Source organism: Falco cherrug, chromosome 6 (genome assembly GCF_023634085.1).
Source record: "Falco cherrug isolate bFalChe1 chromosome 6, bFalChe1.pri, whole genome shotgun sequence".
Classification (NCBI taxonomy): domain Eukaryota; kingdom Metazoa; phylum Chordata; class Aves; order Falconiformes; family Falconidae; genus Falco; species Falco cherrug.
This window is the reverse complement of record NC_073702.1, coordinates 11,234,835-11,356,730: the sequence shown is the minus strand read 5'-3', so window position 1 is coordinate 11,356,730 and position 121,896 is coordinate 11,234,835. Positions and strand designations below refer to the sequence as shown.

The window sequence follows — 121,896 nt, the reverse complement described above, 5'->3', positions numbered from 1 at the left end:
TGAGCCGTGTTAGAAGTAAACCTCTCTCCAGAAAGAACTGTACGGCACAGGCTGCCGGGTAGTGTCAGGAGGGCTGCGGGCTGCAGAGCTGTGAGGTGCTGAGTGGAGAATGGGAGAGGGAGCTCCTGGGGCTCATGGGAACCATCACACAATATAGCTACTCCCAGTCCAGGTACAGTATTTAGTATCATTCGGTCACCAAAGAAGGACCACATTTGGTAAAAGAATGTAGGAGTTGGAAGTGGTGTTTTGGGGAAATCACAGCTTATGTTACAATGAAAATCAGCAGCTGCAGAGCACTTTTGAAAATCAAGTCTTGTTTAGATGCTGGTAAGATGTGACTCTTAAAATTGTGTCTGAAGTGAGCTATTATGTATTTAAGTTTCCTGCTAACTGGGAACTTACTGAATCCTTGCATACCATATTTGATTCCTAAATTATATGTTTAACCATGAAAACCTTCTACATGTACCTACAGAGCAGTATATCCTATTTGGAAATGAAATAATGAAAAGGGTCTTCAAGGGTCTTCTGACAAGGCAGAGGGAATCAGAGGGTGGTATAAATCCAGCAGAGGAAACTCCATGCTGGATTAGCAAGGGAATAAATGGGATATGTTCAGAGGATTCAGGGCTTGAGATCTCCAAGCAGTAGGACTATCCTCCATTAATTTGACCTGTCTCTGAGTACATGAATATACCTGTAAGAAATGGAGCTTGCATGTTGTTATGGCATGGCATCTAACGCTTAATTTCTGTTTATCCATTTTTTTATTAGTGATAAATCTATCCAGGACAGATGAAATCCTAGTATTAATAATCCATTTCTTCTCTTACTTTCTGTTGTAGGATTCCTTTATTGGTGTTTCTGTAGAAGGAAAGATCAAAAACATATACAAAAGTATCTTTAAATACCAAGCCCTTAGGAAAGTAAAGGGAAGATGGGATATGTGTGCGAATACTGTCGCACAACTGGGCAAAATCTGTGACATTTGCAAGGACTTTCACTAATGGACTTTTGGGCTACATCCATGCTAATGAATTAAAACAGTGCCAGCAAATGATCTTGGGACTAGAGGCTGGTTGTCTCTACCCTCAGGTTGACTTTGGCTTTGCCCTGGCCAGCAAGTGCTCTCTTCACCAGGTCACGGTGTGGTTTGGGGGTTAGCATGGGCCACACCCAATAGGAAGTTTGGATGTGGCCACCTTGTTTCGGAGACTAAGAGAGCTGATCAGTATCGATAGGTATGCTGGAGTGCCAGCTGGGCTCAGTGCCAGAGACTGGAGAAATGTGTATTGTGAGAGTAACTTCACCATTCCGGGCTGGGGTGCTTGGGATACAGCACTACCTGTAAGCGCTTCTTCCCACCATCTCCAAGAAAAGGAGCGGCATTGACTGTTCATCTTCCCTGCCTGTTTCTCACAAACCACAAGTTAAGGACTTACAAATAACAGCAAACATCTCCCAAACGCTGCCTCATCGTGCACTTTTTGCAGGTGAGGAGCTGCCAAGACTGACCTTCCAGGCATCAGCTGTGGTTGCTGTAGTATCACCCCGTCCCTAGCCTACAGAGATGGCACCCTCTCCTGTCACTGCAGAGACTGGTGCCCCAAAAAGAATCAGCAGAGGTATGAAAACTTAGAAAAGCGGATTTAAAAGATGTGAAAAGACTGCATGACTGCCTGGGATACTGTTGGAGCACAGTGTGCATTTACTGTTCGTACCTGGTTTTCAGAGGAACGAAATATGCTGCTCCTTTTCAGCGCTACAACTGACCGTATTTTGTAACACAGTGCAGAGGATGCCAGCCCAGCGCTTCTGAAGAGGCAGACTTCAAGAACTGGGTGGCATTTCTAAATGTATTAGACTTGCGCAGGGATGAGAGAATTCAGATGAATCAAAACATTGTTAGGTGTGCCCACTCCACTCAGCATGAAGATGCTAAAGGAGCAAAATGTCACCCAAGCTGCTTCAGTGCACGTTTTGGATTCTGAAAGTGGGTTAAGACGCGTATGCAGACATGACCTTATTTCGCAGATACTGGGCACGGAGGCCAGTCCAGGCAGAGCTACATTACCAACCGGTTCACGTTTGAGTAGCTACGAGGCTCCTGGAATTTCTGCCAGCATCGTTGTCCCTGTTCAGACCCAGAACTGTTGCCGGTTTGCCTGCGAGCCTGAGCCCCGTGCCAGCGCGCCTCGGGGGGCTCTCCAAGCCTCTCCCAGTCTCTGCGGTGCAAAGCCGCGGGGATAAGCGGGCGCTCCCGACACCGCGGGCTGCCGCTGCGCTCGGTGCCGCGGGCGGGCGGCGTTACGCTGGGGGTTCATCTGCTGGGGTGGCGCGTTCGGCTGAGAACGCCACCCGCTCCCCCGCGGCATCTGCCCCAGGGCGCGGGGCGCGAGGGCTGCGGGGGGCAGAACCGCACCCATGGGACAGAAGCGCGCTCGTCCTCCCCCCGCCGTGCCGCCGGCCCCCCGCCCCCGCCGGGCCGGCCTCGGGAACGCCCCGCGGGGCTGGTGCGGCTGCGGCCGCCGGAGCGCGCCTGGCGCGGGGGCAGCGCCGGCCTCTCCCTTCCCGCCCCCGCCCGGCGCCGGCGCCGCGCACAGGGGCGGGCCCAGGGCTGCGGGCAGCGCGGCCGCGGGGCAGCGCGCACCGAGCGCGATGGCGGGGGACCGCGGCGCTGTCCGCCGCCTCCTGCTCCTGCTCCTCTGCAGCTCCGCGGCGGCCGGGTACGTGGGGCCGGGCGAGCCGGGGCCGGGCGGGTGCGCGGGGCGCCGCGCCTCCTCATGCTGCCCGGCGCGCAGGCTGCGCGGGCGGGGGCGCTTCCCCGGGGGTGCCGGCGGCCGGCGGGCAGCTGCGCGGAGCAGCGCTGCCTTCTCCCCGTCCCGCACGCCAGCGCCCGCTGAGCGAGCATCGCCTCCAGCCGCCGCGGCGGAGCGCAACGGGAGGGCTTTGCAACTTGCGCCGTGCGTTCTTGTGCGGACGCTGTTACTTTTTTTGGGATTGTGTTTCACTCCCTGCCCTTTCTCCCTCTGCCCGTTTGGATTTTCCAGACCTGCATTCCTGGTGGCGGCTCCCTGGAACATCAGGCCTGGAGCAAACATGACTGTCGGGGTGGCTCTGCTGCCGGACAGCCCAGCACAGGTCACCGTCAGGGGAGAAGTGATCAGAGATAACGAGACCATCTTGAGCAGGGAGATGGTCTTTGAGAAAGGTAAGAGAACGGAGTTGGCCTGGAAGGATTTAGATTTGCTTTCTCCCACAATAGTCTGTTGCTCCCAAAATATCCCGGCTTCTAAATGGTACTAAAATAGGAGCTTTTATTTTACCAAGTAGGGGCCACTTAAGAGAAAACAATCCTGTGCTCTGCTGGTTCTGTGTGCGGGTGGGTGACTGAGCTGGGTAGTGACTAGTTGCATGGGTGTGCCAACTCATTGTAAACTCTGAAAATAATCCAATAGTAGCAAAGTGTGATGGATATAGGATTTCTGAGAAGCCAGGAAGTACTCTGGTCAATGTGGTGGGATGAAGAACAAGTAGAAGAAGAGGTCCTCACTGGTAGGCTTGTTGTTAGGGTGCAAGGTGGAAGCAAACAGGATAATGGTAGGGGTGGAACAAACAAGGTGATACAGTATCTGCAGATGGCTGCTTCTCATGCCCTAGGAAAGGGAGAATCTGAGGAGGATAGGGGAGATGACTGTGTCAGACACCATTACTTGGAAGCTCTGTGCATTTGCGGAAACAGAAATTTTTAAGGATCAAGAACTGGATCGTGGGACAGGTTGAGGACTGAAGATAAATACCCCTGAGAGCAGGCTGATTTAATTTATGCCCCGGGCAGCAATAGAAGATGTGGTGGCAGTTAATTGCATAAAGGCCAGCTGGGAACAGAAGCACAGAGATGCCCTGCCTGAGATTTTCCCTCATGAGAAAGAAAATATTTTGTCTGGATAATCCAGCTTTCAGACTGTTCTTAGTGTGAGGCAATATAAATGATGCCCAAACTCTAGCTTTTTACTTGTTGTAAGTAGAGAGTCTGGGGGCAATATGAAGTCCTAGAAAAAAACTACCCTGCTGTAATGCACTCTCTTCTTGTTAGTGTCAACTAATTTTTCTGTTAATGTCTTATAATGTAGATACCTTAATTGGAAACATCACACCTTCATTTCAAAGCCTTCATGAAAGGCCGCCTCCCTTCACAACCTGTAGAAAAGACTGAAATTTTGAGTGTGGTGAAGTGCATTTGACCAGATTGAGGAATTCATGGCCTCGTGATGCAGAAAAGCATATCTGATCAACCCCCTTCTTGCTATTTCAAATATTCAGAAAAAGTTCGCCAGAACTATGCATTGGCAGGTTATACTTCAAATTGGGTATTGTTTATCCACTCTAATTTTATATTGTTTCCAGCTCTGTGTCCTCCAGCAGCCAGTGTAAAAGGATAAACCCGAGGTAAATTTCCTGTAGTGGTAAGGCTGATAAAAAAAGAATCATCTAAATTTTCATTCCTTATTTAAATCATATTTAGACACCTGATCTGTTAGCATCCAAATGTAATACTAATGGTTGTTGTGATGTATGCCTAAGGCAAGTACTTTAGGAGGACAGGTTTGCTAGCATCTAAAATCTTCATGCAAGTAAACCAGACTGGCTGCCATGCCTACTACGGTCCTTCATCTTAAGTCTCCATAACACACTATATAGCATATTTAGATTTTGCTTATTCAAAAATAGAGCAAGCCTATTGGATTAGACATAGCAGAGGATTCAGCATTGGACAAAGGAGCATTCATACTCTGTGGAGAAAATAACTTCGATGTATTTATTACGCTGTTAGTAGCGAGCTTGCCTTTTTAAGTTCACAACTCTTCTTCAGACCTTTCCTGGCAATATTTTGATACAAAACCAAAAAAACCAAACCCAAACCAACTGATTCATTGTTTTTACAAGAAAAACTGTCTTCCCCTTTTCTTCTTCTAACTATATGGCTTTTATTTCCTGCTTTTGTTCTGCTTAACATCAAGTTCAGTGAGACTTGCATGGGTTTCAACCTGTCTGTTGTCCTTTTCAACATTAAAAAGCAGACAAGTGCCTGGTAATTCCAAGCATGTGAAAATATTTGGATGTCCGTATCTGCACAGCACACAGAACGATGCTTGACGCTGTGAGTTGCTGAAGTCAGAGGGAATGCTGGGTGATCAGGCATAGGTGTGACACTGTATCAGGCTGGATACAGTGAGGAAAAAGCAGAATATATTTTAAATATATATTTGAATTTTCCATGCTTTTTTACTTGATAAATGGAACCTAAAAAAAAAAAAAAAAGGTGCTGAGCATGCAGTGTATTTCCTCTTGCAAAGATCTTAAAATTTGGGATGTGGCCATTCATTCATTAAAGTCAAGTTATATAATTTGTTAGTCATTTGTTCTCTGTGAATAACTATGTAGGCAAAACTGTTACGGGCCAGGGGCAAGGGAACTGCCCTGTAACAGAGGAGGCAGTGTTGAAGGCACGTATCTGAAGGTGCTACACAAGTGGATCAGTTGTGAATAGAGTTACCCAGAGAGAAAGCAGTTTGTCAGGGTAAGATTCTAAAGCTTTAAATTCTTCACCTCACAAAACAACTTTAAGATAAAATATGTAACAATACTGTTGTAACTGTGTTAGTCTAAGAATGTGACTGAAGGACGACTGGGGGAAGTTTTATTAGGCCAGCTGTTGCAGTTGAAGGAAAAAACCCCAAATATATCTCCAGGCACACAAAATCTTCTTTAAATGACATCATTGGTGCATATATTAGTGCCCAGAAAATGTTGCTTTATCTGTCATTTGGGCCCATTGGGTTACACAGGGTGGCTAATACAGTGGTATTACTGTTCCTGCGGTACACATGAATTTGATGACTTTCATTGCCATGTGTCTATGCAGAGTAAGTATTAAGAGAGGCATAGTGTAGCTGAAGATGTTGACATGCTGAATATCCAGGAAGCTGGAACTGATCACCTACCTTGGTTAGGCTGCAAATTTAGTGGCACTGCTGCCTAAGCTGGCTCAGTTATGCTCTGTATTTTTCCTTGCATGGTGGCGGCAAAAGCAGGGGATTAACTGAGTTAAGAAACTGATCTGACTGAAATTAAAGTTTTTATTTTGTTGAATATTTTTTTAGGCAGACAGGTTCCCTGGTTCAGTGTGCAACATTTGTGCTGATGGAAATGAGATGGGTGCAGAGCTGGGAATTGGATGCTGGGGACAGATATGCTGGGGACAGTCTGAAAGACACTGTTTTTATTAGTGCTGTTTAATCTTGCAGGCTGAGTTCAGCTGAGTACCTAAGCGTAAGCGCTATAACATACCTGTCTGGCAAAGTGCATCTGCAGTTGCTTAAAGTTAAGTGCTCTGGTTCTCCAGCAGCAGCTCAGTATGGTGCATGTACTGGTCTGAATTTCCAAGTTAGTTCCGTAAAAGGATCTTGCTGAATTAGAGGCATAGTTATTTTTTCTTTATATAACTCTTGCTTTATGTAAGAAATAGAGTGCTTGCCCTGTGATGGTTGATAAAACATTTCACTGTTTTAATGTTACTGGAAGTAGAATTTTGATATCTGAGTGATGCTTGGGAAATCGTCCATTAGAGAAAGGCTTTAGCAGTTGGGGTTGGTTCACATCTTTATCACGCTTCTCATATAACAAAGGGGAATAATGTATTTATTAATAAAGTGGCTGGTTTGTATGTTTTGGAGTGAGGGAGAAAGTGTGCGTGCACATACATTTAAGGAAGTGCTGATGTTTTGAGCTTGGCTCAATGTTCCAGAATCCAAGCGTACTGTAGCAAGGGAGATTAAGACCAATGTTTTGGTACAGGGATTAAGTTAATTAGATTAAATGTGAACACAGACCAACCGAATGTCTGCAAGCAGGATGTTGCTGCTACAGGTAAACTTTGTGTGAGCAAGTGCAACCGAGAAAAATAAGTCAGGGCGTCACCAGGGGAGAATAGGTTTCCATTGTTTGCAGCAGTCTCCAGAAAAACACGAAGCACTAACTAAAGCTGTTTCTGTGCACGGTATCAAGCCTTGACACATTCTCTGTGGAGATGAAGTATCAGAAAGATCTTCACCCTGATTGAAATTGACTGCAGAAGATAACAATGGCTTATGTGCAATTTGAGCTGTTGGGTTTTCTGGGTCATCAACAACAACAAAAAAGATGGAAATAACAGACAGACAAGTTAAATTTTATGCATGAATGGCTTGATTTTCAGTGATTACAGTGAAGAGTGACTCTTGCCATGCATATTTATCCAGTCATTGATCAATAAAGATGTAGTTTGAATTGGCAAGAAGTGTTGTTGTACAGGGTTTGCTCCCTAGACGTTGCAGCGTGTGTTAGTGTATGAGAAACCTTATACCTTAATTGTGAGAGCTTCTGAAAAGTCTGTTTTCTTTGTTGGTGCTAGAATGGTTTGGAAAAAGTAAGTACATGTAAGCTGAAAAAACGAATTAGTTTTAGAAAAAGCTTTCATTTGTAATGAGTTGTCATCATTTACCCACCTGCCTGAATGTTTTTAATTCTTAAGAATAACATTTAGTTAGAGCTTTGGGTATTTAAGGTACAACGTAATTTATTTAAGGCACAGTGAGTGAGAACTACTTTGTGAAGTGAAGAATCTGGTTTACAATAGCATGCATAGTTTGGGTTCCCCGTAAATTACTTGTACATGTTAATTAATTTGTACTGCTTTTTGTACTTCTAGAGAGGAGTAAATGTACTTGTTAATAGAGGTTACTGAGCTAGAGCGTGGTAAATACTCAGCTAAGATTTATGAAACATGGTAGAGTTTGTGAGAATGTCTGTCAAGCTCAGACTTGTAGTGATCATCCGTATAGACAATGGAAAATCTGCTTTTACCCGAAGGCATGTTTTGCATACTTAGTAATATGGTTCTGACCATGTTAGTATGTGAAACGGCGAAAAGCACTAGGGATAGTAAGTTATATAGTAACAGCCAAATGGGAATGAATGGCTTAAGTATGCCAGTCAGTTTTGTTAACCTTGAGTTGCTTCTGCACCTTATTTCAGAATGAAATGACTCACTCGTCAGTGACCACAAAATCTAGGCTGAAAATCTGTGGGGTAAAGGATTTTGCTGGAAGTTTAGTGGGACAGCTCCTTTCTGCCTAATTCTGCATCAATGCCTAAAAAGCCAAACAGCAAGAGAGAATGAGTCCCATGATTTTGTGTCCATAACCTCCACTTCCAAACACATGTGTAACTGTGCCTCATGAAAAATAAGTTGTCAGTCAGCACAGGCAGATAACCTATGCAAAAGTAGACCGAAGGAAAAGTTTTGGGCAAGGAGGTATTCGGGCTGGATCCAGAGGCAAGGGAGCTAGCAGAGAAGAGGACCCTCTCGTACAGGCTTTTGTATTGCTGGAGTACATATAAGAAAAAAAAAATACCAACAGGCTTCTGTGCCTTTTGTTGAATCTATCCTGCTAACAGGGCCATTAAGTAATTTGCAGAAAGATGGAAGTATCAAGCTCATCCAGTAGTTGAACTTTTTCTTACTGATTGGATACAGTTTGAAATTTGAGGGAGAGTCCTTCTGTGGCTCAAGTTTTACAGGTTTGTGCATGAGGTTGTTTGTTCACCATGGTCTTCACCAATATTCAGCGAAGGAGAGTGTGGCGGACTGGACGCTGTAGGCTGTTTCACAGTACCTTGAGAAGAGTGGAATAACTGACTTCTATCAGAAATGGTGGTAGTGTGGCAACTCTTAGAGAGGAGGGAATATTACATGTGCCAGTGTGGGGTTTCCTGTTGCTACTGTAAACTGGTGGTGCTTTACAGCTTTTAGGAATGGGAGAAGAGAGGAAAAACAAAGTAAAGGCTGTGAACTTAGTGGTGGTGGGGGAAATGATGCCAATAAACAACGGGCATTGGAAGGTAAGATGTTATCAGAAACAAGAAGGAAGGGAAGCAAAGGGAGAACACTCTTGAGGGATTCATATTAATGGGGTAGTACGATTAACATAGCAGAAGGGTAAGAAATAAAGTAACTAAACGCGATCTTAACATGGGCCAAAAAACATCAGATAAAAGGAAACCCATTTGTATAAACTGAAAATGAGATCAGATTACAAAGATAGAGTTTAAAGGAGTAGCATGGGTAAGAAATGACAAAGCTGGAAAGGCCAAACCGTGAGTAGGAAAGAATGTGAAGGATAATAAGGCAGGATTTTTAAATGTCATATTGGTAGCAAGAAAACTAGCAAAGGATGTGGCTTGCTACTCTAATGAGAAAGGTCAGTGATGCTGAGAGGGAGTAAGTGTTCAGTCTTCACTAAGAGGATCAACTAACTGCCATGGAAAAGGGTTAAGAATTAAGGCAACAAAAGGGGAGGAACAGTTTAAAGAGTAATTTGGTAAAGTAGATGTTTAGGCCTGATAAAATTACCTGTAGAATATTTAGGGAATTGTTTGAAATGCTAGTGAAGTTTTGAGAGCATGAGTGAAGAGAGGGGTTCTGGGAGATTGAAAACTTGCAAATAAAATGTGTTCCACCATGGGCTGGCAGGGATTGTAGGTGGATAAGAAGTGGGATATTGTTATATTTTGACTTTAGTAGGGCTGTTGATAGTCTGGCGTGGCACGCTGACAAGGCAGCTGGAGAAGCGGGGACAGCATGGAACTCTTGCTAAATACGTTTGTGGCTGGATGGAAAATACTATTCACAAAGTAGGTCTAAAGTGGTTCACTCTCAAACTGGAAATGGGTTGCCCTGAAACTGTATTGTTCAGTATGACTGACATGGATGAGAAGGGGAGAATGTTTATTAGATCAGTGAAGGAGCAGCAAGGATGCTGGGAGGAAGGATTAGATTTTAAACTCATTTTGGCTATACAGGAAATTATTAGGGGAAAAAACGGAGTATGATTCACTAGGGGAACTGCATAATTCTGCTCTTGTTGAGGAATAAAAGAGCATGTGTTTACTGGATGGGAAAAAAGGTGAGGCAGCAGTCCTGCAGAAAAGGGTGTGTGTGGTGGGCGTGGGTGATGGTTTGAAGGTGGAAGCTTGTAAGTAATACTGTGGTGCTCAAAAAAGAAGGCAAATGCTGTACTCAAGTATATACACAGAAATATTTTCTGTAAGTACTCTAGTAATCTTCACAGCTCTAATTAGGCATCCTGGGGAATGCTGTGCCTGATTTGGGACATTCCTCATGGAGGCTGTGAGCCAACTGGAGATGTTCCAGAGATAGCAGAGGGAAAGATAGGAAATCCATCAGAAGACAAGTTCAAACCAGACAAAAGAAGGTGAGCCTCATACATAAGCTGAAGAGGCATGGGTAAGCTCAGTGGACAGTGAGGTGGGTTGAGAACTGGATGAATGGCAGAGCTCAGAGGGTTGTGGTCAGCAGCAGAGTCCAGCTGGGGGCCTGTAGCCAGCGGTGCTCCCCAGGGGTCAGTACTGGGTCCAGTCCTGTTCAACTTACTCATCAGTGACCTGGCTGAAGGGACAGAGTGTGCCCTCAGCATGTTTGCTGATGGTACAAAGCTGGGAGGAGGCTGATACCCCAGAAGCCTGCACTGCCATTCAGCGAGAGCTGGGCAGACAGGAACCTCATCAAGTTCAACACAGGCAAGTGCAGGGTCCTGGACCTGGGGAGGGACAACCCCATGCACCAGCACAGGCCAGGGGTGACCTGCTGCTCTGCAGAAAAGGACTTTGGGGGTTCTGGGGGACAGCAAGCTGCCCATGAGCCAGCTGTGTGACCTGGTGGCCAGGAAGGGCAACGGTGTCCTGGGGTGCATTAGGAGCAGCGTGGCCAGTAGGTTGGGGGAGGTGATCCTGCCCCTCTGCTCTGCCCTGGTGAGGCCTCATCTGGAGTGCTGTGTCCGGGTCTGGGCTCCCCAGTTCAGGAGAGACAGGGAACTGCTGCACAGGGCCCAGTGGTGGGATACCAAGGTGATGAGGGGACTGGAGCATCTCCCTTGTGAGGAAAGGCTGAGAGAGCTGGGCCTGTGTAGCCTGGAGAGGAGAAGACTGAGAGGGGATCTGATCAATGTCCACTAATATCTTAAAGGCCAGCGTCAAGAGGACAGGGCTGGGCTCTTCTTAGTGGTGCCCAGTGACAGGACAAGGGGCAACGGGCACAAACTGCAACACAGGCAGTTCCATCTGAATATGAAGAAAAAGTTCTTTACTTTGAGGGTGACAGAGCACTGGAACAGGCTGCCCAGAGAGGCTGTGGCATCTCCTTCCCTGGCGAAATTAAAAACCTGCCTGGATTTGACTCTGTGAGTCTTGCTCTAGGAGAACCTGCTTTAGCCGGGGGTTGGACTAGCTGATCTCCAGAGGTCCCTTCCAACCCTGACCATTCTGTGAATCTGTGATTAATGAGGTGGAAATAAATTGTGGAACTCTGTGTTCCACATGTTGTGGGTGGAAAATGTGATTGCTCAAATTCGTGAGGCAAAAGTCCATCAAAGGCTGGTCCAGTATAAAAACACGAATTCTGGCTTGTCAGGCCCCAAGCTCCAGATTGCATAGGCTGGAAAGAGTACCCAAGGAGGGGTCACTGTGTACTTGTTCTGTTTTTATGCTGTTCAGATGTCTGTCCTTGACCATTGTTGGAGATGGTACTTTGGGCTAAACAGACTTTTGATTTGACCCTGGGACTCTTCTACGTTCTGGAAAGCAGGAGGAAAGATGGTAGGCATTGTGGCAAAGTGTCAGGAGAAGTGTGCTACGCACCTGGTTATTACCCTTCAGGTACAAAAAAGGTAGCTTTGAAGAGAAAGGGATGGGAGCTAAAAGTGCATCTCCAGATGGGTATAGGGTGATGTCCTTATTGGCGTCTAATTAGAAAGACATCCAAACTAAGGTGCTGAGGGTTCTAGAAGTACCTGCAGAGACAAGAAGCAGCTGGGAAATTCATGGGTCTGCAGTCACACACAGGTGACTTCTCTTTTCATGAGACTCTTAGGACTATCTGCACTGGCAGCATTGCTGGTTCCCATGCTCTGCTATCCCTAACTACCTGTTTGTGAAGGCAGAGTTGAGATCCTATCTGCATGGGTTGAATAGCACATGGCAAGAAATGATGCTGGTTCACCTAGATTTACTGCAGTCCAAATAAGTATGTGTGTAGAAAATGTGGTCAGAGTGACAGACCTCTTCTCCCTTACTTCTCCAGCTTCCTGGAGGTACAGTTGTGACATCCAGGTGCTTATTTTGTATAATTATATTCATTCAATATATAAATATATTAAATTTTTTACCAATTAATGGAGTCTCTGGTAATATTTTTATATATCTAAATAATTTTGTGATCTCAGAAAAGTTATGTGGCTATTTCATCTCAGACTCTGAATGCTTTCCAGAAAATGGAAGAAAACCAATATGAAAACAAACCTTCTTTCATTCCTTTAAGAGAAACTTAAATAGTTCCTGGATAATGTATTTACAGTAAATGAGTCTGATAGGTGATTTCACTTTGGAATTTTGCTCCAGCTGCAGCCATTGATGCAATGAGGGTGATATTGATACTGCCAAATCTCTAGCATAGACAGACTTAGCCGCATTTTGTCCTTGTATGGTTTCCCTATGTTTTAAGTCAGAACAAAAACTTTGGCTGCTTTAAATTGCAGCAATAGTGGCTTTGTCTGTGTTTATTTCATGGACATCAGAATGGATAATAATGATGGCCAGTAGCGCCTTGAAAGCAGGATGTGCATGTGCCTGTGAGCTTGTGTGTTTGTGTACAGTCACTAAAGGAAAACAAAGTGAACTAAATTAATTTCTCAGGCTTAAATCTGAGATTGTTCAGAATCGTCTATGTAGTTTCATAGATTGGATCTGATGTCATGAAAGTTTTCTCTGTAGTATTCAAAACTTGTCTTGCTAACAGCTGTAAATTTGTAATTCATGGGAATATAGTTATTTGGTTATGATAAGCAGTGATAATGTCATGCACATGACAAAAAGTCCATGGATGTCTCTTAGAGGCTGATCTTGGGAAGAAGTTGAAAAGAGCCTGTACTTGTGTTTAAGTGTCTGGGATGGTAGCTGCTGGATAGCTGTCAGAAGGTCTCTGATTGAAGAGATGATTTAGTTTTAGAAATATTAAGCCATTTTTTTTACTACGCATCATGCAGTGCCTCAGATAAACCACAGAGCATTTTAAGTATTGAGTTCTTGCTTGCAGCTGGCTACTGTCTGACCACACATCTCAAAGTGATAATAGTAGTATAATCATAGAGTTGGTTGTTTTACTTTAGAAGACTTAAGTGGAGAATTAAATGTCTGAATTATGACCTAAGTGTAAAAAGAAATTATAAAGGCCAGTCTGCAGGGAACTTGGTGTTAGTTTGTGGAAGGGATCGTGGATGTGGCAGGGCAACAACAGGTCACCCAGCATCGGCAGCGTGTGTCCGCCTGTCTGAGGGGGTGGAAGATGGTGGTATTTCTTAGGGGTGGATCTGGCAGTGCTGATGAAAGAAGGGCTGAACAGGTAAAAGGTACAAGCAGGGAGGTACCACGACTCCTTTGCTGTGTGAAGTAGGGAATGCCATGGTGAGGGGGCAGAGGAGCAGCCCTTGTCTTCATGCCTTGTGGTAAAACTGTATCTCCTCTGTCGTGGCCATGAGTGTTTCTGGTTGTGCTTTCTGTGGTTGGGTTTCCACCACTCTTCTGACCTTGGAGTAAAGGCATATTGGGGAAAAACCTTTGGAATTAGCTGGAGAAGGTTTTTTTGTCATGACTTGTCCTGGTTGTCAGGAAAATATCCCTACAGTCTGCACCGTAGACCAAAGCTAGAAGTTGCTAGCAACTGCAGAATTTGGTAAAACATGACTTTAATTGCAAAAATGTCTGTGCATGTTGCCTTTCTCCTGTCTTCTAGAGCTGCAATGCAGTCTCTTGACCGGACCCTCAGGTGGTAAATTCAGGTCCAGTTCAGATTATTCCTCCTGTCTCTTTATGCCTGCCTTTATAGTAAGTGTTGCTACCCTGCCTCTCTCCCTTTATAATTTTTGAGTGCTTTTAGCCTCCAAAATTGCCAAAAGGACTGAAATGGATAAGGGGTGGTGGAGATAGGGAGTAGGGTAATGAGTGGCTGTGGAGGGCAGTGTAAATAGTGCTGCAGGCGGGAGGGTTTTAGGAAGGGTTTAGAAGGCTTTGTGGAGAATTATACCCCTTTGCTACAGGCCTGTTGGCGTTTGGCTTTGGATGTCTGCCTGTCACTAGCAGTCCCTATTGCATCCATTTGAGTGCTGTATTGCCCCTCCTTCTATCTGGCCCAAATGTAGCCATAACTTAACAGCAGTGGCTCACACTATGTATTTTGAGCTACTTGAGTAACTAAACAGTGCTAATTTGGGTGCTAATTTTAGGATAATAGATGAGGATTGTAACATGTTTAAAAAAACCTGTGAACTCAACAGATTTGCAGGCCTCCTTTTGTGAAGAAAAAAATATTTTCACTCTCTATAGACAGTTTAGGCCTTGTTATTTATGCTTTCTTTTTTTTAAAAAAAAAAAAACACCAAAAAAAGTATATAGTTGGGATGGGAAGAAGATCTAAAAATGTGGAAGAACATTGAAGAACATTATTTTTTATTTCTCTGTTGTGAGTTTTTTTAAATAGACTCCACAGTAGAAAAAATTCCATTTACCACTGCAGAGAAAATGCTTCTCTGTAAACATTTCCTAAGCATGGCTATGTGAACACAGCTGCCAGAAGAAAGACGTAGCATCATTTCAGTAAATCAATCTGAAGTGATTCCAGTTACATTTTTACATCCTTACACAAGACTAAGAAGGAATGAGGATGTAGGTAGAAAAGGTTAAGTGAGACAGTCTGTAGTGATACCTGCCACATGAGCTAGAATATAGAGTCAAGACCTGAATTTGTATAAATCAGAGACTGAAGTGCTGCTGTGCTGATTTATGTTGGCACAAGCTCTAGTTCACTGTGCCAAGCCATACAGTAATTTTTCTGGAACCTCTGCCCTTTTTTGGGAGTGGCAGCTGAAACATTTATGTCTAGTCCTAGCGCTGGTGGTATCAGCTCATGAAAGTGTAGCATACGTTTCTTGGTTTGGGTCAGGCCCATGCAGTGGGAAGAACGTAAGACTGCAGTGTTTATACAGCTCTTCATAAGTCTAAAAAAATTTGCATGTATTTGGCTCTGTAGAATTTTTTCCTGCTTGCTTTGCTGTTAACAGTACTATTAGACCTCCAAAAAATGGCATGGTGGCTGGGTACATTAAGATGATGATTTAATTTCCCACTGCTGTCTACATGGCCTTTGGATTCTCTTCTGCTGGACTGTCCTAAATGCCAAGGACTCTGAGGAAAAGGAGGCAGGACAACGTGGTGTTTGTTCCCGCAGTATTACCATGTATTTCCTCAATGCAGTATTTATTGAATAAATACAGTACAAGCTTCAGGAATTCTGTGAGAGAAATGATTTTGTAAATGATGAGGAAGGATGTTTTTTCTTGAGGGGCCCTGTGACTTCTGTGGGGATTTTTTTTTGTTGTTTGTTTTTTAACTTTCCTCAAGATTAGCCTGGAAAGGTCCACTGAATTTTTCCTGCCTTCCCCCGCAGCTAGGGCATGGCTCCCAGCTGGGAGTTTTCTTTAACTAATCCCTTGCGGCAGCAGGGACCCGTGCTCTTCCTTGGTCTTTCCCCTCAGTGGCCTGTTGCAGTTGTGCTGGTTAGCCTGCTGCTGCACAGAGCAGGAATGATGAATCGGGAGGAAACATTTTGTTGTCCACAATGCTTGGTGCAGGTGGCAGAGCTGTTCTGGGATCCTTTCTAAACCTACTTCTACTGCCTGGAGTTCGTCACCTGTAATTGTTGAGAGGTGTATTTAACAACTGAAGGGGTCCCTTGCAAGGATGTGCCAAAGGAGGGTGACAGATGTTGCCATTTCTGGGGACAGTGGACTCGACTGATGTTGTGTATAAACCACGTGGAAGTGTTATGCACTGCACGGTGGGTAAAAGTGTCCAGCTGCATGATATAGCTGAGCTTCTAGCAGAGCAGTGCCTTGTGCTGGCTGTTGGGGCATGGTTAACTGCTTATAAGCCTGAGATTGCTGTATCATTAAATATAACTTCAGTTCATATAGTAGACAGAAAAATGTGGTGAATTTCAGCAATTCAGTGTTGGCATAAAGGAACTACTTTGCCTACGGCTCTCACTTGAGCACATCTGAAGCCATCCCTGGGCGTAGCTGAGCAGAGCTCCAGGGAATTCATTGCAACTTGGTAGTCTCTGAGAACATGGGAAAATCTTGCATGACGCGGAAATTCACAGCAACGCCAAAGAGTTTCGGATCTGCCTGGGCTGCTCAGTTCCTAACGAAATAATTACGTAGTGACATGAATTGGAAGATTACCTCATGCCCCAGAGCCTCTTTTATGATTTTCACTGGTTGGGAATGAGGTGGCTCTCTGGGCTTTATCAAGGCAGCCAGCGAGGCTGTAACTCATGACACTGCTTCAGAAGGCAAATGCTTTTCGAGTTGCACAAAGAAGATGTGACTGTGATTTAAATCTCCCTCCTCCCCAACTGCTTCCCCCTCTGCATCACAGCTGTATATTGGCTCAGACCCGATGTTAGGTTTCCCAGGCCTGGGAACACAGAAGAAACCTGGTATTTCTACCTTAAAGGTTTCTGTCTTTTGTGTGCTAGTGGTTCTCAAAATAGGTGGAGGCAAGTGGGCCCTGCTCTGATGAGAAAGCTGCAAAGTACCTGCCCTGTTATGTGTAAGGTTGCTTTGGAAATTGTTAGATGCTGTGCAGGGCGATGTGCAGCAGCCCCCTTCCATGCTCTGCCCTTGTGGTGCGTGTGTGCTAGTGTGTTGGCTATTGGCACGGGTCAAGATGTAGCCCTGTGTGCCAAGCAAGCTTGGTGGAGTGTGGGGCTCCCTGCCGCCCTGCAGTAGGGCAGGATGCCTCGCTGCTGGTTATTGAGAAAATAAGTGTGTATTTTGCCTGAGTCTCCTGTCTGGAAAACCTCAAAGGCTGGCAGGGTTGCTCAGAGTCAACGACTGCATGGGCTGCTTCTTGGGTGAAGAGCGGGATGATAGGAAAATAATTGTGGCTTTAACAGTGGTATAAACATGTTATGGGAAGAACTGTGTTGCTTAGGGCCTGATGCCACCCATTCCCACTAAGCTTTTGCATACCTGAATGAAGTGTTGGGGTGTGCTACCCACAAACTTCATCTGTGGGATGCGAGTCATTTGGCTTAACCCAGGTTATAATTTGAATAGATGGTACTGCTGGATGGGATCTTTCCTTTAGTGCAGCAGCCAGGACAACCTGTGTTCAGTCCATCAAGACTTCCTTCTGTTTGTCACTGTCAAAGGAAAGAATTCCTTGCCTTTTAAAATTAACATTTATTGTAGATCAAAGGTCAAGTGATTGTTTCATCATGGAATGCTTTTATGTTCAGGATCAAGAAGGACATAAAATAAATTAATTCTTTCCTCTTTTTACTTTTTTTTTTCTTACTCCATGAAACAGATGAGTAAAAGACAGGTATAAACCCATAGCTTTTTAGGAGATATGAAAAAGTAACTGAATGGAATTGGCAAAAGAAAATATTAGTCAATATGAGTCAGCAGAGTGCCCTGACAGCCAAGAGGGCAAACCACATCCTGGGGTACATCAAACACAGCATAACCAGCTGGTCAATAGAGGTGATTATCCCGATGTATTTAGCATTGGTACGTCCTCAACTTGAGTACTGTGTATGGTTCTGGGCCCTACAATTTTAAGAAGGATGTGAAGGTCCTCAAATGCATCCAGAGGGGGGCAACAAAGCTGATGGCAGGGCTGGAAGGAATGTCCCATGAGGAGCGGCTGAGGACTTTGGGTTTGTCTAGTTTGGAGAAAAGGAGGCTGAAAGGTGACCTCATCGCTCTCAACAGCTTCTTGAGGAGGCGAAGTGGAGAGGGAGGTGCTGATCTCTTCTCCCTGATATCCAGTGATAGGACATGTGGATTCCCAAAAATCCACAAAGCGGTGCCAGGGGAGGTTCAGACTGGACGTTAGAAAGCATTTTTTACTGAGACCGTGGTCAAACAGTGGAACATGGTTCCTAGAGAGGTGGTTGATGCCCCAAGGCTGTCAGTGTTTAGGAGGCATTTGGACAATGTCCTTAATAACATGCTTTAACTTTTGGGCAGCCCTGAAGTGGTCAGGCAGTTGGATTTAGCTGATCTTTGTAGGTTCTTTCCAACTGAAATATTCTAGTCCTGTTCTATTCACTTATGTAATTAAAATAAAAGCTGTGGCACTGATGGCTCCATGATGTAATGATATCCAGAGGCGTAACAGCACATTTATTTGGATTCTAAAAATATTTGAAGGCACATTAACTAAAATAGTTATAATAAGTTGTATTGACCCACATACATTAATATGTTGGTTACTTATTCCCATGGTGATGTAATGCGTGAGTATGGTTAATTCTGGGTGCTTCTTTGCTTAAGGGTGGTAAATTTTGTGCATGGTTTTAAAAAATAGAGTCTTTATGTGAGCTGCAGAATCAATGGAAAATAATAACTCAGGTGGAGCAGTGGTTTGAATAGGTTGTGAAGGTGTTTCAGTCTATGGGAATATAAACGAAAATGTTCCAAGTGGAGAACATGGATGTCAGCCCCCACCAAACAGAGAATTAATGTGCAGGACTGCTAAAGTATGAGCTCCAGTATGCAGCTACATCTTCCATCAACCACATCAGGGAGGAAGGGGTGGAGCGGATTTATCTGGTGAAGGGGAAGCTGGGAGCCAGTGCCCAGTGAAGAAGCAGCTCTAGGTTGTTGTAGAAGTAATGGCTCAGCACAGGCATACTGCCGCGCTGCGGGCTTTGCTTCATAGCAGTGAAGCCACCAGGTGGGAGGTTATGCTAGAGGGAATAGCCAGGATTAAAGGTAGGTTTTTTGCTGTATTCCCTTTCTCTAACAACGTAGTCTTTTTCTGGTTTATTCCTTCTAGAAAAATTGTCAATCTTGATAAAAATGACTACAAAAAGTAGTTGCCTACTAAACCCCAGAGATTAATACAAAATATCCTGGGTTTCTCTTACACGTGAAGGAGTTGATTCTGCAACTTCTTTGCAGAAGCACAGGGATCTTTGGTCTTAGGGCAGTAGTACCAGAGAGGGGAGTTCTCAAGGACAGCAGTACCGTACTCTCCTTGTTTAGGTAGCTCCCAGCTGGGACACTGCTGGCACCCTCAGATCATTATTTAAGCAGAGCACTGCATTTCAGTTTTTCTGGGCTGTTCTGCTCTGGCTGGTTCTTTTAGTGGAATTTGGACAGTGGTGATTGTTAGGGATTTGCTGAATCTGGTAGCCTGATGGTAGGGAGATCATGTCTGTGACTGGGGCATTGGGGTTCCCCCCGCTGGCGTGCCTCTGGGCTTGTGGCGGTGGATGTGTGGTGGGCTGAATGCTCCCCTGGGATGGGCCTGGGTGTTACTGGGATTCCCCCAGCTGCCGGCCTTCCTTTGTAGTCCTTCATGTATCTGTGGAGGTGGGCTGCATATCCCATAACCCGGTGGTGGATGGCAGGGGCCTTGGCAGACTTGGGAGGAGTAAATGCAGGGAATGAGAGGCTGAATGAAGTATAAACACTGTGTCAATACTGACTAATACAGCAGTTGCTGTAGGCTGTGTATTTTTTTAGTTTCACGTTCGGACGGTGTTTGGCAGCTATCAGCTGGCCGGTAAGCATGTGCATGCCGCCAGCTGGTCACAGCCATTGCATGTGTGTTGGCTGGACAGTCCATGTGCCCTGAGCTGCAGAGTAGGTGCGTCAAGGTAATTCGGTTGTCCAATGGCGATTATGGGCAGTGTGGGAACGGGGGAGCAGCACTGCTCTTTTAATTAACCTGATAATGCTGATGTTTTGGTAAGTTTTTATAAGGTTTCTGACAGTGTGGTATTTCTTCTTTTTCATTCAGATTCCTTTGGGACTCTTGTTCTTCCAGCAGTAAGTATTTCTTCCCTTTCCTCCTTCCTTATAAATTGTTGACTCTCTAACTTTTCCTCAGTTGGTGTCGATAAGATGATGTACTTTGTATGTGATTGTAGCTCTTTTCACATTCTCAGATGAGCATATTTATTGATCAGGAAGCCAAGGAGTTTTCAGATGAAGTGCTCTGCAACTTGTTAGAAGTAATTACAGTATGTGGGAGCTAATTTCCAGCATCAGCACAAGCTGATAAAACTTGCACACAGAACTTTACTTTGTGGATTTTTTTTTGACTGGCAGATACCTACGTCTCTCAGACACACCATGAAGGCTGATAAGAGCTGAAAGAATTGTGCAAAGCAATACTTTAGAAATACGAAAATAAAAAAATGTATTTATATATAGTCTTCTTAAGGATTCAGAAATGCATGTTCAGTGAAAGTACGTAATAAGCTAATTGGTCAATAAAATGTGTAATACTGAATTGTGTGTTCACTATGAGTCCTGAATTTATAATCCTGGATGATAATCTTGAAAACCCGATCCATGTATTTGTGAAAATGATGTATTTGTGTCAGAAAAAAAGTTTTACCAAAATCTTTATTTTTTTAAACATTTGGAAATCTTGAGTATCCCTAAATCCAGTGGGTTTTAATTCTGATCTCAAACTGTATATCCGATGAAATAATCTGGAAATGTTTGATTGATGGGTAATCAGTGATAATAAGCAGCTCAACATTATGAAGACTACTAGGTTGAAATGCATCTATACAAACTGTAAATCAACAAACAAAATTCAGGTTTTGTTTTTTTTTTTTAAAAAAAGATTAAATTAACAAGTTCCTTAATATAATCTGGCCAGGTCTTAAAGTGTTAAAGCACCTAAAACTAAGTGAGGTGATTTCCTCCCTCTCTTTCCGCTATCTGAAGTGATGAAAACTGACTCACTTTTTAATAATCAGATGCTTTTTCATTCGTATAGCCACAGTAGATTTATGTTTTGCCCCAAGTCTATTTGGCTGGTAGCAGAAGGTGGGTAATGAGTGTCTGATTTCAGCTGTCATCATTTCCAGAGGAAACAGTAGCTTCCTTGTCTGAAGTGCTCGTGATGGTGGCTGGTGTGGTTAGAAGTATGTGCGATGGCTTTTTTCTCTCTTACATTAGGAGTCCCAGAATGGAGATTGTAATACCGTTCACTTGGGGGATGTATTGACTAAAATATTTTCACATTAGGTTCCTACTGCCTACTGTTAAAAGCTGTCTTGCTCATATTTGGGTTGAAAAACAACCCTTTAGAGAAGGAGTTGGTGGGGCTGAGGTAAGCAGTTAACCATTATTGTATGAAATATGCAGTTTCTGTTTGTATAGATGTGTGAACCCGAAGGTGGGCTACTTTGCACCTCAGCTGTCCTAATTCACTTCTGTGGCAATAGCAACTTCATTGCCTCTGGCTTTTACATCAAGAAAGGTACAACAGGCAGTTTTGCCACCATGTTGCAGGAAGGAAAGATCTTTTGAAATACAAAAAGTATAAAAATCAAGGGAGCAAACCATCCTGTCTATCATTTTTCATGATAGGAAAAACATACATAAAAATATATGAGGTCTCTAAATGGCATTTACAGACTTACAAAGAAATCAAAGACAGTCCTTGCAAGTATGTTAAAATAATGCTGTAAGAGCACAATTCACCACTATGATGAGACAAAACAACCTGTTTTCCCCCCATTTTGATTTTGAATATTTATAATGTTTCCTGGACTTCTTGTAGGGTATCCTGTCTGCATTTTAAGGACTACACCTTCTTTAATAAATGATAATATTCATAAATTAATCAATTTTTAGGTAATATTTGACAGATACAGGAACTAAGGCTGTTTTCCTCCTATTTAATATATTCCAGAATACTTGGCATGGAATTTGGAGAGTGTTGAAATATGTGAATCATATGTTCTTGGCAATGTGTATACGAAAACCTGCAGTTGAAGAAAATGCAGGATCTATTTCAGTGTGGACCTTTGCACCTAAAATGTAGTTATATAAGTCCAGATTTTAAAGGGGGAATCTCTTCTTCCTGTGTCATCATACGCCTGCTTATGGGTGGAAAAAAAGAGCCTGTTTATTTTTCCCCTTCCTGGCTTGTTTTCTAAAACAGAGTCAACAGAGAGGGATGACACTGGAGTTGATTCCTCTTTATAGGTAAACACACAGAGAAGGAAACAATACTTGATACATTTGCATCTCCTTCGTTTGTCATCCTGTGACATTTTTTCCTGTTTGGGAATTTCTGTTACCTCACTGTGGGCTCTTAAAATTAGTTTTGACAGCATGACAGCCTTTCATTATGGAGCTTGGTAGGATACTTTTGAAGTGCTGTGCCTGGTGAGTTAACAGCTGTAATTTTCATTACCAGTGTAAGAGGAGTGCTTTGTTTCCATATGTTATGCTGAAAAATGCAAGCCTGTCTGTTTTAGTTGTCTTGACTTCAGAGGTTTTACTCCAGATTTACTGTTGTAACTGCAAACAGAAGCATGTGACTCTTAAGCTTTTTAGCAGGGCTACTTGTTGGAACGAGCTGTGTATTGTGTTAAAACCCTTCTTCTTCAAAGAGACACTCTTAAGCACGCGGCAGTACAGAAGCAGGCATCTGGGCAGGGATGTCCCTGGGGGTCCTTCGTTGTCCGTGTAGGCTGTGCTTGAGTGAAATTGCCGTGTGCTGCAGCAGCTCTGCTTCAAGAGTTTTAACCTCCGTGGCTGGGATTCCGCCCACCTAAATTTAGGAAATGAACTGATGCGTCTGAGTTAGGAGCTCTGTTTCCTCTGCCCACTAGGGAGACAGACAGGGAGACCTGTGCATGGGTATTCTGAGCTTACGTGGTCTAAATTTCCTTGCCAGTGGTATGTGTGTTTACTGCCGGCACTGAAGGAGCCTTCAATGTCTATCCTAAATAAGTTAACTGTATAGAATGTCTCTTCCTTTATTCCTTAATATTTTGGGAAGAATACTTATTTTACTTTCTAGATCAGTCGCAATATGTGCTGTAATTATGAATCACTAAACTGAAATGAGACAAAAGCAGTGAGCTTTCTATTGAAAAACAGTACCCCATCTCACGAGATCTTCATTCTCAGTATTTTTCTATCCCATAGGACATGAAGCACAAGCTTGTAAAAAGAAGTGCAAGGTTTTCTTGCTGTCCTTATCTTGCCCTCATATAGCTTCTTTAGCTCTTTCATTTCTGGAAAATTCATTACCAAAAAGTGATAAAGTCAGAGAAATATTAGCCCGCAATATCAAACCCAAGAAATTTCTAAATACCTATGAAAAGAAAAGATAGAGCGCAATCTGTGTGTGAGTCTGTGGCGTGCATAGATACATGGATTGTTGGAAACTTGATTAGTACTGAAAATCGGATGCAAATATGTTAAAAGATGCTTCTGCTAACACATTTTCAGGTAATTGTTGAAATGACATTTTAAAGCCATGAAGTCCTCTCTTTTTTTCAGAATTTACATACAATGATAAGTTCAGGAGTATGTCAGTTCTTTATGTCAAGTGTTTTTGGAACAATAATATCTTCAAGAATATTTGGATAGTTAACAGAGAGTTAAATATAGTTAACGCTATTGTCTTTTTAGTTGCCTTTGAACAGTGCTTCTGGGAGTTATGAATTACTGGTGGAAGGCCATGCTGATGGCCGGCGCATCTTCTCTAACCGTACCAGCTTGATGTACATGTCAAAGAGCATCTCTGTGTTCATCCAGACTGATAAATCTATGTATAAACCAGGACAAGATGTGATGTTTCGGATTGTCACTGTCTACCCTGATCTCAAACCTTACAAAGCATCTCTGAATATATATATCCGAGTAAGTATCTGCAGGAACCTAAGTTATACATAGAAATCTGTCATATGTTCCCACTTTATGTGACAAATAGAGATCATATGTATTGCTACCTAAATCTTGTTAGCAAGACTGCTCACATTTAATATGCAGCCTGACTTTTCTCCTAGGACCCTCGGAAGAAATTGATTCAGCAGTGGTTGATGGAGCAGGGTGATTTGGGCATAGTTTCCAGGAAATTTCAGTTATCAATGAACCCTCCGCTAGGAGACTGGTCCATAGAGGTGGAAGTGAATGTGAGTATTAACATTGCCAATCCCAGAGAGATTTCAGTTCTCCTGATAATGTGAATAACATTGTGTTTGTGTTTGTTTTTGTGAAGCAAAACCAGAAGTAAACATAGACCATGAGATGAAGAAATCCTTCTCTCATGGCAAACTCAGGATATTATGCAAACCTCACAAAACTTTAACTAGTGTGTAGTTCTATAAGGAAAGATATAAAAAAAGCATACATATTTTATCCTAAGGTCTGTGCTGTGTTTTGATTCTGTACAAAAGTTATTTAAAAAGTGAAGGGTTTTAACATTAATATAAAGATCTTATAGACTACTAGTCTTTTTTTTTTTAAGTGAAATGCCCTTACATTCATTTTATAAGTGAATATACAGAAATTTGTTGTGCCCTGCTGTACAGCTAGTCTCAAGGGTTGTGGAATCAAAGACTATTTAGAAATCTCTGCCTAGTTTCAGGGGCGTTTCAGCAGTTCATGGTGACTTGAGTAGTTGCTGAGGAAGAACTAACTATGCAAGATAGAAAAGGTAAATAGTAAAGCAAAACTGTTGCATAACAAAACCAGTATGATCTAGTTTGCACGTTGCTGTTGATAGTAGTTCTATCAGTCCAGTCCTTTCAGCTGTACACTCCTCATACACTGTGGAATATGTTGCAAAAAGAACTGGAGGTTCACCTGTTCAAAACTTTGTGTCAGGTTTATTCAGCCTGCATTAAATGCCCTTAATTTGGGAACTGCATTTCTGACTTGGCTTGCAGTGGCTGTTAGAGACATTTAGCAAGTACAAACAGGGCTGCTTAATGTTCTCTAATGAGAGAGATGATGGGGTGGAAACCAGAAAAACTCATGTGATCATGTATTACTTGGGAGTAATATTTACCAGTACTATTTATATGCTCAATAGTTTTCTATAGGCTGAGGTAGGTGAGGGTGGTGCTCCAGTGAGTGTCAGGACTGGATTTTTTGGAAACATTCTCATGTGGGTGTGGAGCCGTTACTATTGTCCTTGACAGGAAAGATGTTTTAAGTTGTTCCTGCCCTTGTCCCTGTGCTCAGCCACTCCTTCCCATCTCTGAGCTGCTATTCAATAGCTTCTCAGTCATGCTGAGGCAGCTGTAGTAAGGCTGAGATCTAAAGCATGCCAGGGAAGTGACCCAGACGGAAAAGCATCTCTGTGTTTTTCTTTGCCTAACGCAGAAAGACTGGTTTATTGATCTGGTTGACAGCACAGCCCCACTCAGCTACACAGGTGCTTTTCAGGAGGTGGGGAAGTGTGGCTCAGATGTGGGAACAAAGGCTGGTGACAGTGCTGGGCTCCTTCAATAGCTCGCTTGCCAGGCAAAAAAAACTTTCTGCAAAGGTTTGAGTAATCCTGAAGTCAGGAGGATGCCGCTGAAGGAATTGAAGCAGCTTTTTTTACGTTCTGAATATGAGTGCCACACCCTCCTGAAACAAAACCAAAAGACAAGGAAAAAGAAAATTGTAAAATTGAAAGAAAAATGCTTTGTAGATTCTTCTGGGCTAATGAAACAGCTGTGAGAAAACAGACAAGTGAAATCTTAGTGGACTGTAGTTGATGGTATTCTAAATTTTAGCCATTTAGTACTACTGTAGAAGGTTAATGACTCTGGGAAAAACATATGACAGGGTGGGAGTATCTCTCAAACCATGAGTAATGAGGAGAAAGTAAATAGGGAATATTTTGTTCACTATTTCTCCTGATGCATAGCTAGAGGGCATGAGGTGATGGAGATGAAGAGCAATTTCAAAATAATTAAAACAGCGTAATTGAACTGTGAGGCACAGCACTGGTGGATGTTGTGAAGACTGAAAACTCAGGTGGGATCAAAAGATGACTGGACAAATTCACAGAAGTACACTCTATTAAGTACTGTTAACTAGAAAGCCCTGAGGCTTGAGCTGACAGTGTCACTGCTGGCTACCCTGGCTGATGCTGTTCTCTAGGTGCTGAACCTTGGCTGCTGCCAAAGACTGGACATCGGCCTTCATGTTAGACCTACCAGGGTACAACCTTTCCCAGGTTGTCTTTTATCATATTTTAATCTAATTTTGCCTAGGATTAGATTTTGAAAACGTAGGGCTTTAACATAGAGTGTTTGGGGTTCTTAAGTTCTAAGTGCTCCAGCAGTATGAAGAATATCCAGGGGCAGGGATGATGCTCATCACTCTAGATATCTTTTTCTGTTCACCATTGTTACAGGAGATGATTCATGGTGGAAAGTACAGCATAATGCTTTTGGTACATTTTGCGAAGTGCTCGCTTGGGAAAAGATAAACTTCAGCAGAACAGGAGCGTGATTATTTTTTTCGTTTACAGAAGAAATGGTTAATATTCAAGAAACAATAAATGGAAAAAAAAGGAACTAGGAGATAGCTGTCAATAGAAATGAAAGTCTGGACTCTTGTTTATTTGTAGGAAATATAAAGATCCCAAGGAAAACTTGGTGGTTGATAGAAGTATGAAAGTATTTCTGCTAGAAACAAAATAAATTCTAATGGTGGCAGAGCCCAGTAACATGAGGAAACAGTAATTATGTGGCAGAGATGGAAACATTTAATAGGGGTGATTATTTTGAGTGGTTAAGTGAATCTCAGTGTGGGGAAATTTGAAAAGACCATCAGAAGGTGAATGTCTTTAACAGAAAGAGTAAGTGAGTTAACATGGGAAACTATAGAGCTGTCATCTGGCATGAGAAAAATGACTACAAAGGTGATTTGGGATTCCACTGATAAAGAGTTAAAATCTTCAAGGCTACTATGGATTTGTTATTGAGGTAGATTTACTGATGTAACAGATTTTTTAAAAGCTTTTCACTATACAAAATCCAATGAAAAACAGCAATGTATGTAAAGTCTGTCAAAAAAGGGTGGATTGATTTTTGGGCAATTGACGCTCACCCAGGGTGTTTCTAATATAAATTGATGACAGAGTTAGCCACGTCAGTGGGAGACTGCAGAAGTCCCATCTGATGACTATATATCAAGAGATCAAATGAACGAATGGATTTATTGATTACAGTCTGTGAGTGCTGTTATGGGTTTTAAAAGGCTTTTTAATCTAGTGGAGAAAAGCATAGTATGAACCAACCAATAGAAATTGAAGCCAGACAAATTCTTCGGCATGTATACATCTTTCATTGATGAGGCTCTTTAATCACTGGAACAAACAAAAAAAATGGGAGTGAGGGCTTCTCTGTTACTTGATGTTTTAGCACCAGGAATAATTGTCTTTTTGGAAGATGCATTGTAATAATGCAGATTGCTGGAGTAGCTGAATACTAGGGTAACCTAACCTGGCGTAAAAGGAGATCAGGCTAAATGGTTCCTTCTGATATTAAACTCTTGGAATTGAAAATTAAAATAGAGGAGAAAAAGAACAGAATATTATATTAAAAAAAAAAAAAAAGTTGTAGGCTTTGGGGTCCAGAAAAACCTGGCTAGCCTTACAACACTTATAAGGATTCCTGTGGGAATAAAATAGCAATGCCAACTCCCACACATAGAAACTTATATCTACCTTCAAACTCCTTTCCCTCCATCATTCACACCTGCTCTACTTTAATTTTCCAATTCCATGTTGAATATAATGACAAAGCAGTATGTATTATTTCTGTAGCATTGGATAAGGCTGTCATATGCAGAGATTATTAAATAACTATTGCAATATTCACACTGTTACACTAGGTGTGTCTAGTGGGTTATCTCACAGACTTACTTTTCTGATAGCATGTGGTACCTTTGGGTTAATTAAATCTGCAAGAAACCGTGCAGAATAAAGGAAAAAAACTTTCCTGATGGGAAACTCTTTGTGGTTCTCTTAGTTCCAAGTGAGCTTATACCTTGAAATACAAGGTCATATGGAATGGGATTCAGCTTGAGTTTTAAGATGTGTGGATGTCTTTATAGGTGATGTGGGGGAGTTTTAGTTGGTATTCAGTGAAAGCTAGTGAGGGACCTGGATCACTCCAAATGGATAATCCTAGCTATTGCCTGGATATCCCTCGCTGTTCTGCAGCTATTCTGCTATCCAAGGGAGGTGCAGGTTTTTACTGTGTTTTGTATAAAGTTACATAGAATCACCAATCCCTTCCTGATAACAGAGGTCACTGAGAACTTGGATTTACTGCTAAGGAATACTTAGTATATGCCTGGCATTTTTATGAGATATGCCTACCTATCCTTAACTAGTACTGCTATCGCAGCTTGGGGATCTACTCAGGGCTTTAGGAACATCTTCAGATGGCAAACCCAGGCTGATCTCCCCATGACTTGGCTATCCAGATGCCATGATGTGAGCTTTCTAGTTAAACAGTTGGCTGTGCAGCCTTTCTGTATCAGGTTTCCCTCTTGTCTTTGAAGAGCACTGTTAAGACAGTAAATAACTTTTCCCTTCTAGTGGTTACAGATCAGTTCCCAAGTGTACTGAGTTTGGATTCCTGGAAGTACTGCCTCTGAATCCTGTTTTAAAACAGGTTCTGGCTGCTTGCTTCTGTTAAACATCCTGTAGTACTTTTTATTAAGAGTTCAGGTGTTAGTACAGCTGTTCCAAGAAAACTCAAGACAGAGTAATTACAGTCTGGTTCCCAAGTCTCCACCTTGTATTTTAGTTGGGTATCTTATATTTCCTGTTGTGGAAACTGTTGCTGAAAGGCTTCTAGTTGCTGAGTGTTAGTAGTAGGCATCTCTGACCAGAAGTTGTTCCTAGTTATAAGGCATTTTGTAATCTAATTTATGGAAGTTGTTATTTGGAAATTTATGTTCAAATACTGAAAAGCAGTAATTTTCAGGTACAAGTAGGACTTTCTGAAAGATTTTTGAAAAGTATTATATCTTTTTAGAAGCTTCAGCTGTAAAGCAACTTTCAGAATCAACTGGGGTTGGTGATATACTTTACACTTTGAATTTTTTAACTTTTGAGGTTTTATGTATATTACAGCGTATCCACAGTGAATTCTGTGATGCTACAGATTTCACATTTGATGCGCTGAGTTTGAGGTTATATATATCACTGCTTTAAAAAAGTGTCACCTTCCTTCAAAATCAGACTGTATGAAAAAGCTTTGGAATTGGCTGTGTATTCAATAGTTTGCAAATGAGCACTAATATTTAATCAGGATCTGATCGCGTGAATACCGCTGATGCAGGTGGGACTCCGCTTAGTTTCTGGAGACTGTGCTGGTGGATTTAAACAGGAGTCTGGGAATTCACAGAGAATTTTATTTCTGCGTTTATCTCCTGCCTCTGAACATAAAGCACGAAAGTGATCATGAAATCCTTCTGTTAATTCCTGTAGATAAAAATCTGTTGTATTTAGCTGCAAAGCAGAGGTGGAGGAGTCTTTCTGAGGCGGGCCGTGAGATGGCAGTGCAGCCATGGGGATACAGCCGGCGCTGGCTTCCTCAGGGCAAAGCCCTGAGACCGCACCTGGAGTCTTTCCTGATGCTGTAACTTGTGACGCATTGTAGGTGTCAAAGAAATAAGAAAATGGACCTAGACCAGATTAGTTTCAGGGACTTTAGCTTGCCAAAGAAGAAGAAAAAAACTGGGTGGAAAAATTATTGTGATCTCACTTGTCGGATTAGACCCAAATGATTTCAAACAAGATTTGCTCATCACAGCAGAGCAAAAGCTGGACTGCAGTTGTTAGTGATTCTCAGATGTCAGGATCCACAGCATCTAAGGCTGAACTGCAGAAAGGCTCGTTAATATTCACAATATCTTAAGGATATCTTTTTGGCACTGTTTCTTAATACTCTGGGCAGTGTGCACAGAATGTAACAGATGTTCTGCAGTTTTAAGAAATGCTGATTTAGAGCAAAATGCTAGTAGTCTGTGTGGGTGAGTGTGTTTAGGAAGCAGGAGAAGGCGTGGAAGACAAAACCGACTAGAATAAAGCAGCTCTGGAAACAAGTGGAATAGACATGATGTTGTTTTCCTATCTTCAAGAAAAAGTATCTCGTGTTGTGTGTGTAACTGCTTGTCTTAAAAGCCACCACTCCTGGAAACTGGTTTAACAACTTCCACTCCAAAATATTTGAACAATATTTGCCAGAGAGACAGCCCTGCCCTGAGGAACTAAAATGATGTGGAGTGGTTGAAGTGCTGTTACTTGTCCTATTCCAAACCAGTTTGGCTGAAAAGTGTGTGTTAGCGGGAAATCTGGCTTGGTGTTCAAATCATCAGGATGACCTAGTAGGGTCTTTTCATTTCCCTGCACTGTGAAGCATGGCTTGCTTTCTGTCATTAAGGTTGTCATTTTAGAGAAAGCGAAGCCAAATATGCTACTCTCACTTTAATCTTTGTCTTTGTTTTCTACTGTTTACAGTTCTGCTAGCTTTTAATTACTTGTTTAATTTATTTATTTTTTTTTTTACTTCTAAGGTAAGTCAACAAGTGAAACAAAATCTCATTTTCAAGGGAGATGCTTTTTCATCCTGCCAGCTGGAGTAACATTCTGTTCTTGGTTTGCGTAACTGCAAGGGTGACATATATATACACTTATCATTGGAAATAAAAGGTGTGCAGAGAACATGAGATAAAATCACTACAGCTCATTTTCCTAAGATACCTGTTCCTAAGATTACCTGATAGTAATGATTGTGGGCTGCAATGCCATTATTTAGCACTTTTTGTTGTAAGGATTATGATCTGCACAAATGTTGTGAAAATAGCGGATTTTACATATATCTTTTCAAACCTAGGAATGTAAATATAGCAATTATTCTGGTGATTGGTGACTTAATAATGAAATTGTAGCAATCTGATTTTTACTTTGATAGAAATGTTTTGCTAGGAAAAGTATAAATATAGGGTAAATAGAGGTTTAAGGGGCTTGGTCTGAGATGCTTAATTTGCAAAGTCATTGATCAGGTAAGTGAGATCAGTTACAATTGTTTCCACCTTGGATCCTGGTCCTAGGGTTTTTTCCATAGGAACTCTCAGTTTATCCCCTCTTGCCACAGACACTCATTCCCATTTGACATGTTTTGATGCTACCTGATGGTTGGTTATCCATATTCAATCTCCTTTGCCCTGTGTTTCAAACCATCTTCGCTGAAATACTCCAGCACATGTGATAACTTGTAGTGGTGTCACTGTTCTCAGGAATAATCAAAGTAATCAGACTTCTGAGCTCTATATCAGCATAACCTCATCACGCAATTGAGCAGAGCTGATAATGTTAACCTTTCCAAAACAGCCACTTCTTAGCGACAGACTGTTGTCTTTCTTGATCTTTCCCTTATTTCCCAGAAGACTCTTAAGTGAAGAGGCAAAACAAGCTTTCAAAAGAGGCCTCTCCCTTCCTGTCCTTTGGGAAGTGGAGATTCTTTTGGTTTCTTAGACTATTTTCCCGGCCCAATTTAGATCAGATTTTCCTCTTGGAAAATCATTGCTCTGGTGTAATTCCTGCATCAAACAAATCAGCTGAGATTCAGAGCTCCAGTTCTAGGCACTGCTGTAAATCACGTCATGATGTTTCCCTGCTGATGGCAGCTTTTGGTATGATGCTGTAAAAAAATGGTTGAACGAGGGTTATATGTCTGTAGACAAATGATGTACATGCCTGTTCAGAATCACTGAATGAGAGTCATTTAGGTTGGAAAAGACCTTTAAGATCATAGAGTCCAACCATAAACCTAGCACTGCCAAGTCCACCACTAAACCATGTCCCTGAGCACCACATCTACACATCTTTTAAATACCATCCAGGGATGGTGACTCAACCACTTCCCTGGGCAGCCTGTTCCATTGCTTGACAACCCTTTTGGTGAATTTTTTCCTAATACTGAATTTAAACCTCTCCTGGTGCTGTTTGAATTTCTTGCACTTTAGCAAGGAAGAACAATTGAGTAAGACAACCGAAAGCAAAATTTATGCCGCTTACTATCATGACTTTTTTGTCAACTGTGATTATACCGAAGAACAAAAACATCTGCTGAATTTTTAATGTTCAGAGAGTGAAAAAACCCTTTAAAATTAATTTCCCAACAATGTGCCATATATAGCCTGGTGTGCCATATCTCAAAGATATGCCAGAATATACTTTCAGATACCCTCCTGAGGAAAATAAGGAAATAAGTAAAAAAATCAGAAAAATAGGAAAATAGAAGAGAATATAAGTAACAATGTATTGTATAGTTGTTTATTTCTTCCATCGATTTTTAACTAACAAATAAACAAGAAAGGAAGATATAACTGAATATCTCTGCTGAAGTATGTACTGTAGACTGTAACAAAATTTTAGCTGCCTTTTGAGTAAGTGAAGAAACTGAGGTTTATACATGCTTTTGAAATGGTCTTGTCCTGTAGATACTGTAGGAGTTTCTCTTTTGTATAGGTATACTTGAGTTAATTTTAAGTGGGCTAGTAAACATACTGCTGGTAAGTCAGTTAATGGTTCATCATGACGACTGAGTACTTATGCTACGTAGTTTTATGCTACCTAGCTTGGATATTTGTTTTTTTATTCAGAAACCAGGCACATGTAGATGTCTGCAGATTGGAAGCTCCACAAGCTCTTCTCACTTAACAGTCTGCCACATGTGAGCTTCTGTGTCCTTCTCTGGTTCAAATACATACTACTGGTTCCTACAGGAGCTCCATAACAGGAGCTGATAATGGCTGAGCCATGATTTAAAATCACATCTGTCAGAAATTGTAATTTACCTTTAAAATGGGTGGGATTTGGCCTCGAAGGTACGTTAAGCTTGCTAATCTAACCACAATTATATGTATTTTCTTGTATGATTTTTTTTTCTCAATAGGGTCAAGTTCATTATCAAAGATTTAAAGTGATGGAATATGGTAAGTGTTACTTAAGGGCATTTAGTAGTGACCAGAATTGGTAGTTGATTCTGCATTAATTTCAACTAGCTTCCCTTAGCTAGTTCCCTTAACATGAACCTTTTGAATACCCCCAGAAATTTCCAAATCTCTTGCTTCTCTGAGACTAATTCTGTGTCCTGGGAAAAATATCATCTTATCAGGTGCCCTGTTTATCTTTGGTAGTTTTACTACTGTACTGTCTGGATGTCATACAGTCTCTAAAATGCCTATCTTAAGCCTATGAGGTGCAGTTATTGTCCCTGTTTTTCCAGGATCTTGCAGACAATGTGTTCATCCCAAATTATCTGTATAATGTCTGATCATGAAGCTTACATGTCTTAGAAGCTTGTGTACAGGCTGCTGTTACGTTGCTTGTTGTTCTCCCTTCAACAACAAGTCAGTCTGGGGCATGCATAGGGCAGGGTTAAAAATCTATCTTATATTCTAAGGAATTCTAAGAAACTGTAGTAGTCTTTATCATATTACACTTCTACCTTTGTTACTAAAAATAAATAAATCAATCACTTGTGTGAATTTAAAGCTTTCTGTAATTTTTTTCCCAGTTTTACCAAAATTTGATGTTATGATAACAATGCCATTATACTACTCTTTGAGAGAGGAAGATGTAACTGGTGTTGTCACTGCAAAGTAAGTAAATCATTGATACCGTTGTCACCCCCACTTTTAAGAAAATTGTGTCAAGTGAAGAATTATATTCAGAATGCTAAAAACGTACCTTCCAGTCAAAATTATTTGACTAACGTCCATTTCTATTTACTGGAACTTGTTATAACGATGTTAGATAGATTTTCATACTTCTAGTTAAGTTCTTTTTTGGTCTGGTAAAGGTATTTCTAGACTATAGCCAGGACATTCTGAGCTACCTTATTCAGAAAATTTTGTGAGTCTTTTGCTTACTATGTATATTTTGAGGCATTTTTTTTGTTCTTATCGCTCTTTTATGGTGCTCTTCAACTTACTGCATCAAGGTCTGTAGGTACAGTAACTATATTTTATTAGACCACTTGGAAAATTTTGCAGACGTCTATGCGCATCCTTCTTGATCCAATTTATCCACGTTGTAGATTTGAAGTACAGGCTTCTCCTGCCTATCACAATACCTATACCTGTAAGTAGTTGAAGAACTAAAAACTCTTGAGAAATTCAGAAGAGACTTCACATAGTCTATGGTATAAATAATACTTTATTTTTCAGTTGAACAAATACCTAAACAAAAAATTAGTATGCATTAATCTCAAATAGAAATTAATTTTATTTTGGGAAGACGAGAGTCAGATAGAGCTACCTGACAGATCCGTTCAAGAAGACCTGAAATAAAAGGTCTTTTGTGATTTTTTTTTTTTAATGCAATAAAATACATACCTTCTAAACAACACTCTGTTTATAAGTGAAATGTTGAAATGATTGTTTAACAAGCTATTTAAATTAAATGTCTGGACTTCTGAGAAAAAGCTTCCTTTCCTAGAGGCAATGCAGCCTAATACTATAAACAATCTAGGTTTCTTTTAAGGGGCAATTTTTAGAAAAAGGTTTTCCTCAACTTTTTTTCCATTCTGTTTTGCTTTTGGAATCCATTATATGCTGATGTGAATTTGGTTTCCTATGTATTTTTGATCTTCTACAGGGTACCTGGCTCCTACATTAGGTATACTCATAGGGTATTTGAAAGTGTATCTGTCTGCTGCAATAAGTCCAGACTTGGATGCCAGTGAATGGTCTGAGATTGAATCCCAGTAGTGCCAAAGTTTTGTTGATATGTCATAATTATTTATAGGGAATTACTTCATTCCTGGTGACTGCTCCTATAGGCATAATGCCTCTGTATACAAAGAGCTTATGTGTCCCTTACACTTGTAGATGTCATAAAATCCTTTTCCTTTCTCATCTCTGGAGTGTTACTAGATTAAGTACAGAGATGCTATCCAATGGCAGTATCATTTCAAGGTTAATGGCAGCTTATTACTGTAATTAGGTCTGCTTGGAAAGACTGAGTTCAGATGCAAGACAGTGTTGTCAGAGTTCTTCCTGTAACTATGCTATTTTATTGTTCTTTCCCTCTGCTTTTCAGCTTTGATATGTCTTAAGTGGCTGCCAAATTCATAATGATTTAAAATACTTAAAGTTATCACATCTTAGTGCATTACTACTGATGGACTAGTGTGATTTTGGCGTGCCCACCTCACCTTTCTCTGTCTAAATCTGATAATGTCATTGTTTCTTTTGTGTATAACACGGAAACATGTATACAAAATGTTTATTTTATTACTGCTTACTGACTTCAGGTTGCTAATGGCATTCTAGAAGTGAGTATGTTACAGTTTTCAGATTTGCCACAGCTGCAAGTTATGTTTGTCATGTAATAATGCCATGATTTCTTTGGACTGTGATTAGTAAGTAATTTGAGTACAGATATCTTGAGGCCTCTCATTTTGTGTTAGCAGCATTTGGGAAGCAAAACGCTTGCACTTCCCACATCTCCTTTTAACTCTACTGTGTATTAGTAATGATGCTGCGTTGGTGTTCTATTCAATGACTTACTTCCAGCTTAGCTTAATATAGTTAATTTTCCTACATTGTACAGCCCATAATAATAGTAATAGGTTTATAGAACTCGTGCAGGGAAGAGCAGCACTGTGCATCTGACTTTAGTGTTGATAAACTGGTCTCAGTATTGAAAATTGTGTTTCAAAGTATAAATGTGTTCTCGCCATGTTTGAGATCGGGAAAAAAATGTTTTAGTAGAATCTTTTGCTTCGAGAGCTCTTCAGGAGCCCAAGCCCCGGCGGTGGCTCCTTGTTTGATTTGGACTGTTGTGTTTCAGGTACACATATGGAAAGCCAGTGAAAGGAACTGTAACGGTCACTTGCCTTTCTGTCTCCTACTGGACAAACAAGAGAAATATAACAACAACAATGGAGGTGAGTCTTCCATTAACAGTTTGCATTATTGCAGACTTTAGACCTGTGTCTCCTTTTGTAGGTTAAATATGCCTGTGACATTCTGGAGCGCTGAGTTCAGCTGGCATGGTCTGAGTGACTTGCAGGGGTAGTGTTAAACTCTCTTTAATTTCCAGAATAAAGTGTCTACATTCAGGCTGCTTGTTGGGATGATATTTGGCTGCTGTGATCCCTTGAACTGTGCCTGGAAGTTATTTTGGAGAGTGCTAGTTGGCCCAGGAAGAAAAAACTTTCCAGGAGCCGCTGTAGCAGCATAGGTGATGGAGGACACATGCCCAGGAACACTCCCTGGCTCTGTGTGTGCCCCTGCATGCTCAGCCCTGTGTTACAAGGCTGGAGGAGACCACTGTAATTCTCTAGGTGGAGCTCTAGAATGATAGAGACCAAAGCCTTTTGCCTACTAATTGCCTAGTAATTACACTGGAGTTACTGTACTAGTTGTAACCTGGAACATGAAATTTAAAAAGGCATGCAGTTTTGTTCTGAAGATTTAAAAGTAGCGATAGATTCATGGCATCTTTTTGCAAAATCAAGCATTCTACATTTGAGCTGTGGGCTACGTTTGAAGCAGGTCCAATTTCTGCTAAATGGTGTGCCTGTCATTTTCTGTTGGCTGACTTCAGCAGTTGGCTGACTTCAGTGCCTTCAGCAGCACTTAGCCTACAGAAGCTCTGAGCTCAGAGATACTGCATAGGGTGTACCACTCCTCCTCAAGCAGGGATCTGTTCATTGTATTTTTCTGTAAAACATAGGCACCACTGCTCTGGCCATGTAGAAGTGTGGGTAATTCTAGTTATTAGGGGAAAAAAAGTAACTTTCTCCATAAGGCATTGTTGACTCTAAAAAGTAACGAACTTCTGGATTTGATAAAAATTGTTACTGAAAGCAAAAAGAGGTCAGTGTTCATAATTCTCTGGTGCTGACCCCCCAGAACTTGTATGTGGGGAGAGTACAGGACTTAATCAGAAATAAGCTGTTGTAGATGGAAAGACATCCTTGGCTTTGCTGGCTCAACAGTTGTTTTTTTTTTTCCCTGAATTGCAGATAAATGGATCTGTGAATATAACCTGTAACAAGCATACGTTGCAAAACTTGAATGCTGATCAGTTGTGGCACCAAGGTGACAATGATTACACAGAGCCAATAGAAATTATCGCTGTGGTCACTGATTCGCTCACAGGTATGTGGTGGTGTCATGTCTTCTGAGAGAAATCCAAGGAGTAGGTGGTACTGGAAGAATTTAACTGCTGTGTAGAAGGGATTGATTGGGGTGCTAGAAAAATATCATGTGCTGATGGCAGTGTGAACCATATACATGCAAATATATTATCTGAAAAAAATGTATTATCTGAACTATTGCTTGCCTAGATATTATATAGTTTAACCAGCTATTAAGTCAGTTGAATACAGTTCTGTGCTCAATGGTTTGTATATAACCAAGAAATAAGTTCAGATGGGGGCTTAAAGTCAATGACCGATCACTTTTGATGAGAAGAGTAGGCATAAGAACTGCTAGCATTAGCCTGGGTTTTACAAACAATTTTAATCATAAACTTACCTTACTTGTTTGTTTGTTTGTAAACCACATCAGTAGAAAGAGTTCTGCCCCAGTTTGTCAACTGTCTACCTTCTTCTAGACTGGCTGATTTGCAAACTGAGCCTTTTTGTTCTTGTTCCACTGCACCCTGCTTATTAGAAAAAAATAATTTGTACCAAATTTCTGCCTGTCCTAGAAACTAGGTTTCATTACAGATTTTTTTGTAGTAACCCCAGCAAGGTGAAGTTGGTTGAGTTGGGATTCATGAGTTCCTTCCTTGTGTCACTCTGACATAGTCTGTGTGGAGTAGAGCAGTATGTGGTATGGCTTACTTAACATTGTGGAAAACATTGTATACCACCTTTGTACTCATCCTTAGCTGGAGGGATGAAGAGTGATAGGAGTGGAAATGGTGAAAAATATGATAGAATTCTTTAAAAATCATGGACACTGAATAGTAATACTGCTAAAGAAATATGCATGTTAAGAGCATGTTGTCTAAACACATACAATTATTCAACAGGAATCTCCCAAAATTCAAGTACCATCATATTTCCAAAGCAAAGTGACTATTTTATTGAATTTATGGACTACTCTAGAGTTATAAAACCTTCTCTGAACTTCTTAGCTACTGTAAGTTCTTTTTTTTAATTACAATCTGTGCATAAACAAATGTGAATTCCTCTCCTGTATATTTGCTTAGATGCCAAAGTTTGCCTTGAATTTTTAAGTATAATTTACAGACTTGTTTTCAAATTACCTCTTTTTCATGATACATGTTGGCAAATACTAAACTTAGAGGCATTTGCTTTAGAAAAGAAAAAACTGGCAGGGAATGCTATAGTGTTGGCAGGATATATTTTATCGTTTCTCAGCATTGTTATGGAAGAGGAATCTTTTCAGTCTCTAGCTGATTGTTTTCCATTAGGTGACTGTGCATTAAAAAATAATTAGTTGTTGAGTCCCAACCCTCCTAATAATATTTGTGTATGGAAGTTGTGTGTATACACTCAGAAATATATACTTTATTTAATGAATACGTGTAATTAAGCAGTTGTTAGAAAATTCAGTAAAACTCATCAGACATTGCTTTCAAGTGAAAGTGTCTTTTATGCCTTCTGTCCTGTCTGTCTTACACCAGCTGCAGTTCTCTCTCAGAAATATTTCATGTTCTTCATGCTGTCCATAGTCTGCGTTCAATATTTCTGTATTTAGCAGAGGTTGCATATTGCGTCACTGCATTTTGCTTGAAAAGGGGAATTGACTTTACAATTCTTGAGCTTTACTGTATAGAAATCAGACCTAAATACCAATAAAATAGGCTGAATATACACCTTCAGAGTAGATTGGCTCAAGCCATAGCTTTGTGCTAGCCTGATCATTGGGGGGTTTGGTTTTCTTCCTTTTCATTTTCTTTGTCAGTGTCCCAGTTTAACTCCAGCTCTGACCTGCTGCTTCTTTCTCTTCCAAAGATAAGCTGAGTGAGAGGTAGCTGAGGCATTTAGCAATGCTTGCAGCTGGCAGAGAAGAAGGTGTCAGTTATGCTCCTAGGAGAGTATGAAGGAACAACTACTGCTATTACTAGTAAGTGGAGATCTGCATATGGTGTACAAAGAGGATAGGAAAATAATGGCAGAGGAGGAGAGGTAATGGAGTGACACCTCTGGACTGAAAAAGAAAAGGGAAACAGTTTGGTACTTGTAAACGTAGAAGTTGAATTTTAGAGTGTAATGCAGAAGGAGAATGGGTTTACTATAGATGAGAGTGTGCTTGGATGTGGGAATAAATGTTGATGTAAGCTGTAGTACTGATTGATGGATACTGGAGTGAAGAAGGTGCAGATTGTGAATTTTGGGCCTTTTTTCAGCTCATTTGATGAATCTATAAAGACATCTGACTTGGCACCATCTCTGCTCATCTGACACGTTTTCCTGCACATGAAGTAATGTTAGGTTGTCCTTTGTTGTGATGGTGAGATACAAGTGATAAAATTAAATATTCGGATCTGTATAATTTGCCTGCGAGACAGGCATTTTCAACAAGAAGAGTAATTGGGAGAGCTGAAAGGCTCTCCTTTCAGTTGCCTTAAAGGTCACTTTTCAGTTCCATCTGTGTTGCTTTTGTTCTCTTTGCTCCCTGGAGTTAAAAAATAATTTTGTTTTTGGATGACTTGCTCACCTGCAGTGCTCACAGGGATTAAGAATAAAGTTACTGATATGTGAGAAATCTGAGGATGCTCTTGTTTTTTTTGATATGATGTGAGTGCATATATATTGTCATAGGTTATATGTTGTGCATTTTAGAATTACCTTGTTTTTTGTCTTTTTGCTTTTAGTTAAAGGTGACACGTTTTGATAGCAACCAGCTGACAGCTGAAGAGAGGCAGAATCTTGTCACAATCACTGCACAACAATCAGACCTGCTTTTTCACCAGTCTTCACTTTCTCACCTTGAGAATGAGGCAACAGAGGAGAGAAATCTGACAGTCCATGTCCTAAATTACACTGTCCCAGAAAATGGAATAATTGATATTGAGTTTCCAATCCTGTCTGATACAAAAACTCTGAGAGTTCAGGTATTGCTTTGTAATATGTTGTTTTCGAGCAGTGACACACCAAATTGAGTGGCCTGAGATCAATGACTTGCTGTTTCTCCCATCAGTAACAGCTGATACGTCACCTACTGTTATTTTCCTTACCTCATATTTATGTTAGAGCTGGAAAGAGATGGATCCTGTCTAAATGTGATCTGATAATTGTACCAAGGTAACAGGGGAAAAAACCAAAACAGATATCCAGAGCAAGCAGTAAAGTGGTCCTGTACTGCCATTAAGGCTGCAATGTTCTTGTGAACAGTACCTTATACGTGATCACCACACAGATTTTTCTGTTTTGTTAAGAGCTTTGTTTTGCGTTGTCTTCAGGCAGAGTTCCTCAGCAGTAGGACCGACATAAGTGTCTATGATGTGTTCAGCTCCCCCAGCCAGACTTATCTCCAGGTTAAAACAAAAAGCCAGGATATAAAGGTACACTCTGAGACAAAACTTGCCAGTTTAAGAACGGTTCAAGTTACTCATTATGTTTCCATACTCATTCATATGAATTATGTGCTTTTCCTAGGCTGGGAAGCCTTTTGAGGTGAGCATTGCAAGCAACAAGCCAGTGAGAGAGTTCCACTACCTGGTAAGTTGCTGGTTTTACATATAGGGGCAATCCAAGATGACTTTTACCAACTTGAAAAATACTCCAGTGAGTGGAATGTGACTGTACATTGGAGAGAGTCAGTATTTTTCATTGTGCTTTGTGAAAGAGGCACAAAAACTTCCTTTCCACTAAGATGGTCCTTTTTGAAAGAGAGCTCCATTTCATTACCTAGCAGAAATGCCCCTGGCACTGTAAGGAGGTGCTCTCTGGAAAAAGTGTGTCTCTGATTTGGGTGTTGGGTTATCTTTGGTTATAGATGTGTGAGACAAGGCACAACTGTGAGAGCAATACTGTCTCTTGACTGTGCAGAGCACCCATGATGGGAGAAGGGGCAGGGATGTCCCAGGAGTAGCCCAAGCTGGGGCATGTCAGTAAGTCCTGTAGGTGCAGGTGGAAGCAGGGGGCTGGTGGAGCCTATATGCATCGTCAGGACTGTCAGGGCTGAGCCTGCAGGCACAGGGTAAGGAGAAGACCTGCCCGCTGAGGAAAGAGATGGCCCAGTGAGCAGGGTGGCATTGTTAACAAGGGAACTTTGTAGGAAGCATTTTAAAGTAAATGGCTTGTTTAATGGCTCAGCTGCTGTACTGTATTTTACAGCATCTGGATTGAAGGTTTTATATATACCATCGTCTCCCCTCCTGTCTTTAACTTGTACCTGTCTTGTGCACAGGCTACACCATAATGGTCATGGTAACTACAGTTTACAGTTCTTTTTTCTTTCAGAGACTTTAATAGTACACTGAATAAGGAAGACCTTAGGATAATATGAAATGTAGGCATTCATCTGTATTTTCTGAAATAGAAATATATTCTAGATTTTTAAAAAATCAGGTTCGTGCAGTCAAAGGCAGGGAATTGCCCTTCGTGGCTCTGTCTTCATTAGTCAATGGTATGGTCCAGCAGGAACTGATTTAGAGTGAAAAAGTTGATGCTGTGGGCCTGAACTCAAGATGTTTCAAGGTACCTTCAGACTAGCTCTAATCTGATCTGGTAAATGAAGGCCTGTTTTTAACTGGAACATGTTAGAGGGCCCCAGTTCACACTCTCCATGGTGCAAACTGAAGTGTGGTAAGTAGGGGTGTTTGAGAGATTTGCTTTTAAAACTGTGTTCCTGATCCAAACTCAAATGCTATTATAGATGACCCATGTGACCTAGCTGTATTGCTGTTGTATTTTTATGTTCTCATAGCATATATTGTGCTGTTCCTCATCATTGTAGTTCTTGTCCATAGTGATAAAAGAGTTAAAGCATGGAAAAAATCTATTTCTAATATATAAATATTACATTACCCTCCTGTTCCACACCCAGTCTTATAGAACTGGTCAACCACATAGTAAAATAAATAAGTCACAGTTACATGTCTCTTCTTTTAACAGTTATTTGTAGAAGGAATTGCAGACCTTCTGGCATATTGAGATACCAACAGATTGTGTGTTTCAATTTTCCATTTCAGGTGTTATCTAAGGAGCAAATTATGGCTTTTGGCACAAAGGCTGCAAAAACTTTCACTTTAACAGCAGAAAATTCCTGGGCTCCTTTGGCATGTATTCTTGTATTCTACGTTGATGAGCTTGGAGTGGTTGTAAATGATGCTCTCACTGTCCCCATTCAGCCTGTTTTGGATGACAAGGTAACTGTATTGAACTTGAGTCTGAGACCATGATTTTGTCTGTCTATTGCAAGGTAAACAGTATTTTAGGTCACAGGATTCTAAATGTGAAAAGACTTCCTCACTGAGGATCTAACCTGAGGTTTGTGTAAGTCCTTGGAAAGGCTTTTGATAGTACCAGTGCAGTTAGGATCCAGCTATTGCATATCTGAAAGAAATTTTTACTAGCTCTGTGTTTTCCACATAAACAGGTGCACTACATCTCCTTGTGTTTTTAATAGTTTGGTCAATTATTAAACCGAAGATTGCTCTGGGCCAGTACAGTGGAAAGGCGCTCATAAGTGCTCTAAGTGTGGAACTGTAAATGTTTATGAAGACCTTGTTCTAGCCTGGCAGTGGTCACATTGTACACGGTGTGTCATCAGTGAATGTGACCAGTGTTTGTGTATGATGTGACTGTGCGTACTTTAACTCAAAAACCTTGAAGAGCAGTGGGAAACCCACTATTGTAGCAATGAATTGATTTTTCCAAGATGAGATTTGGTCCTTTGTGCAAATAAAAGCCTCGGTGTGCTTTTTTTTACAGGTGAGACCACTCAAAGGCTCTCAATGGGTTCAAATTCTTCCTCCCCTATGGAAACTTTGACACTTACAACCAGACATCAGTAGGGAGGCTGCTTGTCTTATTCCTGCATGAAAAAATTCTCCATTCGCTTTGTGATTTATCCAGACTCAGGATATGAGCATTGTTATCACAGGATGAGGAAGTGGAGAGGCAGGATGGTGAGAGGGCTGTAGGCACCCATTTTGTGGTTATGGCTATTATCACAGAATCACAGAATGGTCAGGGTTGGAAGGGACCTCTGGAGATCGTCTAGTCCAACCCCCTGCTAAAGCAGGTTCTCCTAGAGCACATTGCACAGGGTTGTGTCTAGGCGTCTCCAGAGAAGGAGATCCCACAGCCTCTCTGGGCACCTGTCACCCTCAAAGTAAAGAACTTTTTCTTCATATTCAGATGGAACTGCCTGTGTTGCAGTTTGTGTCTGTTGCCTCTTGTCCTGTCGCTGGGCACCACTGAGAAGAGCCTGGCCCCGTCTTCTTGACACTGGCCTTTAAGATATTCATGGACACTGATAGATCCCCTCTCGGTCATCTTCTCTCCAGGCTGAACAGGCCCGGCTCTCTCAGCCTTTCCTCAGAAGGGAAGAAATGTTATTATGTAACAGTGTCTGAGGAATCTAAATAAATAGGAAACAAGTAAGATGATTTAGTTGAAACTTCAGAGTTTTAGGGTAGATATAGGAAGGTATTTCTAATGACGAAGGCAAAACTCTTTGGTTCAGCCTTCTGGAAACAAGTTGAAATATTTCCACTGATTGCAGTGTCCACAAATAAGATTGCGTTACATTTTGTAGCAATGAGGTAAGGCCTGATCTTGAAAATGCCAATTTGATTAAGTGTAGTTTATGGATGAAAAACATGATCGTAGGGTAATATACTGGGAGGATGAAAAGTTGAGACAATACATTATGAGAATTTCAACCCTGCTGTATTTGCTGCATTTCACTGGATAGTGAAAAAATGTAAGATAAGGAAAGAACTGATTTCAAAGGCTTCAAAATTTCAAGCTATTTCTACTTCACCATTTCAATGCTAGCCACTGAAATTAATCCAGTGCTGTGGAAAGCTACTTTTTGTGTAATTTGTAGCCTTGCCAAGCATTTAATTTCTGTAAATGAGTTGGTAAAATCAAATATACAGAGGTGCACTGCTACAGTGAACCCAGAAGCAAAGCATTTTTCTGAGTAAATCAATGTGATGCTCTTTTATAGTGAAGGACATGGTGCTAATCCCATTATATTGGCAGCATCAGTTGGTTTGGTGTTGCTCTGTGATTTTCATACTGAATGTGCTTGGAAGATACCATTACACAGATTTATCAGAGGAAGGGTATAATGAGGCTGTAGTTTCAAACATCTAATACATGTATTTACATGTAGGGTCAGGATTCAGTTGCTTAAGCACAGACATCTACTGTCCTCCAAGAGGCCACAGTGTATTCAAGATGTCATCATTGGGACAGGTGGATGTTTCAAAGGTCCTATAGGAGACCTGTCCCTTTCTGGAATGAGAGCTGAGGATCAGACAGTGTTCTGTGGGACATCTTAAGTGTCCAGTTGCCTTCAAGTGACTGAGTCTCATCTCTGTGTGTGAGTTACGTGTCTAAACTCTGTTTACATAGAATCAGTTACCCCAAAAGTGTGGTTTGAAGTTATTCTTCCTGGACTCCAGTTCCTGCTGCAGAAGGCTTAGTCATGTGTCCTGTCTGGCACTACCACTGGACATGTCTTGGATGCCTTTGAATGTCTCAAACGACACTTAAGTGCCAATGTTTATGTAACTGAATCCAACCCACAGCCATTTCGGTCTGTGGAGCTTGTAGGACTGTTTTATTCACTGCCACTTGGATTTATGCTTCGTGCTGAGCCAAACGACTATCTAGTCTCCATTATTTCTTTTGACTGTGTGTGTGATGGGAGCTTAAACATTGAACTGAAACATGGTCAGCTAAATGTAGGAAATTTAAGTGTGGACCTCAATTCTACCTCGTGACTTTGTAGTAACGGTGGTTTGATGAGGGAAGAGAGTAAAACTGTTCATTTTAAACAGAAATTCTGCCTTGTCCTCTGATGTAGTGGGGATGGGATGCATTAGAAATACCTTACAGCTGATGACCCTTCCTCTCTTCAGTACCCCAAGGAAGGCATCCTGATGCTGTACTAACCTATTTATTTCCTTCTTCCTTACCCGTGCACCTATTACATATATCCCTTTTCTATATTGATCTCACTGTGGAACTCTTAGTTGTAATCTTCAAGGGCTGAATTTTTCCCCAAAATAATCTTTCACTAAATATGTTAGGTGCTGTGTTGTGCACTGATGAACAGCAAATTCATTTCTTTTACTGCCCTCAGCTGTAGAAACTGCTGTGTCCTGGTGGGTCAAGAGGTTGCTGCTTGTATGCTGAGAGCTGGTTGGAATGACAGTGGATCCTGATGCTGACTTCCCACTAGCCCAGGGAACTGATGAGTTTGGAGAGCAAGAGCGCAAAATGAATGCTGTAGTCTTTTCGCAAAGGTCCTAGGAAAAGCAAACCCAGAGTCTTACTTATAGCTAATTAAACTAAGGAAATGCTTCCTTGGAGTTCTTAGTAGCAGTAAATATCACTGTGTAATTTAAAGCAATACTGTTTTTCACTTTTTTCTAGATTAAAATCTCTTGGAGCAAAGATAAGGTCAAACCATCTGAGAAAGTCTCCCTTAAAATCAGTACAACAGAACCAGGATCGGTAATTGGACTTGCAGTTGTTGATAAAAGTACAAAGCTTCTAGGAGAAAGTAGCGACATAACAGAAGATTCTGTAAGTAAATGGGAAAAAGTTTTCATTATTGTATATACGAAATATTTTCATGGAAATGTTATAGTTTATGTGCTGAATAAGTAATATTCTTTGGACAGGATTTTTATTCCTTAATTATGCAAATTTTTTTACTTCCACAAGTAGTTTATCAACACTTGCGGAAAGAATGGAAAAGACTGTAAGGCTTATAAGGTAGTAGGTCCAGCATTTATAATTTGAATTAATACTTTATTGTTCTTCCATTTGATAAACTGCTCAGTTAACACTTGGCAGTTTCTTCTTTCAAAAAAGACAAAAAAGTCAGAAAATCTCCCTACTGATTTGTGCTTTGTGCTCTTTAAAATTAGTAATATAAAAAAAGAAAAAAAATATTTTTTGAAGAGCAGAATAAATTATTAATCTTTTTGAATTCCCTCTAGTTGCAGAAGCTCTAGTACATCAACAATTTGAAAGAGCTTACAATATACGTCATTCTTAAAGTGCTCAAATGACATAGCCTAAGTGCTGCAGAATATCAGTGGACTGTAGGCTGTTATTTTAGGCTTGTTATAGCCTTGGTCACTCTTCCATTAATCATGAAACCATTGCAGCCTAATCTCCTTCGTCCTGTCTTGGATTCTTTTCTCTTTGACATGAGAGCTAAGCGAGCTGCTGCTTGAGGTACAGCTCTATGAATTAACATCTACAACTGAAAGTTCTGAAAAATGTGAATTTGCATTCAGTCTTTGTATGATTTTGTTTTTCTTGTCTTAGATCTTCCATGAGCTCAATTTATACAGCACAATACAGTATTTCCCCCTGGTCAGAGGTTCCTTCGGTGTCTTTCAGGTACTTTTTGTTTATTCTAAGCTGGCTTTTTTACTTACTGCTTAGTGATTTGAACATCTGGAGGACAATGCCCTTTTTAAAGTTCGCAACTGTAGACAGCGTACTGCTTTCATGGCTTGATGTGGGTTTTGAATTGTGACAGTTATCAATATGTAAATACTCTGAATGCAAAGAAATATGTTTATACTTTCAGAAATATGGATTGCTTCATGCTTGGTATTATCTTCCCTTTGAAAAGTTTTCAGTCTTTAAGGCAATATTCAGATACAGATGATCTCAGTTTTGTTGGTTCCTGTATATTAATTGCTTTAGTTCTATGATTGCTTTATTATGATGACTTTTTTTTCTTACAAAAAAAAAAAAAAAGAAAAGAAAAAGAAAATAGATAAGTACTGTTGATGTCCTGAATGTCTTGTATTGAGATATACTGTATAAATTTTACCTAGAAATGCAGCCTTTGGATATCAACTGATGCAATTCTTGAGGAAGATAAGGAACATTTTCTTTGTAAGTAATAAAAATAAGTGTAGCTGAATTTAATTTACTGAGTAGGGGAGGAGATCCATGTTTTAGGGCCCCTATTAGGTCTTCTTACTGTATGCAGGCTTCATCCAGCCTTGCAAACTATTACCATTTCCAATGTTCAAGACATACAAAATGCATATGACTAGTATTTTAGAAACTTTGGTTTTGCTGCTGTCCTGAGTGACGCTACTTAAAGGCCTGAAGATGAATGGAGCTACTATTTGCCATTCCAGTTGATACAATCCAGTGGTTTGTCATGTGTAGCCATGTTACGCCAGTTCCATAAGCACTCCAGAGAGGCCATGTAGAAATCTTAAGTTTGTGTGAAACACTTTTTACCCAAAAAAAAAAAAAAAAGGCAAGAAAATTAGTTCCTAATGTAGTTACTATATGTAACAAAGCTATAGATTGTTCTCCAAACACTGCAAACACTGTATTAATTTGACTTTTTTAAACTGTATTAATTTGATTTTTCTTAAACATAGATATTTGTAGGTAGGACAATATTTTTTTTATTTTGCAGATGGTGGAATGATACCCATAGAGGATGGTTTTGGTGATGATATGCCGGTATCTAAAAATGGACCTCCTGATTTCAGCAATCTCTATGTGAGGACACATTTTCCAGAGACTTGGCTTTGGATAGACACTAAAACTAGGTATAAGATTAGAAGGAAATGGAACCTGATTTACACTTGCCGTTGTTATTTGGTAGCTTTTAGTAGCATTCTGCAGTGGTGCTGAAGAACATTGCCTAAGTATGTGGTGTTATTTATATTCTGCTACCACCTAGGGGCCACATGTGAGATTGGAGACCCGCCAAACGATGCATTGTACAAAATGCACAAAATAGGACAATGCCTGACTGAAGGCCTTGTAGTTTCAATAGAAACTAGATAAAAATCCTGGACACAAAAGTAACTCTTATCCTTCTGAAGATGGGGAGATAGCAGATAGGGAGACCCAGCCTTTTTCTCTGGAGTACATGAGAAGACGGTGATTAGCCCGGAAAGGGAAATTTATTCCTGTCTGCACCTAATTCAGTGAGCAGTTCAAACAGATGATAGTCGGATAGAAATCCGACTGGTGTCATGAAGCACAAATCTTGTATTCTTTAAGAGCTGAGAGGTTTGGGAAGCAAGTGTCATCTGGGATTGCTTTAAAGGATATGTAAAATTTGATTACATGTAATGTGTTTCAATGTAATTACCTTCAATTAATGTAATTTAAAATAATTTAGACCTTTAAAAATTATTTTGATCCCATCACAAATATTTATAAATGATTAGGAAAATAAAACCAGATAAACAGCGCTTTTTCCACCAAGAGGTTGGATTTAATTTTTGATGGATTTTAAACATTTGTGTCCGCTTAGTGATGTCTGTAAATGGATACTTTTGAAAGTCTGCTCTCCCCTTCTGCCATCAGATCTGACAGAGACACCATAATGGAAGTCATTGTACCTGATACCATCACATCCTGGGTAGCCAGTGCTTTTGTGATGTCTGAAAACAGCGGGCTTGGAGTGACGACTGCTCCAGTGGAGGTACCATGGCACTAGACAGTTTTCTCCTTTAAATGGTGGTAGCACTGTAGATTATTTCTGGAAGCTGTATTTTAGTTCTAACAGCAGCCATCTCCTTATACTAATAAAGTGATTGAGAGGCCATGTGTATCTAATCTGTGAAGAAATCATCATCGCTGAAGATATGTGATACTGTATCTGCCCCCCCCCCCTTCCTACTCCTCTAAATATCTTGGATTTTACACAGGTACTTGGGTGCCTATTTTTGTTAGAGCACTTTCAGGATGCGCCCCCTTCAGAATCTTTGTATGTAGAAAGGGAGAATGATTGCCTGAGGGCAGTGTGTTTCCATGTTTTCTTGGCTCTGCCAAGAGGGCTTTCCATGAGTTGATAGTGCATGCAGGGGGGTTTGCACAGACTAGCTGGGAAGAGGTGGCTGGGATGGGAGAAACACATTTTATGCTGGAAAGATCATGCCACTCTGCTGCTCCATTAAGACTTACCCTGGGAGCGAGGATGGGAGGGTTGCTTGAAGGTTAAATTCTGGCCTTGCTTTCATTTATCTGTCAAAACTAGTCTTGGAGTAAACATAGGTGCTACTTCTTGGGTGATGTAGCTTGAGGAGCAGAGTGGCCACCGAAAGCTGGCAGTGGGGTGAAATGCTGCTTGCTGCTAAGTTCCTGTCTCCTGAGGCTCTTTTTGTACTTTCAAGTGTTCAAGGAGTTTAGCACTTTAAGCTAAATTCAGGGCTCCTCAGTTTAGGTCTCTAATCTGAGATACCTAATGTACAAGTGCAGTTGTCCTAGGCTCACTGTATTCATGGAAACAGCTACTTAGAGTTATTTAGCCTGTTTAAAATAGGAATTACTTTTTGAAACCTCATTTAACTAGTATTTTACATACATTGAATAATCCTCTGAAGGTAGTTACCTCCTTCCATTCGTTATGTGAAGGTCCTAGAGAAACTATGTTCCTAAGTGAGACAATTCCACTTAAGTGCCTATAGAAAGGTTGAAATGCTGCAGGATTTCCAGCTTGATGCCAAGGCTAGTCCAGGCGTAGCTTGGAGACAGCCATTTACTCGTTTAAGTTCTCATGCCCTCAAATTCTTGGGGAGGGGCAACTTTTGGGATCCAAACCAAGATCTAGGTCCAGATTTCATAGTTGGCTGCTACACCAGACACAGAACATGTGCTTTGAACATCCTGATCATAACTTCATCACAGAATTTGGACCCCAATCGTAATTTTGTGGCTAAGACTCCTTTGAGACTGAAGTCATGATTCTTGTTTCTTTCACTCAGCTTGGCAGATGTGGGACAGAAGGAGGAATATTTTTCTGATTCAGAGTGTATGAAAGTATATACTTGGACTCTCATCCTCAAATCTGAGAAGGCTGCAAGTAGAACAGATGTTGAGATTATTATTTAACTAATCACTCACATGCACTGTTCAGTGCTTCATCCTCGCTGGGATGTTTAGATTGCACTTAAGAGTTCCATATGCTGAAGCATATTAATCAGTACCATATAGAGAGGCAAATAAAAGAAATGCATGAAAACAGTAATGGGGAAATAGATAAGTGACATCTGCATGCTTAATGGCATTTACTGCTTTGCATCTTGGGTTTTTTTTGACTTCTACTACACAGTGTCGATAATTTTACCCTATTGTATTTTATTGTAATATACCAGAATATGTTCTAAAAATTGCAAGAGTTTTACAGAACAACAAAACAAAAAAGACAAAAGAAAATAAATACATAGGGAAGAGCGAACCAAAAATTCTCCATCAGAACTTCTCTAATGACTAATATCTAAAGAATTTTTTGACACTGAAAGCTTTAGCAAACAACTTTTCAAAGTTTAAAAGGAAAAAGTTGGAATATTTGCTAGCTAGAAAGAAAGCTGAGGGGTTTTTGGATCTGAAACTCAAGACACTTGGAAGAATTTTTTTTTATGAAAACCAAATGAAAACCATTTCTAGTTGACATTTCAATAATAGAGGATATCATGCTTCAGCTGTTCTTATTGTACAGATGTTCATAAACAGTGAAATTTTGATCCTATTCAGCTTGATGAGAGCTTACCACTGACTTCTTGGAGCCAGGACTTCATCCAAAACCCTCTGTTCACAGATAAAAGTAACTGCTTGCTGGTATATTTCTACAGTTTTTCTTGTAATTAAGAAAAGATGTATTTTTTGAAATATAAATAAAGAACTTATGCCAAGATTAATTTTACAAAATAACGCATTTTAAGGTGCTGGTGAATTACAGAATTTGGGAGAGTTAGTTGTTTTGTATTCCAATATGCAGTTCTGTATTGACATGGAGATAAAGCAACTGGCACATTCCTAATCATCCATTACTTGTGCACTCAAAACAGTTCACATGTACCTTAATGAGCTGTCAGAACAGATCACAGCTTCCAGACTTGCAGATGATAGACTCTTAGCCCCAATTCAGGTGCCTGTATTGGAACTTGCCCTGTGAAAGCTGCCAGCAGCTCTCATCTGAATGACGCTGCTGCATTCCCACAAAGGTGCTAATGACCAGAAGCATCTTTTGCTTCTGCTTCAGCCCTGCAGTAATTCATTTTGTTAACTGTATAGTACAAGTAAACATACTGTGTCATCTGAATGTAAAAGTGATCAGAAGACAAGCTGTATAGTCATTTTCATGCTAGTAGGGGTTCATTGCTGATTTTGTTTTGCAGTTAGAAGCTTTTCAACCTTTCTTCATTTTCCTCAACCTTCCATACTCTGTCATCAGAGGAGAGCAGTTCATTTTGGAAGTGAACATCTTTAATTATTTGAAAGAAGAAGCTGAGGTAAAAAACCAGACTCTTTGTACTTAAATGTTACTAGACACTGCAGAGTTTTCATCACTGGTGGAGACCATGTCTTTCTCTTGTGAGAACTTTAATATTTTCTTCGGTGGGCAGACTATAAAGCTATTTATACACAAAAAAGGTGGCAGCTTATGAAAGCGGTTCTTCAAAATTAACACTATTGTATTGCAAATGTTACTGTATTTACAGGTTACTGTGATCCTGGATATGAATGATGCTTTTGAAATTATTCTAACATCCAATGAAATAAATGCTACAGAAGATCAGCAGTCTGTATCTGTACCAAGTGAAGATGGGAAAACTGTTCAATTCGCAATCAAGCCAAAAAAGTTGGGAGAGATTCCCATCAAAGTGACAGCAATATCATCTGCTGCTTCTGATGCTATCATCCAGAAAGTTTTAGTAAAGGTAAACAGTCTGCAGCTTGGCTTGTTCCTGAAATAAGTTGTTGCCTAAAATAGACAACAGTGGGCAGCAAAAATGCAAACCAATTTACTTGTCCGCCTCTTGCTTCATAAGGTTGGTTTTGGGTCAGGTGGCTGTAAGTCGAAAGCACTTCTTTTAAAATAATTTCTCCTTTAAAATTCTTTAGATCTCCTTCCAGGAATTAATGTATAGATCTGTTCTACAACAGATATTTGTTCAACAACAAGATAGTTTGTCAAATGCTTCTGAAAGCAAGGTGAAACCTGTTTGTGCATCAGTGAACCCCTGCTGCTAAGATACCTTAATAATCTGGGGAGAGTGGGCCAAATACATTTGTTATGGATAAGTGCAATCAATTTTGCCATACACTTGGTTTTAGTTCAAAGCCTATTTTATATGAACATTTATGTATTTTGCTAGTGGTGGAAATCTAGCCTCCAGACTTTCTGATAAACCAGAAACTGGTAAGACTGGCCTGACTTTGGACATCGAAGTCTGGTTCGTGTTAGGCTCCATTTCAGTGAATGATAGTAGACATTTGTACATCTTATCCTAAAATAAGTGCTTAAGATCATAGAATCAGAATGGTTGAGGTTGGAAGGGAGTAGCCTTACCTTCTTACTCAGGGCAGGATAGACTACAGCAGGATGCTCAGAACCTTGTACAGTCAGGTTTTTAATTCCTTAAGGACAGGGCCTTCACAGCCTCTCTGAACAGTTTGTTCCAGTGTTTAAACACTCTCACAGTTCAAAAAGTTTGGGTTTTTTTTTAATAGTTGAAAGGAAATCCCTTTATTTCAAGTTGTGTGCGTTGCCTCCTGCTTTGCTATTGAGCACCTCTGAAAAGAGCCTAGCTCCATCATTACACCCTGCCATAAGGTATTTATACACATTGATGAAACCTCCTGAACTGTAGAGGAGTGAAGCTGGGTTAATTAATATTGATAACATACAGCTGTGGACTGGCTTCAGGGGCGGTGGGTTGGCTGATGTAGACAAGATGCAGCTGTGGCTGGTTCTGTTAAGTGGTCGGGCAGCCAAGGAAGAAGCAGAGAGAAGAAAAATAGAGAGTGCCCCCTGCATGAGGAGAGACTAGGAGAAGGCAGCAGAGGGACTGGTGTGAAGAATATGATAGTATGTGATGGTAAAAGACTTTGTTGCAGCTGGTTAGTTTTGAGAGTGCTGCGACACTGGACCTTTTCTTCTCCAGGCTGAGCAGAGCCAGCCTCTTCTTAGACCCCTTAAAACCACTATCTTGCAGGATTGTGAGATGTTTTCCAGTGGAGCTACTTACTGACCTTTCTGTTGAAGTTCTGTTGTGCAGAAGAGAATAAAAGCCTGTTAGACCAAGGTGTAGGCTGAGGACAGAAACCTATTTATTTTCTCTGCTTCGAGGACAATTTTTCTTAAGGGGTTTTTTCATGCACGAGGAAGCAAAACCTTTATGTCCGTGTACCTAACTTCAGTTTAAGTCCTCCTTGTATGACAGGCTGTAGGATTGCAGACAGCATGAAAGGTACTACCTCCAGCCTTGGCATGTGCTCAGCCATGGAGCTCTGTGCTTGGCCTGGAGCTCACTGGAATCGGAGATGCTCTCATTGACTTTGTGGGTGTATTTTTGTAATTCACATGTAGTAGTTGAGGTAGGTCTTCATAATGACAGAAACATTTCTGTGTCAGTTTGGAGAGGCCAATAGCTCAGGTTCTTGATATGTTAGCTGGCAGCACAGAATACCTGTCAGTGTTTTAGACCCCTCAGTACTGTAACCATGCAACTCCTGTCCTAAAAGTAACAAACTGTTGGAGATTACAGTAATCCTATCTTTATTTTGATAGGCTGAAGGATTGGAACAGATATATTCTCAGACCGTCCTTTTGGATTTGACAGAGAATAAACCACAAGTAGTGTCAAAAACTTTGGATTTCACTTTTCCTTCTGATGTTGTAAGTGGCAGTGAGAGAGTGCAGGTCACTGCTGTTGGTAAGGTTTATCTTATTCTGTCTCCATCTTTATTATTTACTGGTCAACTGTATTTTTTTTTTAAATACTTTTTTGCCAGCTGGGCTTTTGTTGAACTCAGTATCTAAAATATATATGTCCATAATCCAGCTGCTGGCATCTTTGCCCTGTAGGCATAGGTGGTTTTTAAAGAACAGAGCAGTTGCCAGTACTAACTAGAAGTAGTAAACTATGTCAAGTAGAGCAAGTAGGCTGGTATGTAATAACCTGAGCTACCCTAGCTGGATTTGCCAGAGCTTCTTTCATAGCCCCTGCTGAATAACCCTTACAACATTTTTGCCCAGTATGGCTGTTGCTTTATAGATTTTTAGGGAACTGCATTCATTTTTATGTAATTGCTATATTAATAGGTTGAATCATTAATTCAAAATAATTTATCATCACGCATTAGAATAAGTGTAAGAAAACTTTATGGATGGAATGTGTTATTCCTTTAATTTATGTAATTTGCAATATTGTGGTATTGACTATCTGTTTGCAGAGTTAGAGGGGGAGTCGGATTTTAATAAGGAAGGTCCTGCAAAGTTTGCACATATCCTGTTTAAATTTTGCTTGTCTGCAGAATAAAACCTAAAACCTGACTGATGATTGTTTCTTGTGACACCTAGGCTTTGGTAACTGTAGGTGAGAGATGAAATACAGGAATTTTCAAATATGTACCATTATTGAAACATTTTCCAGGATTAAATATCTTTTGTTTCTTCTTCTTTTTTTTTTTTTTTAAATGGTAGCTGTTTGAAATTACTCTATTTGGAAAGGTCTGTGGGGAGGTGGGTCAGTGGGCACAAAGTTAATCAGAAGATGAAGTATCTTTTCTGCCTGGTTAGTGGTGTTTAGTATAAACGTTCCTAATGTATTTTCTTGCAGTTTAGATGATACCACACTTTTTGTGTATCTATTTACTTGTGATAAGCTCTAATTTATTTTCATTACATTTTATCTTTCAGGTGATTTACTTGGGCCTTCTATCAATGGTTTGTCATCACTGATCAAGATGCCTTATGGCTGTGGTGAACAGAATATGATCAATTTTGCTCCAAATGTTTATGTTTTGCAATACCTGACTAAAACCAGGCAGCTGAGAGAGGATATTAAATCAAAAGCTGTATCATTTATGAGAAAAGGTCTGTATGCTTAAAGGCAAGGTGTTAGATTTTTAAGAACTCTTACTAGTAAAAAGATATCTGTGACTTTGCATTTGGTGCTTGAAATACTGCTCTAACTTGAAGAAAAGCTCATCTTCTCTTACTTTTCTGGGCTGAAAGAATTAAAGAGCAAATGGTTTTGTTTACAAGGACAAGTTTGCTCAGAAAAAAACAAGCTGTTTTTAAGTAGTTACTTTTTTTTTAAGACAAAAAATGCATTTTAGAAGGTAATTCTTAGGTATTTCCTAGGTGATTGTATTTCTCCTTTGCTAGAACTGTAAGCGAACATTTCTGACCTCTGCTTGAGGCACAGAGGTTGAAAAGTAGTCAGTGGGCAGAGTGAACTATATTCATCCCGTGTGTGTATCTGTCTTCAGTGACACCATCCCCATCCTGCCACGTCCTTGTAAAGCTCAAGGAGTTGCGGTTGCTCTGGTGGCTGTCTTTCACATACCCAGGTTTTAGACTTGATCAGAAGTGAGCTCTGTGCTGGAGATGAAAAGCTGGAAAATTTTAGTTAGACATTGTTGTATATTTTAATTAGGAAATACTGCAAGGCGTCACAAAGTGTGGAGAGCTTAGTTGCACTATGCCTCTCTGTGCCTTTTGGATCAGGCAGTGTCTAACTGCGATGTACCACGCTCGCCATGTGTCAGTCTGCATGCTGAGAGCCTGGTTCACAGAGAGGAATGAGTTTATCCTCATGTGAGCTACACCCCTACTAAGGTGCTATGATGACATTTTCAAATGTTTAAGTCTCAGGTTTTTTGTTTTTTGTTGGGTGTTTGATTTATTTTTTTTTAAGTTGTTGACATTTCCCTTGGAAAAGACACAGCTCAAAATAATTTTTCCTTTCATCAAGATCCCAATTTTCTGTCAAAAGCAGTAAAAGCAGTTAACTGATTTTTTTTTAAACCCTTCCTACTACACGATTTAGTTGAAAAGTAAGGGGGGGAGAAGAGATGTGTTATGTAAACAGCTACTCTGAAGTTTGTAAGCAGTCTGCCACTCTTTGAAGCCTGACTTTTGCTACCATAATTTTTCTGAAGTTTTCCAGTATTGTATTTATTTCAAAGCAAGTGAAAATTATAGGATTAAATGTCACATATGCAAAATATTGTGTTACTTAACTTGTTCCTGCAGCTTTGAATTTAGGTACATGTTTTTAACACTATAATAGCAAAACCAATTAATGTGCTGAAATATTTGTAAGCTTAAGATAGAAAAGAGCCACAACGTGAAAAATACTCTGGTTTTCTGCTTTATTTTAACAATTGATTTCAGTTGTTCCACTGATTCTTTTTGAAAGGTAATCTTAAAGTTGAAATTTATCTTTAGTTTGAGATGTAACTTTTAGTTGCTCAGTTTTTGATAGGATTGTCAGGAAGTTTAACTTAAAATAGATTTTATTTCAGATGTCAGAATTCACTAAATATTTGAAAACATGACCTCATAATCTGAAGTAAATATAATTAATTTTAGGGCTAAATGCTTGTGAGAAGAAGGGATCATATAGCTAGCAGAGACTGCTATACGATCTTTGTTTTAGCAGTCTTTATTTACCTAAAACAAAGGCAAAGTGAAAGAAAAGGTGCCTTTCTGAAGGAAAAAAATTCCTTCAGTTGTGGGAATGACAGATCCCATCTCAAAATCACTTCTTCAGAAATAAAAAAAAATCCTGGTTTGTCTGAAAACTTTGGTGCTAGACCCAAAGCAAGCAATGAGTTTGAGCAGTATATCCAAGCCATTTGAAATGCAAGACCCTTTAGTTCTATCACATATTCCTGAAGCCTGTTCTGTCCCAGTGCACTCTCGGCCTTGCTCAGTGAGCCTCCTGCATCTCTTTGGTTCCAGCTAGTCCTCTGGGACTACTAGTGTACATCATCATAATAGGATCCATCTTTTCCTTGCTTTTCCACTTGAACGTGTTGACATTTGAAGTATTGTTTTTCATGTTTGATTGGAATGAACGCGGTGGTTCGCAGCCCCCAGGTCTCCGTTCCAGCATTTCTGCAGGCTTCCCCATGTTAGATACTCTCATGTTTGGAGACTTGCATGACTGCAGTGGGGTTGGCATTGAGAAGAAAGCAAGCTAACTGCAGGAAATAGCTGTGTGATCGCTCCATCCTCCCCCTGGTTCTGCTCATCTTTCTAATCCCTCCCAATCTTAGACAAATTCGGAGATTAATTTATCCCTGTGTAAGGGCTGCTCAGCATTCTTTGTTAAGCAGGCCGTTGGTCTTAGTTTTGTGCTTTTACGCTACCAGTGGGATGGTGATTATAATACATATTGCTTGTCCCACAGAGAAGTAGACCTCAGTTCTCAAGCCTTGCAGTCAGATACTTTTGAAAAGGAAGCAATCTATTTGTGTGTGTATATATATATATATATATATTTGTGTTCCTCATAGCACGTTATTTTGAGGCTTAAACTTTGACATTGACTCTTGCTTCCCTTGGTGAGAAATGCCATTTCTTCCTTTTTCCTCCCACTCAGGAGGGCTTGACTTCTCAAGGTCATTAACTGGGATGACAGATTTTTCTGTATGGGAAAGATTCACCAGTTTTAACCGTGTAATCAACCACTGTTGTCATGTTAATACATTATAAAACCCCTTTATTTAAGTTTGATTTTTTTATAATAAATTTGAAATTGTGATTCCAAACTCTTCTGAAGAAACAAAAACTTAACCTGATGCTACTGGGATAGGAGTTTGTATGGGAAAATGCACTGGTATACTATAGCAGCTCAGATTCACGTCTTTATATGTCCTCTATAATACAGAGACCTGACTAGGATTTCATCTTACACTGTAACTTAGATTGAGGTACCAGGCCATTTGTTCCTCAGTAATTAGTGGTGTGGTTCGCTCACTGTGTATCTATATTCCGGATAGTATGTAAACAAGTAATTAATCCTTTATCAGTGAAAGCAGAGAACATTTTGGATGGGAACGGTTGTGGCTGGATGGACCTCATGGGACATATTTAAAATCATTAATTTGTGTAGGACTTAGTGATGGTTGCCTGAGGGTTTTCCTTCTGCCTGGCTGATTCACTATTGTGTCTGTCAGGTGTTAGACTAATGAATATACTTTCTTAATTATAATAGCTAAAACAGTAAAGCCAAGGAGAAAGACAAGGTGGGAGGAAAGAAGAAAAGATGTCTTCCAAAATGCTATAAATAGATACAGTTATTGTTCTGGATACACAAATGGCAAGCAAAATGTAAGGGAAGGAAAGCTTTAGGTATCAGGAACTACAGTAAATAGCATATCATAGAAAGCTCTTAATTTCTTAAGATTAATGAACATTGGTTCTGCAGTGAAATCGGCTATTAAGGGTGCTGCTAGGTGGTTGTGAGCAGCTAGTGAGCCCTGTGGGGGCCCTTTTATTATAGATATTCAGCAGTCAGGAGAGAGCTGCACTTGTTCTGGATACTGAAAAATCTTTGGATACATTTTGAATGGGTCCCTCTCAGGATTTCAGGACCTTCAGGTCTTTTGAAATTTTTTACTCATTTCAGAACAGCTTCTTCCAGTGTGCTTTTGTGCTAGCTAATCCTTTGATTTCACAAAAGCAAGCTGCTGAAAGGGTCTGCTTTGTAGCAGCATTTGTAGCTTTGCTGTACCCTTGCCCTTCCAGTTGCAAAAGACTTCATTTTCGCTTGTGCTTCCTTCTGCTGGAAAGATAGAGTGCTTCTGTAGGCACATATAACTCCAGCTCCCCAAAGCAATGAAGCATTCAACTATAGCTGCTACTCCGCTCTGCGCTTGCTGCTGCACTCCTGAAGCCACCGAGTTACGTGGGAGCATGTCTCTCTGCACTGAGCTGTCGTGTTTGGGTGGCAGATGAGTGGGAATGGGAGCTTCTGGTTCTGCTTTTATAGATGGATCCTTAGTGTTACTGCTGCCCACTTTCTCATCATCTTCCTTGCAGTTTTGTGTGTTGCTACATGTTTGGGACATTTTTTATGAAATACAAGCTCAGGTTCTGCCCTTCTCACCCTTAGAAAGTGCCTCGCTTCACATGAGCAGGCAGTTTGTGCTGGAACTGTCATGAGAGGGAAGTGTTCAATACCCATCTCTGCTTTTCCACTTCAGGCTACCAAAGAGAGCTACTTTTCCAGAGGGATGATGGCTCGTTTAGTGCCTTTGGAAATGAAGATCCCTCTGGGAGCACGTGGTAAGTAGTTCTGCCAGATTCACTGTAGAATTTGAGTATTTTAGATACTTTCCCTGCGACTAAAATTTTTTTGTGAAGCTGGTAAAAATTTCCAGTTGTATTAGCCTTCTGCCTGGTTTTCATTAGGTGTTTAGGCCAACTCTAAGGTCATCCCGCTGAATAATGTGCTGTCAAAGCCATTATTAGGGCAAGACTTCTTCATTTCACAAAAGATGAATGATGAATTATTTTAGCCAGGGGACTAGCTTGGTCTGAAAATTTTTGTGTTGCTTTCCTCAAAGGAATGAAGAATAATAATTAAATGACTTACTCTTGCAGTTGACTGAAACCATTTAGGGCTATGTGATCATCATTGCTTCAAACAGATTTTCAGTTCTTTCCGTACTGGAGGCTGAAGGCTGATTGAGGCATTTCCTAGGGGGTGAACAGTTAGTGGTGGTAAAAATCTTTCATACTTACCTTGCACATACCTCCTTTTTTTGAGACTGTAAATACAGCTGAAAAAGCCTTCCAAGTGCTGAATGTTACCCTGAGAAGCATAGAGAGCACCGTAGTGGAAGCTAGGCAGATGGCAAAGAGACAAGTTCTAGCTCTTTGTTCAGCTAACCGGTGTCGGTTAGTGTAAATACACTTAAGCGTTTCAGTGCGCACTTCTGACTTTAAATAGAACTATCCCGGTTACTGTGCCACTGATTGAGTCACTCCTCCTGGAGTCGTTGAGCGTCTTTGGTTGACATCAGCAGGGTTTGCCTTTGACTCAGAACTGATGGATTGGAAAATGAAGATAATTTATTTGTACTGGCAACTGTGGTACTTAAATAGTGCAGTGACAGGTTACGTGAATACATGTTTGGCAAAGAAGGGAGTCAAAGCAGGATTTGGCATTGTTAATAATAAGATAAAAAAGGCTGTTTCAATGGTATCGTTACAGGAATGATCATGATAATTAAATCATGCTCATAACTACATTACTTTGTAAACTGATTTTTGCCGCTTTAGCCTAGCAGCAGAAGGCAGGAGAGCAACATTTGAATAAAGATGTACATGTGCTGGCAGACTTGGAGTCTATACTCTGTATTTGTTTTTTAAACATAACAGCTGTTAAAGGGGTGATCTTTAGGAACAAGGACATAACCTCATTTTTTTGAGGGTTAAGCTTAATCTACTTGCTTGTCTGGGTGAGGCATATATTTTCCTCTGTGCTTGGGAGATGTGTGTAGAACATGTAGTATGCATCACTGTATTCTTATATCATCTTAAACAGAAAAAGCTGTAATACGTTGCTAATTTTGTGATACTTACTTAATCTTTTCCCCAAGGTTATCAGCTTTTGTATTAAGATGTTTCCTTCAAGCTCGTCCATTCATAGATATTGACCAAGACGTACTTGTGGATACAGCTAAATGGATTGTCCGGCATCAGAAATTAAATGGAGAATTTAATGAGCCTGGGAAAGTGTTACACAGTGATCTTCAAGGAGGTGCCAATAATCCAGTCACTCTCACAGCTTATATCATGTCATCCCTCCTAGGATTCCCAGATAAACAGGTAATGGAATTCATAAATAGAATTCCTTGTTACTGAAATGCTTCATAAATTGTCAGAGTACCTGGAAAACGCTTGGTAGTTTAAGGCAATAGAGGGACATCTGAACAGAGACAAAATTTGACCTGATTTTGTTCAACTTCCCTTATCTACCAGAGACAATATAAAGTTGTGCTGTTAGACCCTTCAATTTTATGTGCCTTTGCAAAAATCTAAAGGCAGTTGCTTTTAGCAAGAACATTGTCATGGCTTTAGTCCAAGAACTTACAAAGAAATTTATGGCGGGAACTATCCTTAGGATGTTAAGTCATTCCAGTTGATTTAATTAAGATTACTCACGTTCATAAAGGACAGTGCCAGATCAAAAGGCTTGCCTTTGAGATTTGTGCCTGTGACTCTGGAAGAGATTTTCAGTATTTCTTTGTTGTTTGGTGATAGTAATGTTTCTGTTTCTATACAAATTTTTCTTTTAAATTTTAATATTTCAATATATATATTTATTTACTGTACTTTCCTCATTATGATCTTTGTTTCCAGCATGCTTATGTCATCAAGAGTGCTACAAACTTTCTAGAAGATAAACTAGAAGAAGGCATTTCGGATAATTACACTTTGGCACTTGTTACATATGCGTTGTCCTGGGCAAAAAGTACAAAAGCAAAGGAGGCCCTGAATTTACTGAACCAGAGAGCAGAACACCAAGGTATTGCACAACTATCTTAGACAGTTGTATAGATGGATTTTTGTCAAATTTAAAACCACCTATCATATATCTACAACTTGGTATAGAATTAGAGATGAAGAGAACCCTTTTGAATTCAAATGTTTTGAGTATGATACAGAGAATAAGTGGAGAACTTCCAAGACAGCCGTAATGAAAAGTGTCCGTAAATGAATGACAATTCACAACAAAGCTAGGCCTTTCAGTCTCAGTCACCGTGTTCCTGATGGGAGTACCATGATGCTGTTGAAGAACATGACTTGTCAAGTTTTCCTGTGGTGTTATGTGCAACTGTAAGATCAGCCTGGTTAAAGAGAGGTGGATGAGGTTAGCTATTCCAAAGTGGTTTGAGTAGATCAGGAGGGTGTTGGGAGGCAACTAGTTAAAATCAGTATTGTAATGAAGAACTGAAAGATTGGACTTTCTGTAAGACAGTGCAGAGGTCTGTTGCATTTCCTGTAGGAAATCTCTCATTATAATTGTCTCATTATATTTAAATTCTGAGTTCAGCATGACTCAGCTTTTTCCCCTGTTCTGGGGAAAGGACAGGCTATATGGAGTATAAGAAATGGAAGGTTTTTTTGGCTCATAATAGTAACTGTCCTCTTGAAAAATCTGAAGGGATTAATGTTGTAGCCTAGAAATGGAGCCTTCTGGGTGTCCCTCTGTGTTTACCGAGTTAGGTCTTTCAGACAGTCACTTTTGATAAGGGAGGAAGTCACTTTTTTAGAAGACTTGACTCAAGAATGAGCCTAGTGAGCAGCTGTGCTGCTCAAGATGCTAGTCTGGAAGAGAAAGTAGCACCCCAGCAATGAGGTGGCCTTTTCACAAGGGCCCCTTTATGTGAGCACTTCGGACTGATGACAAAAGGATCAATGTAAAGTTCACTGAAATCAATGGGAGTGACTATTTGGAGTCCAGCTTTTTTTGTAGCTGAGTTCAGCCACTGCTGATGAAGTGCTTCAGTCAGTCCTTTACAGGACATGTGCCTAAACATTAACACTTTTAAAGAAGCTTGCTAGATCCCATATGTAGACATTAATTAAGAGATTTCCCTTTCCCAGGAAAGTCTTTCCCAGAAGTTCAAAGACTTCAGTTTGTGGATCTGAGGTTATTGTTGGTTCCTTTTGCAGGAGAATTTCGTTTCTGGATAACACCTGCTTCTGAAATTTCTGATTCATGGCAGCCACGGTCCATCGATATTGAACTTGCAGCATATGCTCTGCTCTCACACTTTCATCAAGACAGATTAGCAGAGGGCATCCCTATTATGAAATGGTTAAGTCAGCAAAGAAATCACCTTGGGGGATTTTCTTCTACTCAGGTAATAGCTTGTCTCGAGGAGTTTCATTATACTTTCTAAATAAGCACTATATATTTAATACAAAAAAAAAAAAAAAAGGAAAAAAAAAAAAGAAAAAGAGACCATTTGGTTTTTTTACGTGATAATTACTGAATTTTGTTTTGCTGTAACAGCCTCTGTTATGTGCAAGCTTGCATTCTTTATGTTATTAGCATCTTAAACCTGGACTACCAATTTTAGTATATTGGCATGTGTAATAAAAAACAGAATTAGAGGGTCACCTTGGTTGTATAAAATATAACAGAAAATCTTAAATTAAGAAGAAGAAGTGATGCCAGTGGAAAAATAATTAATCAGATTTTCCAAGCAAGTATGATAAATATCTCTGCTTACTTTCTTCCCAAGGAGAGGAACCTCTTTCTATTCTTTCCATATGTGGGTCCTTAAACTCCTGAAAGGCTATTAACTAAGATAATAAAGGGGAGTAGGTTTTAGAGAAACAGCTCATCCTAGTGCCTTTGTTGGCAGTTGGTCTTAACTTAATAATGTACTTTGTCCTCATTATTGCATAGATTTTTGATGGGCCATGAAATTTGGAAGATCTTCATTATCTCCAGGAGGTTTCCATGTTCTTGAAACCACATCTTGTAAGCTGTGCCGGCATCCAGAAAATGTGTATAGTCCTTTGGATTGCATTAGTTTAAACTAGCTTTTAAATTAACTGCAAATGCTGGTCACAGTAAAATGTCACATTTCATTGTGCTGCCTAGTACCAAGCTGTACAGGCCATCCTTCATTATTTTCAAACGTTTGTTCATATTAATTGAAATTAGTTCTACTAAATAAAATGCAATTTAAGAACCAGCTTAGTTGCCCAGAGGTTCTAGTATTTTCCTGATGCATTAATCCTTGCTTATTATTTGAAGAGGCTGATTGAAGCACTAAATGAGTTGAAAAAGCTTTTCTGTATTCTTCAGAAACAATTTTTACTGGTAAAGTTTGAAAATCCAGCAGCGTACCATTTACCCTTGAGGGTGAAGTTGAGAAATTAATTTAATCCTTTTGTTCTTCTATGGTCTAAGCTATTTTGATTTCAGAATTACTACAGTGTCTCTCCAGATGCCTTCTTTTAATTTATGGAAATGACTCCATACTTTTCGTTAACTTCTAAGATTGCTTAAAAAAAAAATATTTGAAGTGTTTCCTTCCATGAGTTTATTGCATTAGAAACTTAATATATTTTTAAACAGTAAGTAGGAAAGTAATCTGTTGCATGTGTGATGTTTTGTAAATTAGGATAACTTCTTGCAATTTGTATACATGGTATAGTTTACTCTTGATTTGCAATCAGTATATTTTGCTTTATAATACTTTCAATGTTTGGGCATAAAATGTACATGTTTCATATATATAGGAATACAATTCACACAAAAAGTAGCATATATATGAATGTAGTTTTAAAGGGTAGGAAAGAGTAGCAAATTCTGCAAAGCCTGTGTTGCTGGGCAAGAGGGGTGGGCCTGTGAGTCTGGCTTGAGACCATATTTCCTAACTTTTCAGGTTGTGTATTTGACACAGCATTGTCATACTGAGCTGTGTACCTTATGTTCCAGATGTGAATATGTCCTGGTGAAAAGTCTTGGGTATGCCTCCTGCTTTAGAGCATGCCAAGGGGAACATTTATCTTCTCTGCAGGTGGTTCTTTGCCTTCTTGTTTTTCACCTGTGTTTCTGGGAGTCTTTTGAGCCTAGGATGTGGAAGAGCTCTGAAGTCATGTTCAGCAATGTCAGATAGCATTTCTAGATATTTTGAACTCTGAATTTAGGGTGAGAAATGTAATTGTAAGGACTTGGAAAAAGCGCTTCACAGTATTCCTTGGTTTTCACAGCTTAGGTAAGGGCAAGCGTATTTCTGCTTTCAGTTGATTAAGATCAGATTCTCCAACAAGATCTTAGAGCCCCTTAGGTCTGTAAGATAGATCAGACATACAGATCTGATAGGTCACTGTAGTTTCATTCCCTTCAGTGTGAAAGAAGTTTTTTCAGTTTGGGCTTCCAAGCTGTGTATCTTCATCACAAACTGACATGTGAGTGGGCTGAGTAAGGGCAGAGTCATTCAGATGCAAAGAAGTACTTGAAGATACTATTTCAGGGTAAATATTAGCCTCCTACTGAAAAAGTCAGCCACTTACTCCAGACTATTGAATGTTTTTGTAGCCCATTAGTTGTATCTTCATTCACACCATGTTAAGCACTGGAGTTGGGATCTCAGCTGTAGTGGTTCAGCGCACCAGCAACTTTGGCACTGCTGCTAATCAGCTGATCTTTCTGGATTTTAAGAAATCAGTGAAGCAGGTCATCTCAGACAAGGATGGGGCATGGGAAGGAGAGTGGTTTCTAATCGTTTAGAGTGAATAGGCAGCACATAGTGGCACCTTAAGGTATGGCACAATCACCATGTCATAGCTCATCAAAGCTTCTGTTATGTTAGCATTTTGTTACTAGAAGTGACCTAAGAATAAACAAACCACCTCTGTATGCTGAGCCTGCAAGCCAATTCCTTCACTGTCACTGGTTAAAAATAGGTGCAAAATGAATTACATAACAGCAAAAATCCCTGAGAAGCGTTAGAGACATAATTTTTTTTTTCTAGAAAACAGTGGATGTTAAAATTATCATTCACTAAACTGTGATGGACCAAATATTCAAAAACTGCCTCTTGTATTCAAAACTTGGAGAGCTAAGCCTGCAATCATACACAAAGAAAAGAAAAAATTACGTATAGATATATGATACTGTGTTTATAAACATATTCTGCAGTGGTTAAACAATTGCACAAAACCTTTAGTTCAAATATAGAGTTTAAAAAATGGGCTGAATACCTTTGAAATTGTTTCCAGGGGTATGATAAAAACTCATTTCAGGCTATTTTTTTAATAAATGTTAATATTTTTTCAGACCTGTAGCTTTTGCTTCAGTGGTCAGGTACCCTGAATAACTCCTGTGCAGTATTGGATATTTAATGCATAGTCACCAAATAAATCTAGAAAGCAGATTGCTTTCCTCATTGGCTTTCTCTTCACTCTTCACATGGTATGTGATTCTGACTGTTGTGTCTACCACCATGTCAGGTCTTCCACATAGCGTGCACAAGAGCAGAACTTCCTTAGCTGGCTCCCAGTTCATTCTCCATTGTATGTCACAGTAGCTAACTTGTCCTGTGTTGCCATCCCTCTTCTGTGCTGGGATCTTTCATACCAGCGGAATCCCAGTGGAGGTGTGGAGGTGGCTGCATGAAGACTCCAGCATAAACAACAAATGGGATAATGCAGGAACTGTGAGGTCCCCGAGGCATGGCCAATGAACAGGAACTTCTCTGTGCAGATGGCTTCTTCAATGCAGGATTTGTTTCTCTCAACAGGACACGGTGGTGGCTCTGCAAGCCTTGAGTCTATTCGCAACTCTCACTACTGCAAGCAAAACAGAAATGGATGTGACAGTGACAGCACCTTCTTTGAAAATGCCAGAAACATTTTCAATTGATACTCAAAACCGTTTTCTGCTTCAGACCAAGGAGGTACTGTAGAAAGCGAGGAATACTTTCGTAAAGTCTAACTGAAAGTACTTTGAAAATACTGTTTTGCTTATCTTTCTTTCAGATTGCCCCTGCACAACCAATGACAATTACAGTGGCAGCGCAAGGAGTAGGATTTGCTGTCTTTCAGGTACACAGTGCAGTTATTCTTGCTAAAAATATGCTCTCTATAAGGAAGGTGTGTTTTGGAGCTTTATCAAACATGCTAATAAGAACAATCTTCTGAAATGTCTCAAATCACTACCAAAGTACTTCACTAATTGAAGAATGCTCTGAACCAAATATTGTGAATGGACATATTCATGTGATTGTTTATGTTTAATGGCCTGGACTTTTTAATACTGCTGGATGATTGACAGTTCTGGGGCACTTCATGGACCATATCGAAACAGCCCTGCCCACCTGCAGAAATGCAGTGTCCATCTGTAAGACAAAGCACTGCAGTGATACATTGGCAGGCACGAAGGTCAGAGTTAAAAAAAAGGCATGTGGACCAGGCAGGAGTGCCTCATTGAGAACCTGTGGTAAAGCATGGTAAGGCACAGATCAGTACAGAACAAGATTACACTGCTAGTTATTAGCATTATTTTCCTTTTATTGAAGCACAATACAACAATGTTGTGAAAGTTAAAAAATAAAAGACTGTTACAGCCAGAATCTCCAGCAATTTTTACACTGTTCTCAAATAGCATGAACGACTGAGTCAAAGGATCCTGCAAACTGCCAGCAGTAATAGATGCTTAGCATCAGCCAGAAGTGGGGGTGTGGTGAGGGATGGAAGGAGGTATAGTGGTCCCCTCTCCGCCTGTCCTGTGAAAGACTCTTTTGGTAGTATGAATTCAAACATCTTTACTTACATTTAAACAAATTAAGCTGGGATCAGCTCATACTCTATTTAGAACTAGGAAACTGTAAACAGCCTTTTCAGGTGCTTGCTCTTTCCTGATAACAGGAAATCTTGTTCTGCCTCCAAGATTTTCTCTAACCCTATGACAAATATAATGTGAGAAGACGACAGTATTGGGTCTGATTTGATATGGCCACTAATGGGTGTCTCTTCCCTGCCGTCCTGTCCATGATAGTGGCTTAGAACCACACAGGTGAAAAAGATGGCTTCTGAAAAGCTATGGGTAGTACAGAAATACTAGCCTCTAAGCATGAGAGACTCATTTTATTTGAAGTATATAGATAAACTCACAATTGCTGAGCGTATCACAAAAGCAGAGAATTCCTACTAGACTCCTTCTAGCTGTACTTGGGAAAACTGAACTTGGGCTGCTTTTAATCATCTCAGAGTTTTATGCCAGGTCAGACTCCATCTCAAGTTCCTTCCAACCTGACCTTCACTTTGGTGTTCTTATGTGTCTGGGAAACAAAAAAGCATGGTGATGGTTGGTAAATATGCTTTTGATAAAAGACCTTTGCGAAGAAACCTTCAGAGCTGCTTATCAGCAGTGAACAGCAGCTAGAGATACGCCTCATTCGTTCAGCACCAGTCTGCAAAACCCGCAGTGCCGTAAATCATGACCCATGTTTATTAATTCCCAGAAGTGCAAATGAAGTTTACAGCAAAGTTCAAAAGTTTCAGAGTATAGCTTAGATTCAGACCTGCAGGCCCAGATAGGAATGAACATCTCAGCAGGACTGCATTCACACATCTGTGGTTACAGTGTGTGTGTATGTGGAATGCAACAAAGTAGGGTTCCAGAACAGTTAGGGCTACTTAACCTTAATCGTTGTTGAGAAATTTTCCCTGATATTAAGACAAGTTATTTGCCAGGCAAGCAGATCAAAAACTTTTCAGCAAATTGTTTCTTGCTGGAAGATGCCGATTTGTTAAAATGAATGCCTTTTGTGGAAGCACGTTGGTTCCAATTATGTTTTTGCCAGCAGGAAAATTTCACATCCAAACCAGTGTGTCTGGTGAGGACTGAGCAGAAGTCCTCCACCCAGAATAACCAGTAGTTGACTCCATGGTTAAAGTTCCTGGTTTGTTGTATGAACATACAAATATGCTCCCAAGTAACTGGTGTTCGGAAACCATTGCCAGATTATCTTCTATGCTTAGGTCACTGTGCTGTCGCCTTTTTTCCTGCAGCTTTGAGTCAGAGATGCTGTGACTTGATTCAAAATACTGTACTTAACACTCTGTAGTAGCTTCTCCAAAACCTTTTCTTTGCTCAGGTCGGTTCTTGCCTTCTGCTTCCTTTGGTAGGTCTGGTATTCTGAAAGAGCACTGATGTCATTTGAATGAGATTGATCTTTTTCCCAGATACAAGCTAGATCTAGGTCACATGTAATAAATCAGATAGCATGTGACATTGCGATCACATTCCTTCAGCTGGGTTTCATTGTCTTAGGCCTGCCAAAGTACAGTGGTGAGATTCACTGTTCTGGGATTTGACTTTCTGGCCAAATATGGCGTGTCAAAACAGTAATTCATTTAAATATCACAGAACACAAGATTTGGTCCATTAATGGAAAAGGCTGCTTTCCCAACAGAATGGATTCTTAGAAAAAAACCCACAACCCCACCTTATATCCTGTGAAATCTCACTATCTGTGTGTGCAAGTTGGCAATGCATTCACTCTTGACCCTGCAGGATCACATAAAATGTATTTATTTTGGATAGTATAATTGCAAAAGCAGACGTTTATGTGTAGCTTTATGATCCTGCTGTCAACAGAGTCTCCTAGCTTATCCCTTCATTATGTGAGCACATTCCACGGAAGACCTAAGACACTTTCTCTGCAAGAGGAAAGAAAGAAAGGATGATTGTAGGTTTAGGGTATACGAAAGGCACTTTCCAGAGAAAGGAGTCAAAGAAGCAGTCTTCCCTAGGTGGCCTGCTGAAAGTCATGGAAGAAATACCTCTCTGCTGTCTGCTGGGCTTGGCAAATGCCTCAAAAATTTGGCATGGCCCATGCTTTCTAGAAGGAAGAATACCGCTGAAATCCAGGACTAGCAATGAGGGAGAGGGTTGGAAGGCTCAAGGAGGATGGGTATGGGCAAAGTGGATGGGTGAACGAGATCTCCTTGATCTCTTGGTAGTGTATAGAGAGAGAATGAGGAAAAAACCTGTTACTCATCACTGAGAATCTGACAGTTTTTTCCACTCAGTGTATTTGTACCGGACTTAGGCTGAACGTTAATCAGTGTAATGGTACTGGAAAAGGTACACTGTGAAACGCACACATATTTCTCCATTACAGTTTGAGTGGATACTAAGTAGTCAAAAAGGGGCAGAAAAATATTGGAGATGATTTCACTGAATTCATGCCCTCAGTCAAGCACATTTGTGCTGCTAGTTGAAAAACAAAAAGGATAGGGAAAGAGAAATCGATTAGAGTATTATAAATGAGTCACTTTTTTGAAACCTGGTGCAGTTGATTGGGTCAGATACTGTTAAAAGCATCTGTCTCATGCAGAAAATTAGCTTTTAGTTTTCTCTTCTTGGGCCTCTCACCAGAACTGGTTGCAGCGTGACGAGACTGGACCAGATCTGCCTCTAGCTTTGGCAGCTGCTTCTTAAAAGGGTTAAGAAGAAATGCAGTTGCTTGTTTCATTGATTTAATGCTAGTTTTTGTCCCTACTGGTATAGTAAGAGTGTATAAAGAAGGAGGCTTTAATTTAAACTCTGTTTTGAAAAAGATTTTTCCTTCCTTGTCATGAGAAATCGGGAAGGGAAAGTCAGACTATAACAGCAATAATTTATTCCATGAAAATACTAGCTGATTGACCTGTTCAGTATGTGGTTTCAGACATCCTTCATTGGCAGTAAATTCCCATTCATTAGCTTTTTCTGGCAAAAGTTAAAACAGCTTTGTTTCTGTGATGACATATCATTGAGGCACCGCCAGCTTGTCTTCACCAAAATTTCTGCATGCCTTTAACTGGCAGGCTTTCTAGATTGGCTTCATCCTTGGTACTGCCTTCTCCTGCAGAGTAGTTTTACAGGATAAGTCTTTGCTGTTGCACGATGGTTGTCCTGAATGCCTGTACAGGACTGGCTCTGTATTCATACAGCATGCTAAATTCAGTGATGCAAGGCAGGGCAACAGGAATTGTGTGTGTGGATTGAAAGAAAGAGCATAACTTTCATATCAAGGAATGAAAGATGTAGCAGCAAAAGCAAAAATCAGAAATTAAAGACTCCTGTTTGCACAGACTTGCTAGCCTATAACAGACTTGCTAACCTATAACTTGGACAGCCCCCTGTTATACCTTTAAATTTGGACTGACAGTTTTCCATTAGCTGCCAGAAACTGTTGTGAAGGGACTATGGCTTTCCAGAGGCACTCTTCATTCCCTTTATCCCTAGCCAAGCAAAATACATGTTGGGGTCTTGCAAGGGGAGTTATTTGAGCTACTTTCTGGTTTTCTTTTTCTACCAAAATCAAAGAAGATTCCTCCCTCTGCCCTGCCATGTGTTTTATCTTGATGACAAAGGGAACAGATGATGAATATTAGTTTGTATGTGAAAACTGTGCAAACTTACTGTTGGTGAGAATCACAATTTTGCCAAGTAATGTCAACTATTCTTTGATAGTAAATATTTTCTTAGTTTCTTGTATTCAATTTTGTCATTCTAGGGTTTTGAAAGTTGAGCTGATTCATCACACTGAAGTGCTGAGTCTGCAACCCATTCTCTTGTCCTCTGTCAGAGGTGGTGTCCCATTTGTGCCACAGCAAAGGGATGCTGCAGTTACCATTAACATCGCATCAGGTGTTAGTTAGCCTGAAGCACATTAGAATGTTTTCTCAAAGTTAAATTTCATTTTTTCTGTCTTTTATGGAGTGTAAGTACAGAAGTAGGCTAGAGCAGATGTGTTGAGGCAACTGATCGTATTCATTATCCTGTATCCCGTAGGGACCAGTAGAGAGAGGATGACCAATGAAGGCTACTAGAACAGGGCAAGCATGAAGCGATATCTCAATGCTATGCCCTCTTGCCTTTCATCAATTTGCTATACGGGGCCTTCCCAATCCACAGTTCATCTCTGTGTGCTTTCTCTGGCTGGGTAGGTGGTTTCTTGGTAGGTTCTTTTTTTCTTCCATAAATATGTAACTTTTAAAGTATTTCTTAACTTTTAACAACCACAGCTTCTTATGGCAAGTAGTTCTGCAGCTAATGGTGTATTGCATGAAGAAGCAGTACCTTTCTCGGCTTGAGTCTGCTGCACGTGTTCTTGTATTTTGATAGAAGGTGTAAGAGTGACTGTGTTGGGTCAGAGCAAAGCTCAGTCTAGCCCAGTGTTCTGTTTTCCACAACAGCCAGAAGTGGATGCTCAGGAGAAAGTATAATAAGATAAATACATGTAATACATTACCTGACTGTCTTCTACCTCGTACCCTGTATTATTTGAGACCTTCAGCTGAAGATAGTTTCTGTGGGCTCAGAAAATTTTGGTTCCATGAAGTTGTCTATTTTGCCCTTGAATGCTTGTACAGTTTAGTATCTACATCATCTTGTGGGAAGGAATTCCGCAATTTAATCTTGCATTGCATGAAAAACTGTTTTCTATTCATTCATCTTTCCCAATGCAGGTCATTAGTCTATAGACCTTTACTGTGTCCTTCTTCCAACTTCACTGTTTACGTCTGAATTTTCATCTAATTTACCATTTCTTAAATGGTTAACAGATCCAGTAGTAATCAGTTCAAACCCCATTATTATGTACGTAAAATTTCTTTCATTCTGCCACTCTTTGCAGTAATCTTGTCTTTGCTACCTCAAATAAATTGGTATAATCAGCAAACTTTATTACATCAGGATTCACCCTATTTTCTGCATCCTGTATAGATACATTTAATGGTCACCCACTTGTCATCCTCTAGTCTGGTACTAAGGCAGTTTTAAAGAAACACTGCAGGTAATAATTCAGCTGTTTCTTTACCTCATCAAATCCAGTTCTGTAGGCAGTACAGCCTGGTTTTTTACTGCATAATATTCTGTCATGGCTGGTAATGTGAGAGTGCTGATTGGTGGCCTCTATTCCAGCTGCAGCATTTCTGCTTTGGCTCTTGACAATTTTATAGGATATTGAGATAATCAGGCTATCTCCTAATTATTCAGACCTCTTTTAAGGGCTTCTGATTTTGCCACTCTTCTACAACTGTTTCAAGGATCTTATGCACGTCTACACTAGAAGAATTGGAAACTCTTCAAACTGTGCCTAGCAGATGAGCTTATTTTATATTAATGTCACTGTCCTGCACTGGACATCCTGCCATACTTCTTGGCTCGCTTAGCAGAGCTTGGCATTGTTGAGCACAGGGGGTGAGAGCTCTGTCCTTGGGGTGGACTGAAGACCGTAGCTTTGTCTTTGCACAGATGAACAAGGTGATGAAACTGCTTACTTAACTGCAAGGAAACTGTTGTTCTGAGCTTGGAGTACCGTGCTATTCCTCATCTGTTTTGTGTGTATGAATGCTGTGAAATGAAGACTGAAGACAAATTCTGTACATATGCTATGTATTTGCTCTTGCTCTGCTTTCATATACAGCCTGTCTTTTTTAACCCAGTGGGTGTTGCTCTCTGAAGTTTCCCTTTATTCATCCCATTTCACTGTCAGGAAGTAGCTGCACACATTATAAACCAGCAGGCAACTAGGGAGAAAATTACTGGTTCTCCTACAGCTCCCTTGTGTTTGCCTCAGTTGTGTCCTGCTAATTATATTGGTTCTCTGCTGCATTACGAAGTCTTCAGAAGGGATAGTTCTTTCGGAGAATTCCTAAGAATCTCGTGTGTGTGACTGTCATATAGAAGGCCATGTATATCCTGTCTCCTGTGAGCACTCCCCTGGCACTATAGTGTTAGGAACCGAAGTGTTTTAACCACACAGATTCGCTTTAAATATGTAACCTAATGTCTCTACTTGCAATCCACAGCTCAATATTATTTACAACACAAAACACACCGGTCAGAGGCTCAGGTCTGTCCGAAAACAAGAAGCCTTTGACTTGAATGTTGATGTAAAGGATGATAAAGATGATAAAAACCATTTGACCTTGAATGTGTGCACAAGGTAGGTAATTTTGTTGAAGCATCTCATACACCTCTTTGTCTGTACATCTTTTAAATGATTTAAAATCAGCTTAACTACCCATTTGTTTGTATGGATTTACCAATGTATGGGATATAAACATATAACTAAAGAGAATAAAGAAATTGCTTTGTAAAACCAGCAGTAGTTAAACTAAGAAGCAATTCCTAAGTCAATAAGTAGATCTTTTGTGCAAAATTGTTGCTGGCCAGGTGATATCTTTTACTGGTATGCATAAAGGTTGTGGTACCCTAAATATCTGAGGTGCATGGCAGTGTTTGTGTGAAATACAAGAAAATGCTCAAAGGCTTCTTTGGTGCAAGTGCTTCTTAGCTATATGGAGAACTGTGGACAGACTTGAAAACTGAACCGATGTCTTCCACATTCTAACTTCTGGTAGCAGACTGTGACAACTGCCCATTACTCTTACCTTTCATGAATAGAATGCTTTGCTTTTGATCTAGAAGTAGATCTATTTTTTTTGTGAAGAGAGAAGGAAGTTCTGAAGTGCTGAAAGCACCATGGAATAGAAGTAATCATTCTTTGGTCATCTCTGTTAATAAACTTTGCTCAGAACAATTTTGGCAGGAGCCAAAATCCATATTTTGATAAATTCAAAGTCATATAAATTTATGATAAATTCAGCTGGGGTTTTGTCTTATTGTGCAAGTATCTTTGTGGTCTTTCATTTACCAGTATGTCTTATGAATATGGTAATGTAATATAATGCAAGCATCGCTCTAGATTTGAAAGAGGTGATGAGTTTTCCAGCCAGGCTGATGCTATTTCTGCTGAATAAGACAGGCGGGAGGACGGGGGTCCATCTGGGATGATGTTTCTTGTTCTGTAAATACCTACTAAGAACTGAGCTGAGACTGCTGAAGTATCATGTCAGAGACCACAGAACAGCCACAAGATGTTACCTGGATAGAATTTGCATTAGATGAGAACAGGTGACGATGAACAGTCGTATTGCATATTCCTAGGTCAGCCAGCCATTAAATCAGGTTGTTTCTTTGACTGCTTTGCTGCCTCATTTTTAATTGCTGAGAGAGTGTTTAAACATGTATTTCTTTGAAATACATGAAGATGTTTGTTCTCTGGCAGTTTCTTCAGTATGCACTTATTGTAGTTAAGAGCACTGCTTATTTGACGGTAAACCCTATAGGACATTGTATCTATATATTTGTGGGTTTAGTCTTCTACCTTTTATTATCTAGAAGGATGTTGAGATGACTACATTCTTTGTATTTTAGGATTTAATCTGTGAATACTTCCTCTAGAAACACTGTTTTCGTCTTGTGACATTTTGATGGGTTCCTTGTAAATGCAAATGCAAGATTTGCAAAGTACCACCTGATCTACCGTGATTACTCTTACATTCATTTCCTCCACATCCTCTTTTTGTTATTTATTTAAACTTTAAACACCATATGCCTGGAACTGTTTTTATGCTCAGCCTACCACAAGGAAGATGTGACTGGAGATGGAGCCTCTAGGTGACACCATTATACAAGTAATCAGCTATAGTGGATATGATTTTAGCACAGAGAGGATTGAGTTAATTTGGGAAATAGCCAGCAGGCACAAAGCCAGAGCCCGGTTTTTATGTGTTTCTGGTAACAAATTCAGTGATACAGATGGTGGGCAAGGACACTAGAATCCATGAGAGCTCTTGAAATAGAATGGGCTTGTTCTCTTTTAAAGTTTTCTGTGAAGTGTCAGCAGCTTTCTACAGTCTAGCACAAATTCCTGACATGTAAAGAGCTTACATGTTGGGTCTGGGATAAGTCTTGGCTGAGCATTCTGATTTTCTGGCTAAGACCTTTGGCTCAGGAGTACAGACAGGAAGGGCTCCATTTCTCTGGGAAGGCACGAGGGTGATGATGTTTTAATTGCAAAGTATTCAAAGGATAGGGGAAAATCTAGTGGCATTATAAAACTGCCCCAGGAGAATATTTGGAACATTAAGATTCATCAACTCTTGTAATGGAAAGTGAACTGGTATAAGTTCTAGTAAGTGTGTTTCTGTTCTTTAGGCTGAGACTTCATCTCTGGTTGCTTAGCTTGATAGACTAGTCATCCTCTTTTTTTTTTTTTTCTGCTTATATATTTTATATAATATATGCATTATCTATCTCAAATTCTTTAATTAGTTTCAGGTTGGTCTACTTATAATCTTTACAGCATGATGTGGCTTTCTGGTAGAGAAACCAAAGCAGGCAAATACAGAAAGACTGCTGAAATCTCCACCGGTTTAGCTAGCTGTGGGTATGTGTAGTCAGGTAACAGAGGCTGCAGCTTTACAATTTTTTTCTTTCTCTAATCTGCAGAATATTCCACCTTTTCACCAGCTTGTTAGTGATTGGTCACGGTCATCTCAACTAGGTATCATTTTTGACAACACTGGAGCAGATGTCTCATTCAAATTGAACTGATTCTTGGTTAGAGAAGCTAACTCACTGTCTGGGAGTCAAATACCCAGGGCTGCCAGTGTCTCCTTTGGTCAGTCTCGTTGCCTGCATACCATTTCCAGGCTTGGGAAACAGCTGATGGTTCTACTCACTGTCTTGTTTATGCTTTCTGTGTACACTAGCTTGGTTGTATTTTCTCCTCTTTTGCATTATCTATGAGAGGGTCTCATACAGCTCTTACATTGCTGAAAGAGCTGAAACATAAAATTTAACTCAAAACATTCTCAGTTCTCTTCAAGTACAAGTTTTAAGTCTTCTTTCTTTCTTTTACTGGTCGTTCTTGCATGGTGACTTTTTTTTTTCTTTTTAAAGAGACCATGGAGTTGAAGAGACAATACCAGGGGCCACCCCTCAAGACTGTCTCTCTTCTTTGTTAAGACAGCCAGATCCTCATAATTTCTAGGGATATATCTTACTCCTTGACAATGCCAAGCGCGTTTAGTTACCTGTTGGTATTTTGATAGGCAGCTTGGGTATTTTCCTCCCCTCTTATTAGTAATTATGCAGAAATAATTACATCCAGTTCCAATTCAGTTATTTGTTTTCAATAGCAGCTACTTTGGCACAGCACATCATCCAACAGATGGTTTCATTTGTTTCTAATCTCATGAGCCAACTGAAGTCAGCAATTGTGCTGTATTTCTTTCAAAGTCATATCTGCATTTAATCAGCCATGCTGCCAGGCTTAACAGCATTGCTTTGAAAGCAAGTCTTCCCTCTTTTTTTTTAAACCATCCAGCTCTACAAAGAATTAGTTTAATAACTTTCAACTACTGTCAAGCCTTTAAAATGAGGATTGGAGAAACTTCTATTCTCGTACAACAATGATCATTTACCCTCTGTGCCAAGGGGGTGAAACTCTTCTGCCATTTGCTTCATTTAAAGTAATAATCTTTTGCAGGTATCACTGTAGCACAGACCATAAATATATTTTGATCTGTTTTGCACCATAGTATTGTAAGGCTTGCTCAACAGAGCAAAGCTTTTTAGTACAGCATCTGATTTTCACATAGGAAGAAGATGTAATGATAAGCAGCATGTATGAAAAAAGAAGGAACTCAACTTCTTAAATCTTCTTTTTCCAAAACTGGATGAATAACATAGCTATGCATTTTAAAAATGGAACTTTGAGAAATAATCTGATGATGACTCTATTAATGGAACTACCAATTTGTATGAAGGAAATATAAAGATTTGGGAGACTTTTTTTGGTGTATACCTTTATCTCATCCTCCAAAAATGAATAAAAGCAAAACAATGCATCCACAATAGGAAATATTTATATTTCTGTTCAAGAGTTCCTACAGCAATTTCTTAATTACTTCTTTTATAACGTATTTAATTGCAATATTTCCTGCATATTTGTGATGTAAGCCTGCACTTATAGATGCCAATGAAAAGCTCCTAGTGGTGTCAGTGTGGTCTCTCATACGATTTATGTACTGTAGTTTTCTCAGTGCTAAACCTGCTTTTGCGTATGTGGTTGAAATTATCAGGCAGAATAATAGAGAAATCAATTATTATCTCTTTATTGTTAGAAAGGTTCTTGTTGGCATTTTTTTCCGTTTGTTTTTTAAGTATTCTTAAGCGTTATTGCTTCTATAGTTGGGATTTAATGATCAAACAGTTTCTTTGGAGTGGATTACTGGTTTTCTACTAAAAGTTCCTTTGTCTCTGTGTTTTGAAAAGGTACTTGGGTTCCAGCACAGCTCCCAGTAGTGGTATGGTCCTCATGGAGGTTGGCTTACTCAGTGGTTTCTCTGCGTCACCAGATTTCATTCTATTAGACAATACATTTAAGAAGATGGAAAAGGACAATGGAAAAGTCAATCTATATTTAGACTCTGTAAGTTGAAAATAACAAGAAATGTGTTTGTAGTGATGTTAATCTTGACTCTGCCATTGTTTGGTTTAAATTTGGAAAGACATTGTATTCTTTGGGTAAACTAACATCTGCTATTCACATTGATTTAACAGTTTCACTGTTTTTTTAGCGAGACTGACTGGATAGGTACAACTCAGTTATATTTTTAAGGGGTTTCTAGATTAAGCCTCTTAAAAATCATACATAAGAAGGCAGACATTTCAAGAAGTCTGTAATTTGGCCAAAATTACTACAAATGAGGTAAGCAACTTTATATGCATCCTGACTCCAAGTCTTCAGAAATTAAATGAACTACCACTGAGCTAGAAGTCCTTACCTCTTCCATGAAACCACCATCACCTGGCTTCTCAGGATGTTTCTCTTGTTTTTCTAGCTAAATGAAACACAGGTTTGTGTGGATATTCCAGCTGTGAGAGACTTCAAAGTGGCAAACATCCAAGATGCTTCAGTGACTGTAGTGGACTATTATGAACCTAGTAAGTGTCAGTCATTCCAAACAGATCTCAGTGATTTGGAAGTTTAAAATAAAGTTTCTTTTTGTGGAAATAAGACAAATTTTAGTGAAGACAAAGACACATCAGACTGAAATTTACTTTTTTCATTGAATTGCAACCTTTTTGGACATTGACATTCCAAATTTTTGTAACAAATAGTAATGTTTTCCCATATATATGTTTACTGTTCTAATGGATTGGTTCCTCAGCTGGTGTGGATTGTCAGAACTTATTTGTCAGCTTGTATAAATTGGCTTCAATATGGCCCAACAAAATGAAGAAAGAACTCCACTGTGGTTCATTTACCAAGTTAATGATTATCTTTCAAGTATCTTTTACATCTGTTTCTGGTTTAAACTATGAGTCCTTCACTGGAGAAAATGCAAGTGTTTTGATTTCTATAGTTATGTACAAAAGATGTACATGGGAAAAACTGTTTCAAAGCTGTCTGGGTTGGGTTGGTTTGTTTTTTTTTGGTGTAGAGTGTGTTTTAGAGAAAGGCAACGATATACAGAGCTCTTGGGCAAAATGAAAAGCAAAGAAAGATTACAAGCTGCTGGAGAAGATATTAAGAGGTTTTCATTACACCAGCCAGCTGAAACATTAAGGATTTGGGCTTGGTCTGAGATAAGGCATAAGAAAGTTGTGTAGGCAATTTTCTTCATGTTGGTTTGTTTTAGCACAAGACAAAAGACAACCAAATATGCTATGATGTGTACTACTTTAGCTAGATGAAGATCATATTTATTCTATGTAGGCTGAAATGTTTGATCAGTCATAGAATTTTAAACTAAAATAGGAAACTAGCGGATGTGACTACACTGTCCATTAATGTAGAGCATGTTTTAAGGCCTAGTGGCTCAGCAAAGTAAAGCAATTTTTGATTGAGGCAAACATATAACACTTAGAATCTGTGGCAAAAAGGAGTTTCCACATGCTTCAGTTTCTAGGAGAAATGCTCAAGACCTAGTCTTTTTATAAGACTGCTGTTAGATAATGAATATGTGTATTAAAAAGTTGCATATAAAAGCACATGCGTTAATATTTTTATTCTATGTAAATACATTTAGTATCCATAAGTTCTCAATTAATCAATATTAATTTAAAGATACTAATTAATATTCTCAAACACTAAAATTTGTGTGACATATTCAGTGCTGCAATAGAAACCTTTGACCTTAAGAAAGAGATTGTTTCAAATACTGTTTTACAAGACACCATTCCTACTATTGTGTAGCATAGGCATACTATTGGTCAACGTGATTCTGAGTTCTCTCCTGAGAGAACACCTTCCTATCTAATACAGGAATGTCCTTTTATTTTGGTCTGTTAGTTTCCATCGCTCTCATAGTCAGTGACCCAAGGTGTATATTTTATGCAATGGTGACAGCCAAATTCATGGCCTGTTCGGAGCGAGGAGATGTCTAAGGAATCCTCATGCTCTGCAGTTTATCTGTGTGGCAGATACTACAGCTGGCATAGGTATAAGGACTGGCTTGGATGCCAATACAGCAGTGCCAGCAAGGAGATCTGCCGGGGTTAATATACACACACCTACTGAGCACATTCACATGGCTGCTGCTTCTCTTACCTGACTTTGTTCAGAGCTAGTTGAGTGTCACAGCTGGGTAAGCATTCGGGCCTGTAAAGTTACATCTTTTATTTATTTTTTTTTTTTAATATCTTGGGGCTTGAAAGGAAACTGAATATCATTTCAGTTAAAAAATACTACTTATAAAAAAAAAAAAAAAAAAAAAAAAGAAATTGCATGTCCCTAGTTGGAATGAAAACCTCCAAACCAAAAAAACCAACTGTGGGAAAGAACCTATGCAAAAATTTGTTCTGTGAGCAATTGCTATGCATTGATGTTTTTGAAATGAATACGATTTTCCAGGCTTCTAGTCTTGGCTCTGTAGCAATTCTTCAGGGAACAGGGGAGCAGAATACAGGAGCAGGAGCTAAGTGAGGTGAGCAGTCCCAAATTCAGGGTGCTGAAGCTCCCAAACGTAATGGTGACAGACAAAGCATCAGTTATGAGAGACCTAGCTCTTAAATGTCATAGCCGCTAACCTGCCAGGTAAAACATCCAAATTCCTTTGTCACGGGGGTTGCTTTGTAGGTAGGGGAAAAATTACTTTAAAAATGTTTGACTGAAGTTTGTGAGCACATTGGGTCTCACAGTTGAGATTAAGTCTGTGGAGGTGTGCCTTTCACCAAGCATTTGCCTGAATATACGGAGAACATTTTGACGTTTTGGGAGAAGAGCAAAGGTTAATGCCTAGGCTTAAACACCCGGTCTGGGAAGTATTTTGCAGTGTATGACAAGATCTACATCAGAGTTTAGTGCATCCTTTAAAAATGCTTTCTTTGTGAAACTTAATTTGTTGGTCAGTTCTCGGAAGTGCATTAACTAGTGTTAACTAATCTTTCTGAACAGGGAGAAGAGCGGTGAGAAGCTACAATTCAGAAGTAATGCAAAGTATAACCTCTTGTGACTTCTGTGAAAGCGATTGCGGTCTTTGCCACCGAGGTGGTTCTCCAGCCTTGCTTCAGCACTCTTCGTTGGCCTCTTTGTTCTGTGTGCTGTTTGTCCTTCATGTAAACTTGCTGTGCAGTTGGGTGCTGTAAAAGGAAACTGATCACGTTTCACATCTAAAGTTTCCATAAATTATCCAAAGAAAGTTTTATGTTCAGATACCAGCCTGTCTTTAGCGATTACAGTGACCAAACTCCTGCTGCGTTCAGGGAGAGCTGGGCTGGCCCATATGGTGAATTTCTGGCTGTGCCAGAAAACTTCTTTAAGTGTCTGCTGGAAAAACTTTCCAAGCGTTAGTTTCATACTGAAGTTATTTTCTGAAGAAGCACAGAATTACCAAGAAAGCAGTCAGAAAATACAAACCTAGCTCTATGTTCCTACTTCCTTTTTCCCTCAACTTTAAATTGTGCTTTGTTTTTTTAGGGATGTATGTTAGTTTACTGTGCTTTTCTGAAACACTAGCTGCTTCTCTGTTGGGTTGTTGGTAAGCAGAGCTTGGTATAGAGCTTGGTTTGTTCTGTTCTGCAGCCATGACACAACATTAATACTGAATTTAGCTGTATGCTGTCATGGGGAATAATATGAAAAGGAGCTGGCTTCAGAGCAGATCCAAGAGCCAAAAAGTGCTGCATTCGCAATCTGCTGAACACTCCAGAAAATTGTCAGTCATCTTTTATCGATACAGAGAAGCTAGGTGGATTTTTTTGCCAATTCATAAGCTAATCATGTTTGAAAATAAGGCCTCAGGATGTTCTCATGCATTTTACTCTGAAAGGCTTTTACTGTAAGTGTATCAAAGATGGAGTCTATGTTTGAGACTTCATTTTGCTGGGGTTATTCAGAAGCAAACCCAATTCTCTTTCTGTGTGAGAGTGCTGGTGTCCACTGGCATATTTATGGCCAGCAGGATGATGATTGCTTTGATCCTTTTCTGATTTTTGGAAGTCTTCTAGAAATGTTGCTCTGGGGCATCATTTATATCTTACATTTGCGGTGTTGTCTTGTCGACAATTTAAATGGCGTAACCCTAAGCAGCTACTTACTGCTGTCTGTGCCACGTTAGCTCGTTGGCCCTGACTGCCATCTCTGCGTGCAACTCCTGTTGTTGGTTGGTGGGAGAGGCTTTTAGGAGATGTGGGCTGCACATGCATTCAGTCCAGCAAAACAATTGACGTGCTTGCTTAACTTTAAGCACATCCTTGTATGCTTAAGTGCTTTGCTGAAGTAGGTCGGGGAGACAGACGGCGAAGAGCAGCAGGCACTTTTACACCCAAACCTGCTCTTTGCACGTGAGGAGAATTACAGGTCTTTGTGAATGTAGAAATGCGTGAGCTTGGGACCTCTTCCCTCCTGAGGGAGTGTATGAACCTCTTCCCTGTCTGGCAAGCCGATGTTTCCTTCTTGAACACTGCCTGTGATATCTAATGCTTACTTCTTTTTGATAAGGAAGCCAAGCCGGTAGCAGTCCTGGTTACTGAAGTGAAGTTAATAGCTGTCGTGCCAACTAACACAGGTAGAAATTCTAAGGCTATTGATTCTCTGTCATACCTTTTTGAGACGGAATGTGTACGTGTGCACATGTAATAATATGGCACTTTCCTTGAGCAATTTCTAATTGTTACTCAAATTTTGCTACTGCTTAAAATATATATTTTTGTATTTTATGCTGATCTGTACTTTTGTTTACAAAGGAAGTTAGTGCATGGGAGCATGGGAAAAGGCTTCAACTTCCTGAACTAGGTGCCTTCTAATACCAAGGTGTAGGTTTTTAACTCCAAAACGAGTTTAGGTGGGGTTGTTTACTTCAGCTGTATTGAGAAGTTTTTTCACAAACCTGGGGTTCTGTTCTGTCTCTCTGGCAGACCTTAGTCCTGGTTCTTTGTATACAGTCAGTTCACGCTTTTCAGTTGTCTTTGGGTGCCCTTTGGATCTAGCTGCTTGAATTAGTGCCTTAACATGAGCACCTGTGCTGCTCTGACCCACATGAAGTAAGATCATATTTATTGAAATCCAAAGCACTACGTAGTGAATGGGATACAGGATCTGACCTTCTCTAAGTCATGCCCATGGTTACGCGGCTCCAAAGCTAATAGAAACTGAGATACAAACTGAAACACATCTTTGTGTCTCATATCCTTTATTCACATATGGGAGCATAGATTAAATTGCGCCAAGTTTAAGATCTGGAAAACATTCACACTCTAATCTGGGATATGTTTCACTGTGGGTTTGATTTCTTGGTGGCCTATGAAAGCAGGTTTTCTTTTGCCTTTGGGGACAGCAGTCTTGACGTGTCATTTGCCTTCATTTAATATAATTTCAAGAACCCAAAGCGCACGTACTTTCAGTTTTTAATATATGTAGAACTTCTAAAGGGACATTGATACCTGATTAATGTTGGGATAAAGAGGCTTATGTTCTAGACAAGATGTACTGGAGATGAACTACTCCTTTGCAGTAGATAGTAGGAATAAATTAGTTTTATTTTGCAGGCAGTCCCAGCTTCCTGAATATCCTCCAGAAAAATGGATTTAAGCTGCTCAGCCTAATTTCAGATAGTGCAGCTTTTATTAGTATTCCCTTACATTTATTTCTGAGACAAACAACACATGTTTTTAAATTTCTCTAGGCTGCCTTGCACACCCTACTAAGAAGCATCAGTCATAATGCAGCATGTCATGGAAATTGTCTGAGTCAGTGAACAAACATCCTCTTTTATTTTATTTTTTTCTATACAGCAGGCGTATATTACAGACATCCAAATCTGCCTCTGTACTAAGCTATTTTAAAGGAGCATTGTACATTGTATGACTTTAAAGAAATGTTTACACCAGGTGGCCTTTAACATCCCTACACTGATGCCTTCGGCTATTGCTTTGAATGAGTTGCAGATGATATATTTTGTCTTGTGTGTTGGCAGTGAATGGAACAGAGGAAAGGGAACATTATGTGGCATAGTGACTTTTTTTTTTTTGTTTTCCTTATCATTGCATAGAAACCTTTTACACGAATGCTCAGCATATTTTTTTTTTTTCTTTTAACTGCTCTGTAAAGTCAGGTTTGATGATAGAGGGGCCATGCTCCCACTGAAGTTACTAGGAAATCTTTCAGCAAAAAATCTTCAGTAACTCTTTAGGAACAAGGTCTTTAAGGAGTGGTGCTAGAAGTAGTCAGGAAAAAGGTATTTTGTGATGGAGCCTTCAAGTTGCACTGCCTGAACATTTCTGTGTGGTTGCTGTTTCTTTGAAATCTGAGCATTGTCCAGTACTTCCCATGCCCTTTTCAGCCATATGCTTTCAATGGATGTGGTCTGTGCAGGGCCATTAATATGCTATTAAAGCAGTAAGAAATAGTCATTTAGTTAGGATTGGCTTCATAACAAAACCATAATGCATTTTAATGGATCTTCCCCACCCCCCCCCACCCCCCCCCGCCCCAGATTCTACCTTTGCTGTCATCCATGATCTTAGCTGAAGTTTTCTTTACAAGTTTCTCTGTGGGTGTCACCTAGAAGCCTTCTATACCACACGTTGTACTGACCAGCCAACAAGTGCTGCCTAACAGTTTTACAGCACCTTGGAGTCTGCGTGCTGGGCCAGCTCAGTGGCTGCTTTGTTGCCCAGCTGCCATGCTGTCCTGTGCTTCACAAGCAGGAGCCTGTGGCTTGTGCACATGAATAATAAAAGGGGGAGCGGCCAGACTGATGCAGGAGAAACATAAAAGCCAAGGTCCAACGTTACGTGCCTCAATTTTGCCTTGAAAGTCACTTGAAAATTGAACCTAAGATTCAAAAATTGGTTTTATTCACTTTTCAAAATACTATCCTAGCAATATTTCTCCAAATGTGTTGTTCAAGTTAGTATGAATATTGGCAACATTTGGTTTAAGCAGATTCCTGTAGAAAGCATATATATATACACATAGCCATTATATAGGCTCCAGTGTACTACAGTGTGCAATGTATGTGCAGTTAAAAACATAAAAGGTCTTCACAAAGTGCCCAAACCAACAGCATTGTGTGATGCTCTGTTTTTCAAAATACACAGGCTTTTAGGGAAGATTATATTTGGGAAGCAACTCGTGCCCAATGGCATAATTTTTCTATCTCAAATACTGAGAAAGAGTATGCAGTTTTAATTCTAATGGCTAATAATATTTCTGTTACAGCCTTTCTTCTTCTACCATAAATCTTTATACAGTGAACCATCTTTATGTGTTTAGTCCTCTTAAATACATAGGAGATTTTGAAATTAGATTTCTCACTAGTAATTTGTCCATAAAATATAACAGCAGTTATGTGATCAGGTCTTTTGAGGAGTTATTAGATTCTCCTTTTCCCCATGTCAAAATATGTGAATTCAGTGTTTTTTCTTATTCAGTTTATTGAATTTTTGTTTGCCACTTGGAAATAGCATTGCACTAATGCTATTCTATGCAATAAAGTCTGACAGTGTGCAGTAACAGATCAATCCAGTGATTTTTTTTCCTAATGGATAGCTCATTATTTTCAGATGTGTATTAATTGCTTATGTGCTACATTTGTGTCACCAGAACTCCAGTGTTAGTATTTCTCTGTAATTTCAAATCATACACTTTATTTCTGTATTTCTTAGTGGTTAATCAAAAGCTTCATCAGCCTTGCTCAGATCTTATGATGTTACATTATGAATTAATTTTTTTTGTTGTGTTTTTTAGTACTGTTAGGTTGGGCGGGATACTGATATGAGGAGGAAAATATAAAAAATGCTGTCTCAAAGGAATTATCATATAAGCAGGTGTAATGTACCATACATTAGCTATCCTACTGGCTGTTGCATCTCTTCTTTTTTCAAATCAGACACTAAGCAATTTGAACTAACATTCTTGGCTGCCTTGAGACTTAGTCAGATACCCACTTTGATCTAGTTTAGGATAATCATATGCATTTCCACTTTTGATCGAATCAGAAACGGTAGAGAAAGAATGCTTTTATGAGCTGTCTTGAGCAAAGGTGAACTAACATGCCAGCTATGCAAATTGCTTCTTTCTTTTCAAATAATAAAACGAATGTTAAGGAACTAGACTGTTCCACAGGATTTTCAAAAACTGTCATTGATTTATTTTTCTTCAAATAAAGTTTTCAATAGCTATTTTTGAATTCTATTAAAGATGACTTTTAATAATATCAAGTGTTTGCTTGTTTAACCATACAGCTTCCTGCACTAGAACACAGCTTCTGTACGCTGTCAACCACTACCCATCCTCACCGCGTCTTAGAGGCTGCCTCACCTGTGTGTTAAAGCTCATAATCCAAAGTGATGCAGCAGTGGTTTCCGTGGTCAGGCTGGTAAGCATGACCCTGCAGATCATTGAGTGGGACTTTTCTGACAAGGGGTCACCTCATTTTAAAAGCATACTGCTTGATTCAACATGAAGTTATAGGAAGCTTTGCTGTTACCTTTGGCAGAAGTAGCATAAATAGTCTTATCTGATGAGCTCAGTTCAGGCCGGCCCGTGGTGTTCGTGGAGAACCTCAGGAACTGTACTGGTTCTGTGGACAGGAGCAAACCTTTTAGATAAAGAGCCCATTGCTGTCCAGGGACTGAAGTGGCTGTAAAAGAGCTCCAGGAAAACTTTATGCTAAAGTATTTTATAAAAACTCAATTGATGTGCAGATTATTATTTTTTGGGGGGGTGAACTGCTATTTTAACTGTCATTTTTCATGCTTTGGAAGTTTGGCCCCCATGGCGCTACTTTTCCCTAATTCTCCTCACAGTTCTCTTGCTGTTCCTCCGGCCTGCCCTTGGAAGGGCTTCCTGGCCTGTTTCAGCTTTGAGGTCAGGATCTGCTCAGCCTTGCTCACTTCTTTTACCCTGACCTCTCAGTGATCTTGCCCATGAGCTCGGCAGCCGTCCCTGTGCTGTCTCACAGGTCTACCCTTTCCTTCAGAGCTTTTGTTGCCTGTGAAGACTGAAATCGTTTTCAGTCTCACTTTTGTGGATGAATAGCTACCAACTTGAACTCAGGGTGGATAAAAGGGACACTTTGGACTTGTTCAGCACAGATTTGTGAAGCTGAAATCATGTTTAGCCGACCTGATAGCTTTCCATGATACGGAGATTGGCTGCATGGATGAGAAGAAACATTGGATGTTTATGTAGACTTCAGTAAGGCTTTGTCTCGTAAAATCCTCATAGATAAACTGATGAAAGTATGAGCTAAATGTGTTGTCACTGAGGTGGACTGAAAACTGGCTGAACAGCTAGACTGGAAGGGTTATGATCAGCAGCACAAAGCCCAGCTGCAGAGCAGTCCCTGGTGGCGTACCTCCGGGGTCGATACATGCGTGGTGCGTGGCATGCTCTTACATGCACTTACAAAGCTGTATCGCTGCTCTCCTGCTGCGCTGGGCTGGCATCAGCCAGCAACTAAGCACCCACCAGCTGCTCACTTGCTTCTCACCCGCAGCAGGATGGGGGAGAGAATCAGGAGGGCAAAGAGAGAAAAACTCATGGGTTGAGGTAAAGACAGTTTAATCGGGGAAGGGGAAAAAAAGGGCGGGGGTGGGGGGTGTGGTGGGAAGGAAAAACAAGTGATACAAAGGCAATCACTGACCACCTCCCATCAGCAGACCGATGCCCAGCCAGTGTTTGAGCAACAGCTACTTTGGAAAGTACCTCCAGTTTTATCGCTGATCATGACATTCTGTGGTATGAAACATGCCTTTGGTCAGTTTGGGTCAACTGTCCAGCTGTGTCCTCTCCCAAGCTCTCGCTCACTTCCAGCCTACCTGCTAGGAGGGCAGCAGGAGGAATAGAGATGGCCTTGATGGAGCTAAAACATTGGTGTGTTATCTACACTGCTTTGGTCACAAATCTGATATGCAGCACCGAATGGGCTACTATGAAGAAAATAAACTGTCCCAGCTGGATCAGTACACCTACGAGCCCTTCCAGCAGGTCTGCTTTGCTGTGATTTTTCATGTGACGGTGTGTGTGAGCCTGACAAGCCTTGTGATCCCGTGGAGCTGAGAGCTATTGTGATGACCAACATCTTGCGCTTTCTTGTGTCCTCTGCCTCTGTGTATCTGCCGCTGTCTCTTCCCTTCTAGTGAGATTGCAAGACTCTTGCCATCTAGGTGATGCCTGCCTTTTCCTGTGTTGGCACAAGTTTGTTGCGATAGGGTCTCTCACTGTATGTGCCAATAACATCCTTTTATGGGGAAATACAGTAAAGCCTAAGAGTATAAATTTGGAAATATTTTATTTTGATACAGTTTAAAATACCTCACGTATTGAGTTTGTGTAGCAAAGTTTTGGTAGTGGGGGAGCTATGGGGGTGGCTTCTGTGAGAAGATGCCAGAAGCTTCCCCCGTGTCCAATGGAGCCAAAGCCAGCCAGCTCCAAGATGGATCCACCGTTGGCCAAGGCTGAACGCATCAGTGATGGTGGCAGCACCTCTGGGATAATGTATTTAAGGGGGGGAAAAACTCTCCACTTGTGCAATAGAAACTGCAGTGGGAAAGAGGAGTGAGAACATGTGAGAGCAGCAGCTCTGCAGCCCCCCAGCCCAGTGCAGAAGGAGGGGGAGCGGCTGCTCCCTGTATTCCACCTGCAGCCCGTGGAGGTCCATGGTGGAGCAGGTACCCACCTGCAGCCCGTGGAGGTCCATGGTGGAGCAGGTACCCACCTGCAGCCCGTGGAGGTCCATGGTGGAGCAGGTACCCACCTGCAGCCCGTGCAGGACCCCACACCGGAGCAGGTGGATCCCGAAGGGGGCTGTGACCCGAGGGAAGCCTGTGCTGGAGCAGGGTCCTGGCAGGACCTGTGGCCCCTGCAGAGAGGAGCCCAGGCTGGAGCAGGTTTGCTGGCAGGGCTTGTGACCCTGTGGGAGGGAGCCCAGGCTGGAGCAGTTCGTGAAGAGCTGCAGCCCATGGGAAGGACTCACACTGGAGCGGTTCATGGAGGACTGTGTCTCATGGGAGGGACCCCAGGCTGGAGCCGGGCAGAGTGTGAGGACCCTGCCCCTGAGGGGGAAGGGGCGGCAGAGACAGCGTGTGATGGACTGACCCCAGCCCCCATTGCCCATCCCCCTGCGCTGCTGGGGGGAGGAGGCAGAGAAAATCAAGAGTGAAGTTGAGCCTGGGAAGAAGGGAGGGGGGGACGGAAGGTGTTAGGATTTGGTTTTATTTTCTCATTACCTTACTCTGATTTGATCGGTAACAAATGAAATTAATTTTTCCCCAAGTCGAGTCTGTTTTGCCCATGACAGTAATTGGTGAGTGATGTCCCTGCCCTTATCTCGACCCACAAGACTCTATATTCTCTCCCCCCTGCCCAGCTGAGGAGGGCAGTGACAGAGAAACTTCGGCGGGCGCCTGGCATCCATCTGGGGTCAGCCCACCGCACCTCAGTTGTACAGATCAAGAACCCACAGAAGTAAAATTCCTGTGTTTGTTAGCTTTGAAAAAAATCCCATTCTATAATTGCTTTTTCTCACCTAGAGCTCTCCCTGAAATCCCCCGGCCTTGTAGAAAATACACCTATTTCCAGATGGCAGCAGATGATAAAAGATACAGAATGATTCAGTCTTGTTTCTTGCTTTTTTCCTCCCATATGTGTAACTGCTTTAAGAGCTGCAGGTTTGTGGGTTTGTAGTTTTTGCCCAGAATGAGAAGATAATAAAGCAATAAAAATGCTTAATCTTATTGCCATATGTTTCAGCTGTGTGCTCTTATTCTTAACACATAACTTATGGTGGCGTTCATTTAATAGAAAAGCACTTCCCAAAGTGGAAGATGGTTTCATGTTTTCTCTGCTTTCTCAAAACATTTTCCCTAATGCTCAAGACATTTGCCTGATGTCTGCCATTTGTTCTTCCTGCCTTTCAGCCTCCTTTCTCCCCATTATTAGCACATTAGGGACTAAGGAGTGGTAATCTTTAATGGCAACAAGAACTGCAGCAGGCTGTGACTGCTGAATGTGAAGAATATAAATTTCTAATAATATAAAATGGTGGATGCTGATTGCCGTCTTTGCATGCTCTGCAAATTATCCTTTTCTTGTTTTCCCTTTGATTCCTTCCATCTGAGTTTACTCCGTGTAGCTAGTGTGTTGCTGCAGTCCCGGTAAACACATTACAGTCCTGAGGGGTGACAGGACTGTGACCTTAGGGGAACAACTGAGGAGGGGAGTATTCCTATAATGTCTAAATAATTGATGGAAGGACATGGGTTTCTGAAAAGGGTAAGTCAGAGCACCTAAATTATGTCCCGATTTATTTATTTACTGTGTTTCTGCTATAGAGGGAGCCTAAGGAGACTGATATCCTAGTGACAGTGTCTTAAGGGTCTTCAAGCTCCGTAAGTTAGGGGAGAGATGAACTATACCTGTAAGAGAAGGAAGGGTTAGTTATGAACCACCAGTGCAACCTTTGGCTTCTCCTGGGAGTGACCCAAGTCCCTGGCATGATATGGAAGGTCCTGGGACTCTGTCAGAGGTAGAGCAGCCTCTGAGCAAGACGTGCTCGTGAGACATGGAGCTGCTTTGTACAGTGACCACCTTTGTGGTAAGACTTTTTCCATGTGAAAAAAAAAAATGCAATCTAACACAGGCATGACTTCCAGGGTTGATTTTACCTCTGAGCATGCTGTGACCAAGTACAGCTGTGCTTACCTGGGCAAGAGGAGTTAAACCCTAATGCATCAGAGTTTAAGCTAGCCTTGATTTGTGAGAGACTAGGAATAAATTTGATGTAATAAGTATTGTGCAGCTAAATTTTCATACCTTTGGAAGCATCCTCTGCTGGTTTCATGACTGGGCTGGATGTGTTTCTGCTGTTGTCTGCTATAATGCCCTTCTAGTGCAAGGATCCCTGGATGGAATTGGCACTTACGATCCTCTTCTGGACTTTGAAAGCCTTATAATAACTGACTGTTGCAGTGGAGGAAGGATTATCTTTTGAATCTTTGGAAGAGGAAGTTACTGAATTAGGTTTCACAGGGACGTGTTGGGGTCCTGTTTGGAAAGCTAGAAAAGAGCCTTATTAAATTTGCAGGCAGCAATAGGCTGGGGGGGACTTCCAGCACTGCAGAGAATTCAAGTTGACCTTGAGAAAATGCAGAAATGCTCTGGAAACATTAGTTCCACTTGAACAGAGATAAGAGCAAAGCTCTGTGCTCAGGAAAGACAGTTCTGAGCTGCACAGATGCAGAGTGGGGAATGACTAACAAGGTAGAAATTCTGCTGAAGAAGGGCCGGGATGCGAACGGATCGTTCACGGAATGCAGGCCAAGCTATTGCATCTGACATTTATCAAGCCATCGCAAAAGAAGCAAATGTGCTGGGCTGTGTAAACAGGAGTGTTGTCTGGAAAGCGGTGCCTTCTCCATCCAGCGTTGCTGCAGTCTCAGCTGGAGTAGCTGCTCCTGCGTGGGCACAGTACTCCAGCTGTGCACAAGGGGCTCCAAATGGAAGTGGCAGCTGAAATGATCAGGGACCTCACAGGTGAGATGTATGAGGAAGGGGTTGAAGGAACCAGTGGTTTAAGCTACAGAAGAGACAGCAGAGGTTAATGTGATAACAGTTTATCACAGAGGTTATTATGATAGTAGTAAAAGTAGTAAAGAGATTTAAATATCAGCAAGAAGCAGTAAGCGTAGGTATTAATAAACAGAGTCAAAGGATCTTGAACACTTGAGTTTCTGAAAATAGCTTGTAGGCTAAATAACACCAAGGGAGCCTAAGGAATGAAATCCAACTATTGTAGCTGGGCAACCGAAAGGCTGCGAAGCCTGATAGTGGGGCTTTTAAACAGTTTGATATAAATGAGCTATAAATGCCTGTACCACACTGGGAGACCAGCAAAGGCCAATGTAAGACAGTGTGGGAGTTAATGGAGAAGCTGTTGTAAAACTTGCCTGGGGCATGGACACGATTTCTCAGTGTCTTGACACTCTTATTTATCTGGGTCCAGAAACCTGTGACTGGCTCTGCTCCCGTAAGGCCATAGCAGCAGCTTGAATAAACGGTAGCACAGCAGAATGGAATTCAGGATTATTTAGATGCAAAACTTGTTTTGTGTTTATATTCCTACTGGCAATTAACATTTAGTTTTTGTCTTGTATTTTAGGTAGTTTGTTGCGTTTGGTGTCCTGTTTTATTTTCTTCATTTGCCTTCAGTTTTAAGTCTTTTATGAAATCCAGGTGGCTGATTCCTTCTAAGATGACTACAAGAACTGCTTTGTAGTTCTACCTTATATTTTATGTAGTTTTATGCACTAGTGTCTGCCATAATCTCCCAGCTGATATATGAACAGATTAATAAATGCAGAAGTGTATCTTCTAGGCCAACACTTTTATTATGGTCATTGAGAATGCAATAAAACTGATTCACTGTTCATGAAAGCATGCAAGAAAAGGGAAACCCACTGAGTTTATTACAATGCCATTCAATATATTTTATTACTAGAAGAAATTAATATACAGTTAAGTTTTCAGATGGTTTAAAACGTTCAGGGAGGTAGATAACAGGAAGTTAATTTTGCAGTCTGATAGGAGGTACTTGGTACTGTGGTATCCATACTGAGTCACTTATCTGGAAATTTTAATTTCAGTTTTGTCAGTAATTGTTTAACTTCAAAATATTTTTATATTAAATATGAAAAAAAGAAGAGTGATAAATGTAAAATGGAACATCTTAAAACAACTTTGGCTGTCAATCAAAGCATCATATTTTTGTTTGTTTGTTTGTTTCAGTATTATTAGCTTTAAATAAAGCAAATTAGGAAGATGAGACATTTAGACTATAGGTCAGTTCCCAGAAGGGTGGTTTTGATGCAGGCTACTGGATGAAACGTAGAAGCAACCAGAGCTTGAGTTTAAGTGTAAGTATTGGTGTAAACATACCATCTTTTTCCTACACAAGCAGTCCTGAAGTGTCAGGCAGATGCATGTGTAAGTGGTGCAGAAGTGTTGACTCCTTTCTTTTTTTCTTACCTTTTAAATACTTGCAGAGGAAGCGCAAGTGGTTGGTGCTTGCTTTCAGACCTCAGCATCCTATTCCCTGTGCTGTGGTAGCACATGTCTGTCTGGCACTAGCAGGGTGTTCATGTCTTGAAACCAGCTGAGACCTTAGGCAGTGCTACGCAGGCAAGAGAGGATTTTAATATGTCTGGAGTAAAGAATAAGAAATTGTATCCCTAATAAAAAGGAATAAAATGATATAAAAAAGAGCCTCTCGATGTGATTCACAACAGCCGCCTACCAGGGAGACTCTACGAGTATCCTTGGGGATTCTTCTGGCTCACATTGATGGAAAGGGAGGACTGGGCTAAGGGATACTTTAGGTAAGTGGATAGACATGTCTTTATACATTTTTTAGAGATGAATGCTTATTAAAATGCTGGATCAAGGGGCCGGGATAGTAATATAAGCACATGTGGAAATAATGTACTGAAAAAGCTCTGTGGTTTCATATGGAGAAAAAAGATAGCAGCCAACTCTAGCTCAGTGGGCAACTAATTAAGCCAGAGATCTCTCTGTACATTGTATTCTAAGTTCAGTACAAAGGCATGTATCAGCAAGGTGCCATGTGACTTTTCCTTTACAGTTTGCAGTCGATTTCAGGAATGAACTATGCACCATCACCATAGCGATCATTTAAAGATGAATGGGTTGCCTGGATGTTAGATGAGACTCAGTATGATTAATGTGTCTTGTTCCTGTGCATGATCCTTTTCCTTGGTCATTTGTTCACACGCAGGTAAAGCTTGTTGTTTCTCCCTCCCTGATTTTAATTGGATCTTAGTTAGAATGATAAAAATATGAACACTTTTAATGTTTAACGTTAAGTTATATCGAGACAGTTGTAAGGAGTGAGTTTGCCATTGCTACATATTCTGCTCGCTCCATTTAAAACGGGGTGCTGCGTTTCATGATTCCTTCCCCAACTCCATCCACTATTTCTCCAACACACAGAGACCAACCACAGTCTAGAAGACTTTTATTACAGGATACAGGAGAAGCAAAACCAGAAAAAAAAAAGAAAAAAGGTGTGAATTCTTCATGAGGAAGCACAGCGTGTGGTCTCAAAATGGCACCTCTCACCGAAGGAGTATGAGACATTTAACAGCGCATTATGCGGAAAACAAAGCCTAGTGTGACCTGCCTCAGCTGCTTCTCTAGTTTCATTCTTTTTTCCACTTATTCATAATGACCTTATTCTTCTACATTTGCAACAAGTAGGACTGGGATAACGCTGCACAAGGTCAAATGCAAGAACATCCTCAAACACAAACCTAACCCCCGAGTCTCCCTAGATTAGCACATTTCATCTGGCAACTGGTGGGGCACATCTGGCTTGCAGGAGGTTCGTATCTAGCCCTTTTCCCTGGAGGTGATCGAAAAGCAGTTATGCGAACCACAAGCAAAGCCAAGAGCCACCTTGTGCTCCCCAAGCCTGGGTGGCTGCAGGGAGGCAATGAGAGGGGCGGTGAGCAAGGGGGGCTGCATGCGGCGCGGGCGGCCTGGCAGGCAGCGCTTGCTGCTGGCACTGTCTTGCCCCAAGGCCCCGGTGTGAGCAGCTATCTCCCACCTAGGGCAGTGGCCAGCCTCTGTCCCTGCTCACTGGCCAAAAAATACTTTTGGTGATGGGACGTGAGTCTGTCTGGGAGACACAGGGAAAGCTGGCTGCGTGGAAGAAGGAAAGCAAGGGAGGGAGAAGGAACAAAACTTTAATCAGGCTGATGTTGGACTATTGGTGCTAGATCAATGTATACATCGGTATTTATTCTGTGCTAGCGGCAGCAGAACTGACTTCAGGCTGACCTCGCATGAGTTGTTTTACAGGTCACAAAGCACATTCCTACATGTGTTCAAGATGCATTTTATTGGCCTGGACATGAATCTCTTGCTCTACAACACGTGCAGCGTACCTATAATGTAGATCACTCCACAAAGGATGTCAAGGAGCAGGACATGCTGGCATGAACAAGCCCAGCAACAACGTCAAGCTGCAGTGGAAAAAGGCAAACAACAGGCTCCAGTGTATAAACAAGAGCACACTTGGGAAACACGTGATGCCCTTCCACTCCTCAGCTACCGAGATCACCACGGCTGTGTTTTGTCGAGGTCTGCAGCAGGAAACCAGTGGTCTGACTGTGGAGCTCCCAGGGGCAGACAACAAGGGTTGTCTAGAAAGCACAGCCACCACAGGAAGGTTAACTGAATTAGGGTTGCTTGAAGCCCCTGGGGGTAAGGGGTGGGACAAGATTTTTCTCTGTCAGCTCTGCCTAGCTATATCAAAAACTCTTGAAGTCAAGGAGAATAATTTGTTTGCTGTAACCATGAAAGGTAAGATTAGAAGCAGGTCATTAAATTGCGGAAAACAAGTTTCAGTTTAAACATCAGGGAGAACCTTCCTAAGAGGACAAACAAACTGTGGGACAGGCTGCTGTGGGAGGCAGCCTGCTTCTTCAGCAAGAAGAACAAGTTGGACAGACATCTGCTAATAATGACCTGGGTCTATATGAGTCTTTCTAGGTGGTGGAGATGGGTTAAGTATTCTTTTGATGTCCTTTCCTGCGTTGTTTTGTTATGTCTGCAAGCTCTGCTGCAGTGATATACCATTGGACCGCTTTTATAAGAGACCTGCTGAGACATGCAAGGTGTAACTTTCTGCTGATGCAAAGGTATGTGCTGAAAAACTGCTTTGAATTCACTGGAGCTACAGTGGGGTTACATGGTGTAAATGAAAATTTAGCCCATAATTCCCTCCATAAGTCAATGCCGATTCTTAAAAGCACAGCTGGGCTGCCAGCACATCGGACTTCTGATTTATAACAGGGTTCACAGTATTTTCAGAATGAAACATTCTTGAAAATGCCTCATTGGAAAATATAGGATCAGGCATCCTATAAGAAGTATCAGATACGGTGATCTGAATTTCTGAGTCTTTCAGGGGTTGTCTATGGCTAATAAACACGAGCAGGCAACCTAACTACAGATCTGAGTTGCATGAATGTACATCATGTAACTTTCTCCCAGGGTGTTCCTAAAGTGAGGCCGAATCATAGCATAGGTTTTTGTAGCTTACGAAGCCCAGCTCCTGGTTATTATAAAGAGATTTAAATGATGTCTTTGTGACTGTGCTGGTTAAAGCTGTGTTGTTAGATTACAGCATGCAGATTCAGCTCTACAGAGTATAAGCAAGCTACCTGGGGAGTGTTTTCATTAGTAGCTACGATTCCATGCCAATCATATCATATTTCTCCTGAACTTTCCGACTTTTTCAGCATTTTCTTTCCCAAGGATAAAATTGAAATGTTAGAGGTTACAAAACCAGAAAAATGATTCTGACTATACCTTAGGCACATAATAACACTCACAGAAAGCAAGATCGTGATAACCAAGATAACAAGAACACTTCTGATTTTTAGTTACGCTTTTCCATGAAACCAGAGCTCACGTTTGTCTATCCAAACAGATGTTAAACAAAGGAACTATTTAACACCAAATTAAGTGTGTGCTGAAGGCAGGTTGTTAGGCAGAAGCACAGCTTTACACCCACTACCTTTAAAATACACGTATGGATGGAGCTGGCATGGTCCCAATGCTTCCTAGGATCACATTTCTTGCTGTGCTTACAGTTGTGCCACATTTTAAGTGCTGTGACTGGGTGTACAGGGGTTTTAGGAGTCCGGGACTACACAAGACCCCAAGAGTCAGAGCCCTTCTAGAGTATCTTAGGTTTAAGAGTCCTCATGAACTTAGTCAAGTAGCCCTGCTGTTGCTGTTCCCTGGCACTGAGGTGGCAGGGCAAAACATCCCCTTATTTAAGTGACTAATTATCTATCGCATGCAATACATTCACTGAGGTGCTGGAAAGTGCAGTGTAACTGGTGGTTTCATGTTTTGTCACACGCTGCTTCTCCAGGAAAGGCTGTGCTGAGATTGAACCTTGAAGGGGCCAGCCGTGCAGCAGAGTACTGTAGGGCATTACTCTAGGTAGGAGGCACTGCCTGCCAGACACGGCTGTGGGCAACAACAGCTGACAGCCACTGGCCTGATTATACAAACCAGAAACAACCCCTGTTCCTTGGGAAGCTGACGCGATTGCAGGATGGAAGTTGAGGACACGGCTAATAAAACCGGGAATTTATCTTTTCCTGGTGAGAATGCGCACTACCTCTATAAAGGCAACTCTGAGAGAGAACAAGGAAGGATATAGAGATGTCCTGACATCTTTAAATTTTTAGCTCTTGAAAAATTCTTTAGCACTGCTCTGCATCTTTTCAAATATCCCATTAACATTTACAGAAGGAAGTCTATCGTGGCTGCTCAGCCACACCGCTTGCTAGAGCTGCTAGTCACCATTTCAAGTGACCAAATGACAGAGAATGTAGCTGGTGTACTGCACACCCTTGTCAAAGAGAAATCAACCGAATCCAACCTGCAGGATTACGTGGGAGCAGTGATAACTGTAGGGAGAGATTTTTGACCTCTGCAAGTTACTAGTTTTGCATATCCACATGTGTATGGCTTGAATAGAAGCACAGCAGTTTGTTATTTTCTGTTCTACAGCTTGCAGCTGTAGAACACTTTAAATCTGAATTTGTCCAAATCTGTGAAATCCCCAGTGATGTAGGTCTTATATCCTGGCAGAAGTTCAACTCAACATCCCCAAAAGAGTGTTGATGAGGTATGTGCTCTCATCGGATACTTTCTGTATTTCCATTCTTCTGGAGTGCAGCTGCCCATGAAAGAAGCCACAATGCTGGGACAGAGCAAATACCAGAATTTCTGCCCTTGGGCCGCTGTAGTTTCACCATCTGAGAAACAACTGATTGCATCCATTTTAAGTATTAACTGCTGTGTTATTAACTTTTTTTTAAATTATTATTTCCTGGTGAAAGCAATAATCCAAACATTAGCACAAACTGGTGCACGCCTTGCAGCACTTGGAGCACAGGGGGAGGCATGGAATTTTCTTTGGAGGCCACCAATGAGTCTCAGCTGAGGCACCTTCTCAAAGTGGGGATGTAATGCTCAGCCACCAGCTGCACGTATTTTAATTTCTTGAGGCCATCTTCAAGTACTTATGTTGAATATTCCAGAATCAGAAATGGAGATGAATTTCAGTTCTTGGTTTCCGAAAATCCCAGAGTCCCCGCGAGCTGTAAGTGAACTGCTCCTTTGAAAATGACCTCACTGCTGTCCAGTGACCTAACTACAATTATAAAAGCTTACTGGTAGGTTCACACTGGAAAAACATTGCCAATAGTCAAAATTAAAAAATCTGCATGCACAGTATTAGCATAACTTGGGTATCGTCTAGTGAACGAGCCTGGAAGGGTCTGAGAACCAGGTGACAAAAGTTTTTTTTCCTTTTTCTCCTAAAGCCAACAGCCCAATGTAGCTCTAGTTTTACTTCTCAGCATGCTGTATTGGATTTTATCTGGTTTTATTAAAATAGTCGGGTTTTGTGCAAGTCTTTCCATACATGCAGTTAAGCAGAGAAAATAAAGGAGGTAGAAAGATCAAATGACTATGTTGTTAGGTTTTTTTTTCCTTTTATTACTTGCAGCAGAGCATACAAATCTTATGTACCATCATATTCTATGAAGGAGGCTGATGCCCAAGCAGGAGAGGTTCACATATAATCTGTGATTGAAAATTTCAGGTTTTTAGGTTACTTGAGAAGTGCCACTGGTTTAGAGAAAATGCACATTCAGCCACTCTCCATTTTCACTGGATCCTATGCCTAAACCATCCTATTACAGAGTCCTAAAGCCACAGGAACTTACCAAGTTTCCTTTCAAGCTTCCAGATGATCTACAAGTATTTCAGTAAGTCTTGTGTAGACTCCCGATACAAAATTGGATCCCTTAATTAAAGAAAGAATTTACAGTTTGAAGATTTTTTTAAACAGGATTTTCTTTTAAACACAGTTATGGATAGATAGCTGGCTTTATAAAAGCGTATCAGATAAGTATTTCAGATACATTCACTAAAAGATTTTGCAAACAAAGTGATTTTTTAAAAGCTCTAGAGGCAGTGTAGACCCCAGCTGCCATGCGCAGCAAATTCCCATTTTGAAAAAGCTCCTGAAACTGATTGTAAATGATGCACTAATTTCCTAAAAAAAGGGATTTACTGAAACCAGGTTCTACTTCAGGTCAACCTTCTAGACAGCCTTTCAGGTGCTAAACTAATGGAATATGGTGTCGAGCCTCAGCTGAGTTTAACTTAACTAAAAAACTTGTCAATCAAAAATATTAATTGACAAATTATCTGACAAGTCAGATCATTAAACAGCTGGTTCATGTTCTTTTAATATCCAATTTTAAAACAGGTCAGGACTTCGCGCACATGCACAGTCACTGACCGTATCATTACTGTTAACTGGGACAACTAAGGAATCCTTCTCAGTGTCCCCAACCCACTTATGTCAGACATTGTACAATCATAGAGCAAAAATATGGTCCCTACTCCAGCCGACTCACTGTCAACACACGAAACAGGGAGGACACAGAAGGATGCAAATAGATGAAGGGACATGAAGAAATAGCAAGAGAACTACAAAGCAGCAGGTAGGTCATGTAGTGAATGTCTGGTAGAGCTCAGGCATAGACAAAATTCCAGACAAGGTCCTTGCATTTTCTCTTTGAATCTCATTAAAGCATCAACAACTATAAACTTACTTTAATTGTGTAATTAACTGGGGCTTGTGCTGCTTTGCATAACTAGTACTTTAAAGGCATTTAAAGATAATTAATATTGTTTTGTTTAGAAGCCTTAGTGGTGTCATGATCAGTTTTAATGGTCAGAGGAAGAATTGTGATGGGATTTGATTTCAGCGATAAACTTTAGAAGTGATTGCATGTTTGGGGGTGACAGATTGCTTCTTGGTTTAAATGTTAAAAAAAAATTGCCTTTCATTGTTTTTATTACTCCCCCATGTAGCTAAATAGTTATTCTGGAAATACCATTAAAAGGATTAAAAATAAATGTTTCCCATAAGAGACTTTTCATCATTGCATTCAGTCTTCTCCATGGAAAGCAGTAATTTTAAAATGTAGTTGAATGTCAAAGCTCTGCAGATGTGATTTTCGTGATTTTTAAAAGAAAAAGTTAATTAAGTAGAAGTGACACCCACCTGATTAACTTTTCTCTCTTTTGGATGACTGCTGCTCCACCTCTGTGTGCAGAACTAGTGAGTGGAAAAATCACTCAAGAAACTGAGAAATGAAAGAAATTAAAAGAACCCTAAAAATGTTGGCTCTGTGTCCTGTTCAGCAAATACCATCTTCATAAATAGAAAGGATGACCATGGTATTCTGGAACTGCCTTGCCATGCAGAAGGTGATTCAGAAATGGAGTAGGTCCAGAAGGATGGTGGGGGTGGTGAGGAGAGAGAGAGAGAGAGAATTCCAGATTTAATAACATTGGAAAATTTGAATCAAACTTGAACTCCATTAAAGTTTCTCGATTTCTGTCCTGAAATTTGGAAACATCAGAACTGTACAATTTCTCCAGTGGCTTAATACTTGACGTTTTGCAGCTTGGGAAGAGATGATAAAGCAGCTCAATTCAGAGTTAGCTCCAGAGAGCTCCTGCATCTTAGACACAAATGCTGCCGAGTACTGTAATAAAGCCAACAGTTTTATGCCTCCAAGAGATTGACCTCATTGCAAGGTTTTAGGAAGCAAAGTATTTTAGGACTGGGAAAATCTTTATCAGCCAACTATACTGGGAAATGTTTGGGTCCGAGTGAAGTGTAACATTATTGTGTAGGTAAAAAAAGACATATGCTCATCTGGCTGTACTTCAGAATGCTGTATGTACTGCTCTGTATGGGGTATGTGATGTGTATGAACATCTGGAACAAGCAGACAGTATTTTCGATAAACAGTTGGTGCTACAAGAATTTTGTACTCTATCACATGCCCAGAGGTCTATTAGAAGGTTTACAAAAGCTGAGCACTTTATTGCAAGGGTTGAATTTTGAAACAACAGGAAAATAATCAAGAAGTGGATGAAGATCTCCAGACATACATGCTTTACCTGTCAAACCTCCCGAGTGCCCCATTTTGAGAGTTCAAGATGGCTCAGAGGGCTGTTTTGGCCTGAGGTTTATTATTGCCTTGTGCACTGGGATAAAAGAAAGAATATTGGTCATGTTGATGTAATTCCAGGAGAAACCTGCAGAAATTTCTCTTTGCTTTTCTCTTTCTTTTTGATGCTGAATGTGAATTTTCAAACCATAATATTGAGAGATTTCTATTTTGAGAGTGTTTCACAATGAGTACATTACATATCTTTGCAATGTCATCATTCACCATTTTATGGTAATGATTTCATTCTGTAAAAGTTGTAATTCACCATAAAGTTAGGGAAAAAAAAGACTATAAAACTTTGCTGGAATTGTAGAAAAATTGTGAAGTTTAACTCACCTAACAGAAGCTTGGAAATTTTAGTAAGCTGAGGTTCAGATTTGATTCAAACATTCCAGATTCACCGAGTTGTGATAGTTTTCCCAAAATGATCTTCCTGACCTCATTTAATAAAAATGTGTTAAACTTAAGACTGATTTAGTCTTTGATCTTTCAGAAACTTGGAAGGGGGTGGAGGGGTATTTGCAGTTCCCTGAACCCTTTTGATATTGAAAAAGATACTGCTTTTCTCACAGTATTGTCTAGAAGAGTCTAGTTACGATAGCGCCTGTTTCTCTTGTTATGGATTAGACAATGTCTGATGCCATGGAGGCCTAAACACACCTTCTATGTAAAAGGCTGAGGTTTAAGACCAGCATCACATGAAACCTGCGTTTCCAAATAAGTACCTAAATATTCAACTGTTGTTATCCTCTTATGAATGAATTTTCTTTGGACCAGAAATTCTAATTGAGGATTAAAGAAACTCTTCCCCTAAAAAGTTCTTCAAATTTCTGTGCTCTGGGTAAAAGCTATTAAGCTAGAAGTCATACCTTAGAGTAATACAATTTTTTTTAGGTCCTTAAAAACCTCAAGGAACTCCAGACTTGCACCAAAGTCGTAAGAGGACTGGAAGAAGTGGCATTCAAGTCAAAATAAAGCTTTGGATTCTGGTGAGAGGCAATACTGAGATAGTTGCTTCAGAAGAAACAGCTACTGAAAAACAAAACCCCAAGTCCAAAACCTCCCAAGAAGAAACAGCTGGTTTTGGCCTTTTATGTGTTTATGTGTTTTTAAAATTCCACCTTCATGGCTCCAAACTCATAAACACATGAAGATCATCTTTAATATTAGATTATGAATACATTGCTATCAATAGGCAAACTACTGATGAGTTGTACATTAGAAATTGGTTTCAGTTCTCTCGGTGTATCGACATCACGTGAGTTCATGAGCTGACTTCTCAAGAGCGTGAATGAGGTAGTGTTAAATTAAAGCCTCTAACCCAAGTTAGTCCCTGCACAACAAAATGTTTCCATCCACACTAGGAATCACGTGGATCACGTTTCGGCACTGACCCTATGGATTAAGTTAAAGCAATAGAACTCCAAATTGTATTTCCTTGCACAAAGAAGATTTTCTCACTGATTCCCACAATATGAATATACTTAGTGTGCTGAAAATGGGCTTGGCACCGGGCATGCTGTCTGGTAAAGTGGTCCCTCCCTTCAGCTGTCTATAGATTGAAAAACAGACTGAGAGGAAGTTAACTAGTGAGAAGGCAGACAGCAAAAGAACTTAGAAAAACTTAGCTGCAAGTCTTGCGATGAACGACAGCTGTTTTGTTTCAGGTGTCTCTGTGTCTATTGATCATAGCAGGGACTCGTTACTTAGGATTGCTAGGCTGAATTTATAGACTAACATTCCTGAACTCATATGAAGTGTCATCACTTATCTTAGAAAAACAGTGTTGTTACCTCATAGCATATTGAATGACTGAGTCTATTAACTTTTCCAGTTTTAAAGAATGCCTAGCAAGAAAATTTTTTTAACACATTAAGTGGTCCCAGTGAGGCAAATATCAGCCTTTGCCGTTCAGTGAAAACAGTGGTGTGTTCTCCAGTGGACAATGAATCTAACTGTCATGGTACTTAGAGATTTGTCAAGAGGTACTGGGCAACCTTAACTCCCAGGCATGTCAGAGGGGCTTAGGAGCGCTCAGAAACTTGCAACTTCGGAGGCATCTAGAAGAGGCGCTGGCATAGTGCTTATTCAGGCTCACGAGCTCCATTCAGAGTCTTTCTTCCTTTCAAGGATGGCTAAGACCTAACATCTAGCTCATGAACCATGCTTTCCTTTGTCTCCTGGGCAACATGCTACCACTTACAATTCCAGAGCATCGAAACACGTAGTCTTTTAGTAAATTAAAATATGAAAACAATATTGTTTTCAACTTGCAAAGTCTGTGACTTTTTCTTCACTGAACTGTTCAGGTTCCATTGCGACTTGAGGCTGCCTGGAGAACATGCTGGCCTGGGAGGCTGGTATGGAACCAGAGAGGGAGTGACACGTTTGTTTCTGTGACAACCCCTTAGTTCATAGTGTTGCTAGAGGTACCCTGACAATTTTTCAAACACGAAAAGTTACAAATTCTGTATTGTGGGCTACAGGATAGGTGACAACATTTTTGCCCGCCTGCTTTATCCCCATGAACAGCTCACATAGTTCAAATTAAGCAAACCTAAACTAGAGTGAGTCAGCCTTCTTTACTGCCATCTCAGCTAAGGTGATGCCTAGGAAGCACATACCTGTTTTCTACTCCCTTTCCTTGTAGACTTTTTCCCACCCAGATCTTCACCTACTCAACAGTTGCTCTCTCTCTCAAGCTTTTCCATATCTCTTCCCTTCCAGTAGCAGGTCACTCTTGGGATTGCCCCGAGGACTCCTGTGCAGATTTACTCCTCCTTTTCCTCTGCCTAACTTTTGTTGACTTCATTGTTGGGGCTTCTGCTTCCCTTGAGAGAGTTTATGACGATCCAGAAATTACCTCTGCTAGGAAATTATTCTTTTCCTTAAAGGAATGCATTCTTAAAAATAACACTAACCTTTCAGGGTAGACTCAAGAGATGACTAACATTTTGGTGAACTCCCAGCGGTTCATATTCTCTCCTCTTCTCTCTTTCCTTTCAGTTCCATTGTGTGGATTTTCTAACTCTAAAACATAATTGGAAAGCATGTCTTTGTTTATCTCTTTCACCGCACTTTTTTTTTTTTGTCCATCTGTAACTCATTTTGATACTCTGAAAATATGAAGGACTGAAGAAGTAACAATGGGTAAGCAGTGTCCTTGTTTTCTCTAGGTCCTTTCAGATACACTTTTTGTCTTCCTCATTTTTTGCCATCTATGGTGAAGACAATGCAAGCTTTAACATTTTGCAGTTGATATCCTCTGTAATAATTCTCCACTTCTTTTATCTACAGCAATTAAACTCAGTCTACCCTCTTCATATTTAAAGGTTTTGGAAAGTATAGTCAATATAAATTTCTGTTCCTTTTCCCTTGTCCAGCTGAAATGGTTTGGGGATTATTATCATTTTTTTTTTTAATGAAGAGAGCCAGCATCCTCTGCTAAATCGCAAAACTGCCAAATTGAAAAGGCTCCTGGATGCTTCTCTTTCCCAGCACATGCTGTTCCACTGTTCACACCATTTATTTTAATACTTGTCAGCTATGCAGTGCCTTTATTTTTTGAAACACTAATCAGCTTGGAGACCCCATAAGGATAAGTGTTAGTCTTTTTTCAAGGAAGACATGATCAGAATGAATAACTTCTGAAGGAGAAAGAGGTGAAAGCCATTGCATCTGCTGGTTTCCAGAGCAGTTAAAGTCACAGAGGTGGCTTCAAGGCCAGGTTTCCATCAGTGGCAAGTACCTTCGGTTAGGGTGGCAGGACATGATGGCCTGGTCCATGTTGGCTTGGGGATGGGAATGTGGAGGCTTGCATCAGCAGGAGGTGGCCCTGTGATTGTGCTGAGGCCAAAAGGATGCTGGGGACACAGCCCTAGAGGAGGATCTCCAGATCGTTGACCTGAGGCTAGCTGCATTAGATCATTCTTTCTGGCATCTGACCAGACTCCTCCAAGAATGGTTTTGGAGCCCACTTCATTTGCCATCCCCACTCCATTTAGTCTCCGTGTTGGGAATCTCATGTGCATCCACATCGTTCTGCTAGTTAGAAACCTTCTCCTAACATCCAGCCTAAATTTATTACTTATGCTTATGGGCTAGGTTGCAGAAAGCAGCCAGAAGAGACAACTATGATCACCAATGGTATGTCTTACTGTCTCTTTTATGGGTCTTTTCCCCCCTAAATCAATTTGTATGGTATATTATTTTAATAATATCAAAATATCATAACATAATTATATCTAATAATACAATATAAAATTTATAATTATATATAACAAAATAATTTAATAATAAAATGGTATTTTTTTTCTAATCAATTAAACAAGCCTGTCTGTCATGATCACTTTTTTTCTTTGATTTTCAGCCAGAAGCGAGTTTTCTCTTAGGATGTCACTATCCCATCTCACCAGCTCAGTGGCATCACAGGATGAATGCAGTGCCACACACCTTCTGTGGGACAGCTGCCATTGGGAACATGGGAGCGTGCCTGCTAGTGAAAGTGGCTCAGAGACAGGCACACATTTGGAACACAGAGATTCCATCAACTGCACTTTAGAGATAACAGTGGGGTAATAAATGAGCTCCAGAATAGTTCAAGTAGCTTGGAGTCATTCAACGGTCCCACCTGAAATAGCATTGCCCCATTTATTGCTGTGCTGTTGGAGATGTAAGCAATGAAGGCAGGTGGGTAGGAGCCCCATGGGAATAAAAATGAAAGGCATTTTCCATCAGGACCCTTTGACAGTGCTCTTCCCTTCAGTGGTCCAAGATCAGTGATGACAGATCTCCAGGGCGTGCTGCAGCGTGTCCTGTTACTGACTGAGAGGGTCAGTGGTGCACTGCCCTGTTTGTTACCTGTGGTGTGGTGTGCCTTTCTGTGTGGCTCGTTTCCCTTTTCCTTGGTCTGATGCAATTTTTACAGATGAAGCATAAATGGAAGGATCCCAACAGACCTCAAGTAGCTTTTTCCATTGACATAATGCTTTATGCTTTTAAAACTGTTTCAAATAAATATGATAATTAATAAAGATAGTCAACAAATTAGGAACATAAGGCATTTTTGGAGGATGAACAAAGACCACCCAGCATATCGCATATTTCCCTCACATACACATATCTTCTCAGCCTTACCCTAGCCAATTGCTACACAAACAGCTCTAATATTACAATCCTAAATGTTTTATTGGTTATGTCTAGATTTGCTAGAATCATAATTAAAAAGCATGCTATATGCTTGCTTGACCAAAGAATTACAGAGCATCCCAGAAATGATAGAAAACAGGGCTGCTAGGAAATTTAGTGGATCATTATTTCCATTGCTTCCATGGCCAGTTGTCATCCCCGACAGATGTTTGTCTAACCTGTTCTTAAAACCTTCACATCAGTCATTGTGTTGCTTTGGTCTCACAGCTAAACCAACATTGCCCTTCAAAACCCAGCCCCCAAACTGCTCCCCGCCCTGCCCCCCCTGCACCCTAGCAACAGCAGTTCTTAATCCCGGAAATTCCCATCCTGCACCCCTAATGCACCAATTGGTGTTGGGGTGAGAGTTTAAACCAGGGATGTATTTTACTGTTCCAGGTAAAAAACCATCTCACTAGAGTTTCATTCCATAGAACCCACTGGCACAAATTAGAGCTGTATTTTCTTACCTGGGCACTCAGAAGCAGGTTGTTTTTTCCAGTCGCAGTAGCAGCAAGGGTAGAAACCCAATCTTCAAAAGTCTTGGGAGCCTGCTTCTCCTTTCTCCTCACGTATAATTTTTCATTTATATAGATCCTCATAATAGAGAACGCTTCCAATGCTCTGGCACCTGTGGCAGACTGTGAAGCGTATTAAAATTATCACTTTGCATTTCCTCAAGCACAGCCCCAAAGCACAGCTAGATCAGAAGGAAGGAAATGAGTTTACCCCTCTGCCAGCTGCAGAGTTTTAAGTCCCTCAGTTCCCCACCCACCTCCTCACAGGTGAGGAATATGATTCTCTCTCAGAGACTAATAACTGCATGTGGCTTGGAGGTGAGATAATTTCCGAGACCCTAATAGAGAATTTCCTGCTGTGGTCCTGCTCCTGCAACAGTGGGGCTCAGCAGCAGCGCGTTGCTGAGGCAGCTCTGCCTAGCCACTGTAGGGAAAAGAGAGCATCTCTTAGGCAAGGCTTGACTTCTTAAGACTGGTCTTAAAAACCTACTTTGGCAGACAGCCCCGTTGCCAGCGCAAGTCTGCAGAGAGCCCACATTGGTATCTTCATGTAAGGAAATTCCTCATCAGGAGTAGGAGGTTGAGCTGATTAGCTGCAGCCTCCAAATAGCTGAACCATTGCTCTGTGCAGAGCACAGCACCATCATCTCGTCTCCAGCTGACACAGGCTCAAAAGACAGTTGCAAAGTTCAAATCCAAAGGAAAAAAAAAAAAAAAAAAGAAATAAAAAAGGGTGCAATCCTTTCGCCATCTGCTAAGTGGAAAAAAACAAACTTTGCCATAGCGATTGCTAATCTTCGCCTGGTAGCTACGATGCTGAACAGACACCCCAACTGCAAAATCAAACAGCAGAAGGCAGGCACACACCTGTCAGGAAACCAGCAGAAAGTGCCGCTCTTCTGACTGCTTGGCACAAGCAGACAAGTATCACCTACTCGGAGCCAACCCTGCAATGTCCCAAAATGCTATGTAATGCAACTGACAGCGCCGGTCAGTGGAGGCAGTGATTATAAAGCAGACTGCCACTGGTATATTGCCCTCACCACATCCTATGGCTGTTCATTAATGCAGACCAGAGGCCTTCGGAGTCGCAGATGCTCCACATATCTAAGAATCACACTGTTAAGGCAGCGTCTCATTCCCTCTTCTGTGAGTGTCCTACCCTCAATGAGAGGACAGTGTGGTGGGTGGGGAACAGAGGTGGCAGCTGGGTTTTATTTCTGCCACCTCTGCAGAGGGTCAGGGATGAGGAGCAGAGGTAAAGGGAGCAAGCGAGTGATCCTTTGCTCCTTTTAAAAAAAAGCTATTTAGGCTCCTGTCTTCAGGGATCTGGATTATGACTCTTGAATGAATGGAGTAAAATCATAAAAATCAAGGTACAGTACCAGAAGACACAGGAGGAGAGCAGAAGGCCCTGACCTGAAAGAACTGATGAGATTTATTGGTTTCCTACCCAGCACTGGGGTTTTTTTTAAGCTCCTGCTAGCTCTCCCCATGCATTGTGTGGTGAACTGAAGCAAGATACTTGAGACTTAGATCTTGTGAGGCTCGTAGCACCCTAGACCCTATCTGGTCTGGGTTCTAATGGGTATCCAGTTTGTATCTGATGACGGGTGGATTGACTGGCCTGCCTGAGATCCAGTGCCGTCTGCAGTCTGTGTCATCGATAAACCAGTGCTAGGCTGGTTCCAGTCAATGGTAACACCACTGCAGCCCCTTTCAAAGTCCTCTGAGTGACAAGTATGCTTTTTGAGCAAGGCTGGCAGGTGGGAGCTCTGGGGTTTCCTTGGCCTTCTCTATAACTGGGGCTGCAGCTCAAGATGATAGCAGAGCTCTGCCATCCCCCCTGGGGCTGGGGCTGTGCAGACCCTGTGGCTGCTGCTGCGGGTGAGGCTGGAGCCGGCCATCCCAGAGCTGTGCCAGGGGCTGCTGTCCTTGGCAGGGGGCTCTCCCTCCTGGAGCTGCATCCTGCTGGAGGCATGGCTCAGGGCAGAGCTGTGCAGCAAAGACTCATCTGCTCGGCCTGGGTATTTAATCAGGAGGGGATCATTTTCTGTGGAGGGCAATGTGTCCACAGGCAAAGGAGATATTAGACTGGGTTGCCAGAAATAGGTGCGTGACGTAAGCCCAGCCCAGATGGGGATGTTTCTAATATCAATAGTTAAATGCATTGGAGGCAAAAAAAGTGAGAAAAATACTGTTTATTGGCTTTCACTTTGACAAAGAAAAGTAAATTTGCTTTTTCTGCTTTTTGCTTCTTCCATATCTCTGTAAATGGAGATCCTATCTGTAGCATTTTACTGTTATGGAGAACAGAGTAACAGTGCAAAAACTGGCATGATGCGCCCCTGATTTCCCATCCTATTCCCATGGGGATTTAGGAAGGAACTGCACCAGACACAGCATTTGTCAGAGCTTTGGTCTTTATTTTTTTTCCAAGCCCAGAAAAAAAGAAACTCTGTTTCTGTTTGATCCTGATGAGACTGATGTTGAGGAATTTGCCACCAGTGAAAGGGCCACTGAGCTTTCGGGGAGGATGAGACTGCAAACATCGACGGTTACTGCTGGATGAAAAAGCAAAATGGCATGCACAGTAGCCTTATTTAACCTGTGCACTGCCTCTCAGACAGCCTGACATCAGGCCTGCCGCGATGGCAAAATAGCACTGCTTTGAGTCTGCAAAAATAATTAGGGTATTCTGCTGCTGCAGGGACTGGGGCCAAGCAGCGAAGACAATCTGCCTTTGAATGCAATCAAATGCGAGGTTCTGCTCAAAGGCTGGGGAGAAATGCCAGGAAGACAATGTGAGCACTAGTGGGACGTCTGGTCCCTGGGCCAGGCAGTGTGCCAGCCTGCACCGACCTGCTTGGCCACCATCGCCTGCCTCCACCCGAGAAAATGCTGGGACATTTTGAAAAGGTTTGTCAACCAAGACCTTTGGTCTTCTAGTATTAAAAAGCTACCCAAACAGTTATCATGCTAACTGGAAAAAACACAGCAAATCCTAATGAATATAATGCTTTACTTTTCATTATCAAGACCGATGAGTAATGGGAAAATGGCAATGTTCCAGTATTATCACAATTGTTTATAGTTTAAAATACATACAGGACTGATTAAGTTTCTTTTTCAGGCTGAAGAAAAAATGTTTACGAACACTGTGGCTGAGCACCTGTTAGACCTCTTGCTGGTTTCTGTCCAAGCTTGGACCCAACCTCTTTTCACCATCAAGGTGAAATTCCCAACTGCAGCATTGCCGGAAATCTAATCCTCATTCATTTTCCCTCTAGTTTCAGGAATGAAATAACACTATAAAAAATGCATCAAAACAAGCCTGGAAAAATATTTGCTGTAGTAGAGAAAGCAGGAGATAAGAAGACTCACAAACTACCGCAATTTTTGTGTGTATGTACTCAAATCAAATCAGATTTGATGGCAACGTACGTATTATTTCTTCCAGACTCATTTTTCTGCAACAATTGAATTATCACGTCACTTGGCACAATTGATGTCCGTGTGTTTTTTCCTAAGACAGGTCTTGTTTGTACTCTCCTCTAAAGCAAGAAACGGTAACTCTTATACATGATGTGATTTATTGTCCCAGCTGCTCCTAAACAACACAGGCTTATAGTCAAATCAGTCTGCCAAATAAAATTATTAGTTGAATAAATCTGAGAAGTGAAAGAAACTCAGTGGTATTTCAGAGTTTCCTATCCGAATAAAGCTCTTTTGCACAGACTTTGTGAACAGCTGAGTCCATAGCGTATATACTTACAACCCCAGCATTAAATGTTTTATTATTTCTTTCAAGCAGAGACCTCGATGAAGTAAAGGCAATTGAATACTGGATTGCTGGCTTTTGCAGTGGGAAAAGAGTAAAACAGCCGGTAAAAGCCATCCATGAGCTTGTTTCTCAGTGGGCAGTGCGGCCCTTGCTGCCTGTGGCGCTGAGGCAGGGCACGGCAGGTAGCAATCAGTCCCACCCCTGTTCCTCCAGTTTTACACCCAGGCACCCAGGTCTTTTGGTTCGTGGCCTGTGTTGTTGGAATGAGGGTTGCTGAACCACCACCTCAGCTGAATGTCATCGCTGGTGTCATTTCCCTGGTACAGATGGGGACTTGCTGCCTGTTCAGTCATTCAGGGATGACCATTACTAACTAGTCTGTTCTGTTGGGCACAAAAATATCTCACCAGCCCAGCAGATCCAGCCAACAGACAGCTGGCAGCCAGTTATAGCCCCCATTTTCAAGCTGAGGATGGAGATGAGGAGAGCTTTCCTGCCATCCCACACTGCATACCTTCCCATGGCCAATCACAGTCCCCCAGCCAACTCCTCTCCTGGTCTCTTGCTTAGTCTTTCATGGTTTAACACAGGAAAAACCCCAAGAAACCCCAAACCATTCCTGTTCACAGATGTTAGGGAAGCTGGGATTCTCCTGGATGACGCACATTGGGCCCCTATCCAGGGGCGGCTGAGAGGGTGGTCCAGCCTTGCTGCAGGAGGGTGGCTGGGGGCCTCAGCCAAGCCCCCGCCATGCCACAGGAGAGGGCTTTGAGCGGGAAAGCCATTTAGAAAGCAAAGGGATTAAACACACCTGGAGTGTAGGAACGGCGTATCAGAAGCACAGATCAAAGGGAAAAGATGGCTTTGATTGTAAGAGGATTCATAAAGTCATTACTTGAAAAGAAACCCAGCGCCTGGGGAAGGGAAGTGTCACTGGGAGCGGGGAGAGCAACCGAGGCTTTAATTTTCATGTCGCTTTGCCACAAAGCAAAGATCACATGGGGAATGCTGTGCCCTGGCACTGCTCTGCCATACACCGTCTGCTAAGAAAAGAGCTTTGTAGCCTGTTCTGCACACAGATATCTCCCTGCGGGATAAATCCTCACCCTTTTCACAGGTTCCCAGGTTGGGAGTTGTGTCCTTGGTCCAAACCAGGGGGATATTGACCAAATATTCTTGTGGGTGTAAGCAAAGGCAAACGATCAGTTGTACAGCTGTGATTCCTCCACGTGGAACAGACTTGCTGTTTCCCTGAAGGGTCAGAGTAATAAGGAGGATTTATATGGCAAAGCAGCAATGGACGTCTCACAGGGACAGAGATTGGGGATCTAGTTGACTGGAAAATTTCAACGTGAAACTGAAAAGATTAAGATGTAATCCACTCCCCCCCCCCCCCAAAAAAAAAAAAAAGAAAAGAAACCCAACAAAAAAAAAACCCAAAAGCAACAACATCCCCCCTCCCCAAACCCTGCAGGTTAGGTTTCAGCCAAAAATGTCAAATGTTCAGGGAAAATGTTTCAAAATGGCAAATGATGAAAGAATTGTGGTTTCCTATAAAAAAGGAAGAGAAAAATTTCCAAGAAAGCTTTTGCCTAGACAAAAATGTACTTTTCCATTAAAAAATCAAAAGAAAGATTAGATCAGACAATCTCTCCCCAGCCCTGGTTAGGCCCAGCATTCCTGAGAGGACCATATCCACTAGATGTCAGCCTATTGCCATGCAATAAAACCAAATGAGCCAGAAATGTCGTCAGGAGATTTTCAGGTTGAGGATATTTCCACTGAGCAGACTTGTGTCAAAAATGTTGCCAATAACTTTTTAATTTCTATAAAATTCCTCAGCTTTGGATTTCCAGAGTTTTTCAAAGCCATTGCAACACATTCCATGGACTATGCCAGCCAAATATTTTTCCACTAGCACATCTAACCCCTGACTGACCTTTGATTCACCAGATCAAAAACTTTTAGGCAACGTCTGAATAGCATATAGAGAGTTTAAATCCCCTCTAACTCCTCCACCCCTCACACCTCCCCCTTCAGTTTGTGGTGTTACTGATTTTCTAGAGAGAGAGAGAAACAAGCACCTTATTTAGCTGAGGTATGTATACAGTGCTAATAAATTTCTTAATGCAGTATTTCACATAGCTGAAGTAAATGCCTTTCCCCCTGATACCAACACTTGAAGAGAAATGGGGTGTATTCCATGAGACGTGACCTTTAAGAAAATTTCTGTGACTGTCCTGCTCTCAGCAATCATTATTTTGGGCTGCAGGTGTTCCAAGCAAAGACCAGAAAAGCCATTAGAGACAATGACTACAGAAAAGGATATTCTTCCCACTACATGTGACAAATGGCATGATACTGTACATTGCTTGTGTTGACTTTAATTCCTGAATTGACTTCTGTGGAATTTGTGGCAGTTGTAATACATGAAAATGTGGCCACCAGTTTCTAAAAGTTGTGGTCTGGGTGGTGGGGCTGTTTCAGTGTATTCTGCTGCTTGTATCTTCATTAGTATTGTTTGTGCCTTTTTCAATATAGATTATGTTCCAATAAAAATAAGTAGGATTTGCCTCTGGCACAGAATGCAATAGGTGAAATCATTTAGACCTCAGGTCAGAATGGCAGTTTCTTTCCTAGATGCAAAAGTATAATTTTAGGAGGTTTGCTCACATACTTTCCCTGCTGAATGAGAACCTGAATTTTCAGAAGATCGAGACTCCTTTTCACACACACATACAACTACAGTAACAAGGGCAGTTCAGATTTGGAGGATTTTGTATATGACAAGCCAGCTTTTCTGAAAAGTGCACAGAGACACCTGGGCAATATTTTAAGCACAAAATCTGCTAGGGCATCTGGTTTGAAGCCTTTTCTTGATGATCAGTTGTGATTCCTTCATGCTCAGAAGAAACTCTGTGTCTTAAGAAAAGTTATAAAAGTTTTTCTGAAGGTTTTATTTGGTACAATTAATCTGCATCCGGTACTTGCTGCTGAATTTCATGGGTGTGCATAGCCTCTACACCTTTTAATACCAGATTGTTGGGAGACATATAATCAGCTGGCAAAAGAAAAAATGCGTGTATCAGATTTGTGTTTGCAAGATTGGACAAAATAGGAAAGAAAAAAAAGACCCCTCCCAGTCATAAGACTTCAAAGCTTCACCTTCCTTACAGAATCTAGGAGTGAAAATTGAAAAATATAACTTCTCATATTAAACAACTTCCTGTTCTGCTGGGTGGTGGGCATCAAGCCATGCTTCATAGTAATGGCCTTGGGAGAGACCAAGGGACAGTTTTGGGTAGCCACTGGCCTTATGGTGGTAATAAGAACACATTTGATTACAAATACTGGAGCTTCATCTTTCCATAAGAAGCTGCTGTAACTGAACTGTACAAATTAAAATTCCTTTTTATTTCTAAGAGAAGTGGCTGGCATAACAGAAAGGTGTAAATAGGTAGTTAATAGGCTGAGTCTCTTGGTGTTGACTGGAGGTTAGTGCCAAGAAAACTGTCAGTAGCGGGACCAAAGAAGCCATACACATATAGCTCATTCAAAAGGAGCCTAAAGAAATCAGCAGCAAAAGTTTGGGAGAAAGCACGAGCTAAATACATGCTCTGACTTGCAAGCACTCTTTCCAGCCACATTTGGCTTTCATTTACAAATCCTGCTTTGCACATGAGGTCTGTCTCACAGGTGTAGTGTGTTCCAGACAGCAGAGATCAAACAAAATTGGATAAATCTGCCTATTGAGACTTAACACATGATGTATGCTGGAAGATATGATACAACACCTTTGGTCCTCTGTAGTTATTCATAAGTTGGAACATACTCTTATTTAAAGAGGTTCACTGGAAAAGTGTTGTTTAATTTGTTCTAGCCTAACACTTACCTTCAAACCATCAGTAGGATTTTCCCTGTAACTGGAACAGTTTATATAAGCTGTGACCTCTCTGGTGGGTCTTTGTTTTTCAGGTGGTTGGGGCTCATTAGATTGTCTGCTGGTGACAATTATTTCTCCCAGGTCTTTGGGAACACACAGTAATCGAGCAGTTAAAACAACAAAGATGACAACCCAGCCCCGCTCTGTTGCTGTACAGATTCACTGTTGCATGAGCCCTAGCTTAGAGGGTCACCAGAAAGCTTTAACTCTTCTCACATAATAGTCCACGTCCCTCTATCAGATGGGAAATAATAGCACTTTTGGCTTCAATGCTTGTTCAACATGCTGCAAAGACACAATTCCTTTTTAGCTAGACAGCAAGGTTGGGCTTTACATGTAAAAACATCTGGGAGAAGACTTTCTCAACACAGATACTCTGGGCTCTTCTTTTGACTGAAAATGTAGTGCTTCCTTGTACATAATTTTCTTCTAGGTTTGGCTCTGGGGCTAGGAAGTACAGAAAAGTTTACTTTATTCTGAAAATACTGCTTAATAACAACAACAGAAAAAAATTCCTATACCCCTTTCCCTGAAGAGTGTCCTTGAAATGATGGGAAGGCTTATACGTTCCCACAGTCCTAGAGACTATGTGGTGTGGGGTTTTTCTGTTAAGAACACCTCAACTTAGTTAAACGAATAAGTGTCAGGTGAAAATCCTTCTTTGAAGGACCCAGTGATCCTTCAAACTGTGAATAAAAAGATGAACCATCATAATGCTCTTGTACAGAAACCCAAAAATTGTTTCATCCCAGGGATGTAGTTTCTCCAGGTAGCAGTTTATTTAAAAATGACTCTGTTGTGGGAGGATTCTCTGGGGCAGGCTCTGGGAAGCAGAGGGAAGATTGAGAAATCCAAGACAAAGCAAACTGTTGCAAATGATAGGAATGTTAATACAAAGCCTGCAATGACAAGAGTGGTCCAGGAATGAAAAAAGGTGTAGTACAGCCCTAGTACTGAGCAAAGGTGGCTGGCTGGAAGGTGATAAAAAGTGACTAAACAAAAGGGAAGAAGTTTCAATCAATCTAACAGGGCGCCCATGACGAGGAATATTAATTATGTCTTCTGGAAGAGAAATGCCACTTCTACAGCAGAAGCCAATTAACAGTTAATTGTTTCTCTCCATAACAAACCGTTCTTGAAAATGACAACTGGGAAATGTTACACACTGGCAGACTGTGAATGAGGACACTAGATCATCAGTTGAAATGCTGATTTACAATGCCCTAGGGACAGTATCTGCTCCCTAAGGGAAGATGGAGAGGAACTCCCACAGCCCTGAGATGCTGCATCTTGGTGTGATGAAGTGGGAGACCAAGGGGAGTCAAGAGGGCTTATAAGGGAGAATCTTCTGGCCATCAGACTCTTCTTTTGAGGCCAGAAAAGCCTGAGTCAGAGCTGTCCCTGAAGCACACAGAGATGGCTAGGTCCCATCCTGAACTGGGACACGTAATCTTTACTTTGCTGCATATGTATTTTTGGGGAACTGTGAGACTTGTTTGGGTACTCTAGAAGATCCAACCCCACCTCAGGGCTGTCTGAAAGGTCTCAATGGAATGTCTGTGGACAGCAAATAAAATGGCCAGACCCCTAAGGACTGGATGGATGTTGTTATACTGCTGCAGGGGATGCTGCCAGTCCCCGGATCAGCAAATCTAGTCTGAATAAGCAAAATAATGGGTAGGTATGTGAGGGAGGAAAGCAGCCACAACAGGCAGCAGCTCCTCAGATCAACTCCAGAATGAAAAACAGTAAAAAGTTGCATAAAACAAAGAACACAGCGAAAAGATGAGAGACGGGTGGAAACACAAGGATGGTATTGCTGGAGAGCCTGGAGCAGCTGCTGAAAGAGACATAGTAAAACACTTGATAAGCTCAAGTAGGTCCTAAGTGCCATGCTTGCACTGCTTGGCTTGTTCACTGTGGCAGAGGGAGAGTGCAGAAAACATGGAAAATGCGGGACCATGATGGCAGAACACTCTCCAGAGGTGCTGGACAGGCTGATACTACAAATTGGTGTTGCCTGAGGTTGGGGAAATGCTGTGTACCTGCAGGCAGACCCTGTGGTATTGCAGACGGTGGAGACAGAAAGGAGGCAGGGGGGTGGAGTGGAACATTTTATGCAAAAGCAGTAACACACTGCTAAGAAATTAACTACAAAACCCCTTTAAATCAATTTACTGAGGAAAGGAGGTAGAGATATCTGAATAGATGTTTAAGAATGAAAAAAGTTGCTCTGCCAGGACAATCTGCCTTTAGACAGCTGGAAAGAAACATGAAAGGGGCTGACTAGCAGTAACCTTCTGTTGCAGGCAGGCTTAGAGGGAAAGCTTTTGTGTCTGAACATCAGAGATGCCTAAGGGATGTAAAACAAAGCTGAGAGATTTTTCAAACACTGTTCTTGCCCTAAGCAGTGCTTGACAGACTAAATATGATTCTTCTTGAAGGTGCAAATTGAAGTTAGCATTCAAGTGCAAGGTATGGCCTGAAATGACATGTGTAGTATCCATATGACTGCTTATCCATATTAATTGTATTTAATAATAATGTTTTATGATTTTATAATAGTTGTCTGGAGCAATAAAGATTTTAAGGATGAGCTTTCCACTGCCAGGGCAACATTTAGCAAGGTTATCTTTTATGAACAGTGCTCCAGGAATCAACTGTTCCTTCTGACATTTTTCAGAGTGGGAGATTGTGACACAAGCCCTAAGAAGGTCACAAAAAAGAAATGAATGGGATTGTTTTGCCCCTATAAAAATAACAGAGGAATGCCAGAATTCATAATTATTGGCAGCCTCAGGGCACATTGCTGCAAGTCAGTGTTGCTGGAACAGTGCAGGGAGGTTTGGACCATGTCTGCTTGCACTGTGCTGCGTTCTCATCGTTGCTTACTCATTTCTCACTTTCCAACATACTAAAGCCAACATTTTTCACATTTGCATGGTAAAGTCCAGCTGAGTTAATTAAATCAGAAGTGAGCAGGATACCAAGTGATTTCATAGAGTATGTCAGTTGTGTTTTTTATGCAGGGGGGTTTCTCAGTATACTCTGTTCAGAACACGGAAGAAAAATCAAAACGTATTTTCCCCCCATTTTTAGTGTGCATGGTGAGTAATGTCCTTCCAGCAGTGCCATCTTTGTCAGAAGTGTGGCAGCTCCTCACAAACTCTGTACCTGACTAGAGATGTTACAGCAGAGCAGCCTTAGGGTTGGGACAGCCATTAAAATTGGTAGAGTGCCAGATGAAAGACAGTAATTCTGTGGATATGCTTTAAGCATGTGGCAGATCTAAGTTACTGTACTATAGCTTCAACCTCTTTCATTACAGGGTAAGAGATCTGCAGCATCCAAATTAAGTTATCTTCTGTACTTTGCTGGGAGAATTACAATACATAGAGAACAGGGATTTTGCATTGGAGCTAAGCATACAATATGACAGTGTAATAGTTATGAAATATGCCTTCTTCTGTTCAGGACTAAATAGTAAGTCAAGCTTCCTCAGCAGCACATTTTGACTTTCATTTGCCCAGATTGCTGAATAGCCCAATTTTTACCTCTTAAGTAGTCCCTCTTTCTGCTTCCACTTGTGGCTGCTTTCCCCTCTCACACCTGTGTATAACCTTGCTCAGTCAGACTTCAGATTTGATTATGCGAGGACTGGCAGCAGCTGGTAAATAACTGTGAAAAAGGTTGTTGTGGTAAGGACACTACTTCTCCAGGAACTGCTGCAAAGGTGATGTGTTTCACAAAAGGCTATTAGCAGAACACAGAAAGGATGAGTTTGCTTGCTTATTACAAGGATAGCAGGATTTGAACCCTGCAAGCTTAAATTTTCTCTGCCTTTGTTTGTTTGTTTATTTTTGCTAACAGCGTTTGCTTGTCAGGGCCTACACTTTCAAGGTGACATTATTTAGTGAATCCTACTTTATAAGAAATAAAAAATACTTTAGAGTTTTATCTGAGGTAGTGAGATGCACAAGTTGGCAAAACTGAAGTTTGTTTTTCTTGCCATTAGAGATATAATAAAACTATTTCATAGCTCTCTGATATCATTAGATTTTGCCTGTAGTTCTTCAACAACAAACATATAGTACAAGCCATTCCTATTAAGAACAGCAGTGTTAAAGTTTTAGACTCTCATAGCATGACTGCATAATAATCCAGTGAGGTCAAAACATAGTAAGCAGCTAACCGACTCCCTCAGGTAGCATTAACAGAGAGGAAACTGAACTGCCCACAAGCATAAGGCAGCTTTGCATGGATTTTCCATTAAATGTTCTGTCAGTTTGCTGAAGTTCTCTTTACTTGCTGAGAACAGCCAAACTAATATTACAGATAAGAAGAATTAGTTAAAGGTGAGAGAATAATACTCGGGGAGTTTCCTTCAGATTTCAGAGTCTTTTATGTTTTTTTCCAGTTTCCCAGCCAACCACAAGATAAACTGATACCTGCCTCAGTGCTGTATACAGTGTTGTAACATCTTGCAGGACCGGGAAAAAAGGTTTTGTGACATGCTGAAAAACTTTTCTGGTGTTCTACCTTTTTGTCTTAGATCTATATTGTAAATATTGCTAGAGGAATGATGTCAGTGGGGGATGAGTTTAGAGAATGGTTGCCACTGGTGTGAACACCAGGCATCAAAAAGAGTAAGAATGAATAGGGATGTCTGAAAATACCCAGAAGGAAACCTCTGAATACACACTGCAGTTATGTCTGAAAGATGCTTTTAATCTGCAGTCACTTGGTGATGCTCTTGAGTTGTATTTCAGCTTTGGAACAGATAACTGGCAGAAGGGAATGTATTACTTAATTGTTCGTCCATTTTCATTCCTCTCTCTCAGCTGAATCCTGAATTTAGGATAGGGGCCCACTGCACACTCCTGAGCTCTCTCCTAGGTCTCTCCTGGACAGACTTGACGAACAAGGCTAGACTCCTTGTGCATTCTGTGCCAGAAATGATCAGTCCAGGAGGTGGGATGTTTCTCACTGTTTCCAGCCATCTAAAAATATCCACCAAAAATTAGTTGTTCAGACTCTCTTCATTGTTGCTAGAGAGACAGAAGCCCTTCCAGAGAGTACTTCACCTCAACTCACCGTAAGCCAGGTAGCCAGCTGTCCTTTGACCACACAAGAAACCTGCATGGATATTATGTACTAGATTCCCATTTTTTCGGGGATGCCTCTTCCTAAGTTTCTTTTCTCTTTTTTTTTGACCCTGTGGGCTAATCCAGCCCCATGTTGCATTCACAGTACAGCACTACCTGAGATACAGCAGAGAACATATGCCTATAAAGCCCAGCATGAGGCATGTGATCAAATGCTGAGGTGTCTGCAGTATCTCAACTGTAACAGGAATCTAAGGAGCTAACCAATGCTAAAAATAGCTGCATCAGCTCTGTCTTGGTATTTCCAAGACTTCTGTTCATGCCAGCCTCCCGTGGATGCACTGGGGAGCTAAGTCTTCTGAAACTGCAGCTGCTGAAGATCGGGTCCTGGGACTGTTCTGACACATTGCTGCTCATCTGAAACACTTAGAAAGGTTTATTAGGCTGATAAAATGATCTAGTCAATTCTGACTTGTGTGAAAGGCCAGAGAACCCAGCCACATTTTATTTTCCAGCACATCTCTCTTTCTGTAGCACCTTTTCCCCGAGATACTTAATATCTTGACACCTTGGATGAAAAAAATTATTGTAAAGCATAAATACTTACATGTCCACTTTATGTTTCGTGTTTTACCATTGTGTAACAAAGGAAGCTACCTTTGTGATGCCAGAAAATATGCCTTAAATAACATGTTTATGAGAAAATAGCTGCAAGTTACACAACTGATGAATTTGTATTTATGGGAACTCAGTGGGAAGTGGATGACTTTTAAAACAGACTCAAATATGGAAGCCTTTTTATTGGCAGTGTCCTCTCTTTGCAAAATGTATGCTTGAAAGCTGTGAGTTTTGTTGTTCTTTGTTTCTTTGGCCTCATGATGTGATTAATTAGGCAGTTTAGAATTTTTGGATGTTGTATCAACCAGCAGTTTTTCTTAAGTTCTGGGTATGTTGATGTGGCATTTGTCTAGGCATCATTTTTCAGTTTGCTCTTGTTGAACAGCCATTTAAATGTGATGCTGGACTGAACTGAACGCTACATTTATATTGCTGTGAGATCTCAAATAAATGCTATTGGAAACTTTTATTATCTGCTGTGAAGAGTGGAAATACCAACAAGGAAAGTCAATTAATGTCAAACGTTATTTTCACACTGTCACATCCTGAGGGTGGTTTAAACCTGGTCAAATGTAGGGGGGTCTAATGGGAATAGAGTGCAGCAGTAAAGTAAAAAAAAACTATTGAAGAACTGCTGACACTCCAGTACCTGTGTCGGGGGAATTATTTTCTTACAAACAAAAAGGTTGTCTAAGGGCAGATCGCAAGCCAAACGCAGCCTCCTGTGCCTCCGGGGGTGTGGGGGTGTGTGGGGGGTGATGGCTCCGTCACTCCTGCCATCAAGCTGTCAGTGGGGCTGACCTGAACTTGGGCTTTTTTTTTTTTTTTTTCCAGTCTGCAGTGCATTGATCAATCTTGCTGGCAGATTTGCTGCTGCGTTATTTTCCAATTCTAGTGCCTGGAGGCTCTCCTCTGCTCAAGTAGAACAGATTGTCCTGTCACTGCAACAAAAGGGCCACAGCAGTTTTATCCCTCACTCTAGGAACAAAAAGCAAAATGAGGAATCCAACTAGAAATGTTTCTAAGTTTTCAAAACCTAAAATGCACATGGGTCAAAGTCCTTGGCCTGTGTGCTCCACCTATGGAAAGACATAATTGACTGCTGAATCAGTGAATTCCTCTCCAGCAGATTTCTCAAGCACTGTAAAAGAGTCTGATACATTGAATGAGACGTGTGTGAAAGAGTTGAAGAAATGCTTATTCCTATTTTGTCTCAATCTGTTTTTTTCTTTTCTGTTTATTTTTCAAGAAAAGAAAACATTCTCAGTAGTTGCCAGCCTGATATCTGTAAAATATTCTGCTTTTTCTGAATGAGCACAGGAAAAAGTCTAAAGTTGTATGTTTACTGGGAGTTGTATGAATTATACAAATTATTAGTCATACAAAAATATTTTTATAAAACAATGAAGAACATATGTTTCCTATTCCATGTAAAATACAGTCATCTTACAAAGAAACAAAACATTGAATTCCATACAACAGAAGAAATAGTAATCCAGAATAATTTTAAACTACATTGCCACAGCCTATGCTAGTCATTGAAGAGTATTCCACTCCTTCCGCATGTTTGGGTTTTTTTTCATATAAAACCACACTTTGCGAGAAGAGGGATTTTATATTAGGACTTCATTGGTAACAGAATGGAAGTGGTGTTTTTCACCCAATATATTTGAATATTCAGTATTAGCCACTTCTGGCAGAATGAATGACTTTAAAATTTAGATGGTTGATCTTGCAAGAGTTACTTGTTTTATTCACAGGATTCTCCATTTTAAATATAGCTTATGCTGCAAATGACATAGT

At 40.8% G+C, this 121,896-nt stretch overlaps 1 protein-coding gene across 1 annotated transcript; it reads left to right on the top strand.

Annotated features, from left to right (window-relative positions):
* The first annotated feature begins 2,528 nt into the window (after positions 1-2,528).
* On the top strand, positions 2,529-86,006 carry CD109 (CD109 molecule). The gene is made up of 33 exons (XM_055714682.1): positions 2,529-2,729; positions 3,054-3,214; positions 19,993-20,021; positions 23,643-23,873; positions 24,020-24,145; positions 32,930-32,969; positions 33,554-33,638; positions 35,833-35,929; positions 37,013-37,148; positions 38,029-38,138; positions 39,841-40,080; positions 40,429-40,530; positions 40,625-40,687; positions 42,163-42,339; positions 45,587-45,739; positions 46,493-46,567; positions 47,014-47,074; positions 47,616-47,751; positions 48,521-48,638; positions 51,334-51,447; positions 51,658-51,876; positions 53,730-53,874; positions 54,861-55,037; positions 59,162-59,243; positions 60,563-60,791; positions 61,326-61,491; positions 62,643-62,833; positions 66,233-66,388; positions 66,471-66,536; positions 73,299-73,435; positions 77,617-77,773; positions 78,186-78,288; positions 80,744-86,006. The coding sequence occupies exons 1-33, from the start codon at positions 2,662-2,664 to the stop codon at positions 80,932-80,934; spliced, it is 4,341 nt and encodes a 1,446-aa protein (XP_055570657.1). The 5' UTR covers positions 2,529-2,661; the 3' UTR covers positions 80,935-86,006.
* The last annotated feature ends 35,890 nt before the right edge of the window (positions 86,007-121,896 follow it).

Coding starts and splice junctions, on each gene's coding strand:
- CD109 (XM_055714682.1), top strand. CDS start 2,662: ATGGCGGGGGACCGCGGCGCTGTCCGCCGCCTCCTGCTCCTGCTCCTC. Junction 2,730..3,053: donor TGCAGCTCCGCGGCGGCCGG/GTACGTGGGGCC, acceptor TGGATTTTCCAG/ACCTGCATTCCTGGTGGCGG. Junction 35,930..37,012: donor ATATAACAACAACAATGGAG/GTGAGTCTTCCA, acceptor CCTGAATTGCAG/ATAAATGGATCTGTGAATAT.